Genomic DNA, 122148 nt, shown 5'->3' with positions numbered 1-122148 from the left:
GCACAGGCCACCCATAAAGAAATCGCACGGACAAAAACCTCGCCTTTCTCCACCGCCAGGCAGACACCACCCGTTACTTCCATGTTCACAAGGTCAGGGAGAACCTGTCCTCAGGCAAGACGTGCCTGCACCGTAGCTCACCTTACATCCGCCTGGTAACGGGGCCGCTGTGTTTGCTGGTTCCCCTCATCTGACGCCAGACCGAGAGCCCAAGACCCCCCTCCTGTGCAACATTCCAAGCGGTACTACATTCATGCAATGCTATCGGGGGGATGGAGTAACAGAAGCACAGTATCTAACCCTGTGCACGCCCCAAATCCTTAGCCTCAGGAGCATTGCGGTAAATGAGTGTCATGTGCTCTCTGGCCACTAGATGGCATTACGCACGCAGCAAAAGACAGTGAGTCCACCAGAACCAGGTATCTAAGCTAGGAGAGAATTAAGCAATTTAAAGTAGTTCATATGCAAGAGAAACTTGCAGAGGCCAAACCCTTTGCTCACTGCTTCTCCCAGGTAAGTGTGCTACGCTGCAGGCCTGCCTGGGAATGCGCCCGGTTCCGGACTGAAGTCTAAAAACCCTGCAGGCTCCTCTGGGGTAAAACACACGCGACCTGCAGTCCGTCCTGAGCCTTTCCTACACGCAGTGCTGCGCTTTGGAGGGAACGGCCCGGCCGATGGGCTTACACAGAGCACACGCAGCCCGGCGTGGGCTGACTCTGAGAAGAGATGCTGACTTTTCTGCCAACCGAGATTCAATGAGGAACACGTGTGCGCCTCTCCTGGGGCCTATGTTGCTTGTTCGTGACAAACACTTGAATCTAAAACCAACCCAGCCTGTAACACACAAGCCATCAAAGACAGAAAATGCCAAGGCTGCCCGGGAGATGGGTTCCTGTGGGGTCGGGGCTGGGAGACCTGCGCAGTGTTAGAGGGGAGGGCCTCCCATGAACATGAACATGAAGTCAGCATGGATCAGCTGACAGACCTCACACAGGCGGGGGTACCAGTATCTGGGAAAGGACGCACTGGACGCGGCACAGGGTGCGGGTGAAGAGGTGGGTGCGGGCCACAGGCCAAGGCTGTGGGAGCGGAATCCAGTCAGTGGAGCCCACCGACCCAGCGGGAGCCCTGAGGACCAGGTTTTCAGAGGTGCCCCCCACCCCCACCCGGCTGCAGCGGGGGGCAGGCAGCAGGCGGGAAGTTCTGGAGGAGGAGAGAGGGGAAACGTTGAAGATGACTCCAACCCCTGTGCATGTTAACTATTAACCTCTTCTTCTTTCCTCTGGCTTTAAATTGATTTTTGACGCGCCCGTGCCTCTGTCCTGGCCGTACAGTAAATGTTACATGTCATGTCAACAAGGACACGGGACCACCAGGGAGTCGCCACAGCGCAGCCCACGCGTCCCTAAGCCACGCCGAGGACAGCGCCGACGGAAGGCCCTGCTCCTGGCTGTGAAGTTATTGGTCTAAAACGTGTTATACGTTAAGCAACCAAAACAGCATTGAGCTATTTACTCTGAATCCCTTACGTTTAAAAATAATGAAGGTAAAAAAAAATAAAATAAAATAAAAAATAAATAAAAATAAAAATAATGAAGGTACTTGAAATCAGACTCTCTCAGAAAACCACTGGCCTACGTCGGTTGCCATGGAAGTCTGACTCCGCTTTGGTCTCCCTGGCGAAACGGTGAGCTTTCTGACCCGAGAACGTGAGCTGATTTCACCCTGGATGCTCCGTACATTGAACCACGTGTTGTATGTGGCCGGTGCTCGGCCGCTTTGGCTGTGGAATTGCCCTTAAATCAAGCAGTGCTGCTGAGATGAACCGAACGGCACATCTGTGTCACTGGGCATCCCCCCACATTCTATGGGGAAACCTCAGAGCAAATCTGAACAAATGGTTAGCAGACACCCATCTTCCTATCACCTACATTCCGCCACTGTCATTTTACCACTTACCACGTGTCTATCTGCCCCCCTTCTCTATCCATTCATCCATCCATCTAACTGTTTATGAGTGTGAAATTAAACTGTAGCCTGAAGCACACATACACTGGGATGAAACAGAAATAAAGACAAGATAAAAAGGAATTTCTCCTCCCCCTCCCCCTCTCCCTCTCTCTCATACTCCAGTAATATTTAGCCGTAAGTCAGAATCAGGGGGGTAGGAAAGAGAAGCAGAGTGAGCTAAGAAAAACTTTAAAAGAAGTAGAAGGAACATGAGAGAAATAAATTCTGCAGTTCTTACCCCCCAACCCTGACGTGGCCCTGGTAAGGGGTGTGGTGGGGCTCCTGCCACCAGATGCACCCCATGACAATTCTGACGGCTCCTCAAACGACACCCAGGTCCTGCGGCTCGGCTTCTAAGATCTCACCTCCAGAGATAACGTCACAATTGTGACAAGACGCCTGTTCGTTAGTGGGTGTTCATCACAGCACTGTTTATCGTGTGAAAACCGTAAACAGCAGATCGCTGTCAGCTCCATCAAAACCCAGCTCTGTGCAGCCCTACACGTGGATCAATGAGGCGCATGAAGTCACAAGACGGCGATCCCCCTAAAATGTTTTTAATAATTGCGTTGATAGCCCTGGCCGGTGTGGCTCAGTGGCTGCAGCGTTGACCCATGCACCCAAGCGTCGAGCGTTTGATTCCCGGTCAAGGGCTCGTGCCTGGGTTGCAGGTTCGATCCCCAGCCCCGGTAAGGGTGCATGCACGAGGCATGCAATTGATGTGTCTCTCATGTGATGTTCCTCTCTCTCTCTTTAAAAAAATCAATGGGAAAAAAATCCTTGGATGAGGATTAACAACAAAAACTTGGGCGGCTACAAGGGAACATGGAAGAGAGCTGTCCACCTCTCCACCTGACCCCTCTAAGGGCACCAGCTGCGGCTGGCCGAGTGGCCCGCTTTCCGGGGAGCCAGGGTGGAGCGCAGGTGGGCACGCAGGGGTGGGCGCAGGAGCACGCGCTGCCAGCGGAGCTCCAGGCCCCGCGCCTTCCTTCCTCAGGGCTCCGCACCGCTCACCTGCTGTACCTGCCGTCAGTCTGGAAGAGGGACATCAACGTGCATGTCCCTTTGGAATAATAATGCTCGGAACAACAGGGAGACATGACATATGATCACGGTGGTGATGACGATGGCATGCAATGCATCCTGGGCACCTTGTATGGGCAGGCCCTCTGCTTACTAAGCATTTCTCATCCTGTTATCTGCCTTTATCCTCACAACAATCCTAGAAATACACCCGGTTATTTTCTCCCATGGTCTGGAGGAGTAAGCTGCGGGCTACAGCAGTTATGCGACAGGGACAGCTGGGTGACCTGCTCGTGCTTTCTACATCGGCAGACATTCCGCCCTCGCTGAGGAAATGAGGACAGGAAGAGGAGAAGAACCAAGAGCGAGGGCCCTTCAGGACGGCAAAAAGCCATCCAGTGCCCCTCCCAGTCTTTGGGTTGTTGGGACAGACAGGGGCTCTTTAAAAACCATTCAAAGCCAAAGACATAGAAGAGGATTATCCCAGCCCGGCCCCCCACCTCACATGCCCTAAGCTATTTTCCATCACTACTAACAAAGCACAGGACAGAAATTTCCACTCACCTATGATCTGTGATGGGCTAATCTTCTTTAGCTGTCACCTAGCAACGGGCAACAAACAGAGGTTGGCAAAGCCTGGCTGATTAGCATTCTTCTTTTGTCAAAAAATCCGTTATTACAAGGCACAGCCAACACCGCAAGGCTTACAGGGTTTTACAGGTCAGCAAAGCTGTTGTTGGTTTGTGTGTGTTTTCCTTCAGTGCAAAACAAGTTTTCTTTGCTCTCTGGGTTCATAACACTCAGATGGTCTGTGAAAGAGACCAGATTGTGGACAGTAGTGGAGGTCCCCAGCTCGCTCAGTCTCTGAACCCGGGGAGTGGGGAGCTCAAGCCCATGACTCAGCCTCCACAGCCTCCCAGCTTTCCACGTACCCACCCTGAGAACAGCCATCAACTGGAACATGCTGCGAGGTCTCCCCTGAGGCTCACGTGCTCATCGGGGAGAAGAGCGATGATCTGCCAGAAGGAAAACACGTTCCCTCACAAAGAGAACTGAAACACCCTGAAGGTCAGCTGCGCACTCCCAGTCGGAGCAGCTTCCCCAGCAGTGAAAGCAGGCGGGGCCACTGTGGTTCTCCCCACCACCCCGTTCACAGCTCCTGTGCCAGGAAGTCCTTCCTTAGGTCTCGCTGGAATCCTTCGTGCTGCTGCTTCAAGTTAATCCCTGCTTGTACTCTTCATAATGGAGCCGTCTACCTTTCTTAAGACTTTTCTTGGTCATTTATTTGCTTGACATGCATGGTGAATTCAGGGGCCTTTCTCTCCTCCAAGGCCAACCTTCAGATCCCTGCTTAGAAAGACTTCCGCTGGGCCTGGCACCGGGCGGCGGCCTGGACAGAGGAGGTGATTCCCGCACGGTCCCTGCCTGCGCGGAGCTTACGGCTCCAGAGGGCGAATATTTAAAGAAAAAACGGCAGGAGAGTGTTGTGTGGCGCTCAGGCGCGCTCTGTTTTTGAAGTTTACATATTTGATGATTGTCCATTCAAAACTACCTTAGTTTTTTCATTTCAAAGTTTCAGCTACATTTCAACTATTTCTCAATTTTCACTGGAAGAAGGACTTGGCTGTGGAGGGGTGGGGGTGGCGATAACAGAATGGACATGCCATCTGGTAGCAAAACGAGATAGAAAGGAACACCAAAGTGTACGTCGGAGCCTTGTACCTACGTGAAGTGGAAATAAATAATGTGTTTCCTGGATTCAAGGTACCGTAGTTACAAGATGCATCACTGGTTTCAGGAGAGAAGAAAACGCCAGGAGTGGGACTGAGTCCAGGAAACATCTTCACGCTCTGGATGCTAGAAATGCAAGGCAAGGTCATAACCTCCCCCACCAGACTGCACTAGTTCCCTCCTCACAGGTGACAGCGAGGGATGAGGTGAGCACACTCACCCCGGTCCCACTGCACCGAGTGCCTGCGGTGCCTCCCTTGTCCTGAGAAACGGTGTCACCGCCCTCACTCAGCACTGGGAGAGCCAGACTCCGAGAAAAGGCCTAGCTCTGACCTGAGGCTCAGGATTTCAACTCAGGAGGTCCACGTCCCAGGTCCCCGATGGCTCCACGCCCGAGCTTCCTCTGCAGGTCCCCTCACACCAGGCCTCCCGCTGCCCTCGCCAGCCCCTCCCAGCACCGAACCGGCAGGACTTCTGATATTAGCTTCCCCTGCGCCCCACCCCGGGGGTGTCCCCGGCCGTCAGCTCCGAGACGGTCCAGCTCAGACACCTCCATCTCACCCCCCGCTCTGCCAGGGTGTGTCTGCATTCCCACTCATCTGCCCTTCACCTTCTGGAGACTTCTGGAAACCTCTCCCCCCTGGTGTGGATTTCCCAGCAACATGCAGGAGCCCCCTAAATGGTTCGGAAGGAGCACCTCGGAGGTCCCACCGCCTTGGCGTGGCTGAAGGGAGGTGAGGCCAGAGGCGTGGCCACCTCGCCCACGGAGGCAGATGGCAGGGGCCTCGGGCTTCAGCGGCAGGTGCGGCACACGGACCCAAAGGATGAGAACGGCCACCTCCCCAGGGAGAGCGGTGCAGGGCGTCGGGGCCATGGGTGTGCCCAGCAGAAACCAGCATGGCCGAGGGGACCACCCACCAGGGCGGTGGCACCTCTCCTCGGAGCCCAGGGCCATTGTCCCCAGAAAACATAAAGAGGGAGAAGGCAAAGCGGTGTAAGTTAACCCAGAAGTCACCGATTTAGACTCTGAGACAGAATTTCCTTCCTTTGGCAAGTTTCAGCCTACCCGCCCTCCTGTCACGGGCAGAAACGGGGCTCCAAGCACGGAGGGAGAAAGTACTCGAAGGCCAGCTGTCGGTGCGTCCGAGCAGCACGTGTCTCAGTGAGACTGCGCTCGGCAAAGCAGAGCCGCGGGAGCACCGTGCGGTCAGCTTCAGCGCCACAGACCTGACCCAGGTGCGGGAGGAGCTCGGCACCGGCCCGGGATGCACGGGCTGTCATCTCTCTGGTATCCAAGGGGAACCGGAAGCTCCTCCACTCACCCCGAGGCTGGAACGGGAGGGTTTGAACTCAGGTCTGCCTGACCCACAGCCACGTTCTTTCCTCTGCTTCATGCTGCCCTCACCCACCTCCGAGAGACCCCCAACTTGTCTTCCCCTGGGGACGCGGCGGCGAGTGAGGGGTGGAGGGGGGAGGGGAAGGAGGCCTGGGAACCTCCTGCCAACATGCTGTGACTGCCAGAGATGTCCTCGCCCAACGGCACGGAACAGACCTGCTAACGAGTGGGAGCATCCCCGAGGAAACACACAACACCCAACGCACAGCAGCGCCGAACCGAACGCGCCTTTTGCGTCTTGCTGTCGGTGCTGCTGAGAAGAGGAGCGCTTTCCAAGAGCCTCTCCCCCATTCCCTGCTGACCCAGGCTCTCCAGCCCCAGAGCTAAGAGGAAGCCGTGTCCCCGAGCCCCGACGGAGGGAGGCAGGGCTCCTGGGTGTACACCTCGTTCCCTTCTGCTCACGGCTCTCGCTCACCCCCGGGAACCCCTGCAGCCCCTGGAAGGCTTGAAATTGCAACCCTCCTGCATTCAAGTGCCAGCTTATCCTTCTTAAAGGGACTCGTCTATTGTTGAAGTCCTCGGATAATCCCCCAACCTGGTTGGCACCATGTTTTTAATACTGCTTTCCCAGAAAGTCCAAACTCTTAATCGAAAGAACAAGCAAGCTGAGGGTTTAAATGTCAAATCTCAGCCAAGACTCCAACCAAACGTGGTACCTGGGCCCCAAGGATGCCCCCTCCCCCACTCCCCACTAGCTCCCAACTCCCAATGCCATTGCTCTTCAGGGCCGGGAGCCTGTGCACAGCCGCCCAGACGCAGCAAGAAGCCCCCTGGGCGGGAGGGAGTGAGGGCAAAGCACCGGCCCAGCCCGTGAGCCCGGTCCCAGCACAGGCTGCCCCAGAGGTCTGATCCTCACCTCTGAGTTGGTTCTAAAAGCGGCTCAGGGCCAAGCCTCCAGCACAGTAACTGCAGGGCACAGCCAGGAGGCAGCTCCAAGAAAGAGGGAGCCCAGTGGCAGGCTCAGTGGTTGAGCGTTGACCTATGAACCAGGAGGTCACGGTTTGATTCCCAGTCAAGGGCACATGACCAGGCTACAGGCTCCATCCCCAGTAGGGGGCGTGCAGGAGGCAGCTGATCAATGATTCTCTCTCATCACTGATGTTTCTCTCTCTCCCCCCTCTCCCTTCCTCTCTGAAATCAACACATAAAATTAAATACAATTTTTTTAAAAAGAAAGAGGGAGAGTGGGAGCAAATGTGCCTGAGGGTCCTAAACACAGAGCAGCGAGCTGGGACCGCAGGCCCTGGGCGGGCCCCGCCTTAGTGGGTCGCCCAGCTCAAGTTCAGCATGCCTTTCGTGGAGGAGTTCCCTGCTCTACCTCCTCCTCACCTTCTGCTAAGCTCTTTATTACAGGCCTCTGGCTTCAAATGCACCATCCTCACACATTCTCCCAGCAAAAGGGCTTAGTTGTTTGAGGAAATCCTGCAGCTAAGACCTAGTGATGCCCTTCGCCATAAGACCCATAAGATGTGCATTCACTCACTGACGAACCGCCTCCCGCCAGCATGCTGCCCAAGACACGGGCACTGGCAGGAGCCTCATGAGCGCCCCCTGAGGACCACCAGCTGTGGCAGAGATGGCAAAGGGCCTGCCATCCTTGGCCCAGCCACTGAAAGTGATTGAAATTGGTATCTCATCAGTTACTATGGATTCATCAGTTACTCATCCAGTTACTGGTTTTCAAACACATACACACACATTTGATTTATGAAATACAAAATCATTTCAAGGCATTGCTGACTTTTTATGAACGTTTTTGTCATATATGTTTTTTCCTAAACAGGTAAGTATTAGGAGTTCTGGCCCAAGAAATAGTTTTACATTTGGAAAAAGAACTTCTACGTCATATTAGAAAAGGCTGCACCCACCGAGCCACATACCAAACGCCGCCATCTCCCGCCTCGGTCGGCAGCGGACTGCTCCCTGGAGCCCAGGGTCGAGTCTCCACGGATGAACTCAGCCTGCCATAGACTGAGTTCCTCTGACGACTATTATCTGAACCAAAAGCGAGTTTCTGAATTCACAGACGCTCAAAGCCCAGGGCAGAGTTTACATGCCACTGACGCAACTATCACCTTGACCTAGTTACGGGAGCGACAAGCATGTGCAGGCCAGAATGTGAGTGAAGCATTTACAACACTGCAGCTCACAACAGGCAGCAAGGGCCAGTTCCGGGCCTCCCCCCCCCGCCCCCAGGGCAGAGTATTCAAAGCCCCACTGTCCCGGGGCCAGGAGGAGGGGACCACCACGCTCCATCGCGTTTCCTGGCTTAAGAGAAGCAACAGGGCTCCTCTGTCTCCTAGACCTAATTCACTAGCTGCCTCTACTTCCACACACCGTCTGGCCGTTTATGTCAGTGCGTTCCACTGAAATAAATGGACGTCGCTTGAACGCCCTGATAATCACACTTCTACCTGTTTCATAATCCAAGAGGCAACTAATAAATATCCAAATTTTGATAGGACTCCCGTATTTTGTGACAATGTTAATGTTTGCATTCGGGGCAAAAATGAAGTAGGTCTTAAACTGATATGGTGATTCCTATCCTAACAGCTGGGATGTGGAAAGAGACAGCCATAGTTTGCAATTTTATTTGTAGAGTATCCACAACAAACAGCCAAAGATTAAATTGCTTAAACAAAAAATAAGGCAGGCCTGCCAACCTCCCCATCCATCTCCACTGACAGACCAACACTGATGAGTGACGAATCCAATCCAATGCTGTGCTTCTTATCCATCACTGCCCCCGATACTCCCTAACAGGCAGATGCTCTTCTCAGTGCTGGCTAGCAGGGAAGGACCATAAGCCTCCCAGGTGTATAAGAAAACCCAGGCGAAACAGCCGGTGCTCGGCGCAGTCGGACTCAAACTGCGGCTTTCTGATTCCAACTCCATGCATTTCCCCCTATGCTACCGTGTCTCTCCGAAGAGACATTATTTCTTTGCTTAAGATCCCTCACAAGTAGGTACAGAAAGATCTGGCTATGCCCCCAATATAAGCAAGTGGGAGGTGCATGGAAGGCTTAAAAAAGTGGTGGCACCAACAATTCAAACTCCTTCACACAAGTGACCCAGCCTAAGTTTTCCATCAATATTCCCTCAACTGGCCCTGCTAACAAAGAGATTTCTAAAGGCCAATATGAGCAGACATGTCCCACTGACTCATATTTGTAATGTTCTTTTAAAAATGTGTAGTGAGCCCAGACAGTGTGGCTCAGTGGTTGAGTGTCAACCTATGAACCAGGAGGTCACAGTTAGATTCTGGTCAGGGCACATGCCAGGGTTGTGGGCTCGATCCCCAGTAGGGGGCGTGCAGGAGGCAGCCGATCAACGATTCTCTTTCATCATTGATGTTAATCTCTCTCTCTCCCTCTCTCTTCCTCTCCCTTCCTCTCTGAAATCAAAAAAAACTTATTTTTAAAAAATGGGCAGAGACCCCTATGGAGATCCAAGGACAGGTGCCAAGTCGATACCCAGGAGGTCTCTAGATGAAGCGGAGTCAGTGAGGAACTCCGGGGCGAGGGCCTGACGCAGATGAAACAGCTTGCCAGCCTCGAGAGCTGGCTTCAGCCCCACGGCACCCACAAGAACGGGATGGGAAACGGCACACGCTGAGGGCCGACTGCAGCTGTGCAGTCAGGACAACTGCTCCGGAACTGAACCCACAGCGACACCGCTGGTGTTCACGGGGACTTTGGAGCCGTCTCAGAACTGAGCGGTGGGAAGAAGGCCGAGTGGGGTTACGCATGACTCATCTACTAGAGTAAAGCCAATCAATGACTCCCATCATTGATGCTTCCCTCTCTCCCTTTCTCTCTGAAATCAATAAAAGTATATTTTTAAAATGTTTTCTTTCTGATACAAACATTTCTCCCAACTGAAGAACTGTCGTGCTGGTCTGAGTGCACACGGAGAGAACAGAAGCTGAGCCGTGTTCCGAGGGAATGCCTTGTCTGTGCAGGCAGCTAAGCGCATGCTTTCCTTCCCTGGAAGAATCAGCACTCGTTGTCAGCATGACCTTGTCATGTAAACTCTTTAAATTGAGAATATAACCAGCAAGCTCCTCGGCTGAACTCATAAGTAACTAAAACACACCAGCGCGAAGCCACTGCTTGGGCAATGCTTTTGCCTGTTGAAATCTGGGCTGATCGCTGTTTGTGTATCAGTCTTGCTAAGCTGCTAATACCTGCAAAAGTTCTTTCTCTCCAGGTTCAGGAGAACCCGCAGGTCACAGGTCATTTGCTTAGCATCTGGCCACACAGAACTTTGGTGAGGAGGCTGGGAGGGTGTCATCTGCCTCACAGACATCTGGTCAAATGGACTGTTTCTGAGCAAGGTTAGCGGGACCCGCAGAGAGCCATGCGCCTGGCCACCAGCAGGCCTCGCCTTCTCCTGTGCCGAAGCAGCCCTGGAGCTCTGCCTGGCAAACTGACACCATGGAAATGTGAACGGTTGTCTTCCCAGGTGTTCCCAGAGCCATTGAATACCGTGACTCCAATGTGTGATCGACTGACTCAAAAAGTTTCTTACAGAGAAAGAGGTAAGGTCCAGGGCGGTGAAGTAAGTTGTCCAGCCAGGACATGGCAGAGCTGCTAAAGAATCCAGACCCCTGGACTCCTTGGCCAGCCTCACTCCTGAGCATGCGATGCATCTAAGACAATGGTTTTCAGACTTGACAGCACATCAGAATCCCCTGAGGCCTTGTTAAAACACGGATTATCGGCCCACCACAAGAATTACAGATTTAGTATGTCTGGGTGGGGCCCTCGCATTTCCATTTCTAATAACCTCCTAGGGAACGTTGAATCTCTTAGTCTGGGACCCACACTGATCCAGGGTGTGTGATCAGGAAGAAGAAATTGTTCCTCTGATGCTGAAGACACGAAGATTCATCTAAAAATTCCAAGTAAAACATATTTTTCACACACACACAAAAAACAAGTTTGTTCCAGTTTCCAAATCTGTCCTGGGCCACGTGCGGCAGGCGAGACTGTCCCCCGGAATGCACATTATGGAGGCGATTACATGTCCAGGGGGAGGCTTCGCTGCCCATCCTGCGGAATCCCAGGTAAAGAGTTTTGGATTTCCGTCTCAACTCAAAGAGAGAAATAAATCCTCAGGCAAATAAATCCTCATGGCCAGACCGAGGCCCATGGGAAACACCAGGGGGCAGGTGGAAGGTAAGCCCAGGCCCGTGGGCAGCAGAACAAAGGTACTGGCCGGGGTGAGCAAGGAGCACTGGCGCGCAGGCGCGGTCTGGGTTAGTCTGACACAAGCAACGGAGAGCACAGGAAGATGGTGTCAGTCTGCTGAGCTGCGATCAGAAACACTGGGAGTCGAGTGTAGAAGATGACGCAAGAGTTGATTCACTGAGAAAAAGCAAGGCTTCGCTGCAACGGGAGGTGACTCGTCAGTTATTGAATCCTTCAGTCACTGCTTGTGGGGGCACCCTCTGTGCCAGGCCCTGCACGAGGGACGGGGATGCACACAGTCAGCTGGCATTGCCTCTGCTCTCAAGGCACTACTGGTGAAGCATCCATCTTCTATAAAAACTGCTGTTTGAAATTTAACCCTGCTATTTGGCTTCTGTAAATGCTGGTTGCTTAAATAATAAGGAAAATAAGACTACTTCCACTTCAGAGAGGCCATTAACCCTTCCCCGGACAAAGTTATCAGTGCTGGCACCAGGCCAGGCCTCTGGTTGAGGTCTCAAGGCCCCAGCACATAGGGGCTCTTTAAGAACTTGCAAAGGGGGCCGGAAACACCCCATATTTGGGAGACAAAGAAGATAAAAACATATAAATAGGGAAAGTTCCTCCATGTTGGGGCCCAGAATTTGAGAGACATTTTCCTCTGGACCCGCGTGTAATAAATGTAACTCCATCTCTCTAAGCATTGCTTGGTTCTTCTCTGGTTTTCTGTAACACTGGCTCCAGGAAAGACAGGGTGAGTGCAAGCAACTCGGATGCCCAGCAGAGGTGCTGAAGGCAGGGCACAAAGCACTTTGAATGAGATGGCCACCTGCCGGGAAGTCGCCTCTTGCTTTATCATCCACTAAAGGTTACTTTGCCCAGAGTTCTATCCTCAGACTTGCTCATGTCAGCTGGTGTCCTCCAAATGCTTGGATCCGACCTGCGTGCTCGGGACCCAGAATCTCCGTCTCCCGTCCGATTTCCCCCAAGCGCCATCTCCCCACTCTCATTCCCAGCTGCCATCTGGACATGGGCGCATGGCTATTAGAGTCACTTGTGCTCGTATTTCTAACTGCACAAGTGAATGAGTTTATCATGTAGCAGCCTCCCAGCCGGAAATCCTCGGCTCAATCTCGGTTCTTCTCTCTCACTCACTCTCCATTCCTAATGTCACCATCTGCCTCCAAAACTGTCTCTCACGTGGCCTTTTCCCTCTGTGATCCCGGCCTTCCTCACCACTTGGCGAGGTGCCCGAAACGTCCTCCTCTCTGAGGTCTCACCCCTTCATTGGACATTGTCTTTCACACCCTAAAAGGCCTCTGGGAAGCTGTGTGAGGGAGGAGGGCTGAGGAAGGGGTAAGGACCAGGGGTGAGATGTCACAGGATCTGTCCAGAGGTCAGCTGATGTTTGAAGGACCATAGCAATAAGAAGATGGCATGGAACCAAGTCTTGGCCATCTCTGAATGTCAGGTAAAGGACATTCAATTTTATTGGACCGGCCATGGGGAGTGAGGGAAAGCTTCTGAAGAGGGGTGTGATGTAATCAGAGGTATGCATTAAGAAGATTAATTTGGCAGTAATTTAGGGAAAGATTATATGGAAAATGGATTAACAAAAAGGAGACCAGTTAGGACATATTCGCAAAAGGCTGCATAATTAGCAGTGAAGGTTTGAATTCAGTTGGTAGCTGTGGAAACAGAAAATAAGAAATGGGGGAAATGTTTTAGAAATAGAATTTATATTACTTGTTTTAAAGTAACAGAATTATCTTAATTGTGCCCTTAAAATTTCATTTAATTCTAGTGTAACCCTCATTATAGCTTGAATATTTTTATATCCATATTCACACCTTATTGACTCCTTGTTTCATTTCCTACTTATGCTTAGAGACTTGAGTTAAATATTTAACTTTCATTTCTTTTGTGAACTATTTATTCCTAGCCCTCCTGCTTTCACCTTCCTGTTCAGAAGATAGGACATAATTTCTTCTGGGTTACCCCTGGATTTTTTCATCTTCCAAGACCAATGTTTCTATTTGACCTTGATCTTAATTTATTTGTCTTCCCCTAAGATTATTTATTAGGTGCCCTTTGTTGTGCTTTCACTGGCTTTCTCCCCCCCTGTTTCCTTCCTCTGTGCCTGAAAATTAATTCATGTCACCCTGGTTGACACCTGCCTCCCAACTTTAACTGTGATTCCACTTCTCTGGTTCTGATCACTGCTGAAGAGTAGTTGACTTGCCACTTCTTTTTCGTATGCACAGCGGTGATGACAGTCCCTCTGGCATCCACCTGCTTGCCATTGTCTGCTGCATCCCTCTCTCACTCCTAAACCAGCAGCACCGTACCAGCTCAGGGCTACTGCTGACACTGTATGGTTGCTGAGGTCAGTGTCGCCAGGTGGAGCCAGCTGGCTCTCACCCTTGGAGGCGTTCCCTAGATGAATTCACCAATTCACATGGGCCGACCAATGTCCAAAGTCAACTGTGGAGGCTCAGACCCATTGTTCCGTCTAGAAGCTCAGAGATGGACTCTCAGGAACCAAGGGTTGTATAACACCAAAGTATAAACAATAATTTCAGTGTAGTGCCGAATTCCACCAGACACCCAGCAGTCACCTGGCTCAGAGTGGCCCATATGTTCTCCGTCTCCCCGGGAAGTCTTTGCAACACTCTTTCCTACTCCAAGGAAAGTCCTGTCCATAGGACTGTAAGTCTTCAATCCGAACAGCCAACACTACAACTGCCTTTTTAATTCCATCCACTGCTAGCCAATCTCAGGGATGGCTACTATTTTCCTTCTTTATTCCATTAGATTGCAGCCAATCCATGCTGGCCTAGGGTCTATTCTGTCACTTTGCCCAGGTTCTTAACTTCACTGTGCACAAAATTAAATACATAAGATTACAAAGAAAATCAACTACATTGAAATGACAACTATTAAAACATTTTTTAAATTGCAGTACAGTAATATGGGTGCATCCTTGTTAATTACAAAATCTAGCACTGGATCTAATAACTACCATAACTTCAAAGTAGTGGTGAGCATAAAGAATATAGTCATCAATAAGATGTATATGAAAATACCTATGATTTCTATTGGTGGCAAAGTCATAGGTACTGTTAATAACTACATTTGTGATTTAAGGAAATGCTAAATTTCAATCAGAAATTTATATAAATAAGGTTGCAATTTTTTCCAGCCAATATCACACGTTTTCTGAATTTTACTCATAGACACCAACAGTTTATGGATCCTAGGTTAATAAATACATGTGTGCACACAGACTCAAAGATCTGCAATAGCTACAGAAGGACAGACACAGGTAACCTTTACCCTACTGACTAGACAACAACACTAGCTTTCTAAGTAGTCTCTAAGCCTGGAGATTTTCCTCCTCCATTGTATACCTTTGCATTCTGTCACTCTATCACTCAGAACTCTCACTAATTCCTTTACATAGACTTGTTATTAGAACGGACTTCAAAGGCCATGAATTCCCATCTCAAACCCGCTATGAAGTCCCGCCCCCCAATACACCTCACTGATAGTCAGTGAGCTTTCACATGGACACCATAGTGGCAATGGGTTTACCCACCTCATGAAGCAGAGAACTCCATGAGTCATAGCCATAAATTACCAGAAAGGTTTATGTCCTTGTTATAGGAAAACTCACGCTTCTCAGGAGAGCATTCAAGAGCCTACACAATCTAACTCCACACTGTGTTTTGGCTCATCTTCGTGCACTTACATAATCCATGCAGTAGACACTGGTCTACTCCTGCTCTCAGGCCAGGCTCGGTACCCTTCCACCTTTGCTCACTCTGGTTTTCACACATTGTCAAAACAGATTATCCTGCCCTGAGGGCTTAGTGCCCAGAGCAGCTCTCTCATCCTTCCCTGAAGAGGTACCAAGGACCCAATAAAATCAACAGTAGCGACAATAAATATAACCAAACACTTGTAGCTAGGCCTCCGGTGAGATGGCTGGAATTCCCAGGCCATGTGGAACAAATAGATATATAAGATATGTAGGGTGGCCCCCTCTGCCCTTGCAGTTGCCAGGTAGGGCTTGGGAAAGCTGGATTCCCTGGGCTCATCATCTCCAAATTGAACAGCTTCTTCTGTTTCCCCTGATACTACTGTATATCTCATCCTTCTTATCTGTGGGGGGGGGGGGGGATTTGGGGAAAGCAAGGCATCTGGAACTCTCCAGGGCCCAGTTCCCATCAGAACTCGGGCTCTACAACGCCTCTTACCCCTACTAACCTGCTTCAGTGTCTCGATTACTCTCTCATAGTCTGTCCAACATCACCTGGTCCCTGCTTATCCTTCACAGGCATGGTCACCCAAGTGGCCTGCAACCTCGGACCTGTTGCCACTCAAGTTGCATGAGGGCTGCAGGGGACAGAGGGAAACCCAAAGAAAACCTGCCAACTGGATAAAAGAGCCTTCCATTTCCTCTTCTGCTTGCATGTCTCCCCCTCACAGGTGGGGGTGGGTGAGCTTTGTGCGACTCTAGGAGCCAAACCTCTAACTTCATCTAATGGCCAATTCTAGATAAAAATCCTTAACACATCTGTGATGACTGAGACAGATATAAATTCAGACCAACAAATAGATAGATGTCTTGACTTCGAATCATCTGAGCTACTGATACAAGGCACATTGAAGTCGCCCAGGTAGAGACAGGGTGGGCTGTTAAGCTGGGGTGGGGCTGGGGGGCTGCTCCTGACTGCGAAGTCCCCAAGTACAGCAGCAGGCAGAGTAAAAGCTGCGCAGGTTCTTACACCAGGCAGGTCCCAACTGTTGCTCCCAACTAGGTTGGCCGCTAAGATTTAACCTTGAAACTAAAATGACAATTAGTGAAAAATACAGTGCAATCTAATGAACATATTCTAGATAATGTTTGCCTTTACTTGGATGGTTGTCCAAACAGAAAATGAAAGAAGGGGAGACAAAGGAAATAGCGTTTTAGTGTTGATTCCACAATCCCTGCAGAAAAGACGAGGTAGCTAAAGCGGACCCAAGCACTCCAAGCACAAGAAAAACATACTCTGTGGTGAAGTGAAAATTCAAAAAGTTAGCCAAATCCCTTTGCTCTCATTTCTTGCTTACTCAGCAATCATAGGACTATTAATTAAATTGGTATTATAGTTTTAAAATGAGTTTTTTATGATTTGCTTACTATTAATCAAACCCCCAGGGCTTATTAACTCTGAGGGGGAGCTGACAAAATTAAATCCTTTCACCTGCAAAGGTCTAAGCCCCCAAATTCTGTCACACACACCCCCAACCCCCCTGGGACCAGTTCAAGCACTTGATCAGCCAACTCTCCACTCTGGCTAATCAGCTCACTCAAAATCACATCAGAGGGCATTTCAAGGTGAACAGATCACTGGCCAGCAGCTGACATGTACCCTCAGAAAATAAATGAAGGGGAAAAAAGTGTATCTATGATATTTTAAAATGTTAATAAATAAGCCTATCCATTATAAGGGAGAGGGCAGAAGAACCTTAAACTAGGAACAGGTCTGAATTATTCATTAAACACTTCATAGTCTGTAGGAGGAGGAGGATCCTCATCATCAAATTAGTCTATTTTACTTCAATTGTAGTGAAAATGTAGAGAAAACCGCACGTGGCTAAGAAAGGACATTCTTCATTGCGTAAATGTCTCACTGAGCCTCCTTTGTGTTCTGGCACTGGAGCCGTACTGTTGCTGATATTCACTCCAGAACACAGTCGCTACAGCAACCACTTAGGACTCCGGGAATGTGGTGACTCTTGACCTTAACTGGTGGGTCCTATGTAGCATCTACAAACTCAAACACAAGAAAGGCAGACCCTGTATCTCTGGGAGTCTTCGTTATCCACATACCCCATCCTCACAAACTCCTCTCGGTGGGAAACGCTGGGCTTTCCTTGTACTTGTGATTGCCATTTGTTCCGTCCAAACATTTCTTTGACCAAGAATGCGTGCCCACTCTCCTCTGCTTTTTCCTTCCTACTCTCTCAGCCTTTCCTTCTTGCTCCTGAAACAGCTTCTTCTCCTGGGACCCTCTTACCTTCACTTCAAACTGTACATTGGATCCTTAGGTCTCGGCCAAATTTTTCTTTTCCTTTATTTATTTATTTATTTTTAATTCTCACCTGAGGATATTTTTCCATTGATTTTTAGAGAGAGTGGAAGAAAGAGGGAAAGACAGAGAGAAACATCAATGTGAGATAAACACATCGATGGGTTGCCTCTTGCACATGCCCTGACCAGGGCCCGGGCTGGGGAACAGTCTGCAACCGAGGTACATGCCCTTGACCGGAATCAAACCCGGGATCCTTTGGTCTGAAGGCCAACACTCTATCCACTGAGCAAAACTGTCCAGGCTCCTTTTCTTTTTATGCTAAAAATAATATCTAAGTTTATCAATGATTCAACAATCAGATCTGGTATGCCACTGTACTCTGAATTGCCATTTGTACTCTGAATTCCCTCCACCTTCTTCTCTTGTTCAAATTCAAATTTTATTCATGATTTCCAGATCAATGACAGTCCAGAGGGCAAGCAAATCAAAGCAGCCAAGGGCATAGGCTTGGGAGGCATGCTACTTGAAGTCAATCACAGAACCAACTATTATCCGGTATCCATAGGGTGGCGAGGTGAGGTGGAACTAACGTGATGAGAGGCCAAAGTTCCCATATTTAGGTTCAAAGTCATAAAGGATGAATAACCACAATGAGATATCACCTCACACTTGTTAAAATGGCTACTGTGGAGAAGAAATAAGTGTTGGCGAGGATGTGGGGAAAAGGGAGTCCTCATGCACTGTTGGTGGGAATGGAAATTGATGCAACCACTGTGAAAAACAGTATGAAGATTTTTTTCAAAAAATTAAAAATAGAACTACCATGTGATTCAGCAACCCCACTTCTGGGTATTTACCCATAGGAAATTACAACAAGATACTGAAGAGATACCTGCATTCCCACGGTCATTGCAGCCTTATTCATAGTAGCCAAGATATGGGAGGGAGGGGCACCTTATGTATCCATCAACAAATGAATGGGTAACTAAGAGGTGATTTATATGATTTACTAGAGGCCCGCTGCAGCTTTGTCCAGAAGGAATGACGTCTGGTCTAATTAGCATATTATGCTTTTATTATTATAGATATGTATTTATATAACATATTATATAGATATATAGAAAGAGGAATATTACCCAGCCATGAGAAAGAAGAAATTCCTGCCATGTGTGACAACATGGACGAACCTTGAGGGCATTATGCTGAGAGAAAAACAAATATTGCATGGTATCACTTATATGTGGAATCTTTAAAAGAAAAGAAAAAGAAAAAATCATAAAAACCGAAATTTGAAAAGTGGTTGTCAGGGACTGGGGAGCGGGGGAAATAGGGAGCAGCTGATAAATAAGAACAAACCCTCAGCAATAAGATGAATGAGGTGACCGGCAGAGACTTGGCCGACAGCAGCTGCCCTCTCACTCCAACAAGAATTGTTTGAGTTGTCTTGTACCCATGGTGTGGGGAAGTGGGTTTACAATATCTAAATCCAGCCTACCACCAGGAATGCTCAGGACCTACTCAAGAAGGCAAATAATCCCTTCCACCAATATTTACAGGGTAAAATAAGATTGTTGTTAGAGTACTAAATTTGACAGTAAAATAGTAGTCAAGTTTTCAGGCAAATTTAAATTGGCTAGTTGAAACAAGCAAATATGCTAGAAAAATTAATTGTACTGGACAAAAAGGTGTTCCTAAAGTGTTAACTAAAATTTTTATTGGTGGTTCATCTCATGATAAAATTGCGCACCATGTAATGAACCTAAAACAGTAATATTATAGTGCAAAAAATTAAAATTTAAAAGCCATCAAGACTACATTATAAAATTTTCACAAGCCTCCTAATATTTAAATCAAGAAAGGGGGGGATAGTAGAAGAATATCATGTAAGGAAAAATATCCTGTAAGTAAATTACATTTAGAAAATTAATACTTTAGAAAATTAATTGTAAGGCTAAAAGCAAGATACCCATGAAAAACACACAAGGTGTCAAAACAAGCCAGAGGAAAATCATTTGGGCAAAAAATGAAATAGGATCCCAAGTCAAATTTATAGAAAATATTCCTTTATTAACTTTTGGTCGAGAATATGATTGTATATTTTCAGAAAACAACTCCAAGACCATGTGGATTCCAGCAACAGAGAGGAATCGACAGGACTACTCCAGCCATGAAGACAGAAGAGAAGCAGTCCAGAGATGGAAGATGCCAACATCGCCTTGCTTGCTTCGTAAGTAACTCAGAGGAGGGCACCTGGGAAGCTGGGCAGCAGAACTGGGAAGCGGATGACTCGGGTCCTCTAACTCCTTCAGAATCTTCCTGGCGCTTCCCAGACTCCCAGGCAGGAAGGTTCCAGTCCTGGCCATGCTCAGAACTGAGCTTGCTCCGTGCTGCCCTCCTGTGATCCACCGCTCTCCCGTCTTCTCCTGCACATTTCCATACCCCTGACACCTTCCTGTCCCCTCCACCACCCCCTTCCTTCCTGGTCTCTCGTGGAGTTTATTCCGATGTGGCTCTGTCGGCTAGAGGAATGTTCCTGAACTCCCAGTGCACCAACCCAGACCCACCCTTACCATGTGTTTGTCCAAAAATATTGTCTATTCCTCTATGTCTTCTACCTATTTGTCTCTGTAAGGTAAGAACCTCCCTTTTCAAAAATATTTGTATTGCTTTCAGAGAGGAAGGGAGAGGGAGAGAGGGATAAAAACATCAATGATGAGAGAGAATCATTGGTTGGCTGCCTCCTGCACGCCCCTCACTGGGGATGGAGCCTGCAACCCAGGCCTGTGCCCTGACCAAATCAAACCATGACCTCCTGGTTCCTAGGTCAACACTCAACCACTGAGCCACGCCGGCCGGGCCAAAACCTGTCTTAACCCATGGACAAAGCCACATGTGTGTATGCAGATCCACATACATACACACAAGAGTCAATACTTGAGGGGCGCACCATAAAGTCTTCCACTTCTTGGACTTTTCACTTGGCTGCGAGGCAGAGAGCCTGTCAGCTGAGGCTCCCACTCCTCACGGTCGCCTGTCCTTCCTGCCGGGACTTTGCACGCTGACAGGAGCCGACTGGGCAGCCGGGGTTCCGCACGTGCAGTCTCTGTACCGCGGGCTCCTCGGTGCCCGTGTGGAGTGTGGCATTATGCTTTGCGCTGGCATGAGCCTTGTCTGGGAAGAACAAGACTGTGGAGAAATTGCTGGCTAAAAAAACTTCCAAATAACTTAATTTGGCTAAAACATAGACTTTTCAAAAGGTAAGCGCTGCCAAGGACGTTTTCTTGCTGACTCGTGGACATATACCAAGTGCAGTGATGTTTTCTAATGCACAGAGCTAAGCCTGTGCGGCAGATGGCATTCCGTGTGAAAGTAATTATTACAACTTGCATCTATCATCTAAAATCAAAGATAAAATGTGCAGAAAATGGAAAACACACATAGAAATAGGTAAAGAAGGAAAAAATCCCAAGAATGTCCTTCATTCCGCCAAGGAGGGCACAGAAAGTGCATGTTGTTCTGGCTGTTTTTGGGCGCCCAGCTGGTCAGATGAGCCGTTAAGAATATTTCATAGTTAAGTTCCGACGCCCTAATCTCTCTAGACAAGGTTCATATTTGAGTGGGTTACTTATTCTCCCTTTGTTGACTAAGTCAATAATCAGAGTCAGCAGCTTTGGGGTCAGGTGGGCAGGGACCGGGGGCCTGGCCGGGGGGGAGTGGGTATAAAAGCCGCAGGCCCGCAGCGGCCGGCACAGAGGCCGTGGTTCCTGCCGGGATGGCTGCCCTCCGTCTCCTGCTCCTCTGCCTGGCGGGACTGGTGTTTGTGGCGGAGGCCGGGCCTGCGGTGAGTGTCCGAGTCCCTTGCGTGCGTTTCCCATGTGCGCTAGATGAAGAAGCCACTGCCTCCAGCTTCGCCATCGGCTTTTGTTCCTAAGACAGGGCACCGGAATCTATTTTTAAGCATTATTGATTCCAACTTCAAAAAGGATGAAGCTCTGCAGAGCTGGGGCTTGGGTTCTGGGCGCTCTCCTCTACAGCTCTGGTGCATTGGGGTTGCCATGCCTGGTGCCTCAGTTTCCCCAGGCAGACAATAGAAAGAAAGACAGGGTATTCATGAAGCTATTAATATTGAATTTTTGGAAACACATCCTCTTATAAAGTGCTTTCCCTTTAGCTAATCTAAATGTAGTATTCACTGGTTCATCTGTGAAAGGCTTGGAGACAGCGTTCTAGTCAGATACGCAGTTCTTAAGTCCTGCAGAAGAATGAGCTAATCCTATCCAACCGTGAGGTAGCCGGACGTGAATCTGCAACTGGTCAGAGGGATTTACTGCAGCAGCAACGGGCTAAAATGCTCTCAGGGAAAACGACTTGGCTCGATGGCACATGACATCTTTCCAGTAATTCCCCTCAAAATGATGAAGCTTAACAAAGCACCTGTGCTCAGGAGCCTGCGTGCGCCCCTAAAACGCATTATGCACGCCCCCAGCTAACTGCAGCGTGTCTGGCGGCAGACACCGTCCTTGCTTTGGAAACAATCCCGTCCGTGTAACACTGAGTCGGGGAAGCTCACCGACTCACACGTGCGCTGCTGGAATGGCACCAGCATGCACCGCCCGCCTCCCCCCCCCCCCCCCCCCCCGCCGCCTCCCCCCCGCCTCCCAGATCCCCAGCACCGGGAGGAACAGACCCTCTCATTCCGGCCAGTTCCGCTGATTCTCACTGTTCCCTCCATGCCCAGGGCACTGGCGAGTCCAAGTGTCCCCTGATGGTCAAGGTCCTGGATGCTGTCCGAGGCAGCCCTGCGGTCAACGTGGCTGTGAAGGTGTTCAAGAAGGCTGCCGACGGGGCCTGGGAGCCCTTCGCCGAGGGGTAAGCTGCCCGCACGCCCAGACGTGGGGCTACGGTTTATCTTCCCGTTCGCCTGCCACGTGTTGGAGAGGGGGGCTCGCCTCATTCGCTTAACAATCTACAAACAGACTGACAATTCGGGCAGAGGTCAGGGGGTCCTGGGAAGGATGTCCTCCCTGGCTATGCGGAGCTGGGAGTGAGCAGGAGCCGGAGCAGCACTTAGGGCTGAGGTGGGGAGGAGCCCACCACCTGCTCCACCCAACAGTGGTTCGCCCCCCTTAGGGTCACAGATCATTGTAAGAAGGTGATGAAAACTAGGGACTCCGTGCCAGGAAAATACACACACACACACACATACACACACGTGCGAAAGTGCACATGGAACTTCAGGGGTTTCCTTGGTGACCGGACATAACACTCCAGCTGAGTCCTTGTCCTGGAATAGCAGGGAAGACATACAATTCGTGTTTATCATGAAGAAAGGAACTGAGGGCCAGGGTGGCCAGGCCTTCCCGGACCACCCAGAACCCAGGGCCTTCGCTAGCCAAGCTTGTGGCGCGCCTGCTCCTCACGCTGGGGGCTGGCCGGCTCAGGAAGAAAGGGCCAGGAGAGAGACGCATCACGCAAAGCCCAGCCACAGGCCAGGGGCAAAATGGCCTTCACCGACCGCCGCACAATCGTTAGGGAGTTTTTCCGCCTCCACTGGCAAGCCTTTGTTTTAAGTGCATATTCGTGACCCTACATCAACTAACTGAAAGAAAGGACCCTCTGAAGGAAGTAATCCTGCTGAGTGTTTGTTTCCAGGGAGGCGAGTTTCTGTGGGTTTTAACTGAATCCGGGGACCACATTATGAGTCTTCACCCATCACTGGCAAGGCCGTTTTCTTTGGTGTGGTTCCAATTGAGTTTTTATTTCTTAATTCATTCACATTTATAAAGAATGCCAAGCATGATGTGGAAAGCAGTTAAGAGATTATTTTTAAGCAAGACATAGAATGGATATTCAGATGTCTGTGTGAATCTTTTTTCTTATGACAAGACACAAAAGAAGGATATTGAAAGATTTACTTCCTGGGGAAAAAGAACGGTGGGAGGGCAAAGGTCAGAGGCAATAAAGATACCTTCCAATTTATCTGTCTTAGTTTTTGCAGAATGATGGACAGCGATTTCAACAGCAGCTATTAAACTGGAACTTGTATGGAAATAGAAGTTGCCCAATTTTTTAAAAAGTTAAAAGGAGTTGCCTAGTATTTGTTATTGGCAAAGAGTTACCAAAGAGATTAAATATATATAAATGATGGAAGAGTCAGATACAGGTTTCTCATTGTATTTTGGGGTTCAACTATGTGTACAAATGATACCACCTCTAAAGACTCTCACATCACGAGTGAGAAACTGGTGTCATGGGGAACGGGAGTCAGAGTGACTTAAGGCCACTTCCAGGGGTTGTCACGAAGCTTTACCCAAACACCAACCCTGAATGGTGACGACTCTTTTTCAGGTGAAACATTATACTTCTATCTTGTTCTCCTAAGAGGAAAACACCTATGATGAGCTTTTAGAAACATTTCTGACAAATTTCCTGTCAGTGAATTTCAGACAGTAGAATTTTCTCTATCCTGCCTGGTTGAGAAAATAGATATTCACATACACAGACTGCTCCTGTGTGTGTGTGTGTGTGTGTGTGTGTGTGTGTATGTGTGAGTGTGTGTGTGTGTGTAAGTGTGTGTGTGTACGTGTGTGTGTGTGTGTGTGTGAGAGAGTGAGAGTGTGTGTGTGTGTGTGTGCGCGTGTGTGTGTGGTGTCACCTTGCCCTTAAAGCCTAACTTAGCCTGGACCTTTGCCCCTTTTAGGAAAACCAGTGAATTTGGAGAGCTCCATGGGCTCACAACTCCTGAGAAGTTTGTGGAAGGGATATACAAAGTGGAATTAGACACCAAAGCCTACTGGAAGGAGCTGGGCATCTCCCCGTTCCATGAATATGCAGAGGTGAGTGTACAGACACTGGCGTTGCTTTTGATTTTGATTTCGTGGTTGTTGTTGTTGCTAATCCCTGGAAATGCACGTTTTGCACTGTATGCCCCCTGGAAATGCATACCATAAACATGGCACTGACAGTTCCAGGTTCCCTTTCTCGTTTCTACAGTCAGAAATCCACAAGCCCTGAAAAGCAAACTTTCTCACTGAGTTAGGTGAAAACTCACTTAGTGACATGACCTGAACTTATGCAATGCTCTTTATAGTCTTCATTCATTCTACCAAATATGAATACTTGTTTGTTTGCTGAAGAAATATTAACCTTTTGCACTCGGATGTCGAGTGTGACTCGACACGGTTACTATTAGAATAAAGGAATCGAGAAAAAAGCAAGAGAGTGCAAAGGGTTAATATGTTGAATGATTAAGGCAGCCCTCCAGGCCACTTAGGCTGTTATGTAACAGAAGATAGATGTATTATTTTACTTCTCTAAAATCTGGAACATTCTTCATTCCAAAACACATCTGAAACTCAGAGGTTTGAATAAGTGTTTTGGGCCAATGCACATAGAGATGATGAAGTCAAAATAATAATGGCAACACAATAGAAAACATTTATCAAGCATCTATCACAGGCCAGACACTGCTGTACCTTCTGTATTTAACCTATTTAATCTTCATAAACCACCCACTGGAGTCAGTCCCATTTTTATGCCCATTGTACAGATGAAGAAAACAAGGCTCAGGGAAGTTAATTAACTTGTCAAAGGTCACAGGGCTAGTAAGGGGAGAAACAGTAATATTTACCAACAGGGCCCACGCTGAATTTAGACTCAGGTGTGCCTCGGCTTTCTTCCTGTGAGAAGAAATAATAAGAAGAAGAATACCGCATTTGTAACCCCTGGTGCACACTCTGTTCCTCTACTTATCAGGTAGTAGGAACCTCAGAGTTACACATGGGCCCATCTCTCTGCCTCCCCCTCGCCTGTAATTCCTTAAGTCATTTAAAACAGATGGCGGCCGTGGAAATAGAATCCACACATGGTGCTCAGAGTTAAAGATCAACTAATGCACCAAAATTAGCTCAGCATGAAAGGGAACCATTCTCTCTGGCTTAGTCATGGATGAGACTTTCCAAAGACATACAACGGTTCTTTCAGTAGACAGTGTTGCCAGGGAAACCAGGGGCTTGACTCCCGGGGCCCACAACAGAGGAAGATAACCCCATCTGCCAAGAAGCCTGTCCCTGGCTACTTCTCAGCCAGGCGGCAAGCCCCGGAGACTGGTCGCCGTCGGGTGCAGGTTTAGGTGGTGCCCACCACAGACGCGTGTCCCTAGTCCCAGACCCTACCCTGGAGCACCGGATCCGCCTCCCTGCGGCCCTTGTCTGCCCTAGATCCCAGCCTGATGGTTCCATGTTCTGTGCTACTCATGATGTTGCTTCTAGTCATCAGACCACGCTTCACCCTTTTAGTCTTCATTCAACAAACACGTAACAATAAAAACCTATGTGTTGAGCACTCTGCGAGGCGCTAGAGATGCAAATGAGAAAACACATCTCTGCCCTTGGAATGCGTTAGGCAGGGCCATGAGCCACTTGAAACCTGAATGGATACGGGGAACGAGAGAGAGAGCGAGTAGTCACGCATGAGCCCCGCTTCGGTGGGCCGGCCGGGAGTTCCTGTCCCGCCAGCTCCTTCTGATAAGGTCCCGGAACACCGTGGCCTTCAGCTCCGTCACCTCCCCTTGGCCAGCCCCAGGTGGCCTTCTCAGACAGGCAAAGTTGGGAATTTCCTTCGGCGCCCTCTGTCCTCTTCGTTTCATGGAATTCTGAGCACAGATTATGCCCTTTATAATTTTTAGAAAGAATTAAACAGGAATGGAGGCCAATGCCACTCTAAGAGAGAAGATGTTTTCCTACCTGGGATAGGGGTAGGGAGCCACGTGGGCTAGAAGGCATCAATGGGGGGACAAAGGGGGACATCTGTAATACTTTCAACAATAAAGGGATTTTTTAATAAAAAATAAAAGTTGATGTACAAACAGGCCCCCCCCCAACAAAAAAAAGAAGTATTTCTAATTTGATTCCAGAAACTTGGCCTTCAGGGACTGCCCTTTCTTTCAGAGAGTCTTCAGTGACTCTCACCCCCCCTTTCCCTGATGCTATTTTTGGTTTTGATGTGATTCAATCAGATCTTTTTCTCTCCCGTCCCCAAGTAATCAAGATTTCCTTTCTCCGCATTTGGAACAAAACGTACTTTTCCAGGGTGTGTCCAAAGCTCAACCCAGGGCCTGTACACAAAGTAAATTAAATCAAACACCTCCCCGCTGTCCTCTGTCTCCGGAACCCAAATCCTCCCCATGCGCCTCAGCCCAGGCCCCGAACTGCCCCGGCACCCGAGGCCCGGCCAGGTGTGCACGTCGCCCGGCCAGGTGTGCACGACGCCCGGCCAGGTGTGCACGACGCCCGGCCAGGTGTGCACGACGCCCGGCCAGGTGTGCATGACGCCCGGCCAGGTGCGCCCGAGGCACGTGACTAGCTGGGTCGGCCACCTGCCCGAGGGCTAAGCCTCCACCAGCGCCCACGGGCAGCTCAGCGTTCCGGGTGACCTCCCGCCGCCGCCGGGGCGCAGACGGAACCCCGCGCGGCTTTCCCTCCGGCCGTGGCCTGTGGCTCACAGAACACACATGGGTTCCGGCGGAGCGTGCCGAGGAGGAGTGGGAGCAAAGCCACCAGGAGCGAGCACCCCGATGCGGGGCAGGGGCGCTTACCTGTGAGCCGAGAGGGTCCCCTTCCAGCCCCACAGCCCAGGCCTCGGAGTCTGCGTCCTCCAGGCCTCCGCCAGTGAGCGCCAGTGTCTGCACGCTCTCCCCTCGTCTTCCCAAAACCCTGCGGGGACAGCCGCTAGGCATTCTGGGACAGCCGCTAGGCATTCTGGGACAGCCGCTAGGCGTTCTTTCTGGGACAGCCGCTAGGCATTCTGGGACAGCCGCTAGGCGTTCTTTCTGGGACAGCCGCTAGGCATTCTGGGACAGCCGCTAGGCGTTCTTTCTGGGACAGCCGCTAGGCACTCTGGGATTCCCTCCTGCAGGCAGGGCCACGTGACTCCCAGCGTGAATTTGCATAGGAAACAGCTGATGAGCCAGGCCGCTGAGAAGACCTCTTCCGGGGGCTGCACAGGCCGGACGTGAGCGTGTGGCCGTTTGGATGTTCGCCCTCCGTCCCGTCTGTCCTGTCCCCCAAAGGAAACAATGCGGGAAGGCCGTTTCCCGGGGCGCTGGTCCCGGCCTGGGGCCCGCCGGGCGGGGCGCTGGAACCCGGTGCTGCTCTCTCCGCAGGTGGTGTTCGCGGCCAACGACTCGGGCCCGCGGCGGTACACGATCGCGGCGCTGCTGAGCCCCTACTCCTACTCCACCACCGCCCTGGTGGGCACCCCCAAGGAGTGAGGCCCCGAGGGAGAGCAGGCGGCCGCGCCCCATTTCCGTTGCAGCAGCGCCCTCGCTTCATAAGCGATGCTAGGAGCCCAGGCAGAGGCAATAAACGTTCTTACTAAAGCACTTCTCCTTCCGGTGGCACGTGTGTTATTTCCCATTGTACCCCAAAACCATCTTCCAAATTGTGCCGAGAAGCAGAGGAGCCCAAAAACGTCTCTGGCCGAACTCTGAGGGATACCTACATTTCCATTGCCTGCCTGCCTTCCTTCCTTCCTTCCTCCTTCCTTCCTTCCTTCCTTCCTTCCTTCCTTCCTTCCTTCCTTCCTTCCTTCCTCCCTCCCTCCCTCCCTTCCTCCTTCCTTCCTTCCTTCCTCCTTCCTTCCTTCTTTCTTCCTTCCTTCCTTCCTTCCTTCCTTCCTTCCTTCCTTCCTTCCTCCTTCCTTCTTTCCTTCTTCCTTCCTTTCCCTGTTGTTTTTTAATCTTTATTGTGAAAGTATTACATAGTCCCCTCCCCCCCCCCATTGACCTCCTCTAACCTACCCCCCTCCAGGCCCTCACCACCCTTCTGTCTGTGCCCATGGGTTATGCACATATGCAGGCAAGGTCTTTGGTTGATCTCTTCCCACCCACCCATCCTCCCCATCTTCCCTCTGAGGTTCCACAGTCTGTTCCATGATTCCATGTCTCTGGGTCTATTTTGTTCATCAGTTTATTGTCTTTCAAGCTATGCACACACACGGCATGGTCAGCAGCCATCGAAATCACACATTCCGAACATGAGAGGGCCGTGCTGTCCTTCAGCCTCAGGTGAGCAGCAAAAGACACATTCCCAGGGCCTGCTTTTCACTCGGCGCTTTTCCTTCCAGTGCGTCCTGGGTTCAGGAATAGCTCAGCCCCACCCGGACAGACCAGCAGTGAGGGAGCCCTCTGGTCCATCAGACCAACCGCACCCCCTCCCGGGCACTGAGGGATGCTCAGAGAGCCCTCTCCACCCCCTCCACTCAGGCGGCTCCAGCTCCGTGTACTGACAGGTGACTGCAGAGGCCCATTTAGGCTCTGCACACAGGGAGTAAGATCGAGTGCTTGCTTTGAAAGAGCTCCCATTCTTTTGCGAAGGTAACTGTGTCAACAGGGCCTGGCAGAGTCTGGCACAAGGCACAGCAGGGGTAGGAGAGGGAGCCGCCAACGGCATGAAGAAGTCGGACGCGGAATAAATGTCACTTCGCCTGAATGCTGGCGCTTTTTCAGGTCGAAAAGCAAGGAGGTGCTCCAGGGAGAGAGAACAGATTGCAAGGGAGGCCCGGGAAACATGGTGTGAGCTGAGGCGACAGATAGGGATTCAGGATACTGAGGTGTAGGGGGGTAGGGTGGAGAGGTGATGCTGCTAGAACAGCCCATATCGCGGTGGCTCAGCAAACACCAAGTTCCCTTCTCACGCGGGCCGGTCCCAGCAGAGGTGCTTGGTCTGTGACTCTCGGCGTGGCTCTCCTCCAGGGGTGACTCAGGCCCCGCTTGGCTTACTCTGTGGCTTAAAGGGATTTGAATTTGTGCACAATCTCTAGCCAGGATGCGGCAGGAAAACTTGGGTCGGACCCCAGGCTTAGGCCTCAACGTTCATAAACAAAACCCTCTTTCCATTTTCCTCCCAATTCAAATCTAAAGCCCCCTAATCCGCAGACCGGAAGGAAGGAGACAGTGTACGGCATTCGCCCCTCTTGCTGAAGCGCCACACGTGACTCCCCGTGACATCTCACTCGCCAGAAATAGTTACATGGTCTGGTTTCAGATGCGCTGAGCCATGTGGTCCCTGGCTGGGAGTCACTTCTCGGAACAGCCCCACATCCTGGGAAAAAGCACTCATCTGTGTTGGTCCACACGCAGGGGTCCTCAAACTTTTTAAACAGGGGTCCAGTCCAGTTCACTGTCCCTCAGACAGTTGGAGGGCCAGACTATAGTTTAAAAAAAACTATGAACAAATTCCTATGCACACTGCACATAGCTTATTTTGAAGTAAAAAAAACAAAACGGCAAAAACACCCGCATGTGGCCCGCGGGCCGTAGTTTGAGGACGCCTGGTCCACAGCATCTCCACCACCGGAGGGGGCGGGGCGCAGAGGGGGGCTTTTTCTGCCCCTGTTAGAGCTGCAACATGGATCCCCGGATGGGAACCTTGTCAGTGGTCATCCCCCATCACATCTCGTGCCTCTTCTCCAGCCAGGATGCAGCAGGCCCCAGGTTTAGGCCTAAACATACATAAACAGAACAATTTTCCCTTTTCCTCCAAGTTCACATCTAAAGTCTTCTTGTGCTCAGCCAGCTGTGGAGAGAGAGTAAGACATTTCAAAAGAGTGGGATATGGGTTCAGACTCTTTAACATGAACCGAGCTTTCAAATACAGGGAGTGAAATCAGTGCCTCTGATTCTGTTGCGTGAGGCTAGCAGGCCCTTCTCCCGTGTATATTGAGTGAGTGCATATCCGGTGGCCATTTTTGTAAATTAAATGATCAGATAATGGCACTTTCATAAGATTTAACCTAATACCTGCCGTGATTATATTGGTCTCTGACCTGCCTGTTTATGAAATGCTACTTTTCCATGTGGCTGCTACTAAATAGCTAGGGACTTTTATTACCCAAGCAGTTTGAAAACATGAAGCTTTCACTTATCCGTGTGTCAGAATTGAACTTAACTTCCCAACCTCCACTTCCTGTCAGCAAACCTAATTGTTGTCCATGGAAATCAGCTCAGTTTGAGTTCCAGTTTAATGCTCGGCCTCTCCCTCCTTCCTGCCCCTCCTCCGCCCTCTGCAAGCTGTGCCGCAGCATCTTGGCATCAAATGAAATGTGCTTTCTGGTTCCTGCTGGTTCTCTGTCCAGGCTGCTGCCACTGGGACGGTCCTTTCCTCCTTTGTCCTGTGTTGTTCCGTGTTAATATCCTGGCTTATGCCCTTTCGTGGTCACTGTTATGGGTTGAGTCGTGACCCCTAAAAAGATCTTTTGAAATCCCAGCACTCATACCTGTGATTGTGACATTATTCAGAAACTGTCCTAGCGGATGTAGTTAGTGAGCATGATGAGGTCATGCGGGTGGGCTCTACTCCCATATGACTGGGTCCTCAAAGGGGGAAGGGCAGACACAGACACATCGGGAGAAGGCCACGTGATCGCAGAGGCAGAGGACGCGGCAACGAGCCAAGAACAACAAGATGGACAGAAGGACGCCCCCCTGCAAGTTTCAGAAGGCGTGTGGCTCTACTGACACCTTGATGTTGAACTTCTAATTGCCAGAACAGCAAGACAATAAATTGCTGTTATTTTAAGCCACCTAACTTGTGGTACTTGCAGTCCTGGGAAACTAATAAACCTCCTATGGGAGTCTTCAACATTTAATCCTGGGTTTGTCTTCATTGACATCTCTTGCCATTCTGAATGTCAAATTTACATTTAATGTTTATTTGTATTCCTTTTCTGTTTACTTAGCAATGCTGAAGATATTGTCTTATGTTTATTGGCCAATTGAACCTCTTTTGGGAACGACATGTCCACATCAGTTAGCCATGTTCTACAGGAGGGTTCCTTATGTAATACTAGAGGCCTGGTGCATGAAATTCGTGCAAGGGGCTCAGCCCTCGCAGCCCCTCACAGCTCCTCGCAGCCTCGGCCGGCCCTCACAGCCCTGGCAACCTTTCAGATGGTCGTCCGGATGGTCGTTCTGCTGTTTGGTCTAATTAGCATATTAGCTCTTGATTATATAGGCTTGTAATCTTACAGATACCACAAGTTGTACTTGAAAAGTACATGTGACCGATGGAGGAATAGTTAAGTTGTAGAAAACTACATCAGCCAAGATACCTTGGTGGAGGTTAGTGTGATAATTGCAAAACAGAGGCTAGGAACTAGGTTGTAAGAAGCTGAAAGTTGAAAAATCATGGGTGTGGCGGGGGGTGGGGAGGAGAATTTGGGATGGGTACTTTAGGTTCAGGTTGTAGAACCAAACCACCCCCAACAGACAGGAAATGGGCCATCGGTTGGGAATGTTGGGTTTGGGAGGCTTTGCGGGGGATAAGAAAGCTGCGATACAGACAGTGAAGTATTTGCTCAAAGCCATGCAGAAAGCGTTGGGAAGCCGGGAGAGGCAGGGGATAAACAGATTTGTCGCAGGAGCGTGTGGGCTCCCGGTTAATCTGGACAGTGAGGAACTGCTCGCTGAAGCCTCCGGTGATGGATGCTAATAAGGAGATCCTGCCAAGAACACGGGCGGCCTTGGTGGCCTCCAGTCGGCCCTGCGCTCTCCGCCCAGAAGATAAATATGTTCCTTCGGCCCGTTCAAGGCCTTTCACACTGATCAGAAACAGAGGCGTCTCTTCCTCCCCCACAGCTAGAGGGCTCTTCATCGCGTTTTATCCATTTCCCAGGGACCTCAGGAGAAGAGAGTGGCTAAGATGTCACCCTGTGATGGAGGGATAGATAGAGAAGAGCTGTGATGATTAGTGCTGCTTCAACTTGGGTAGGCCACGGTCAAACCCCAAGTCTAGGGTTGCCGTGATGGTCTTTTTAGGCATGAACACTTCCCCCCAGCTTTGTTGAGATGTCAATGACATAAAATCAAACCAGTGTTCAACCTCATGCCTTGGAAGTTGGCATTGTGTACACACAGACGGGCGGAACACAAAACTCACTAATACTAAAATTCTTCCTGGTATTTGGATACACCTGTCAAATAATGAAATCTGGAGCATTTATGCCTTAAATTGTATTCTGTCCAAGGAGGTAGCTCTTCCTAGGGATTTTTATTTCTCACCCAAACCCTCAGTTTTTGTTTTTAGTGTATTTTTATTGATTTCAGAGAGGAAGGAAGAGGGAGAGAGAGAGAGAAATATCAATGATGAGAGAGATGCCTTCTGCACCCTCCCCTCTCCCCCTCGCACCCCCTACCCCGCCCCCACCTCGCCCAACCAGGGATCAAGCCTGCAACCCGGGCATGTGCCCTGACCTGGAATCGAACCATGACCTCCTGGTTCATAGGTCAGTGTTCAACCACTGACCACACCAGCCGGGCCAAGCTCTCAGTTTTACAGCCTATTCCTTCCTGTTACCCCACAGTTCAGAGAACACCCCCTCCCACAGCACCGTTACTTCTTACTGCCTTTCAACATGGAAATAAGCTTAGACTCAATTCCGTTTCCCCGGCTCTCCGTTCTCTGTGGGTTAGAACTGCCCAGGTCATTCAAAGCCAAGGCAGAGGGTCATGCATCCCTGGCAGTCAACGCAGACGCCGGAGGTCTGTTCCGGGGCCACTGTCAGCAGCGAGGAGAGAGGGTGACAGGCAGGCTGCTCACATAACCACTTGAGATGGGGGGCTTCCCTGCTCAGCCGCCCCCACCCGCTGTCGCTCGGCGGATGTCACTCCCCAGAGGCCAGAGGCTGTGGGCTGGGTCTGAGCCTCGATGTGGCGATGAGGGGGGCTGAGGGAGAGCCCTCGAGGCTGGCACGATGAAGACTCAGCGGGCTGATGCACTCGATCCACCGCCCCCCTCGGAATGTGCCCTGGGAAAATGTTGAATAAACTTCCGAGCATCTGGAAGGAGTGTCAGCGCACAGGAGAGCTCCGTCAATGCTTTCTCAACGGGTGGAGGATGCAGGCTCTGAGCAGGCCAGGGGTTCTCATCTGAGCCCTGGCAAGCCCCTGGGTTTGCTGGGGGGTGTTCCCCCACACAGAGGTGAGCCCTGGCCCCGGGACCCCCACAGACAGGAACCGGGCCAGGGGCTGGGGAGCAGGGGAGCTGGCAGCTTCTGGGCCCTGGAGCTGATTTCAAGACCTGAGTCACCCAGGATGTTTAACAATAGAGGCTATTTAAAATGGCCTTCTGCCTAGGGCGGGGCCACAGAACAAAGGAGCCCCATCATTCAGCATGACCACCAAGCCTCCGGGGGGCTCTGAAAGGCTGAGACCCTCCGCTGTCCCAGCCCCCTCCCCCCCCCCCCCACCCCACCCCAGAGCAGCAGCAGGGGGTGGGAGCCCTACCGGGGCGGGCACTGCTGGGGTCCTGGTCCTACACAGGGAGTGGGGGCCCCCTGGGAAGTTGGGGCTTTGCCAGCAGTCAAGGCCCTTCTTGCCCGGGGTTTCTAGAGGAAAACACACAGTCCGTCCATGAAAGCTCTGTAACGGGCATTGCAGCCACGTTGCCAGCACCCTCTCCATCCCTTCCTCTCCCACCACGTGGCGAGTGGCCACGGAAATGCTCTCCCCTGAGCGCCAGGGGGGTGAGGCGCCCACTGCACACCAATAAGCCAGCGGTCTCCTCTCTGCCACGGTGTTCAGTTGAGGGGTGCTCGGGGTTCTATAGTGGCTCACCCAGAGGGAGCCCCCAGCTTCTCTCTCACGGTGGGATACCATGTGGAGCCTCCTGGAGAACTGCCGCATCTTGTGGGGTCACGCACATCACCAGGGTCTCTCCGTCCCCCGTGGGGACGCAGTGCGGGGCTCGGGGAGAGCCGCCGAGGCTCACCGGAGAGCCACATTGGCAAAGCTCCGGGCACAGGTTCGTTCCAGGCCGCGCACGGCGCTGGCTTTATTCCACACACACTGCTGAGCACCTCTCTGCACCACGTGCTGAGCCACAAGAATGAATGGAGACACGGGGTCTCTTTTTAAGGAAATGATCTGAGCATTGGAGACAGACATAGAAGAGAGAGTGGGGGGGGGGGGGAGAGAGAGAGAAGGAAAGGGAGAAGGAGAAGGAGAAGAGGGGAGAGGGGAGGGAGGAGAAGGGGGAAGGGATAAATAGCTACTAAAAATTGTTATTTCAACATTACTCAGTGACGTCCTCCACTGCATACGAGTAAGCCACTGGACAGCTTTCAGTCCCTTACAAAGGCAGAGTCTGAAAGCAACACCTTCTTCTTTGCAACTTAGAAGCAGCAAAAACCCTCCAAAGTGCAGTCTGTAGGACAACCAATGTTTGCTGTTCATTTTTTAAAACTTTAATCAATTGTTGAGTTTCTTTGAGATTAAAGTTTAAAGTCAGGAAATTATTTCCAGAAAAGTTTTTATGCGGCCTGTCAATTTCTAGGGTTTATGAAATTTCCCTTTACTGCTCCTTATTCCATAATCACCCCCGTGTCCTGTTTTATCTGGAATGGGCAGCCGTGCCTAGCATTTAGCTTTTTCTCTTTTGCCATTGAACCTCTTTCCTGTGGCTTCTCAAGTGGTCCTTCCTGTCACTCCTTCAGATGGCTGTGAGGACCAATCATGAGGTATTACATGGAAAGAGCTCAGAAAGTGCTTGATCCTGCCCCGCTGGCATGGCTCAGTGGTTGAGCCTTGAACCCTATGAACCAGGAAGTCATACCCAGGTTGTGGGCTCGATCCCCAGTGTGGGGCATGCCTCTGATCAATGACTCTCATCATTGATGTTTCTCTCTCTCTCCCTCTCCCTTCCTCTCTGAAATCAATAAATATATATATATTAGTACTAGAGGCCTGGTGCACAAATTAGTGCACCAGAGGGGTCCCTCGGCCTGGCCTGTGGGATCAGGACAAAATCAGCTCTCCGACATCCCCCAAGGGGTCCCGGATTGTGAGAGGGCGCAGGCCAGGCCAAGGGACCTCACCAGTGCACGATCAGGGCCTGGGAGGGACACGGGAGGTTGGCCAGACAGGGAGGGACCGTGGGAGGGCTCCAAGGCATGTTCGGCTCGCCTCGCTCAGTCCTGATTGGCTGGACCCCAGCAACAAGCTAACCTACTGGTTGGAGCATCTGCCCCCTAGTGGTCAGTGCACGTTATAGCGACTGGTCAACCAGTTGACTATCTGTTCCCTGGTGGTCAGTGCACGTCATAGTGAGCGGTTGAGCGGCCTTAGCATATCATTAGCATATTATGCTTTGATTGGTTGAACGGATGACCAGACACTTAGCATATTAGGCTTTTATTATATAGGATATTTTATAAATACTTGGTCCATTGTGGACATGCAATAGGTACAATATTTTATCTAGTGAAACTCTATGAACTGACCACTTATCCTACAAAATATTTTTTTTTAAACAAACTTGTGAGAATAACTGATTAAATGGTCTGTTATTAGTCTTCACCTTTTTCACTGAAACTACAGTTAACGAGCCCACACGGGGAGGGTGAGAGGCATGGACCAAGGCCAACTCCACAGGTTCCATCGGAGCCTGCTTTGGCCTCCAGCGGTGGCTGCCAGACTGTATATGCGTCCGAGTCAGCTGGAGGGCTTGTGGGCAGGCAGATCCCTGGGCCGCACGCAGAGTTTCTGATACAGGCGCCTGGCCAGGGCCTGAGAACGGGCATTTGCCACGCGCCCCGGAGACGCTGCTTCCACTGGCCCCACGCACTTGGAGAACCAGGGACTCAGATAACCAGGCCTGGACCGAGCTCTGCGCCTGTTTGAAAAGTCCCGGGAATCTGCACCAGCTGCAGGCCACCTGGAAGGCGAGGGCAGTATCCACTGCTGTGGTTTTCCATCTCAGCCACATTTTATTTTATTTTATTAATTTATTTTTTAGCTGCATTTTAGAGTCCGTTGGAAATATTTTGAGGAATACCCATACCCGGGACCCAACCCACACCAATGAGCTCAGTTCTCTGGAGGTGTAACTCAGGCGGGTTATAGTTTAACAAGCTCCCAAGTGCTTCCAATGTCAGGCAGCCCCGAAACCCAAGCGCTGAGAATGTCCTGCATCTACCGGTTCCCAAACCCCGAACGGCCCCTGAACCAGCCTCCCAGGACCTCCGCACAGGGACGAGGAGGGCCAGGTCTCTGGGAGACTGTTCCAGAATACCCACAGCTCCTCCAATCCAACTCACACTGAAACTGGACCCCCTGAGAGTCTGCACTCTACTGTCTCAGAGAAAAGCAATTTAAAAACAACAACAAAACAAAGAAATAGAAACCATACTCTAAGGGTTACAATGGAAAAAGCTTCATTTAACAAAGACTTAAACTCCAAGTAAAAATGCCCGGTAAGGGGTTAATTTCCAAAATATACAGGGAACTCATACTTCTTAACAAAAGGAAGACAAACAATCCAATTTAAAAATGAGCAAAGGGCCTAAATAAACACTTCTCCAAAGTGGACATACAAAAGGCCAAGAGACATATGAAAACATGCTCAAAGTCACTCATCATCCGAGAGATGCAAATCAAAATGACAATGAGGTACCATCTCACACCTGTCAGAATGGCTACCATCAACAAATCAACAAACGACAAGTGCTGGCGAGGATGTGGAGAAAAGGGAACCCTCGTGCACTGCTGGTGGGAATGCAGACTGGTGCAGCCACTGTGGAGAACAGGATGGAGTTTCCTCAAAAAACTGAAAATGGAACTCCCATTTGACCCAGTGATCCCACTGCTAGGAATATATCCTAAGAAATCTGAAACACCAATCAGAAAGGATATATGCACCCCTATGTTCACAGCAGCACAATTCACCATAGCTAAGATCTGGAAACAGCCTAAGTGCCCATCAGCAGACGAGTGGATTAGAAAACTGTGGTCCATCTACACAATGGAATACTACGTAGCTGTAAAAAAAGAAAGAACTCTTACCATTTGCAACAGCGTGGATGGATCTGGAGAGCATTATGCTAAGCGAAATAAACCAATCACAGAAAGATAAGTATCACATGATCTCACTCTTATGTGGAATCTAATGAACAAAATAAACTTATAAACAAAATCGATCCAGAGACATAGAAGCATGGAACAGACTTTCGAACTTCAGAGGGAAGGTGGGGGACGGTGGGTGGGAAGAGATCAACCAAAGAACTTGTCTGCATACATGCATCACCCATGTGAGGGCAGAAGCCCACGGAAGGATTTCCGGGACAGAGCATGCATGCTTTGGTCATCCTGTGACTAATTCCTCCCTTTGTATGAGCACCTGAGCTGGACAACCTCACCGAGAGTTGCAGTGAAATTCTGGGGTTTTTGCTGATCTGATGAGCCAGAATGGGTACTTCGATTTTCATCTGCATGTCTCTCACTGTGAGTGGGCTGGTCATCTTGCATACAGGACTCTTTGCTTCTTTTTAAAAAACATATTTTATTGATTTCAGAGAGGAAGGGAGACAGAAACATCAATGATGAGAATTACTGATCAGCTGCCTCCTGCACCCCCCCCCCCTTGGGGATGGAGCCTGCAACCCCGGTGTGTGCCCTGCCCAGGAATCAAACCGTGACCTCCTGGTTTATAGGTGGATGCTCAACCACTGGGCCACACTGCTGGCCAGGCTCTTGCCTCTTTTTAAATGAAATGTTTCCAGTTGAAGGAATGTAGCCTCACATGCTGTTGTAAGAAGTAATTCAGAGATCCCTGTACCCGTTCCCCAGCCCTCGTCCCCAAGGTAACATCATACAGTATGACAGTGCGACGTCACACCCACCAGAGGAAGATCAATAATCAGCATACAGCACAGTTCCTTACCTTTCTTTTCGTGGGACCTTTTTTATGTGGAAAACATAAACACAACAACAATGGAAAACCCAGATAACCCCAAAAAAGTTCCCAAGAGAAAATGAGTACACCATCACACAAAGTCTTCAGAATATTATATTTCATAAAAGACAATGATAAAAAAGTACAAACATTTCCATGAGAAGCAAAAAAAAAAAGAATACAAGAAACGACTAGCATTTAATTCAGTGCATTTTATGTAAAAGCCTTTTGGATCTTAATAAATAAACAAATCTTAGGTATACTTTCTCTTTCTGATAAACACCACTATGGCCATTTTAGTTCTCTCAACTGGCATACTTGCAAATACAAGACAATAAATCTTGAGTGCTAATATGAAAAAAAAGATACATAAAGAAAGACAAGCAAACACCAAACAAAACAACACAAACTCTGCTTTCTCTCATATGTAGCCTGCAAAAGAGGGAGAATATTGTATTGCATATTTTTCCATTTTGTTTTAAAGTGGATATTAATCTCTTGGCTGGGAAAGAAGTATAAGCTAGTTTCTAATGCATAATTTTGTATTTACATAATATTGTAAGTAAGGTTTTCTTGCTGAACACCTTTTCACAAAATACTAACAAAAATTTAGATTTTTTAAAAATATTCATTGAACCCTAATTTTTGGCAAGATTTAAATGACTATCTTCACTATGAATTTGATACAATGTTACAGCAAATGTGGACACTTTTCCTTTTTCTACAAATAGACCCATTAGCCCGGCCAGTGTGGCTCAATGGTTGAGCATCGACCTACGAACCAGGAGTTCACAGTTCAATTGATGGTCAGAGCACATGCCGGGTTGGAGGCTGGATCCCCAGCAGGGGGCGTGCAGGAGGCAGCTGATCAATGATCTCTCTCATCATTGATGTTTCTCTCCCTCTTCCTCCCTCTCTCTGAAATCAATAAAAATATATCTTAAGAAAATAGGCTCATTAATCACTGTTACTTTCTCTAGATGAAGGCACTGTTCCTTTCCCAGCAGTGCCAGAGGGACCTTGTAATAACTCGTATGTCCGCATAGGAATGCTTCTCGATGTTGAGATTAAGAAATACAATGATGAAGTTATCAGAGGACGTCTTCATTTTAGAAAGGGTTGCACTTGCCTGACTTGATTTGTTTAGAAATGAAGTAGTGCTTTTCCGTAGGCACACCGAGCATCCCACCTGACAGCGTAGGTAAGAACACATTTCGCTAATACAGCCACAAACAAAACTATCAAGAAGATTGTTTGCATTTGCAAGGTATTTGTCAGTATGTGGAATAGATTTACTAGTATTTTCCGATAATAAAGATAATTGGGCAAAACTCTGTCACTTTTGTTGAAACATATAAATGATTATAGGCAAAAATCAATTTTAAGTCTGCAGTGAAAAAGCAAAATAAAAAAGACAAAAAAAGCCAACTAATAAGATGTTTTTCACAGAATGACATGCCATATTCAAAACTGAAAAAAGCAAAATATTCATGGCCCACTCCTAAAACAAAAATTACTATTAGACTTAATCCAAAATAATAAGGCAGGTACTAGAACTGAGTTCTCTTGAAACTATAAAATGTATACCAAAATAAAAAGATTTCAAAATGTGGGCAGCTCCACATTAAAAAAATATATGATTTCCTAATAAGACTCAGAAACAGTCCTAATTTCCCCCACAACTAAAATATTTTTAATTATTTTTATGGATTAATTATGTTCCTATGCCCCAACTATCTTGTTAGTGATCAACAAATGGTAGCTTCCTAATTTACTTTCGTCCATTTCATTGAATTAAACTACATTGACTATGAGAGACAGAAAATGAACAGATAGACAAATTAAGAACAAATTTACTTTCAGCAGTTTGATTATTCACTATTTTCAGTACAAGCAAAAAAAAAAAAAAATTAGAGACCAATATTTTGGAAATACTTCTAAGAAAAAAATGTGGAAAAACTCTGTTTTGTATCAAATCAGAGAGCTATCCTTTTTCTAAAAGTGCAAGAAATTCACTTACTTTGTGATTTTGTTGGTGATCATTTGTTACCAATATTGCCATAGAAAATGCCAACTTGAAAAATTAAACTTACAACCTGAGATAAATACCATATTTCTCTTTTAGGTGAACAATCTCTGAGTGTTATCCAAACATCTCTCAAATACAGATTTCTATTGTTCCTCATTGTTGTTAAAGATTCACTGTATAGATAAACAATTTTTTGTTTTGAATTTGTGAAAGTACCTTAAGATATTTAACGAATCTTTGGTTAACAATAATTGATAATTTCCAAAGTAAAAATATTGTTTGATTTTGCCCTAAAAACTTCATCCAAATTTAAGATAAAGTAATATACTTGATGTCAGGTGATAAGACCTGTTTTCTGAGACGTGCCTTATAACGTCAACATATTAAAATAGCTGACTATGTGTCAGAATAGAATTCTATTAAATTATGCGTTTAGTGAGGAAATTTTAATAATTAACACCAGAGATGTAATTTCTTAAAAGTGGAAAAAAAAATACAGTTTGAATGAAATTGGGCAAGATGAAAAAGAATGCCTTCCATACTTGAATTCTATGAGTCTGAGAATTGAACTTACAATTTATTTTCTACCTACTAAGCATGTATCTTCATAAAAATATAACATTTCATTTCTTATCTAATAGTATAATTCATTTGTATATTATAGGTACTATAGGGTTTTTCCATAGAACACATTCTTTTAAAAAATTGTTTTGATTTTTTTTTTAAACTAAAAAAAATGTTTGGCTCTTCTGAACTGGAAATAATAAAAGTGCTATTCACTATTTACCAAAACAAACCAACAAACAAAAAAGTGTGCAAACACACACAACACTGGGCACATTTTCTGAGGCACAAAATCCCTGACACTCACACCAGAGGTACATGGGAAGCGTTTAACATGAAGAGGTCCTGGGTCTCATGTCACACCACAACTTTTAAGATTTTTCTCGGCATTAGTCATGCAATATGCATCAACATTATGGTTGTGATTTAGCAAAATCTGATGAGATTGCAAGCAATATTTTTTCCCCTAAAAACGCGGGCAATCCTGGCAGGAAGAAAGGCGGCCGAAGCCGTTTCTAGCCGTTTCTTCCGCCCTCAGGGCCCGAGGAGAGCTGACTGCTCCCCGCCCCGCACGGAGGCTGAAGGTCGAGAGCTCAAAACCAGGGTAACAGCTTACTGCAGTCGTCGGCTGTCAGTTATTGACAGTTCCTTCATGTCACCCAGGGGCTAACCTTCGTTCAGTCTCATAAATGTACACTGTTTGTTCCATGCAGATAAAAAATGTTTATAAAAGTCCAATAAAGGCGTAAGCCATTACATGCAAAACTGCAACACGTCTGACTGTTCAACAACTGAAACACATCCATGTACATCCCCTATGTACAAAGTACGTGTCGACAGAAATAAAGCATTCTCTTGAGTTAAATTATAGGTTTCAGTATAAAAATGTCTTTCTTTGCAGGGCGCTCTCAACCTCCAGCCTTAGCGATGGCACCTGGTCTCTGCAGCGCTCGCTGGGGGGCGGGAGGGGGGGGGGTCTCGGGATGGGAGGGAGGAGGCTGTCGTAGACAACCCCACACGGCGGTCCCCCAGGACTGCCGGCTCCTCTGCCTGACGGGCCCGGGACACGTCCACCCACTGACCCCCTGGAAGAGCGCACCCCGCGCTTGTGATCAGCATCGCCGTCTAGGCTGCCGTGGAGCGACCTCTTCAGTAGTCTTCGATCGGCGCCAACGCTGGGGTGAGGTTTACGGAGATGTTCGTGTACAGCCTGTCCACCAGGATGCTGGGCACGTAGATCAAATTGTTCAGCCCGTCGATGTACTGGCGCTCCTTCGAATACCTCAGCAGCTTGTATCTAGGGAGTTGGAGAGGAAAAGGGAAAGTAAGAGAAACACGTCCAAAAGAGAAAAACTGATGGGGAGAAAGCTCAAGGTCATCCTGATGAATGACCGCACTTAATGCGCTTATACAATCGTTCTCAAACCTAATGAAACACCTCTTTACGCCATCGTTCTAAGTGAGCATCATTCCGAGGCTCAAAATGCCACCTGAAAAAATGATTCTGCCCCCTTATGCCCTAGACACCCTTAAGGGGAAAAATGTGTTGTGTTTTTTTGCTAAGAAAATGCTTTTTTAGTATAACTAGTGAACTGGGCTCTTGAATAGAACAGAAATAGATGTGCGTGTGCAGATATATGTGTATCTCTTCAAAACAAGCACAAGAATGCTTTGCTTCTATAGAAAAAGTGGCATCGACAGGAAATGCCCCTCGGAAGGTTTTTTGGGTGCAGCGTGTATTTTAAAGCTTCCACACATTAAATAATTCGGGAACGTGGTCTCTGAGGAGGATGTTAAACTTACCGTCCTAAAAACTGGACTTCCCCCCGATGATGGTGAGGAATCGATTTGTATTTTCCCAAGTCTCCCTCTGGCCTCGTTACATTATACCCAGCAAAGTGAACCCTGCAACAGCACACATGCAAATGAGAACACAGAATCTGACATAAACACTGATGATATGAGTTCAATTTAAAATGCAAAAGAATGCTCTAAGGCAGTGGTCGGCAAACTCATTAGTCACCAGAGCCAAATATCAACAGTACAACGACTGAAATTTCTTTGGAGAGCCAAATTTTTTAAACTTCAACTTCTTCTAACGCCACTTCTTCAAAATAGACTCGCCCAGGCCGCGGTATTTTGTGGAAGAGCCACACTCAAGGGGCCAAAGAGCCGCATGTGGCTCGCGAGCCGCTGTTTGCCGACCACAGCTCTAATGGGTGTGTTGTCAATAATTTCGGAAGGCCCTCTTGCGGTGGTGTGGGGGGGAGGGTTTAGAAACACAAGGTAGGATTTAGGAATCTCAAAACTTTTCCATCCCAAAGCACCTTGTCTTGGGATAGCCAAGTACAAGTTCCCTACACGAAGACAAGGTATAGGAACTCCCTGCTATGAAACTGTTCGTACCGCCACATACCTGTTCCAAAGGTCATCGTCTTCTCCTCCCCACCCCCAGAAGGCGTTAGGAAAGCCGTTGATCTTCCTAAACTGCGCCACGGTCAGTCCACTGACACCACCAAAAAACTCTTTGTACGGAAGACTGAAAAGAAAGCAGAGAGAGCACCCTAAAAATAAAACCAGGACAGTGTGCCGCCTGAAATCAAGTCTTCAGTCTTCTATGAGCCTTGTGGAAAGGACCGCAGCTTCCCAAATAAATGACGATGTGGCTTACATCATATTCCGGGAAACGGAAAGTAGCCCTAGATACACGACACTTTTACGTTCAGTGAGACAAACACACCTGAATGCGTTCGTCCTGGAAGACACTTGTGGGAACTGACATTTCATGTTTAGTATCGTTACTTTATAATGCTCAAAATCCGGTGTTCAAAAGTTATTTTTACAGCAAAGTGAACTTAATTAATCCACCAAGAGCTGTCAATGGGATGTTAGATGTTGCTAAGCTAATAAAATTTTCTAAATCAATAATATGTAATTCTAAATGCATTATTTATTATATAGACCAGGACACATGTATATTAGTAAAGACAAGTCTAGTATTTAATTTTTAAAATGACAAGCTGCCTATACCTATAATATATATGTTTAGATTATAGCCCCCAAATACTCATTAATATTTACAAACACATTTATTTTTAATGCACTAATATTTAGAGAAATTACATTTTATTAAGATACTAGAGCCCCAGTGCATGAAATTCGTGCAGGGCGGGGGGGGGGGGGGGCGTTGTCCCTCAGCTCAGCCTGCACCCTCTCCAATCAGGATCCCTCTCACAATCTGGGACCACTGGCTCCTAACTGCTCACCTGCCTGCCTACCTGATTGCCCCTAACTGCCCCCCCCCCACCGCTGGCCTGGTTGCCCCCAACTGCTCCCCCCACTGGCTTGGTTGCCCCTTAGTGCCCCCCCTGCCAACCTGGTCACCCCTTACTGCACCCCCTGCTGGCGTGGTCGCCCCCAACTGCCCCCCCTGCAGGCCTGGTCGCCCCACGCAGCCTGCTACTCAGTCGTTTGGTCGCCCCTCACTAAATCCCCTGCCAGCCTGGTCACCCCATGCAGCCTGTTGCTCGGTTGTTTGGTCGCCCCTCACTAAACCCCCTGCCAGCCTGGTCGCCCCACGCAGCCCGTTGCTCAGTTGTTTGGTCGCCCCTCACTAACCCCCCTGCCGGCCTGGTCGCCCCATACAGCCTGTTCGGTAGTCCGTTTGATTGTTTCGGATGCAGTGGTTGCTTAGCCTTTTATATACATAAATAACTGACATATAACATGGCATTACTTTTAGGTGTTTAACAGATATCTACACTAATAAAAGAGAAACATGCTAACTGACCATACGTTCGCGACGCCCACCAGACAATCAGGAGTGAATATGCAAATTAACCCAACAAAGCTGGCGGGTTAATTTGCATATGCAGGTGCTGAGCAGCTGGGCATGGGGTGGGACGCTTGCATCGTCGTTGCCATGGTGACGACACAGGCATTCCACACTACCCCTGCCGCTCGGGGCCTCTGGGCAGTGTGGGAAGGCGGAAAGGCGGCTCCGGCCAGAGCGAAGGCGGTGCTGGAAGCCAGGGGAAGGAGGCCCATTCTTGCACGAATCTTCGTGCATCGGGCCTCCAGTATGTATATATTGCGAAATAAGTCTAGTTAACATCACCATACACAGTTAGAAAATTCTTTCTTGTGATGAGGATCTACTCTCTTAGCAACTTTCAAATACTCAATAAAGTATTGTTAACTCTAGTCCCATGCTGTCCGTTACATCCCAGAACTGACTCATCTCAGAACTGGAGCTTGGACCTTTGACCCCTTTCACCCACTTCACTGCCCCCCTCCCCAGCAACCTCTAGCAACCACCATTCTGTTCTCTGTATCTATGAATTCAGTTTTGTTAGATCCCACATATAAGTGAAATTACACAGTATTTGTCTTTCTCTGACAAATGGCTATATTCTTAAATTTGGATTTTATTTTCCTTGCCTTTCCCTAACTCATAGCGCAAGGATTCTGTCTAAATTATTCATTTATATGTAGACTGGATTTCTGATCCTGAGGCAGCACCCTAGACTTGAAGACCTGAATCATTCTGTGGCCCCAACTGTGCGACTGGGAGCACATGCTGGAGCCATCAGAGGGCCAGGCCTTGGTGGAGGGCTGGGCAAGAAAGCACGCCATGCCTGGCACCTGACAACCGAGCTGAAGGAATGAGAGCACAGCTGCCTCAGAGGAAGGGAGAAGGATTTCACTTCTTGCTGAAGAAACTCTTGCCCCATTCATTCCCTGTGGGGAAGCAGTGCTGTCTGCTGGCGGGGACGGCGGAGCGGGCAGCTCCCGCATGGAGCCCTCGGGCTGCAGAGAAAGCAAGCGTGGCTCTAGCCTGGGCCAAAGGCACCCCAGACAGTGACAGCAGCATGTACCCCAAAGACAGCCAGGGTGTCCCAGGTGACCTCGGGAGGCTCACTCTTGGGAGTTAGGGTTCTAGTGATAACACTGGGGGGGGATTCAAGAGGCTCAATGAGCATTCATGGCACATTGGTGTTTCCCACACCAGTTGCATCATCCGTGCCCAGGCGAGTGGTCTGGGAGAATCCTGAGATCAGTAGACAGGTTACATATGTACGTGTGTGTGTGTGTGTGTGTGTGTGTGTTTATTGACATGTCTGAATTGGCAAGCACTTTAATTCCACTTATTGTTCTGTTTAAGTGGAAACAACCAACTAGACCAGTGGTCGGCAAACCACAGCTCGCGAGCCACATGCGGCTCTTTGGCCCCTTGAGTTTTTAGCAAAGGCCAGCTGAGGAGTACCCTAATTACGTTAATAACAATGTACCTACCTATATAGTTTAAGTTTAAAAAATGTGGCTCTCCAAAGAAATTTTAATCGTTGTACTGTTGCTATTTGGCTCTGTTGACTGATGAGTTTGCCGACCACTGAACTAGACTATACCCAGAATGGGTAAAGACTGGATAAAATGAAGGCAAAATAGATGAAAGAGTAGAAAACAGAAGTTCAACAAGCAAAAGTCCAGTCGTGTTTACGTTACACCGTCCACAGGGGAAGACACTAGCTGAGGCCTTCGCTCTCTGGCCGGAGCCCTGAGTGTGGGCACTCCCGCTGGCAGAGGGCCTGCCCCCGGCTGCGTCCAGGGCTGAAGGCCGCGCTCCCTGCCATTCCCCGACCGGCCTGCACCCCCCTGAGCTGGCATTCCCACTTCTACCCCATCTTCCAAGACCCCTGCCAACCCTGGGAGTAGTCTAGGTAGATATGAATATTTTATTCGTGAGAAATTAGTATTTTCAAGTAAAAAGAGATAACTCAGAATTCTTAGTGTTTATGACCTTTATGATATTCTTCCGTGAAAACCAGTCACACTGAATCCACTCTGACTCGAGCAGGCTGACCCAAACTGTTCCAGAAGTGCTGAGCGCCAGACCCGGAACCCGAGTGACCTTCCCAGGTGGCGCCAGACTTGGAGTTCAGAAACTGTGCTGTTCGGGAAAGGCTGTCTTGTAAGTACAACCAGCAAAACAAGCAAAAGCCATTCTTTTCCCGTTTCAGTGCTGTTTCTCCTGGTCGGGTCGCTGCCTCTCTCTACTCTGCAGGTCGGGCAGCAGGCAAACCTGTGGTACGGGAACCGCCTCCCCTGCTCCGGTGGCTTCCTCTCCTCTCCACTTCCAGCCAATGAGACCCGTGGTGTCTGTCCCAGATTAGACTGCCCGTCTAATGTCCATTTAGGTTTCCGTCCCGGCATCCCACTGAATGGGAGAATGTATTCGCCAATGATACCTCTGATAAGGTTAATATCCAAAATTTATAAAGAATTCATATAACTCAACACCAAAAAACACACACAATCCAATTAAAAAATGGGCAAAGGACCTGAATAGACACTTCTCCAAAGAGGACATACAGAAGGCCAAGAGTCATATGAAAAGATGCTCAACGTCACTAATCATCAAGGAAATGCAAATTAAAACCACAATGTGCTATCGTCTCACACCGGTGAGAATGGCGGCCATCGATAAATCAACAAGTGCTGGCGAGGATGAGGAGAAAAGGGAACCCTCGTGCCCTGCTGGTGGGAATGCAGACTGGTGCGGCCACTGTGGAGAACAGCATGGAGTTTCCTCGAAACATTAAAAATGGAACTCCCATTTGACCCACTTCTGGGTTTACATTCGGAGAAACCCAAAACACGAATTCAAAAGAATATATTCACCCCTATGTTCACTGCAGCATTATTTACAAAAGCCAAGAATGGAAGCAACCCGAGTGTCCAAAATATACAAGTGAATAAAAACGTTGTGGTACATACTAGTGTACACAACAAAATATTCCTCAGCCATGAAAAAGAACAAAATCTTACCACGTGTGACAGCATGGATGGACCTAGAAGGCATTGTGCTAAGTGAAAGAAGTCAGCCAGAGCAAGACTAACCCGCGACCTAACCCGGGCCCCCTGTGCGGGCGGGCTGGGGTGGGAGACGCTCCCTGGGCGTTGAACGGTCTCAGATGCGGACATGTATGTCACACAGCATCGGGGAGGCCGCACGGCACTCACATGTACATGTACTTATCCAGCTTCGCTGCAAAATGCCGCGGCATCTCCCCGCAGCCGTAGTAGTTGCGGTCGTTTTCGGGCAGGTGGTCCACGTCGTGGAAGATCACGCAGTCCCACGCCCGGTCCCGCGTGGCCTCCCGGAAGCCCACGTTGAAGAGCATGGCGCGGTTGAAGGGCTGCGAGCCGGTCTGCACGGGAGACAAACACAAAGGCCCCACGGCCCGGGTTTCCTCGCGTGGTGAAGCATGGCCAGATAGTAACACATCTGAACCCGTGATGTGTTACGGGACACACTTCAGGGCTTTCAAACAGCCGCCGGGATTTACTTGCATTATTTCACGCGCTGGTAAATTACAAGACAATGTCATTATCTAGCCCAGTGGTCGGCAAACCGCGGCTCGCGAGCCACAGGCGGCTCTTTGGCCCCTTGAGTGTGGCTCTTCCACAAAATACCACGGCCTGGGCGAGTCTGTTTTGAAGAAGTGGCGTTAGAAGAAGTTTAAGTTTAAAAAAATTGGCTCTCCAAAGAAATGTCAGCCCTGGCTAACCTGAAGCTAAATATTTTTAATCCAACCACATCTAAGAGTGTGCTACGTTCTAGGAGACTCGGTTACCATTTTGAAAAACAGTCTCACCTGTTCGATGACATAAAAGGCAAATTCCAGCCGCTGTTTCTGGAGCATTGGAATCAGATGCAGGAAAAAAATGGGCAGGTGTTCGTGGCGATTGCGGAACGGGATGAGAACTGCCACCTTGGAAGCCAAACAGTCACAGGTCAGTAACAGAGCAGCAGCGCTGGGGGCAAAACGAAGCCCTACCCCTCACACGCCGACGATGGTGTCAGAGCCACACCCTGTGAGGCTTCTCACCGGACACCTAACCGCGAGCGAACACAGACACGGCCCTTGCCTTCGCCACCTTGACCCTGGGAACCGGGGCGGTGTGCGTGGGCTCTGAGGGCCGTTCCCAGGCGTGTGATCGTCCCCCCATGATCACCGGGAGAAGTGGTGGGAGGACTGAAAAAGCCTGATGAAATCAGAGGCGGTGATGGCAGAGACTGGGTGACAGGAAGAGTTGGTTACAGAAAGCCAAAGATGGCCTGGGAGACGGTTTGGAAATCAACGCAACAGTGGAGACGGGATGATGACAGCTTGACCGGAGGGAAGGTTGAAGAGGAAGAGAGGTGCGTGTTGTTTTGAAACATTTAAAAGGTCCATAGACAGGATTTGTTTATGGATGAGGTGAGAAGTGAGGGAGAGGGATATGTCAAGAGTCACTTCTGGCCCCGCCCGTGTGGCGCAGTGGTTGAGCATCAGCCTCTGAACCAGGAGGTCACGGTTCGATTCCCATCCAGGGCACACACCCGGGTTGCGGGCTTGATCCCCAGTAGGGGGCATGCAGGAGGCAATGATTCTCTCTCATCACTGATGTTTCTATCTGTCTCACCCTCTCCCATTCTCTCTCTGAAATCAATAAAAATATATTTTATTAAAAAGTAACTTCTAGGTTGTAAAGCAGGTCATAAATAATAACCTTAGGGTGTTTAAATTGAATTTAAGAGAGATACCACTTAAGTATCTATTATCCTACATGTGGCTTATCTGGCCTAGAGATACTTTTAAGCAATAGAAGAGATGTGTCCTGGAATATACATGAAGTTTTATCATTACATTAATATATTTTTCATTTAATCAAAACGCACAATTAAATTTTGCTACATTTTATGTTTCTTTCACCGGTAAGATAATATTCAGGTTAAAATAAAATTATGTTTAAAATCCTTAACAAAAAGATCATGTAAGCAGCACAGACAACAGAGAAATTTGTCCTTGATAAATCAATTTGTTCATAAGTCCCCCGAAAAAAGAAAAAAATATACTGTATATGGAAATTAAAATGGTTTCTCAGCAGGTCAATTTTTTGTCTAACAGTAAAAAAAAAACACCCCATTTATTAGAAATATCAAACTCAAGACTAGAAAACACCATCTGTATAAAATGTGTTAATATAACATAAGAATATGTGAATAATTATCAATCATCACAACTCAAATACTCTATTTTCTGGATCCAAACTTTGTCAACCAGCCAAGTCACCCTATAACTCAGTTTGCCCTTGAAACAGCTGAAATGTTTTCTAAACATTACTTTCTTAGCAATTTCTGAGCTAAACTGGCTTGAGCATAATTGTAAATTTCCTAATAAAACCTGAAATTAAAATAACTTTTCTATACATTATGAATTCCAAAATCATTACATTTTCAAAGAACATAACAGTCAAACTATATCTAATTAAAATTTGTGTCGCTCTACATTCTGGATTTTTAAACACAATCTAAATTGGCTATTATAAAAAATTATTTAAGAACATTAAATCTGGGACTTACTAGAATTTCACATCCAAATACATTTCACTAACAAATAAATAAGTGTAAATAACTGGGAGTGCTAGGTTCAGGACCTACTCCTACCTGTAAAATCAGGGCATGGCATTAGACACAGCCAGTAAAAACAAAGAGTAGCATTCATTTGTGTATTTTATATTACCAGGATCATAGATGAGAGAAATTTTTAAATTCTTAAAATGATTTTACTTAGAGCAAACAGGAGATGATTTAGTCAAATTAAAGATGTCTAACCCAGAACTCCACCACTAATTTTCCCTTCATGCTGACGGGATAGCAGAGAGCGGCTGTGACGAGGCTGATGTTTTCATGTTCACTCTGTCTTACTCAGTATTTGCTAAGTGGTAGGAACTAAAGCGGTCCTGGGACCCTGCCAGCCGCACCTTGGATCCCATTCCCTTTTGGTTTATCCCGAGGGTACCTCCTGGCTTATGAATTTGAGCCACAAAACTACCAGAGCAACCCCCATCCACATCCCTTTATCCCCGCTCCCCTCTCTCTTCCCCTCCCCCCCCACACACACACTAGGGCTACTGCTAGTGCTGGGCTCTCCCTGCTGGCTGGGCACTCCCCAGTGGGCTGCAGTGTCCATTCGCAGTGTATCCTAGCAACCTCCAAACCAATACAACTCCCAAAGCAGGTCAGGGACCCTAGGTTACTCTTAGGATAGGAAATGACTATCTACATTAATAAAAAAGAAATATGCAAATTGACCGTCACTTCACGACGCCCACCAGCCAATCAGGAGTGAGTATGCAAATTAACCAAACAAATATGTCGGCGGCCCCTGCCCCCCCAACTGCTCCGGGCCTCTGGGCAGCATGCATGCAGGCACGGAGCGGCCAGGTGAGATGGGATGCCTGCTATGAGGGGAGGGCGGGGGGCGGAGGGAGCTACAGGAGCAGCTCTCTGGCCAGAGCGAAGTATGAAGGCGGCGGCCAGAGCGAAGGCCTGGGTCCTGAGTGCCAGAGGAAAACTGGTGCCGGCAGCCAGGGGAAGGAAGGACTATTGCACGAATCTCCGTGCACCGGGCCTCTAGTATAAAGATAAGAGAAAAAGGAATGAGACAGTGAGTGCCGGTCCCCACCACAGACCTTCTCTGAAGTGCAGCAGGGTGGAGACTTCTACTGAAATAAGAAAGCTGATCCGGTTCTGAAGGAGCCACAAGCTGGCTGCTTCAGACATGGCGTCAATGGGCTATAAGAGCCATTAAGGTGAGTTACAGATATAAGAGAGGCTATGGAATGGCTCCAGAGTCCATATTTCTAAAAGTCCATATCACTTAAGTACAATTAGGCTGAGTGATGAGTTAAACAGAGAATAAACAACGGTAAAGCCACAGCCCTTGATGCAGTCATTTCTTCAATGAGGCATTTAAAATATCAAGGGTTGTTTTTGTCTTCAATCTTACGAGGAATCTGAGAATGTCCTGAGTGTCCCAGCAAATTCAAATAAGCAAAACTGCTGTTTTAATAGCAAAGAAGTGAGACAGTTTTGAAAAATAACTGAGTATGAATGGTGTGCCCAAAGCGAAGTTTTTGGTAAAATAAAGCTGAACAGAATCTTAACATTTCCCTCAGCCCGTCCCTTCTCGCGGCTGTGGACTGACGTTCCCGACGGTTTACAATTTATCGCCTCGAGAAAGATCTCCGTGTCCTGTGGTCAGTTCCCTCAGGCGCTCACAGCCTTGGATCGGGGCGTTCCCTTAGCTGGGCCCCGACTTGCGGGTGAGCCCGGCCTGCGGGTGCATCTCCGGCGGCCACAGAGACCATCTGCTCATTCCCTCCCGCCAACACTTCCTCACTCAGGACTCCGCACCCCTCGTTCAAGCACAATTACCCTTCAGCCCCTCCCACCAAAACCACGGACCTTACTGGTCTGAGCCTCTGTTTTTCTTCCCTGTTTTCTCCTGTGCCAGGAAGCGATGCGGGCATAGCTGTCCCCACCTGTTTGCGTCCTACTTCTAAACTCGCAGCAGTCCCAGCTGCGGTGCCCTAGAGGGCACGCCCCACACCTGCCCCTGAGAGGTGAGAGCCACCTGCCCCTCCTCCCCCTCATTCAGGTCCATCTCCTCCTCCTCCTCCTCCTCCTCCTCCTCCCCCTCCTCCTCCCCCTCCCCCTCCCCCTCCCCCTCCCCCTCCCCCTCCCCCTCCCCCTCCTCCCTCCCCCTCCCCCTCCCCCTCCCCCTCCTCCTCCTCCGTGTCCCAGTTCCTCAAACAGGAGGCACTTGATAGGAAAGCAGCTCTTGTCCCTTCCCCCCCCAGAACCGGGAGGCCTGGGGACGGAGGGCCGCGGTCTCGTTATGACCAAACCCCAGGTGGCTCTGAGGCCAGTGGCAAGGACCCACCGAGGAGCCTGGGACTGGCACGGGGACCCCGGGCCTCTGCGGAGACGACAGCTGCCTGGCCCTCGAGCCTGTAGGGTTCAGACCACGTTGCCCGGCCCTCCCTGCCCCCGAGTGGAAAGGCCATGTCCCAGCCACACCCCATCTCCGATCTCCTGCACAGACAGCATCCGCCTGCGTGGGTCTGCCGCTCGAGCCCGCACTGCTCACATGTGCCAGGAACGGCTGAAATCGCTGGTTTGAGAGCTCAGCTCCACGAACTCGCCGTTAGCTAATTGATTTTTTATGTTTTATTAAAAGGACCTCAAATGTTAAGAATCAAGTGAGTAGCCACGTTCACCATAAATCTGGTTTTTTCTGCTCTCCCCGTCCCCTCGGCTCTGTGGCCAGGCTCGAAGGGGACACTACTGGAATGCACCTGGCAGGGAGGAGGGGTCACTTAACTAGCTAACGATGGCAAGGACAGGCCCCCTCTGAGTGGCCCCGAACGTCCTCCCACGCCGTTAGCCGGATGCCTGGGGCCCAGAGGCTGTGTTCTCAGCAGGATCCGGCCACGCTGAAACGAAAGCAGCATCACCGGGCGGCTCCCCAATAGACACGCTGATGTCCGGACCCCTCAGCTCGCTTGCTCCCGGGACCCCGCTTCAGAACTGCTGCCCACCGGTCCGCGGGGACAACTCGACAGCCTGCTAAAGTCTCTAGGGCGGAACTCCCCACGTGCGTCCCCCCGTCTGCTGGGAAGTGACAAGAACACAAACCGTGGCATTGAAGCCCATTTAAATGGGCTACAGGAACGGCCAAGACCGGTTTGGCTCAGTGGATAGAGCGTCGGCCTGCGGACTGAAGGGTCCCAGGTTCGATTCCAGTCAAGGGCATGTGCCTTGGTTTCGGGCACATCCCCGGTAGGAGGTGTGCAGGAGGCGGCTAGTCAATGTTTCTCTCTCATCGATGTTTCTAACTCTCTATCCCTCTCTCTATCCCTCTCTCTTCCTCTCTGTAAAAAATCAATAAAATATATTTCAAAAATATATATAAAAAAATAAATAAATAAATGGGCCACAGGAACGGCCTGAGGTGGAGCTCTGGAGAACAGACAGGAATACTTCGCCTTTCTGACCCCAAAGGACCCCCCGCGACGCCACACAGCACACACCCGAGGGCCGCCCCGAGCCCACACGCGTGTATGTATGCGGGCCCCCTCCCTGCGAACCCACAGCCTGCGACGGATGCGCTCGCCTTCACAGCAGTCAACAAGCACGGTCGTCACCCAAGTCAGCAGAACAAGGCGTTTGCCCAGGACATGTTTAAAAGGCGGGCGCCATGGAGAGTGGGCCACATTATACATACAATGGGAGGAAAACCAATCACGAAATATGGAAAGATTCATCTATTAGCCAAATCTGGTCTGGAAAATGGCATAGGGCAAGTGGTATAATAGAATGCTTCACCAGAATTTGTGCCGGAATTCCTTTAGGCAGCCTTCCAACCGAACGAGGCATTTGCTTGTCCCATAAACGCAATGCAACAAAGCTGGGCCTAGTGCCTGCCGTACGCGGGGTGGGGAGAAGTAGGTTACGGCTGTCATACTAACAACACAAGAATTCATAATAACACCAGAATAAACCCTGTTTCGCAGACTCCCAACTGTAAACCTACTTTTGCCCACCCCGGTTAGGACACCATGCCCCAAGTTTAGGGGTGCCGCTATAAGAGAGACACATCCCCCAAACACGAAGAGCTCAAGGCCAATTAAGTAAAGGATTTTCATCAAAAGCTTAACAGCACAGAACTCTCCTTCCCAGCAGTGATACTGGTTTTGTACACCAAAACCCCCACAAGCGTTTCAGCAGAATACCAAGATTTCAGAAGAGAAGTTGAAAACCACTCCCAGAGTAAGGTGACATCACAGTCCTGTAGGACACCACAGGGGATTTAATCATACGTCGTTTCCAGTTGACTTGCGTCAATACCTCTTCCTCTCCAACCATAAAAACATCACGTGGCTGAGCATTTAACCAATTTCATAGTCTTCAGAGCAAGTCGGTGCTTGCTCTCAATGGTTTCCTATTAGTGTGTTTAAGCAGCAGAGGCCGGCTCTCCCTCTTACCGTTTTTCAAATAAAACATTAAGTAGAATTCCAACATAACAGCGAGATAAAAAGTTTGTACTCTGGCTCGACCTATGAACCAGAAGGTCACAGTTCAACCCCCAGTCAGGGCACAGGCCCGGGTTGCAGGCTCGATCCCCAGTGTGGGGCGTGCAGGAGGCAGCCGATCCATGATTCTCTCTCATCACTGATGTTTCTCTCTCTCTCCCTCTCCCTTCCTCTCTGAAATCAGTAAAAATCTATTTAAAAAGAAGTTTGTGCTCTGCCTTCTGAAACAGAGGTGAAGAGCCCAGCGCTCTCGGTTCTGTCTCTCAGGGACCTCCGGGTGGCCTCTTTAGAATTCTGGGCTCAGGGGAACAGAGCTTGACCCAAGTGGAAACCAGGACGTTACTACCCTCCCCACGCGCTGGCACCGACTCCCGGACCTGGCGGGGCCGTGCCTTGGGGTCAGTAAGCACGAGGGGCAGGTGGTGCAGGAGGCAGAGCAACCACGGCCCCTTCCAGACAGAACAGAACTGCCCCGGATCTCTAAGACTGAGAACACGTGACTTCGTGCATGCGCAGGTGCAGGGACAGTCCCGAGTCCCACTGCTAAATCGCATGGGAACCGTGAACACCGAGGCGCTAAATGGAGAGGTGCTGACTTCTGCAACCCATCCGGCCCTAAAGCTACTTCCCTGTGAACTCGGAATCGAGCGCACGGCTCCTCGGAGGCGCAGCAGCCTCGCTCACGGGACCAGGCGCCTCACCTTCCACCTGGGCGTGCAGTCCTTCGGTCTCCAGTGTCCTCCCGGCTCAATATCTAAGTCCTTGGAGAAGCGCTGATGGATTTCATCAAAACTGACTTCACTCACGTTGACGTGGAGAAATCCCCCTGGAAGGTCAAGAACATGAGGAATGGTTTTAGTATTTTTTTGCCTCAGAGATGGAGGAGGACAAGCCAGCCATCGGTAGGGTGAGTGGCGTAACTTAGTTGCCAGAACAGTATGGTTTGTTCCTGTTAACACCACTTAATTGTTAACATCACCCCCTTTCAATTGTAGTTTGCGTGATAAATTATATATGGTCACACGATCATTACCATTAGTACATCGACCTAAAAAATAAATCAACAGTTTTAACTTTTTGGTTTCGAGTAGTGAATATTTTCATAGCCTTTGGGAAGCGTTTGCATGTCATGACAACTTGGCACATTTGCAATTTAACAGCTAGGCAGGTACTGAAACGTTATGTTTAATTTCAACACAGTCGACAAAGGGGACTCAATGGCAGCACAAGAGAGGCAATTACTGAAGCAGCAGACTGACCAGAGCTGTCGATCGGAGAAATTACTTGGCTTCCCTGTGCCTCGGTTTCCCCGTGGGTAAACGGCGATGGCAATGCCTGCCTCCCAAAGGGGCTGTACCCATGAGATGAAACAGAGTGTGAAGGACCTAGTGAGTGTCAGCACACAGGTACACACTCACAACTGTCAGCTACTATTACTGTCATTTTTAAGAGAGAAAGTCTGCAAACACAATTCTGCACATTTTTTTAAAGATTTTTTATGTTTATTTTTAGAAAGAGAGGAAGAGAGAGAAATAAACATCAATGTGAGAGCAAAACACTGATCGGCTGTCTCCTACAGGGGATCGAGCCCACAACCTGGCTGGGCATGTGCGCTGACCAGGGATCAAACAGGCAGCCTTTTGGTGCATGGGACGATGCCCAACCAACTGAGCCACACTGGCCAGTGTGTAATTTTGCAGATTTATTTTTTAACATGTTTTTATTTATTTTAGAGAGAGAAGAAGGGAGAGGGAGAGAGAGAGAGAAACATCGGCCTGCTGCCTCCTGCATGCCCCCAACCGGGGACTGAGCCTGCAACCCAGGCATGTGCCCTGACCAGGTATTGAACCAGCGACCTCTTGGTGCCTGGCTCGACACTCAACCACTGAGCCACCCCGGCTGGGCTCCAAGTTTATGTTGAGCACCTACCACAGACCCCACAGATCCGATCTGCCTGAAGGGGTCTCTCCTAATAGGTTTTCTCGTGTATACCACTGAAAGAGGAATAATCTTAGACAGGAAATCATTTCCATTCCCTTACACACAAAACGAAGAACTGAGTTCTTCCCAGCCTCCCCATCTCACAAAACAGAAATCAACAAATGCTGAGGTTCCCATTTCTGCGCCTCAGCGGCCAGGATTTCACAATATAAAGCACACAGTTCTGCTCGGGGGAGCCCCTTTCCTCGCTTCTGCTCCTCAGCTGCCTCTCCCCCTAACCCCCTCTTCATCAGTGGCTTCCCCGAAGCACAGAGGCGTGCTGGGAAGAAGTATGCTAAAGTGCAAATGCCTGGTCGGACTGCGGACCAAAGAGTCCCGGGTTCGATTCCGGTCAAGGGCATGTACCTCGGTTGCAGGCTCCTCCCCGGCCCGGGCCCTGGTCGAGGCATGTGCAGGAGGCAACCAATCGATGAGTTTCTCTCACATTGATGTTCCTCTCTGTCTTTCCCTCTCTCTTCCACTCTCTATGAAAAAAATCAATGGAAAAATATCCTTGGGTGAGGATTAAAAACAAAACAAAAAATAAAAAATAAAATGCAGATGCCTGGGTTTCACAGAGTAAACTAGGAAAAAATTCGCAATCTTCCGCCTGCCTGTTCTGCTGACAATGTTTGTGGTCTTTTAGAGCCAAATACAAAATCTGGCCCTGCAATCAACTGAAATTCACACAAATAAATCTGATGCATTGAATGGTATGCTTGATTGCTAAAATGATAGTAATTAGGCTAAATGATATGCAGCTCATACAAGTCACTGAAGCTGGCGTTCTGTATGCACTGTTAAGCCAATTTGGGGGGCCTTTTTCCCAGCTTTATTGCTTCAACAGCTGTAATCATCGTGACTGTTAGGGTTTCTCGGGTATCATTTGCAGTTTAACGTTCCTCTTGCCCAGCCGTGCGCTGGCGAGGGAAGAGGCAGCCCTGTATCTTGCTCCTCCATGACCAGGGCCTCCATGTCCATCACTTGCTCCTGGCTGCCACCCCCACACCTGCCTCCGAGTCCCTCAGCCGCTTTCCTCTGTGCTTGCTGCTCTTCGCTCTGCAACCCTAGCCGCTTGCTGGCTGAAGGCCCAACATGGCCCAGTGGCATGAGGTTGGCATGCCAGAGGTAACAGCAAGGTTTTTTTCTGGATCGGGGGAACGGGAACAGTGGAGGGGCAATCACAGAGAGAGAGAACAGAAAGAATCAACACTCATTCGTGGGGGGGACGTGGGGGGGCTGGTTAAAGTGAAGATCCTGTTCACAGGGAGGGAAGGGAGGGAAGGAGCGCCTATAGGAGGTGGCCAGGAAGAGGCCCTGAGCAGAATAACTGGTGGTGTCCCCAGTAGAGAGAATCCCTCAAGGTGAGCCTGCGGTCAGGAGAGGGAGGACTTGGGGTCCCCTCCATTGCACCCACGAAGGCTTCTTTCACCTCCTGCACGTGGGGGGCTTCCCCTTCAGGTTGCACCCCGGCCAGCGCTCCGGTGGTTACAGGCGGGAGAGGACACAGCCCCCTTTACTGTAAAGAGAGCCATCAGCCGGGCCGGCCCCCTTCACTGCAGCCTGCGGAGAGGTCAAGGGCAACGGGAGAGCAAGGATCCCAGCTCCACAGAGAACTCCCGCTCTCCGCCCGTCAGTGCTAGAGCCGAGGTTTTCCAGTGAGAACATGTGCGCTCCTTTTGCAATCAGAGATGAAAAGAATAAACATGTTGGCTGGAATCCATTCACGCAGCAGGGAAGTCCATCCGCACAGAAATGTAAAGAATGTCATTGATCAAAGCCTCGCTCACCATTGGGAAGCTGGGGCGGGGACAGAGAGGGGCGAGCAGGAGAGCTGGGAGCCCGAAGAAAAAGGGGGCTGCCAGTCAGCTGGAGGGCGAAGTGGGGGAAGGAAGGTCACGGTCAGCTCCCTGTCAGTCCTGGCAACAAGGCCTGGGGGCCCACCTGCTCTGTTAGGGGCAAGAATAACGAACCGAGCTGCACACGGGCAGGGCAGGCCATGGGCTGTCAGTTCCTCATGCTGAATGTTCCCCCGGGTGTAGGTATACATTGGATAGTTAAATCAGCTCTACAGACATGGACGCTTACTTCAAGAATGTGAGCCCAATGCTGAATTTGCAAGACATGCCACAACGCCTCCCACTTTGGGATGCGGGACCTAAATGGGTCTGGGGTCTGTTAGGTATGTGCGGGCCCAAACCATAGGACAGTGTTTTCTATTAAAATGTAATTCTTTTTTAATATATATATATTTATTTATTTCAGAGAGGAAGGGAGAGCGAGAGAAACATCAATGATGAGAGAATCATTGATCGGCTGCCTCCTGCACGCCCCCTGCTGGGATGGAGCCCACAACCTGGGCACGTGCCCTGACCAGGCCACCTGTGAGCCAGGAAGGCGGCCTTCCCCAGACGCTGAACCTGCTGGATTAAGACACACCTGTACACCTGCACACACTCACACTTCCTCCCCGCTCCTGACCTGCCACACCTGATCCACAACTTTCCAAGTTTAAATTCTCCACCCCAAAAACACCACTGGCACACACAGGTTAGCCCCATCATTTGGGTGACAGGACCTACCACGTTGCTTTGAACATAGTAAGCTATGAACCAAACCAGCCGTCACAGTGTGTGTGCCTTGTGACGTCACGGGGGTGGCGGAGGGGGGGGTCTCTTGGCTAGTCGCCTTTTAGTTCATGATCAGTTGACTCCACTTCTCATCTCCCTACAACTTATTCACTCCTCCCTTCCCAGAGGCACGGTCCTTCTTGGTCGCCCCACGTATGTGCAAGGCCTCCTACTTTACCACCAACATGAGAGCAACAGGCACGAACCCCCTCTCTTCTCCACAGCCTCTCCAAATAACTGTGCCCTTGCCTCTGAGGAGGCGGTGTCCTCACTACTTCCCAAAGCTCATTCTTCATCCTGAGCTTATCTGCTTCCTGGCACTCCCTCCAGATGTGGCTCCGAGGACACTTCCCGTATGTCCCCTCTCATTCCCAGGTCTTGTCTCTCCGAAGTTTCTTTCCACAACACCTAACCCTCAAGTCCTCTCTTCCTACATTGTTCTTTCCTTAAACCCCGCCCCCTCCCCCCCTTCCACGGGTTCCTTACCCCCATTCTCCTTGTTTTTTCCAGCAAAAAAATTTTTTTAACCAATTAGTTTTTACATATTTCTGAGTCACTCCTCAGGACAGTGTATTGTGCTTCTTACCCACCACTCTACTGACACTGAGCTCGCTGAGGTGCCCACTCACTGTCTACCTGCCAAGTTCAATGGCTTTCCGGTTGCTCCCTCCACCTGCTTCCTTTGGGATACATGACACGATGGAACACTCTCTCCCAGGAGTGCTTTCCTCGCTGGCTTCCGGGACAATGTTCTCCGCTTCCTCCATCCCCCTGGCTGATGTCCCCCAGGGACCCACTCTCAGCCTCCTCCGAGTCTCACTTCCTCTCATTTCCAGCTCAAGCGCCTCCGATGAGATTCAGACCTCAAGTTAACTCTCTTGGGCTTTAAACAAAACAGGCCCAGCCCCGAACTCAGTGACTTCCCCATTCTCCGAACGAGATGCTGATCCTGCATTGTTTGTTTCAGTTCACGGTCACCAAGCCAGAAACCGGGAGATGAACCCTGATCCCTCGGTCGGTCACCCCATCTGGCCAACAACCTCCTCCTCTCTCCAACGCCACCGCCTGGCACATACATGCCCCCGTCATTCCTCTCGGCCCCCGACGGTCGGCTCCTCATGGGTCTTCCAGATTCCAGCATTTCCCCATTTCCGTCCACTTCCAACTTCCCAGAAGGAGTACCATCTTTCTGAAGTACCACCCGAATCAGTCATCCATCTACTTCGAGCTCATGCGTGTCCCACTCCCCAGAGCAGCGGGGTTTTGTTTGTTTGTTTGTTTTCTCCTTGTTTGCCCCTGGACCTGTGGAAGCTCCGCACCCTCACCTTAGAGAGATGAAGACAAGGCCGCAACTCAACCCGGTGCTTACACACTCGGGGCTCCGCTCCCTCGGAAGCCCCCCGCATGGCTGCCTAGGGAGCCACGGAACCCACAAAGCCCTCGGGCTGCGTAGTCCCTTACAAGGCCCTTCCGTTGCCTGCCCAGCCTTCTCTCCCTCACGCCCCACTGCACCCGCCTCGTCACAGGGACACTCTCCATCCCGATGCGGAGCCTCCCTCCGGTGCTGTGACGCCGCCCCTTCCCCACTTCCAGGGCCGCTCTCCCTGCAATCGCCCTTTCCCTTCGGAATGGAGTGCTGTCTAGCTCCCTTCCTCACACAGTAACCCTGTCTGCCCCAGCTGGGACACCCAAGGTCATGTTTAGCTTTTCTCCTCCTGCCCCCACGACCAACAGGGCCCAGCCCGCTGCGTGTGCAGCCTCTGCGCAACCGCTGTTGCCTCCAAAGCGACTCCCAGGCCCCTGGTCCACAACCACTCTGTGCCTGATCGTGATGTGAGTTCCTGAAGTTTATTTGCTAACCTGTTCCCTCTTGGCTGATTTTCATTTGAATTATTTAAACTCATCTGAAAACGTCCTTGTAGCTTTTGTTATGTTGAAAAGGCTAGTCTGGCTGGCGTGGCTCGGTGGTTGAGCATCGACCTAGGAACCAGGAGGTCACAGTTTGATTCCTGGTCAGGGCACATGCCCGGGTTAACCTTGAGTGTTCTAACGCCACTTCTTCAAAATAGACTCGCCCAGGCCGAAAACCGACTTCTGCGCACGGGCCACGAAGTTTCAATCACTGTACGTGCGCGCCCGCACTGGTATTTTGTGGAAGAGCCACACTCAAGGGGCCAAAGAGACGCATGTGGCTCGCGAGCCGCGGTTTGCCGACCACTGAGCTACGGGCTCGATCTCCAGTGTGGGGCGTGCAGGAGGCAGCCAATCAATGAATCCCTCTCATCATTGATGTTTCTATCTCTCTCTTCCTCTCCCTTCCTCTCTGAAATCAATAAAAGTGTATTTTTAAAAAAGAAAGAAAACTAGCAACTATAGAAACTATCCAGTTTAACCCATAAAGGAGCTATTCCACAGACAGAAGGACAGAATAGAAAAGCCACTGCAAACGTGTTCTACTGGAATACGAGTTAGAAGACAGGAAAATCACAGGTCAGCCTATGTTTATTCTAATGCAAACTGCCCAACTGACACTTCCCACCTCTACCTCACCCAGAAAAAGCAAAGCATCCATCCATGCTCAGCAGGCGCTGCCTATAAGCTCTAAGAAAGGTGAAATTCCTATTTCAGTTTGTTAGCACAGAGAGTGTCACATAAATTGCATTTTAAATGAACGTGTATTTGCCATCTGGAGAATCTGTAAGTGCTAACGTAACAAGGAGTATTCACTCATATTGCATAAATAATCACATTAAAATAGGCTGTGTGGTGTAACTGGCTGAATATAAAATATTGCTGAAATCCATGAAATCAGTTTTATCTGAATTCCTATTGGAAACTTCAAATTTTATCTTTATGATAATGCCATGGAAAGTCTCATCGCTTCACTAGAGAAAAAGCAAAAAAGAAGTTACAGCTAGATAATCAAGCTCACCAGTTTTAAGCCTTAACTTCACTTTTGGTGATTGTTAAGAAAATGAAGTACCATTCACACTTGAATGGTTTTCGTCTAAGTAGATCTTATTCTTACGCAGAACTTCCTATAACTATTATTTGGGGAGGTATCGTATTCAATTATTTTTGTGATATTATAATAAGATTTTACACTCGGGAATTTTATTATGCTGGATCTATCATCGCTGGGGAGTAACCTTGTTAATTAAACAAATTTAAGGATGCAGAGCCAACTATAAAACTCTCTAACTCTACACATATCTCCCAGGTTTCTCATTCCCGTGATCACTACCCAGCCTGACTACACCATTCAAAGACGGGAGGAGAAGGAGAGGGAACATCAAATTAACTTCGTTAGGCTTCAAGCGCTGTGCTGCTGTTCATCCTTGCAACGCTCGGAAGTCGATATGTGACCCCAGACTTCGCACACAGGCCAACGGAGGCCCCTCTGCAAAGATTCGCTAGTGAAGGGGCCTCCTGGGGGCCTGCGCAGGGCGCTCTCGGCAGGAGCCTCACGGTGCTGGCTGAGCCCCCGGCCCCTTTCCCAGGAGTGACCTGGACGGGGCCATGTTTCCTGCCCAATAACGTGGCCACAGCCAAGTGGACAAGCGATGGGTGCTGGACTCAAACTGGCTGCCCTTGAGGAGGCCTGGTGTGAGGAGGTAGCTGGCCAGACGAGTGTGGCCCTCTCCTGTAGAAGAATGCAAGACAGAGAAGCAGCCCAGCCATCCTGGCTCAGTGACTGAGTGTTGATCTGTGAACCAGGAGGTCAGGGTTTGATTCCTGGTCAGGGCACGTGCCCGGGTTGCGGGCTCCATCCCCAGGAGGGGGCGTGCAGGAGGCAGCCGATTAATGATTCTCCTATTCCTTCCTCTCTCTGAAATCAATAAAAACATATTTTTTTAAAAAAAGACTGAGGGTGGGAGAGAGCAATGGGGGGGGGGGGAAAAGGGGGACATATGTAATACTTTCAACAATAAATAATTATTAAAATAAAATAAAAAGACTGAGACAAGCAGAGGAAAGGGGCAGTGGCACCAAGACATGCAGGGATAACGAACCAAATAAACTGAGGAACAAAAATAGACCCAGAGACACAGAAGCATGGACAGACTGTCGAGCCTCAGAGGGAAGGCGGGGGAGGGTGGGTGACCCACGGACACGGACGATGGGGTGGTGAGGCCTGGGGGAGGGGGGAGTGGGCTGGAAGAGGTCAATGGGGGGAAAGGAGGACCTATGTAATACGTTCAACACGGAAGATTAGAAGACAGAACAACAGACAAGAGCCACGCCAGGAAAGGCAGTGCGGAGCAGTGGGACCGTGGCCAGGCGGGCGCTGCGGGATGGGGCGCTGGGGCTGCAGGAGGGCGCTCCCGGGAGGCGGGGCAGGAGTGCTCTAAGCCCGTGGTCGGCAAACTGCGGCTCACGAGCCACATGCGGCTCTTTGGCCCCTTGCGTGTGGCTCTTCCACAAAATACCACGGCCTGGGCGAGTCTATTTTGAAGAAGTTTAAGTTTTAAAAATGTGGCTCTCAAAAGACATTTCAATCATTGTACTGTTGGTATTTGGCTCCGTTGACTAACGAGTTTGCCGACCACGGCTCTAAGCAGCGTCATCAGCACTCACAAAGCGCTGATGAAGAAAATGGCATCTAACCCCCAACGGGAAGATTTCCTAAAAGCTGTAAGCCTTTGAATATGCGAATTATGCAAATGAAATTACTGTAATCAATATTTCCACAGAGCACTGCTCAGAGCTTTCAGCCCTGCAGACGGAAACATCCATTTTCAGAAAACCAAGGCTGCGGTAACGAAGTAAGGGCAGTGCGCTCAGAACCTCCTGAGGGTTTTTTACTAGAAATACCCGGGCCCGGGTCAGATCAATGAAGCCAGAAACGAAGGGGTCGGCCCGGGAGTCATGAACGCCCTCAGGCTGTGTGCGGCCGGAAGGGGGATCCAGACCTCCAGGTCAGCGGGTCTCTAAACGTGGCCCAAGGGTCACCAGCATCCAGGTCACCTGGGAGCCGGCAGACACGACAACCCCAGAGAACCCCAGATGGGCTGACCTGAAACTCTGAGGGTGGGGCTCAGCGGTCTGCGCTTTACAAGACCAACTGGGGATTCTGACACATGCCAAAGTTTGAGAACCATGGCCTTAGATGATATTAAAAGGGGAATCTTTCTTTTTATTACAGGTATGTAATATGTATGAACTACAAATTGAAAAGAATCCTACCAATATGGCAGACAAAGGCTAAATTCCTCAGTAAACTCAGGTAAAGACATTAAAAAAAAAACACACACACTTAGGTACGGGGGACATTAGAACACAATGATATACAAGTAATTCAAAAATATAGTAATTTAGATTTTTAGTTATATAAAAATCAAGACATAAACTCTTATGTATATGTACACATATAATAACTTAATAAAAAAAATAGAAAAAAAAATAAAATTAAAATTAAAAAAACTCTTATGTATAAAGTATATTTAAAAGGGGGGGTAGGAATACAAAGGGAAAAAAAGCCAAAATAATAGCCATGTGGCTTCTGAGTGATTGTAATGTTTTTTAGTAGTGGTAATGTATTGCCTTCATAATTTTGAAGAATATATATATTTAAAATACAATATCTTGATCTCTACACCTCATACTATACACAAAAGTTAAAAAACAAAATTACAGAAGTATTAGAAGGAAATAAAGGAGAGTATTTGCATGGGGTACAGAAAGCTTTCTTCAGACACACAAAAAGCAAAGACCTTAAAGTGACTGAGACACTTTAAAGCATCATAATGTTAAACTGTCGTAAAATAAACTTCATCCTCAAAATGAAGAAACCCAGGGACTCTGAAAGATGTTACAACACAGATAGCAGACAACAGGTCACTCCCAGAACATGTAAGAAAACCCCCAGTGATCAATACAAAAGTCTCATTAACCAACAAGGAACTGATAAAGAACATGATGACAGAAAATTCAAAACCACTCAGAACCACATGACGAGTTACCTAAACCCACTAGTGTGGAGGAAAGCAAAAGCTGAAGCAATGAGACATCATTTTAATCTAGCAGATTAGCAGGAATTAAAAAAGAGTCCATCGACATCAAAGGGGCACCCTCGTGCTGGGCGTGGGGCTATAAACTGGTACAGCTGCTCTGGCACAGAACCAGGCCAGCCTACCCAGCAACTCCGCTGTGGGTGGGGGCCCTCGAGCACATACACACATGTGCACAGACATCGGCCTGGGGCTCCTCACACACTGCTTGGTGAGAGCAAAACGTGGAAACAGCCTAGACCGTCATCAGCAGGGAGAAAGGTGCATGCGATACAAGGTACGTTTATTCAAAGACGCACTGTACAACAGTGAATGAAAGACATAGATCTACATGTACCCACCTGCACAGTTCTCAAAAACTATTAAGTAAAAAAAGCAATTTACAGAATGAAATGTACTGTAAAACCATTTATTTAAATTCTTAAAGCCTTTGAAACATTTCCGTTTTCTATCCAGCCATCTATCTGTATAGAAAGTAATTTTAGCCCTGGCCAGTGTGGCTCAGTTGGTTGGAGTGTCATCCCGTAAACTGAAAAGTTGCAGGTTCGATTCCCAGTCAGGGCACATACTGAGGTTGCAGGTTCAATCCCTGATCGGACACCCAGCAGGTCGGGGCACACATGGGAGGTAACTAGTCGATGTTACTCTCTCACATTGATGTTTATCTCTCTCTCCCCCCCTCTTCCTCTCTCTCTAAAATCAACAAACATATCCTCAGGTGAGAAATTTTTTTTTAAGTAATTTTAAAATAAACTGTAAGAAAACACATCAAACTCACAATAGAGGTTACTTCTGGGTAAGGGATAAGCTTTTTCTTTAGCTTTTCAATCCCCCTCCCTCTCCAAAAAAATCCTTAACCAAAAATAAATAAATAAATAAATTGAACAGCATGCTACACAGTATGAGCATCAGCACCAGAGTAACGATGTGCACCTGGCATGCTCACATCACGTGGCTTTTATTATTGTATCATAATACAAGCAAACAGTTAAGTCAAATTAGTGACACTTACGCATGTAAGGCAGTTTTTCTGGGCAGGGGAGGTATGGAGAGTATGTGAAGTTTTCCGGAAGATACGTTGTTGTCTGAACAAGATAATCACTTGAATTACTGCCTTCAGGATAATCTTGGAGAGAGAGAAAAAAGTTACAACCAAAAACTGCCTTTGGCTTTGCTTCTAGTTTGAAATATGTCACCGTCATTGTGAGAAGATCTGCAATACACAATCTACAGAAGCACTTAAAAGGAATCTACACTAATAAAAGAGGAATATGCAAATTGACTGTAACTCCACGACATCCACCAGCCAATCAGTAGTGAGTATGCAAATCAACCCAACAAAGCTGGTGGGTTAATTTGCATACACAGGTGCAGAGCGGCTGGGTGGGGCAGGACGCCTGCTATGAGGGGGAGGGTGGGGGGCAAAGGGAGCTACAGGAGTGGCGCTCTGGCTGGAGTGGAGAAGACTGAAGGCTCCGGCCGGACAGAGTGAAGACGGAAGGCAGCGGCCAGAGCGAAGGCCTGGGTCCCAGGTGCCAGAGGAAAACCGGTGCCGGCAGCCAGGGGAAGGAAGGCATATTGCACGAATCTTCGTGCAACGAGCCTCTAGTCTATAATAATAAAAGCGTAATATACAAATTTGACTGAGTGACCGAACAGTAGAATGACCGTCCAGATGACCTTCTGGACAACCACACTATGACATGCACTGGTGCCAGGCCAGCCAAGGTGGGTGTGTTGCGATTGGTCAGGTGGCCCCTCTATTGCCCCACGATCACCCTACAGAGGGAGGCCCAGGCCACCCAGCTGGCGGCGCTGCAACAGATGCAGTAACTGGAGCTCTGAGCAGCTGGCTCAGGTGAGCACCAGACCCAGACTGGGCAGCCGGAGCCTGAGGAGTTTTCTACATGGAGCCAAAGAGATCACCTGTTCACCTATCAGCCTCTTCCTGGAGCAAACGTCTGACCTGCCCGTGTCCTGCCCGTGAGAGGAAGCGGCCTAAGGGGATGGGCCCCACATGCAGGGAGTAAGAGGTGGGAGGTGCAAATGGCTGGTGACACTACGTTCTGTCTCCTGGGCATGCAGAGAATGAAGCTCAGGCAGAAACTTCTGGAACATGCGAAGACGCTCTTTCGATCTGGAGTAACCTGCTCTGAGAGCGTGATTCCTATGGAACTGCCTGTGTGAGAGCAGAGAACAGGACCCCTGACTTAAAAGCGAGGCCCGTCAGTGACCAGCAGCCAGAGGCTGAAGATCCAAATCCTACATCTTACTCAACAGGCCACGCCACCCCCTCGCTGTGGAGAATGGTAGAATCCTGGACACTGACTATGGAGCGTGTACGAGAGAAGAGTCCAAGAAAACCCAACACCTCTCTGGGTACCTTTGCCTAACACAAATATTCATTTATCATCAACACGGAATTACCGGGCCCCGGCCGGTTTGGCTCAGTGGATAAAGCACTGGCCTTCAGACTGAAGGGTCCCGGGTTCGATTCCGATCAAGGGCATGTACCTCAGTTGCAGGCTTGATCCCCGGCCCTGCAGGAGGCAACCAATCGATGTGTCTCTCTCACATCAACGTCTCTCTCCCTGCCCCTCTCCCTCCCTCCCACTCCCAAAAGTCAATGGGAAAACATCCTCTGATGAGGATTAACGACAACAACAAAATGGAATTAGCGGGGATGCAGCCTGGGGGCCAGGATGGCACTGGGAGCAGAGACCCGCCCACTCCAGGCCGCCTGCTGGGAGGGCCCTGCCAGACTGTGAAGCAGAGGCTGATGGGGCCCTGGGAGGAGACGGAAGCTGGAGGAGAAGGTCGGATTTTAAAGGACGCCCGGAAATGCCAGGAGGAACGTGGCAGGGCATGCGTGTCTGTGCTGCCAGAAAACCCACGTGACAAACTGGGACGGGTGAGGGGACGGTCGCCACGGCCTGTTCCACCAGGACGCGGGAGGCCGGAGGGAATCCTTTCCGTGGAGAGCGGCCACAGTGTTTGGACAGGTTCAAGCCTCGGACTGATGAGAGGGCACAGTCCTCTCGTGGCCACGTGCAGAGCCCTCCCAGCACAGTGATAGCCAACAGCTGTGGTTGTCAGCGTGAACCTGTGGTCCCAACACGTGGCCCCACGTGCCTGCGTGATGTGGGCTTGATAGACTTCAGGTGCATGTAACTGAGGAGGATCGAAACCCACGAGAATGTAGTAAACATCTTGACCACGCCCTTACTGTGCCTCGTGGAAATCTGGCTATAAAATAAAGACACGGCTTGTGGGCGCTGTCGCTGTCTCTCCATCAGAGAGGACAGTGTCCCACCGAGACCCAGCTTTCTTCTCTTGTCTGTCTTTTCTCAATCCTTCACCGCCTCCTCTCAGGCTCACCCTTGGCTGTGCTGGTGCAGCACACTTTCTCTGGGGGCCCAGGAAGCACCCGAGGAAAATCCTCCAGCCGAAGGCAGGGGGCTCAGTGGGCAGCGACTGTCCTGTGTGCCCAGGGACAGACGAAAGGCACAGAAGCCCCTCGAGTAGCCCACAACCCACGTCTCACCTCGCCCACAGATGACGGAGAAACTTAAAGGTACGAAACACAGGTACGTATAAGGAAGTCCAACAATGTTCTGATTCTTTCCTTAGGAGGCTCTGAAAAAACATATCTAGACAGATATCCAATTCAAAGTTATTCCGAAGATCATTCCCTCCTTTCTGGGGGACTTGCTCTGCTGGCCGAGCAGCTGCTGGCGGCACGCCGTGCACCTGCAGGAGCTGACGCCAGGCGGTAAGTAAGGTCGTCCCTGGGCGTCCACTGCCTTTCTGGGCCCAAAGACTCACTTGCTCATCACCCCGAGGCAGAGAAATGTCACCCCTCCCACAATCCTCAGTGTCATGAGCTAACGTTCAGTAAGACGATGCCCTGACCCCGCATAACTGAGTCATTCTCGTCATGAACACCGGGGCCCCCTGTCTCAGCCACACACTGTGAGTTTGGGAATCCACATCCAACTCCCAGAAAAGGTGAGCTCTCCAGACACCCCTGCGAACAGCTGCCCCCTCGGCTCCTGGGGGAGTCTGTGGCAGCAGGAGGCCAGGGGGTCATCTCACTGTTTATTTCCGTGTGAGGAGGACGGACTCTTTCACAAAGGGGCCCTGCATCACTTTTATCCGTTTTTAAAGAACCAGCTTTTAAAAGAACACCTTAAAGTCACGCAAGGTCAGTATCTGCACGTCCCTTAGATACCAAGTGCTGGAGCTACACGTGTTCCTCTTGGCCGCAGGCTGATCAAGGATCCCACGGACCTCAGCCCACAGCCCGACCTGCAGCAGCATCGGGGCTCCGTGAGCACTGAGTCCGGGGACACGGATGTCAGCCCGTGTTCTGTGTAGAAGCCTGATCAAGGATCCCACGGACCTCAGCCCACAGCCCGACCTGCAGCAGCATCGGGGCTCCGTGAGCACTGAGTCCGGGGACACGGGTGTCAGCCCGTGTTCTGTGTAGAAGCCTGTCTACCCCGGCCACTGGTCTGAATCTCTCTTTCGTGAAGTTAAACCTCCTCTGATTTAAAGTATTTGATGAAGTGCCAACAACCTAGTGCCGTGGTCGGCAAACTGCGGCCCGCGAGCCACATGCGGCTCTTTGGTCCCTTGAGCGTGGCTCTTCCACAAAATACCACGGCCTGGGCGAGTCTATGTTGAAGAAGTGGCGTTAGAAGAAGTTTAAGTTTAAAAAATGTGGCTCTCCAAAGAAATTTCAATCGTTGTCCTGTTGGTATTTGGCTCTGCTGACTAATGAGTTTGCCGACCACTGAGCTAGTGGAAAATGACTGCAGATGAAGACTTCACAGCTGATACCAGAGCCGACGACGACTACGGTTTGGGGGCCTACCCTGTACTAAACCCCCAAAATCATTATTCCCTCAACGAGGTGAGGTCCCTCCGGGCTGGCCACTGCTCTCCAAATCGGGGCGTTTTAAAGGGTTTGCGTGGCAGATGGGTCCGAGACGGGTCCCCAGAGCTGCTCTGCAGGGAGCCGCTGTTTCATCTGATGAACGGGTCCCCTTCCCCGCCCCCCCCCCCAGCCACACGCGGGGAGGGGGACGCAGAGCAGCTGCTGCCGGCCCCCCGGCCCTGGCCTGCCGGGAGGAACAGGCCCAAGGGGGCTTGCCAGGACCATGTTTTCCCGCAAACGGGCAGAGTGAGCCGGTAACGGAAACCCAGCGAGCTCAGATCTGTTCACCGCCAGCGTGTCACGTCGCTCGGGCCCTGTCTGGGGGCCTCGGAACGTGCATTCGTGCTGGGTTATTGCTAACAAACCTGCCGGCCCTAACGGTGCGTGACCCTTACAACCTGCTTCCGCATCGCTCACTGAGAACATCCTGTTTTTTTAATTCGACTGACCCCGCAGCCTCAAGGCCAGGCACCGTTGGTTATGAGAGAGTGTGATTTCTTTACGGAAATATTTTACATGGAACCTGTTTACACCTGACGCTTCCGAAAGTCAGGCACAGCGTTAAAACCCCTTTTGAAATCAAATGTACTTCTAACTGACACAGCCTGTTTGCCATTAAATGTTACATTTTATTTTTATACGATATTTTTACTAACATATAGCACTGTATTCCTTGAAGGTGTACAGCATAATGCTTTGATATAGGTATATGTTGCAAAATGATTACAAGTTTAGTTACTATCCATCACCAGACAGAGTTACAAATTTTTGTCTTGTGATGAGAACTTTAAGAACTAATGTTAAATGAGGCAGTGCGTGTTAGTCAACTCTCCCCCTAGAATTCAGTTAGTTCTCTGTCCATCTTGCTGGCTATGATCTCTGTTTTGGCAAATCATATTCGTATAAGTTCATACAGACATAAACAACTGCATTATAATTATGTCCCCCCCCCCCCCAAAGCCTCACGTAAAGGGAGGATGTTTTTGTTAATGTCGTACCCCAGTATCTAGGTAGGCATATGAACTATACCAGTTGTCCGATATAAATGAAAATGGCAGAGCTCATGTTTGCCTACGCCAACTCCCGTTCTTGCTCTCTCTCTCCCTCTCCCTTTCTCCCTCTCCTCCCTCCCTCCCTCCCTCTCTCTCTCTCTCTCTCTCTCTCTCTCTCTCTCTCTCTCTCTCTCCCTCTCCCCCCCTCTCTGTAACAGAACCCAACTTCCAAACCTCTTCTGCCGAGAGCAGAGCCCTCATGTGTTTAAAGCATCGCAGTTGGGTGTCTCTTACAACCAAGTCCAAGTCCTAAGTGATGTGACGACTGTCTCCCAGGAACAGCTCACCGCCAATAAAGGACGTGTGGCCGAAACCGGTTTGGCTCAGTGGATAGAGTGTCGGCCTGCAGACTCAAGGGTCCCAGGTTCGATTCCGGTCAAGGGCATGTACCTTGGTTGTGGGCACATCCCTAGTAGGGGGTGTGCAAGAGGCAGCTGATCGATGTTTCTCTCTCATCGATGTTTCTAACTCTCTATCCCTCTCTCTTCCTCTCTGTAAAAAATCAATAAAATATATTAAAAAAAAAAAAAAAGGACGTGTGAAGAGTTCTCAGAGGCTCAGAAACACCTGCCCGAGACGGGTCCCCAGAGCTGGCTCGGCTGGTTGGAACGTCATCTGTACACCGACAGGCCGCAGGTCCAGGCCATGCATAGGAGGCAATCGATCGCTGTTTCTCACATCAGTGTTTCTCTCTCTCTCTCTCTCTCTCTCTCTCTCTCTCTCTCTCTCTCCCTACCTCTTTCTAAAAATCAATAAACATGTCCTCGAGTGAGGATTTTAAAAAAAAAAGTAAGCAAAATGTACTCCAAGTATGCATGGGCTCTTCAGTCTTTACTGAAGGGTGACTTGGTGAGAGAGGAGAGGGTTTCCTTCTCCCACTTTCAGGGGCTGAGGGAAGTTCATCGTGCCCAAGCAGTCAGTTCTCCTATTTATGCTTAACATTTCCTACCCCAGGAAGAGAACTGGATTACACACAGATGTTTAGTAATGGAAAGATGCTTACCATCTCTGCTAATGAACACCTTTACAAGCAACTTACTCAACCTGGACAAGTCCTAAAGCAGTTTTAAGATGTATACACTTCTCCTAAAATTGGCCTCCTATTCAGAAGACCAGTTAATGAGAATTTCACTGTACTAATAAAGCATCAACTACAACAAGACAGTCTTTCTAAAATAAAATTAAGAGAAGACAGGAATGTTTTGATCTGTGGTGACATAACACATATTTGGCAAATACCTAGGAAGGATTTTATAGAAGCATGTGTAAAGTTAAGAAACTATATGTTAGATATGAAAAAAATGCTCAAGGTCACTAATCACCCGAGAGATGCAAATCAAAACGACAATGAGGTACCATCTCACACCTGTCAGAATGGCTACCATCCACAAATCAACAAATGACAAGTGCTGGCGAGGATGCGGAGAAAAGGGAACCCTAGTGCACTGCTGGTGGGAATGCAGTTCATTATAGAACACAGTATGGAGTTTCCTCAAAAAACTAAAAATGGAACTCCCATTTGACCCAGTGATCCCACTCCTAGGAATATATCCTAAAAAAAAACTGGAATCACCAATCAGAAAGGATATATGCACCCCTATGTTCAGAGCAGCACAATTTACAATAACTAAAATCTGGAAACAGCCCAAGTGCCCATCAGTAGATGACTGGATAAAAAGCTGTGGTACATTTACACCATGGAATACTATGCAGCAGTAAAAAAGAAGAATCTCTTACCCTTTGAGACAGCATGGAGAGACCTGGAGAGTATCATGCTCAGTGAAATAAGTCAGTAAGAGAAAGACAAGTATGACATGATCGCACTCACATGTGGGATCTAAGTAACAAAATAAACTGATGGACGGAGTGGACCCAGAGACATGGAAGCATGGAACAGAGTGTGAATCTCAGAGGGCAGGTGGGGGAGGGTGGGTGGGAGGCAATCAATCGAAGACCTTGTGTGCAGATATGCATGGCCCATGGACACAGGCAATGGGGTGCTGAAGGCCTGGCGGGGGGGCGAGGAGGAGAGAAGGAGGCTGTACAGGGTCAATGGGGGGGAAAGGGGGACATATTTAATACTTTCAGTAATAAAGAACTGTTTAAAAAAAAGAACCTGTATGTTAGAGCCTTGAATGTTTAGAACGGTCTAAAGTATTGCCTACCTTAGCACGCATTTTAAGAAAAAGCATCTGTGGCTGGGAGGTAAGACCGTCCTATCACGTGGTATGTGTGTATGCTGTTTACAGGGACACGATGAAGAACTGCTGACACAAACTAAATCTTTAACTGTTTAAAGGGAGAATCAGAGGCTACAACCGCTGACAACCAGCCACTGAACCCGTCAGAGAGGCGCCCCACCGTTCTCAGGAGACCGTGGGGAGCAGGTGTAAAAGGAGCACAACACTTGCACCCCTTCACCCCCCCTTACTGCACTCATCCGGCCTGTTGTTACACGTTAGCCTTAGGTCGTGCTAGTGAGCATTCGTCCAGAAAATATTTTTAAAAGACCAATGAAGCAGCCCTGACCGGTGTGGCTCAGTGGACAGAGCGTCGGCCTGCGGACTGAAAGGTCCCGGGTTCGATTCCGGTCAGGGGCATGTACCTTGGTTGCGGGCACATCCCCAGTAGGGAGGTGTGCAGGAGGCAGCTGATCGATGTTTCTCTCTCATCGATGTTTCTGACTCTCTATCCCTCTCCCTTCCTCTCTGTAAAAATCAATAAAATATATTTTTTAAAAAGATAAAAGCAGCTACTAATTTCTAATTTTGTAAATTCTCCTTTAGCCCCTAAAAAGTCCATAAAATGATAAACAACCTTCGATAATGAAAAACAGTATTTCCTAGACACGGTTGGAAAAACATTTTAGGAATGAGAGTAAACATTAGAAAAAGGAGGGCAGAACAGCTACTATGAATGAAATATTCTTTTTGTGGTTAATTTATCTTAAATACAAGAGATTGGAGAAGTACAAGCTGCTTTTCTGTTTTGTTGAATGCGGGTAAGCAAGAACTCACTTGAGTCTCTTTGCACAAAACCCTCCTCACTTTTACGTAGGTCTCGGACTATTCTAGATCCTAGAACAGAACGCGTCACAGTCTCGGCCCGAGCAGTGAGAGGCCTTTAGGAGGAGACACCCTCCTCTTTAACAGGGAGTTACCTGGAGGCAAAGGCAGAGCTTGGAGACGTGGTCACTGCGGTGTGACCACAAGGCTCAGGGGCCGGAGCAGAGCCAGCTGACGCGGGAAGCAATCTTACCTGTACCGTTGAGTGTCGTGTTCTTGTTTGTGTAAAGCCTGATCATGTGTCCTATTGTCTTCACGTTTTCTCTCAGCATTATTCCTCGAGCTTGTACCATAAAGAGATATGTGTTGGCTAGAAAAGAAAAAGAGAGAGAGAGAGAGAGAATATCATGACTCAGTAAGCTTTCTTTTTAAATTTAATACAATATTCAGAATTGGGAAACTGCCCAATAAACCCAAACTGACTTAATTAACATGTCCAAAGGGAAAACAGAAATATAAAGCGACTATTTCTAAATTTCCAAAAACTTACCAAAACACTGCTTTTTAAAAATAAAAGTGAAAAATATTAAAGTAGTGATATCCATCAAATAGAATAAGGCTGAATGATCAAACAGAAATATAATGAATTCCTTTATCTATAAATTATTTTCTACTATGAAACATACTTAGAAGTTTCAAAGAGGCATTCTACTACAAGTATGCAATCATCTATACCAATAAAAGGGTAATATGCAAATTGGTCATGACACCCTCACAGTCACAACCAAACAGCAGGCTGTGTGGGGCGACCAGGCCGGCAGGGGGGCAGTGAGGGGTGACCAGGCTGGCAGAGGGGGCAGTGAGGGGTGATCAGGCAGGCAGGCAGGTGAGCAGTTAGGAGCCAGCGGTCCCATATTGTGAGAGGGATGTCCCGGATTGGAGAGGGTGCAGGCTGGGCTGAGGGGACCCCCTCCCCCCATGCACGAATTTCGTGCACCGGGCCTCTAGTCTATATATATATATAAAAGCCTAAGTGACTGGCCCGTAGCTATGATGCACACGGACCACCAGGGGGCAGACACTCAACGCAGGAGCTGCCGAGTGACAGCAACTTTGCAGAGAGCCCTTTTGCATTCCGGGACCCCTTGGGGGATGTCAGACTGCCGGTTTTGGACCAATCCCCGCAGGCCAGGCTGAGGGAACCCACCTGCCAGAGGGACCCCACTCCCTCCTCAGACACCCTTCGAGCCCCGGCACCACCCCAGGTGCGGCCGGCTGGGGAGGGACCGTGGGAGGTTGGCTCCAGGGCGTGTCCAGCACATCTCGCCCAGTCCTGCCCCACAGGCCACCTTCTAATTAATTCACTTTCAATGTGCACGAATCCGTGCACCGGGCCTCTAGTATAGTTATAAAATGTACTTTCACTCATTCTATGTGAATTCCCTCAAACCAAAAAATGCCACAGAGACGAGGATCCCCTACCTAATCATAATATATCCTAAATCAGTGGTTGGCAAACCGCGGCTCTCGAGCCACATGCGGCTCTTTGGCCCCTTGGGTGTGGCTCTTCCACAAAATACCACGGCCTGGGCGAGTCTATGTTGAAGAAGTGGCGTTAGAAGAAGTTTAAGTTTAAAAAATGTGGCTCTCAAAAGGAATTTCAATCGTTGTACTGTGGATATTTGGCTCTGTTGACTCATGAGTTTGCCGACCACTGAGCTAAATCACCGTAATACCCAGTATGCATATGGAGCTTGCAAATTCTCAAAGTGTTGGGGCTGCGCGGGGCAGGATTATCTAGAATCAATATCTATTTTGATCCTTTCTCTCTACAGTTAATTACTTGGACTTTCACACTCCCTTTGACTCACAAATCTACCAACCAGGATTGTAAAAGCAGACAAAAATCATGGTGTGCATTTTCAAAATTGGTCAGTGTAATTCTTGGTGGTAAGTGCTTTAAAAATAGGCCCCTAGTTTCTTTTTTGGGAGAAACTGGTAAATGGACAAAGATTACAAAAAAGCCCTGCCTCCTGAGATGCCCCCTCTTCTCTCCCGGTGCGGACTTTGCTGGCGCATCACCTGGGCAGCTCACTGGGTTTCAGTTTCCTCATCTAAAATAGTCAGTACAGCCCAGCCAGCCTGGCTCAGTGGTTGAGCATCCACCTCTGAACCAGGAGGTCACGGTTCAATTCCCGGTCAGGGCACTTGCCCAGGTTACGGGCTTGGTCCCCTATAGGGGGCATCCAGGAGGCAGCCGATCAGTAATTCTCTCTCATCACTGATATTTCTCTCTCTCTCTCTCCCTCTCCCTTCCTCTCTGAAATCAATAAAAAAAATATTTTTTAAAAATAAAATGGTCAATACTGCCCTAGATGCTCTCCGAAGCCCCTTCTACTCTAAATGCTATACTCACAAAGCCCCCAAATCATAAGCTCCACTCAGACAAGGGGAGGGGATCCTTACCGTGGACAAACCAAGGAAGTGCAAGGCTCAGTTCATTAGAGACCCTTTCAATTTTAAGATAAGCTGCCTCTCAACGGTCACGACATCCTCAAAAAAAAAAAATGAACGCCGATGAAAAAACTGGAAACGCCAACTACGTATCTGGGCCCCGTTCTACTTCCTCAAGAGGGGGCAGGCGGACGAGCTGCCTGCACTGCCTACACCTCCTCTCCCGCGTTTCACATACGTGTGATGGTGCTCAAAGCGCACATGGGCAGACAGTAAATAAAGCGAGCACAGAAAGAGTCAATAACACTTTCCCTTTCACCTTCAGCTCAGGAGAGAGGAACGAATGCAGGTTCACAGACGCTCTACTTCAATCATCTGTGAGAGCCCGCCCACTTCCTCTCGGAAAGCAGTCCTGTCATTACCTCCGACTTGCTTAGGCTTGAAAGTTACCCTGGATGACAAACACTACGTGTTTTTATTACAGTTTTGCTCCTGAGTGGACTTTACGAGCAAAAAAAATAAGAGGCAGAGAAAAACAACAACAGGAAGACGGGCCCACCAAAAATGTGGGGAAAGGGTCAATAAAGGCCAAACCAACCTCAGCAATTCCACCGAAACCAAGATCTCAAGTTCAGAGGAAGCGATGAAGGAAAAAAACATCCAACAGATAGATGACCAGCGCCAACCGGTTTTCAGCACGTTGGATCATTTCATCCCCAAGGCGCACCTGAAGCTGGTGGCCAGGGATGTCAGAACCTTACAGTGTTTTTCTGCCTCCGACTGTGAAAAGGAGGCAGCCATGGGGTAGCAGGACCGAGCCGAGGGCTAAGCCCCGGCCAATTCCGCTCCCCAGGCCTCAGGAACGAGCACGGGCCTACGCAAGGACAGACCGGGTAAGAACACTTGTGCATGATGTGTGACCGGGAAACAGAGTTTTAAGAAACTATATAGCTTTTACTTCTAAGGAACATACCTTTCATGTAAGGAAAATTGTTTGACATCTTGAAACCAAGTCAAATTTAAGTAGCAGGGAAAAGATCTGGGATAGAAAAAGATAGTCAAATGTTCCTAACATCTTTCAAAATGCCAGGTAACAAAACTGTTCATTGAAAAAATGATGACTGATGGCACCTGGGACCAAGGTGAAACACTGACCAAAAGAACGCATTCACTCCTCATCAGATCAACGTGAGAAAAAGCAGAGCAAAACAACAACCTCTCCAAATGGGAAGCCTATGAGTCTATGTAAATCATCCCATATAATGAAGAGATGATATGCAAATTGACCATCACTCCAACACACAAGATGGCCACCCCCATGTGGACACAAGATGGCCAGCAGGGGAGGGCAGTTGGGGGCAACCAGGCCTGCAGGGCAGGAGAGTTAGGGGCAACCAGGTCAGCAGGGAAGGGCAGTTAGGGGCAATCGGGCTGGCAGGGGTGCAGTTAGGCATCGATCAGGCTGGCAGGGGAGTGGTTAGGGGGTGATCAGGCTGGCAGGCAGAAGCAGTTAGGGTAAGGTGACCAGATCGTCCCGCTTTTGGCGGGACAGTCCCGATTTTTAACAATTTGTCCTGCGTCCCACGGCGTTTTTAAAAAGTCCCTATTTTTGGAAAGATTCTTTCTTCTTTCCAAAAATAGGGACTTTTTTAAAACGCCGTGTGACCTTAGGTTAGGGGCAATCAGGCAGGCAGGCAGGCGAGTGGTTGGGAGCCAGCGGTTGGAGAGGGTGCAGGCTGGGCTGAGACACACACACACACACACACACACACACACACACTCTCACCCGTGCACAAATTTCGTGCACCAGGCCTCTAGTGTACAGCTAACTGAGTCCCATTCCTCAGGTTCATTGTCCTCAGGGGCTTAGTCCCTAAAGATCCAAACCCCCTGGGAAAGGAAGCTGCGGTTAAGCAGAAAGTCCTGCTAACAGGAAAAAAGCAGTGTGTCCAACCCTGCGAGCCACGCCAAACCAGCAGGAAAACGGCTTAACTTGTCTGGTTTCCAAACATCATAAAACTAAGTGAGCCCACACTCAAGTAGCCATATTAGTAGAATTTGACTATCATCTTGGCTACTATTACTCAAGTAGTCAAGATGATAGTCAAATGTTCCTAACATATTTCAAAATGCCAGGTAACAAAACTGTTCATTAAAAAAATGACGACTGATGGCACCTGGGACCAAGGTGAAACACTGACCAAAAGAACGCATTCACTCCTTATCAGATCAACGTGAGAAAAAGCAGAGCAAGACAGCGACCTCTCCAAATGGGAAGCCTACTTGTCTGGTTTCCAAAATGGCTTAACTTGTCTGGTTTCCAAACATCATAAAACGAAGTGAGCCCACACTCAAGTAGCCATGTGCCTCCTTCTCCTTAATACAAAACGTAAGGTCCGATTGGCAAGCCAATGAGCGAGAGGAAACCCTTGTCTGACATTTCTCTTCCTCCTCGCAAGAAACTACATCTCAGAAGCTAACAGGCAACCCTTCCCCGGCTGTGCCTTTAGTCTCAGCACAACCAGAAATACACTCAGACGACTCCTGCTTAATCAGGGCCATGCTGTGTTCTCTAAGGCAGCTCATCTGCTACCTGTCTTTGCATTGTGAGACAGAAATTTAACTTATTCACCAATTCTGCTTTCCAGGGGAAGAAAAACTAGGACAACTTAAAAAACACACACAAAAAAAAAACCTTAAAAAATCAACAGTTTACAACAGCTTCTAGGCCTCCTACCCTGGGTTTGTGTGGAAAGAGATTTATGAACCTGCTTCACTCTCAACTTAAGAAAACTGCTGAAACCGGTTTGGCTCAGTGGATAGAGCGTCGGTCTGTGGACTAAAGGTTCCCAGGTTCGATTCCGGTCAAGGGCATGTACCTTGGTTGCGGGCACATCCCTGGTGGGGGGTGTGCAGGAGGCAGCTGGTCGATGTTTCTCTCTCATCGATGTTTCTAGCTCTCTATCCCTCTCCCTTCCTCTCTGTAAAAAGTCAATAAAATATATTTTTTTTTTAAAAAAGAAAACTGAGGCCCGGCCAGTGTGGCTCAGTGATTGAGCATCGATCGACCTAGGAACCAGGAGGTCACACTTTGGACTCCCAGTCAGGGAACATGCCCAGGTTGCGGGCTCGATCCCCAGTAGGGGGCGTGTTCTCTCTCATCACTGATGTTTCTATCTCCCTCTCTCCCCCTCCTCTCCCTTTCTCTCTGATACCAATAAAAATAAAAATAAAATTTTAAAAAAGAAAATAAGCACATTTGCTATTACTGTCTCCCCACCCCCTTCCACATGGAGCTCTGTCCAGTGAGAAGGTGCCAGTCTACAGCGATCTGAGCTCTAAAGGATTCACACACAGCCCCCTCGGATCCCAATACCCATGTCCATAACCACTGGGACACACAGCCGCAGGTCCCTTAACAAAAGTAAGTCACAGGGAGGGCTGACTTTGAGGGAGGCCATGCTGGTTCGGCATTCTGGCATGCGGTTATCAATTTTATAAACGCAGGGCTGGAGCTAAGAAAGAGGGGCTGGAGATACAATTTGGGGAGACACTCATATAAAAGTATAAGTGGGAACTATGGTGGCGAATTACCACAGGGAAGTTATCTAGAAAGGAGATAAGCAGGTGAAGCTCAGACTCAGACGGAGGCACAGAGAGGAAAGGCCCCGAGACCAGTCAGTCTGCCGATGAAGGCAGTGAGGGAGGAAGGGCACACGCCTAGGTCGCGGGTTCCATCCCTGGTTAGGGCTCGCGAGGGAGGGAAGCAACTGATGGGTCTCTCTCTCTCTCTCTCTCTCTCTCTCTCTCTCTCTCTCTCTCTTTCTCTCTCTGTCTCTCTTTCTCTTCCTCTCTAGAATCAATGGAAACATGTTCTTGGGTGAGGATTAAATTTATTTATTTTTTTTACTTTCCCAATAATCTTACTAAAGAAGTTCAGGGTAAAGACGTGTTTATTCAGCAAATATTTATCGAATGCCTCCCATGTGCCAAGCAGTTTTCCTCTATAAAAATCAAAACCCTGAAGAAGCATAAAGCACCCTGAACATCGGAAGTTCTTTTGCGCCAACCAGATCATCAGTTCAAGAGAGAGTCCACGTAGCTGGCAGCTCAAACAGGAGATTCTGAATCTGGGTATGAAAAGCACCACCACAGGCAGCCATCGGCACTGTCACCTGGTAATTCACCGGCATTTACCAAAAATAAACGCATAGCTTCTTCCAAGGACGCGCGGAGCCCAAAGGGTTAAGAGTTATAACCCAATACACGGGAGAAAAGCGGGGCCAGAAGGAAATGAGGGAATCAGGGGAGGAAGAACGCAGACAATTCAATCGAGTTTCAGAATCGAATCAGTAGGGAAATTTACTTAATGAAATTGCAGAGGAAAAGACCAAACTATAAATAAACCCCCAGAAACATTACATAATTATGGAAATTAACGGTTCCAGAGTACCTGAGGTGAGTGTGAAATGAGTCTCCATCCACTTACGAATCCTATCTCGAGAAAACATACACGCGAGACCGATCTGAACTATATGCTCCACCATCGTCCCCAACTTCCTGTGTTTTCACAATTAAAATGCCTCTCCCAATTTCAACTCACTTGTCCACGAAAAGAAAATGACAGCAACACAAGCAGGAGAGAGAAGAGCAATGCGTGGGAAAGGAATTGCCAAGATTTCCGAAGCCAAAGAGTATTTTCAAGTCAATAACCAAGGCACCTTATGATTCTCTACCATAGGTCTCTTGATTTGAATGAAAATACTAGTCCAGTCCAGTTTTCCCTTCTCTGAGCCAAACTGGAACCTGCACCATAATTAGAAGTCATAATTTCTGAGTGAGTCCCTTCATTATCAGGAAGGCAATATGTATAACAGGGTTTCAGTAAAGTCATATTAACACTAACAAACCTCAAATATTACAATCAAGATATCAAGTTAAACAAACTCCATACAACTACTCAACTGTAAAGACATTATTGAAAGCCTTTTATAGCCAAACACTGATGAAAGTTTGGCGGGTTTTTTTGTTTTGTTTTTGAAGTATAGTTGACATATAACACCATATTAGTTTCAGGTGTACCACGTGATTCGACATTTGTATACATTACAAAATGATCACCATACATCAGTTACTATGCAGTTATCATTTTATTTCTTATAATTAAAAATTTAAGATTTTTTTTTAGCAAATTTCAGTTTTACAACACGGTATTACTGACTATAGTCCCCATGCTGTCCATTACATCCCCATGACATTTTATAACTGGAAGTTTGTACCTTGATCCAATTCACCCACTTCACTTACCCCCCCAAACCTCCTCCTGCCTCTGGCAACCACCCATCTGTTCTCTGAGTCTGTTTGGTTTTCGCTTTTTTTTTTTTTAGATTTCACATATAAATGAAATCATACAGCAGTTGTCTTTCTCTGCCTGACCTATTTCACTTAGCATAATAGCCTCAAGAGCCATCCATGTTGCCGCAAATGGTAACATGTCATTCTTTTTTATGGCTGAGTAGTATCCCATTGCATATATGTACCACATCTTCTTTAACCATTCATCTATCAAGGGGCATTTAGGCTGTTTTCATATCTTGGCTATCATACACAATGCTGCAATGAACATCGCGTTCATATATTTTATGAATTAGGTTTTCCATTTTCTTTGAATGAATACCCAGAAATAGAATTGCTGAATCATATGAAAGTTCTATTTTTAATTTTTTAAGGAAACTAGTGTCTTCCATAGTGGCTGCACCAGTCTGCATTCCAACCAACCGTGCACAAGGGTTCCTCTCTCTTCACTCCCTCACCAGCACCTGTTCGCTCTTCTTTTTGGCAAGTGCCCTTCTGTCGGGTGTGAGGTGACACCTCGTCGTGGTTTTGATTTACCGACCCCTGATGATCAGTGACACGGAGCGCCTTCTCACGTACCTGTTGGCCCTATGCGCCTTCTTTGCAAAAATGTCTGTTTAGATGCTCTGCCCATTTTTTCAATCGAATTTTGTTGTTATCAAGTTGTAGATGTTATTTATATATTTTAGGTGTTAACCCCTATCAGATACATGATTTGCAAACTCCTCCTCCCATTGAGTAGCCTGCCTTTTTGTTTTGTTGATGGATTGCCTTGGCTATGCAGAAGCTTTTTAGTTTGATGCAGTTCCACTTATTTTTGCTTTTGTTGCTCCTGCCTTTGAAATCAGTTCCATAAAAACATAGCTAAGGCCAATATCAAGGAGCTTCCTGCCTAAAACTTGCAAGGTTTCAGGTCTTACATTCAAGCAATCCACTTGGAGTTCGTTTTCGTGTGTGGTGTAAGATAGAGATCCAGTTTCCTTCTTTGCACGTGACTGTCCAGTTTTCCCAACACCATGTATTAGAGACTACCCTTCCCCTGTTGAATATTCTTGCCTCCTTTGTCAGAAGTTAACTGATCACATATGCTTGGCTTTATTTCTGGGCTCTCTAGTCCATCGATCCATGTGCCTGTTTCTGTGCCAATACCGTGTTGCTTCCATCACTTTAGCTTTGTAGTCGAGTTTGAAATCCAGGAGCGTGATGCCTACAGCTTTGCTCTTCTTTCTCAAGATTGCTTTGACTGTTTGGGGTCCAAACAAATTCTAGGACTGTTTTATTTCTATGAAAAATGCTGTTAGAATTTTGATAGGGATTTCACTGGATTTGTAGATTGCTTCGGGTAATAACATCTTATTAATTCTTCCTGCATGCACACAAAATATCTTTTTATTTATTTGTGTCCTAATGGTGGTCTTGACCCAGCATCTAGAAGGGTTCAGCAATCTGGAGAAGGGCTGTGCGTAAATTAATCAAAAATCCAGAGACGAAACACAATTTTGGAAGGCATTAGAGGGAGTCAGAGAAGACTTAGCTAAAGGAACTAAGTTCTCCTTGTCTCAGGACCCCTTGCTTTTTATTAACACAATTTGTCCTAAGGCAAGGTAGAGATATACACATCAAAGGGTAGGGTTTGTATACACTGAAGCGACTCAGATTGGGGGATTACCTCTGGCTGTTCAGGTGTTTGGCCAGGAGGAGGCAATAACCAGTAGATTGAGATGCCCTAAGCCAGTGGTCAGCAAACTGAGGCTCGCAAGCCACATGCGGCTCTTTGGCCCCATGAGTGTGGCTTTTCCACAAAATACCTCGTGCAGGCGCACACGTACAGTGTGATTGAAACTTCGTGGCCCATGTGCAGAAGTTGGTTTTCGGCTCTCAAAAGAAATTTCAATCATTGTACTGTTGATATTTGGCTCTGTTGACTAATGAGTTTGCCGACCACTGCCCTAAGCTGTCTGGCAGCAAGCAATCATCCTTTTCAGGTTTGGGGAAATGCCTTTAGCCATTCCCAACAGGTGATAACATATGTGACTCAGCCCTTGTTGAGTCCCCAAGTTCCATCAACCTTTTGATGAAACTCTTGCAATTATGACATGCTGGAATTGGCTTCCGGCAGTGTCCTCTTCAATTTCTTTCATCAATGTCTTATAGTTTTCAGTGTACAGAACTTTCATCTCCTTGGGTTAAATTTAGTCCTAGGTATTTTATTCTTTTTGGTGCAATTGTGAATGAGTTTTCTTAATTTCTCCTTCTGATGGTTATCCTATATAATAAAAACTTAATATGCAAATTGTCCCCTCAACCAAGGGTTCGACCAGGGGGCAGAGCCAGCTGGCCAACCGCCCATGACCCCTCCCCCCGGCTGGCCCCAGCTGGCGGTGGCGGCAGGCGGCCAGGGGAAGGGAGGCCCCGGCTGGCAGCCAGCAGACACTAGGGACCCTACCCGTGCACTAATTTTGTGCACTGGGCCTCTAGTGTATAAAAATGCAACAGTTCTTGCATATTGATTTTGCACCCTGCAACTTGACTGGATTTGTTTATGAATTCTAGCAGTTTTTTGACAGAGTCTTTATGGTTTTCTGCATATATAACCGCACCATCCACAAGTGGTGACAATTTAAAAAAAAGAAAAGAAAGCAGCCTGTCAGCTATCGAGGACTCAGGTGAGTCAAAGGAGCAGTGGCTCCACGTCCAGGGAGGTGACCTCTTCCCCAGGCCTCTGCCCCGATCACAGGCCCACGACGCCTTTCTGGTCACAGGCAGCTCTGAGAACGCAGGGTGAGCCAGCACCCGCTTCCTCCGCCCGGAATGTTAGGGGCCTCACCAGCCAGAACGCCAGGCTGCACAGGAGAGCCCGAGCCTCTTCCCCGCCTGGCCCTCCGCACCCCACGCCGTAAGGAGTAGCCAGATGGAAAGGCTCCGATTTTCTGGAACCCCAAGCTGTTCCCTCTGACTAGAATCCCTTATTCGGTCCAGACAAACCCTATCTATCCGCAAGGACCCACTCCCCACACCACCTCCTCCGGAAATCTTTAAGCAGCCCTCACTGCCCCCCATCATCCTGCCCGGTCCCCTCCCTCCCCCCCGCATGCTTTAAGGTCTGGCTACAGCTCAGCCCATCGTCCGGGAGGGCAGGAACTCCGTCCCCTCTCTGTCTCCCAGCCCCACAGGCCTGGCCCACCGGAGGCTCCCTGATCCTGTTTGCGGGATGACCTGCACCTCGGCTCACCTGCTCCCAGAACGCTATCGCGGGGAAATGAGCGCTTTGTGCTGGAGGTTATACTGGGAACCACTTTCATACTAAATGGAATCCCATTCTCAACCCAGCCAGCTCCCTGGGAGGAAGCTTCACGCACCTTTTGCGATCAGGCACAAAGGGAGAAACGACAGGGAAGCAGCTGGCGGCTCCTGCCTGGCTGGGTGGGCCCGGGCTCCTGTCCAGGACTTCCGGGCACGGCGGGGCAGGGGAGGGCTGTGTGCAGACCAGTGCTCCTGAGCACTAGCGTTCATCACATAAACACCACGTTCCCTGCGCTTCCTGCGTGGATCAGACGATCAAGAAAAATGTTCCCAATTATTCTTAAAAGCAGGAGCCTCGAGTCCGGGGAACTCATTGCAGACGAAGGCCCAAACAGCCAAAGAATTGTTGAGCAACATGGGAAACGTTAGAAACTAAAACTAAACAGACCTGCTGCCTGTCTGCCACTGTGCGGTACTATCGGCGCGTAGAGGGAGGGAGGGCGGGAAGAACCCAGGTGAAGGAGTCTGAGAAAGAGGAACTAAAATGAGAGGAAGCCTGGGGAAGGCACATGAGGAAGCAGGTCTCGGGTGGAAAAGGCAGGAAAACATAATTGACTGGAGGCTCAGTGCACGAATTCGTGCACAGATGGGGTCCCTCAGGGTGGCCTTTGGAGATGGGCCCCTCAGCTCGGGCCCCCAGCCTCGAGCCCCGCAGCCCTGCCTGGCATTCTGCCTTGGCCTGGAGCCACCCCCTCACCTGCTCCACCATCCTGTCTGCGGGGTGACCGATCAGGGCTGGGCCCCCTGCTGCTGCCGCTGGTCGCCTTCTGCGGGGCAAATGGGCCCCCACCTGCCTTGGCCTGGAGCTGCCCTCTCATCTGCTCCACCATCCCATCGCGGTCCCACTCTCATCAGGGCTGGCAGTACCACATCACCGACGCCCACCATGTTCTGCACTGCCCCCTGGTGGTCAGCACACGTCATAGCAAGCAGTCCAACTACCGGTCGAACCTCCGGTCGAACAACCACCCGTGGGGACAATTTGCATATTAGGCTTTTATCATATAGGATGTCTACTAAGCAGGTTGATGGACACAAGATTAATACAAACTTTTTAACAAGACAGTCAACATTTATTTAAATTAATAAAAGGGGCTCTCTCATACAACACATATTTCAGTCATCATAACATTTTGCCTCAAGATGTAATCCAGGCTAAAATATGAATTATTTCAAAAAGATTCTAGGTGCCTATAATAAACTAGCTATAAGGACCTAATTAGTTTTGAGTCTGTCTCATCAATAAGAAATCTACGATGAAATGGAAAGTGTGCAGAAAGCATTTCGGCGGCACACCAAAGCACCAGAGACATTTTGAAAATCAAATTATGGCCCTAGCCGGTTTGGCTCAGTGGGTAGAGCATCAACCTGCAGACTGAAAAGTCCTAGGTTCGATTCCGGCCAAGGGCACATGCCCAGGTTGTGGGCTCAGTCCCCAGTAGGGGGCGTGCAGGAGGCAGCCAATCAATGATTCTCTCTCATCATTGATGTTTCTCTCTCTCTATCCCTCTCCCTTCCTCTCTGAAATCAATAAAGAAATATATTTTTAAAAAAGAAAGAAAGAAAATCAAATTCTGCAACTGACTGAGGGGTTGGGAGCTGAACTAGCTCCCTCTTTCACGGAACATTATTTTTACTGGAAAGAACAACTGACAAGCAATGGTTATTTAAACTTCTGTACCTGCCCTGCATTTTCCCAAAAATGAACCAAGGGAACCCGACACTTCCAGAAAAACTGCCAGTGTTTGCAGCCAATGGTAAAACTCCAGCTTTCCAGCAAAAACGCGACCACCGCAAAGCTGTTCCCAACACTTAAAAGACAAATAACGAGGCTTTTTTCTTCTACTAAGTAACACTGGGTTTGGGAAGTAGCTTCCGTTCCACAAACAGAGAGAACTTTGTAAGTTTTGTGTTTCACTCTTGCTAGGTTTAATCAAGTTTTTAAAGTTATAAATTATAAGACCCATCAAAACAGTACAGTGTTTGAACCTAAGAAAACTGCCAAAATTTTTATGAGCTATAAGTAATTGTCCTATGGCAAACATTAAGCATAAAATTTTTTAAAATGTATTCATATTTCGCATCAATTGAATTTTAAGAATCGATAGATAATATACTAATGCACTAACAAAAAAATGGATGACTATCAGATAAGAGCTGAAACTCTGATTTCCTTTGGTTAGCTTTTTGAGTAACATACCTTTCACATGTTATGTCGCTCAAAAAAGAAAATAAGAAACTGGTTATCTAAGTATAAAAAAAAAACTTGTTCTCCAACATATCGCAGTTAAATGTCTAATAAATAACATCCCCTAAAGACGTCCGATCCTTAAAGAGCTACCTGAGAAAATAAAAACGCTGTAGAAGGAGGAGTTCATTGAGAAGTCTCCCAAAATGGCAGCGGGTTTAAAGAAAAGCCTGCGGACTGTTTTGGTTAACTACTCTCAGTCCACTGAGCTATCACCGCCGTTTCTACTACAGCTTCAAGGAGTATTTTAATTAGCCTAGAGCAAAAAGCTGCATTAAAGGGAAATAACATGTTAAAATATTCATACTTCTTCAAACTTTGACCTCAAACTTTTTTTTTTTTAATTGATTTTTCACAGAGAGGAAGGGAGAAGGACAGAGAGTCAGAAACATCGATGAGAGAGAAACATGGATCAGCTGCCTCCCGCACACCCCCCACCACTGGGGATGTGCCCGCAACCAAGGCACACACCCCCGACCGGAATCGAACCCGGGACCCTTCAGTCCGCAGGCCGACGCTCTATCCACCGAGCCAAACCGGTCACGGCTCAAACTTCTATTTCAGGATACATCAAGGTTTCCAAGATTTACATCTTCTCAAGCATCATCTGGGCTTATATATCTTCACTGAACCCGAAATTTAACCAAGAAAAGTCAAGGCGTACACTGAAAAGTCAAGGCGTACACTTGAGCTAATATAAATATCGTACTTTATACTTTAGTAAAAAATAACCTATAATAATAAAAGTGTAATATGCTAATTAGACCGGACGTCCTTCCAGACAAAGTCCGGTCCCAGAGGGAAGCTGGTGCCGGCAGCCGGGGGAAGGAAGGCCTACTCTTGCACGAATTTCGTGCACCGGGCCTCTAGTAAGATATAAAAAAGTAATTCAGTGCATACTGTTTTACTCTGAGAAGTGTTGAAATAAATTAGAATGTCAACCCCCTTGTTCAGGAGTCAATGACGTGTTTCATTGTGAAAAGGGAAAAACCTCAATGAGGCTGGCTTCTTCCATCCCCACCCCCCGCCCCCGCCTCACAAAGCACTACCACACCGTAGCCTACAACCACACAAGACAAAGCCCTGGTGACCATTCCACCTCGGAGGTCTGCAGGCGTCCTCACTGTGCCAGGCCGCACACGGTTAGCCACGTCAGAGGGAGGAGGGACACTGGCTGAGAAGACTCGTGTCTAACAAGAAATGACAGGCGAGGCCACGCGGGTCCTAAGGAGCGTGACATTAAACACACAACCACCGCAGAAAACTCAGGAACGTCTGGAAATACAGTGCGTGTGGATGTCCACCTGACGTTGCTATTCCTCACCCATCAGGATGCCACACCGGCACCTTCTCAACCAGAGGGGGCTGAGGACCTGGCTATTGGTTCCATCCAGAAGCCAATCCGGGCAGATGATACAAAAGTGCATGTTAGCCCCAAGGCCGGAACGTGGTAAACAGGTGAACACATTAAACCACAAACGACCTCACCTAATGGTTGTTTTGAGTTTTATTTTACCTCGGAAGTCACCCTAGCAGGTGGGAGAGGCTGTCCCCATCCGTGGCACAGCCTCTCCTGCAGCCTTAGGTTCAAACACTGTGAACAGCAGACCCACAGTGTTTGAACCTAAGAAAATCGCCAAATAATAATAATGCGCACACGGTGTCAAAACAAGCCAGAGGAAAAGCATTTGGGCAAAAAAAAAAAAAAAAAAAAATGATAAAGGACCCCAAGTCAAATTTATAGAAAATATTCCTTTACTAACTTTTGGTCGAGAATATGTTTGTATATTTTCAGAAAATAACTCCAAGACCATGTGGATTCCTGCAACAGAGAGGAATTGACAGGACTGCTCCAGCCATGAAGACGGAAGAGAAACAGTCCAGAGATGGAAGACGCTGACAACGCCTTGCCATACTAGCAGTCAGCAGCTGTGCGCCGCTGAAGGATGCCCAGGACCAAACCAGAGAGGGTCGGACCTGCATCACTACCATTTGTCCACCACCCAGAACTGAAATGTCATTGCTGACATGTGCACATAAGGAAATGTTCAACATTGAAATTGGGTCTCAAAAGAACTGTTGCCCCAGAAAGAAACTCACTACAGACTGATTCATTTTCCTCCCAGCAAATAACCATTATGGCTTGTCTCATTTTCGGTTCTCATAAGTGTATTTCTTGTATCACATGATCTCACGCATCTAAGGGAAATAATGAACAACATGAACTGAAGAACAAGAACAGACCCTGCGACAGGGAAGCATCGATCAGACCCTCAAACCTCAGAGGGAAGGCAGGGGAGGGTCGGGGGAGGGGGGAGAGACCAACCAAAGGACTTGTGTGCATGCATATGGGCCTGACCAGCGGTCACGGACACCAGGGGGGTGGGGGCATCCGTGGGGAGGGGTTCGGGATGGGAATGGGGGGATGAGGACAATTATGTGACACCATAACCAATAAAGAAATTAAAAATAATAATAATAATGATGATGATGATGATGCCGCACCGCATTTACAAGGCAACTCACGCATCGCCTACACACGGCTGAGCCCCACCAGCCGGCCCTGACCCCGTTCCCGCCGGTGACCCAGAACGCGAGGGGGCGCGCACGGCGGGACCCAGCCCCTCGGTTCCCCCACCCCGTGTTTGCAGCCCGGGGTTCCCCGGGGGGGGGGGGGGGGGCTCAAACCGCGAGGAGGCCCCGGGTTCACCGTAAAGCCTTGGGGTTCAAGGGGGGACGCTGTCGGGGACGCTCAAGAAGGGTGCGGGGCGCCCCGGTTTGCCGGTCCCTGGACCGCGGTCCTTCCGTCCTTCACACGCGCACCCACCCAGCTCACATCCCAGAGCCCGGCCCGCGGCGGGGGAGAGGGGGAGGGACGCCCCGAAACCACAGGTCGGGGGACGCTTTCTGCGGGGGCTGCTCGCCCCGCGGCCACGCGCCCCCCGCGCCGCTTACCGATGCCCGGGGCCACGTAGACGAAGTAGAGGCCGGACGAGGACAGCGAGAAGAGGAAGAGGAAGGCGAGCAGGGAGCGGTTGGAGACCCGCAGCAGCCGCCGCAGCGCGGACATCTTCCCGGCGGCCGGCGGCCCGGCTGCGCTCCGCGGCCCTACACGTCCATGGGCGCGGGGCTCCGAGCCCGCGGCGGGGTCCGCGCGGGGAGGCGGGAGGGGGCCCCGCGGGAGGGAGGGGGCGGACGGATGAATGGGAGGCCGGGAGCCGGGGAGGGAGCGCGAGGTGGGGGAAAAGACCGGGAAGGGGTGGCGGGGAGAGGGGACGCGAGGACCCGGAGCCAAGGACGCACGGTGGACCCGCCCGGCAGAGGCGGCGGGAGGGGAGGGGACCCTGCGCCGCGGCGACCCCGCCAACTGCGGCCGGCGGTCCCCGGCGGCTCCGGTGCGCGCTCAGGGTCCGGGCGCCGCGCTCCGCAGGCCTGGCCGCCGCCTCCCGCCTGTCCTCCGCCTCCGGCCGCGGCGGCCGCCCTGCGCGGGGCTAGCGGGGGCGCGGGGGTCGGGGCGCGCGGCGCGCGGGGGGCTGCGGGGGCCCCGGGGGCCGAGGGGCGGCGAGCTCGCGGGCGCGCAGCCTCCTGCTCATGCCGCTCCGGGCGCCGGTGCCCCGCGGCGGCCGCGGACTCGGATCGCGGGCGGAGGCGGCGTCCCGGCCGGCGACCAGCGCGCTCCGGCTCCGGCTCCGGCTCCGGCTCCGGCTCCGGCCACCGCCCGCTGCCCGCCCGGCCGCAGAGGCGGCGACCGCAGCAGCATCCCCGCCGCCGGCGCGCGAGGCTCCCGGCACCGCCCCCGCGCGGCCCGGGACCCCGGCGGAGAGCGGCCGGGAGCGCGGAGGGCGGAGCCGCGGCCGGAGGGGAGGGGAGGGCAGGGGAGGGGGCGGGCGCCGGGGAGCGGGTCCTGCCGCGGAGGGCGGCTCTGCGGGGCGGGGAAGCCGCGGAGGAAACGCGGGCCGGAGGGCGGGCGCCTCCGCGGGAAACTGCAGGCGGCGCTGCGCCCGAGGAAACCTGGGGGTCCCCCCCCCCCCGCCCTCCCCGCTCCCGAAACACCGCGCCTCCAGATTGGCCGGCTCCGCGGGAGAACGGCCCCTCCCGGCGCCGGGACAGGGCGCCCCCACCCCGCCTCCCGCGTCCCCGCCGACCCCGCTCGCCGGGGACCCCCGCGCTCGCCGCGCCGCCTGGGGCCGAGGGGCGCCGCGAGCCTCGGGCACTGTCCACCCGGGTCGGTCCTGGGTGCTGCACCGGAGCGAGAGGGGGCTCTCCGGGAGGTGACTTCCGTGGGGCGCTTTCCCCCCGAAATACACGCCGGGGAGACGCGGGGTCTCCCACCCGGGCTGATGGACCCCTCCCGCGCGGAAGGAGACGCGGTCGGACGCGCGGTGGTCCCTGTGCGGCCCTGATCGGAGGACTCGCCTCCCCTCCGAGGGTGGGCCTGGTGGGGGTCCCACGGCCGCCACTGCGGGTCCCTCCAGGCGGCGGAAAGGCCCCCCTGCCCCCCGCAGGGCACCGGCCGCCTGCACCGGGCCGGCTGCTTGCGCTCACCTGCGGCCCGGACCGCCCTCCCCCCCCCGGTGCGGGCGCGGGGTCTGTTTTCAGCGGATAACGGAGCTGCCCCGCTGCCCCTGCAGTGGCCTTGCAGCGAGCTGGGTTTGCCCCAAACCGAGTGAAGAAAGCCTGGCTTTTCTAAAGGAGAGTTTAAGATAACACTAAAAGGAAATAGGAACAGCTTGGAAATGGATGGATAATCCTATTTTTAAACACCGGAAGTCTGGGTATTGATGTGCCCCGGCCTCGGTGCATGCCTCGGTTGGGTGTCCCTGCAGCGCGGTGGGTGCCGGGCCAGCGCTGTCTGTCCCCAGCCACAGCGGCGGCCGCCTGGGGCCGGGCGGTGGCACCTTCTCCCTCTGGGCCAGCGAACCCGACAGTTACTTCCGCTCCCCGCGCTGCTCTTTCCTGGTCAGTGACAGGAGACGACAGTGGTGCCCAGCAGGGTTGGGGTGGGGGTTAGATTCAAGGAGTTAGTGCCTCTAAAGAGCTCAGAAGGGCCTGGTCCCCGGCAAACGCTATTGCAGTACTTGTTCACAGTTTTTTGTTTTTAATTAAATATATTTTATTGATTTTTTCACAGAAAGGAAGAGGAATAGAGAGCCAGAAACATCAATAAGAGAAACATCGACCAGCTGCCTCCTGCACACCCCCAACTGGGGATGTGCCTGCAACCAAGGTACATGCCCTCAAACCTGGGACCCTTCAGTGGGCAGGCGGACGCTCTATCCACTGGGCCAAACCAGCCAGTGCCTTAGTCATAGTTTTAATCTCTTCTGTAGATCGCTCTCTGCCAACAGAAGCAAGCGGTGCTGGCCTCTTCCCGTTTAAAAACCCAAGTTTCTGCCGCACCACCCATGACGGCTCGGTCTCCAGCAGCCTGAAGGGTGCGTGGGGGCTCTGCTCGCTTGGAAACAAAGGGAGGTGAAGGGCTCCGAGCCCAAGAAAGGCCACCCAAACCCTTTCAAGGGTATCATCCCGCACTCTCTCAGGAGCCAGGCACGGCCCCCAGCCTTGGCCTTGCGGAAATCCGCTAAGTGTAATTTTATGACCTTACGCTTATACTAGTCAGACAGTTTTCCTTACTTAATAGAATGACGTACCGAATAGCAAGTCACAAGCAAATTTCACTTAACTGCTTTGTTCTCCATGTATTACCACCACGTATTCCTTTTATTATTCCTTGCTCACTGGAGACCCCAATGCTCTTAAATATTTGGATATTAAACTGAATGAGTTAAGTTATAACTAATGGTGTTCTAGTTGTAATAATCAGAAATATATTACTGAGATTTCAATTTCAACACAAGAAAAAATGTACTTTTTTTTAATGTTTAATGAGATGGGTGACATTTTACTTGGTCCATGCTAACTGAATGAGGATAAACAATATCCTTTAAGTGGTTTAGATTTGCTCCCAGCCTTGTTAAAATAAAAAATCCATACTTTTTTTTCCCCTGTGAATTTGAAAAGAAAAATAGCACCTAGAATCTCACTTTTACAGTAGGCTGTGGGTTCAGACCTCCGTATTACAATCACTGATTAAATATAGTAATTTCTATATTTAAATACATGTCTCAGCATCTGAGATTCAATTAAAGAAAATGGTTAGGTTGATGGATTATGCGTGGACAGTTACAGAATTGGAATGCAGTTTGTGTAAAAGTTAGACGTCGGTATGACTCAGTATTGTTGTGGTACAGAACCTTCTCCTAAATGAAGCCCAGAATGAGAAGAGGGATAGATTGTGTTTGCTTTACCCATCCTTGTCCCCGGCCGAATGCTGGGTCTCCTCAGCAGACGGCCGGTTTTGCCTTCACGGGAATCCGAGCTGCCAGCGCGGGCCCCTGCCAGGCCCTTCGGCTCCCTGGACAACAACACCTGCCAGTGGCAGATGGACTGGGAATCTGTTCAGAAAACTGTGAGGCTGGCCCTAACCGGTTTGGCTCAATGGATAGAGCGTCAGCCTGCGGACTGAAGGGTCCCAGGTTCGATTCCGGTCAAGGGCATGTACCTTGGTTGCGGGCACATCCCCAGTGGGAGGTGTGCAGGAGGCAGCTGATCGATGTTTCTCTCTCATCGATGTTTCTAACTCTCTGTCCCTCTCCCTTCCTCTCTGTAAAAAGTCAATAAAATATATTTTTTAAAAAAGAAAACTGTGAGGCTGGAGTGCAGGGGAACGGAGGATGGGAGCAGACAGGAGCCTGAAGGAGTGGTCATATCACAAACAGCAGCAGTGCCTGGTGCCCTGTTTGAAACCTCCCCCTCCCCCCCACCCCACCTCGTCTCCCCGGAGTAAACCGAGGAGGCTGCCAGGCCCCGCTGCCCGTCAGAAGGCTGCGGGCGGTCAGTGCCCAGCACGCGTGTAACCCAGATGTGCAGGGCCCCTGGGGCGTGCTGCACGCCAGCTGGACAACTCAACCCTGGAGAGAAGGTCAGACCTAGTGCCACCCGGACAGAGCAGTGTCCCCGTCCCCGGAGCTGCTCGCATTCCACGGGGGCTTCGTCCTGGTGCGTGGGAGAGGTGGCCTCGCACTCATGCACGTGGCGGCGTTCAAGAAGCAAACACGCTCTGACTACTGCCTGACACAGTCCCGAGTCCTGGAGGGCGTCTGTAGCCAGCGGCCATGATTCCTGAGTTCTCGTTGAGACTTAGGTTCTGGGCCTTACACAAGGTTTCCTAGGATATCTTATTTTAACAAAAACTTCCCTGTTTTTGCTTTATGGTAAACACTGCTTAACCCAAAATCCTACTCTACCAAAATAATATGCATAAAGGCACAAACGAGCAGAAATAAATTTACCCCTTCACATCTTACAGGCCAGTCATCCCCAGACCCCATGTCTTTGAACTGTCACTAAGAGAATCACCTTGTCAATAGGGACTTCATAGGTTAATCAACAGACATTGAATTTCAAACTTTTTTCACTGAGTCCCTGACCCCGGCTTGTAAAATACTAGTATCTCCCGGAGCCTTTTGTCCCAGGTGGCAATTCTTAAGAACCATGCTATATAGTGGAGAGGGACTATTAAGAACATCTAGCCCTGACCGGTTTGGCTCAGTGGATAGAGCGTGGGCCTGCGGACTGAAGGGTCCCAGGTTCGATTCCGGTCAAGGGCATGTACCTTGGTTGCGGGCACATCCCCAGTAGGAGGTATGCAGGAGACAGCTGATCGATGTTTCTCTCTCATCGATGTTTCTAACTCTCTATCCCTCCTTCCTCTCTGTAAAAAAATCAATAAAATATATTTTTTTAAAAAAGAACATCTATCTATATAAAGAGGTAATATGCAAATTAGGCCAGGATGCCATAACCGGTCACGACAGGACAGGAGGAGGGTGCGTGCGCAGGTGAGGCCCGGAGCGGAGACGGAGACGGAGACAGGCTGGGCAGCCCCGGAGGGACACAGGCAGGGGGGCCGGGGGATGCTGTGAGTCAGGCGCGGGTCCCGGCCCCCCGCAGGGTGCCTCCTCGCGTGATTTCACTCGCGTGCTGGGCCTCTAGTGCCATATACGTCTCATTGAAATCTGATGGGGTGACTTTTTCCCTGTCTTTAAGAACAAACTTTCTGGTCAGCCTTTCTTCACTGCCACAGAGAAAAGGGGCTGAAATGATAGAAGCATTAGACCTGTAGCAGGAAGACAGTCAAGGCTGGCGGGAGGTGGTTTGCACTTTAAACCAATGAAATAAAAACAGGTCTGGCCCGGCCCGTGTGCCCAGTGGCTGAGCGCCAACCTGTGAGCCAGGAGGTCACAGCTCGATTCCCGGTCAGGGCACATTCCTCGGGTTGTGGGCTCGATCCCCAGTGTGGGGTGTGCAGGAGGCAGCTGATCAATGGGTCTCTCTCATCGTTGGTGTTTCTCTCCCTCCCTCTCCCTTCCTCTCTGAAATGAATAAAATATATATATATTTTTTTTACACACACACACACACACACACACACACTGAATAAAATATATTTTAAAAAATAAAACATAAAAGTAAATAAAAACAGCTCTGCCCCCAATCCTCCCTGAAATCAGCTGACAATAACCAGGAGCCCAAGAGAAAGAAACCCCTGGTGGAGCCAGGAAACACCGAAGGCCCCACCAGTGTTACGTGAAGAAAGCCCGGGCGCGGGAGAGCACCCTGCTCAGCCCCTTTGGGACAGCAGACAGAGAGCGGCTCTGAGGGGGTGGGACCCACGCGGAGAAAAGCCACCGCCTCCTGGAAGGGAGCTGCCTGGGAGCCTCTCTCCTCTCCTCGGTTCCCCAGCAGCGGCTAGGGACGTGTCGCGTGAGGGCAGGGCCTTGGGTGGCAGGCTGCGCTGAGCCGCCAATGTTTTGATAAGCTGAAAAGCTGTGCAGCTAAGTCAAAGGCAAACACACTGGAGCTCCTATCATATGGGGATTCGTGAAAAACCAGTACCACTTCCCCTAACCTGGGTTATAATTCTGCCCGAGAGCAAGTGGGGGAAAGCATTCATGGGCAATGGCTTGTAATGCAGCCGTTCTGGGGGTTCACTCCCTGGCCTGTCCCCCGACTGGGCTGGGAATAACTCCTTTCAAAACGGAGATCATCCAAACACAGACTCAGAGAAGCAGAGAACAACCTGGCCGCCAGGTGGGCGGGGGGCTGGTAAGAGAGGTGAAGGGAGTAAGAAGTACAGACTGGCAGTGACAAAACAGCCACAGGGATGTCAGGTACGGCGCAGGGAACATGTCAATAGTATTGTAATAACTGCGTACGGGGCAGGGCAAGAGAATGCTTTCTGGAATCCCGCTGATCACATATGTAACGAACCCTCAATCTACACATGTAATATGTGTGTGCATGCTTTACCACAAGGAGGTTTTAAGTCAGTTATTTTAATTCAAAGAAGTTCTGTTTTAAAAAATATCCAGTCAAAACTAAAGAAATAAAAAAGAAAAATAGAGAATTAGTAGAAGAAAAATATTTTAATTTGCTCTTCTAATCTTAAGATAGACCTGTAGACATGAGTAAAGATATAGAGAAACAAGCCCTGGTCGGTTTGGCTCAGTGGATAGAGCATCGGCCTGCGGACTGAAGGGTCCCAGGTTCAATTCTGGTCAAGGGCACATGCCCGGGTTGTGGGCTCGATCCCCAGTGTGGGGCATCCCCAGCGTGAGGCGTGCAGGAGGCAGCCGATCAATGATTCTCTCTCATTGATGTTCCTCTCTCTCTCCCTCTCCCTTCTCTCTGAAATCAATAAAAATGTTTTTTTAAATAAATAAATAAAAAGATACAGAGAAACAAAAAGATATAATTAATAATGTAGGTTTAACTAAAATATGTATGGTGTCATAAGATGGTGGCACCTCTCTCAGCCTTTATCTTTGAGTGACCCTATGGAGCAAGGACTTTTATAATTAATTACTAACCTGAAGAACCTAGAGGGCTTGAAGACATATGGGAATGACAGAATTGGTTAAGCAAAACCAAGAATCTTTTAGAAAAATTATCTTTTTGCATAAAAAAAGGCCTGCGCCCTGTGAATGCCCATGCGTGCTTCCTCGCGGTTGATGCTGCCACATGGACTTGTGCCAGCTGTGCATGCAGAGGTTGTCCAGCCAGGGAGGTGAGTGCTCACCTCTGCCCTCGAAGCTGTTCACCTGGTGCGGGGGAACTAAGAGGAGAACCCCAACTGCCTTGGAGATGCAATGCCTCTTTTATTTTTTTAATATATTTTTATTGACTTCAGAAAGGAAGGGGGATGGAGAGAGAGATAGAAACACCAATGATGAGAGAGATCATTGATCAGCTGCACACCCCACACTGGGATCGAGCCCTTAACCCAGGTATGTGCCCTGACCGGGAATCAAACCGTGACCTCCTGGTTCATAGATCGACACGCGACCACTGAGCCACACCAGCGGGCTGCAATGCCTCTTTTTCACACAAAGCATCCACCCAGTCCCAAAGTGGTATCTTAACAATTCTTACCAAAATGTGCTCTTTTTTTTTTTTTTTAATTTCTTTATTGATTAAGGTGTCACATATTTGTCCTCATCCCCCCATTCCCATCCCACCCCTCTCCCCACGCATGCCCCAATCCCCTGTTGAACTTAACCGTTGGATAGGCTTATATGCATGCATACAGGTCCTTTGGTTGAACTCTCCCCCTCCCCCCACCCTCCCCCTACCCTCTTCTATCCTCCCTCTGAGGCCCGATAGTCCGATCGATGCCTCCTTGCTTCTGGTTCTGTTCTTGTTCCTCAGTCTATGTTGTTCATCATTTCCTCTAGATGAACGAGATCATATGTCACTAGATATATACTAATAAGAACTGAATGTGAGACGAGCAATAATATTTATGCTGACAGGCAAATGAATCAATCTGTAGCGAGCTTCCCCCTGGACCAACAGTTCTTTTGAGACCCAATTTCGATGTCCAGTAGTTCCTTATGTGTACATGTCAGCACTGAACCCTCAGCTCTGGATGGTGGACAAATGGTGGTAACGGAGGTCCGACTCCCTCTGGTTTGGTCTCGGCCGAACCCAGGGGCACGGCGTCACCCGCACTAAGGGGCACGTGGCCTCACCCATACCCAAGGGGCACGTGGTCTCACCCGGGCCTGGGACCCAGCCTCACCCGGATGGATCCAGGGGCGCACGGCCTCACCCGGACCCAGGATCTGGCTTCACCCGTACCCAGGGACGCTTGGCCTCTCCCAGACCCAGGGGCACGTGGCCTCACCCGGGCTTAGTTGCACAAGGCCTCACCTGGATCCAGGGACACATGGTCTCTCCCGGACCCAGGGACGCTTGGCCTCTCCCAGACCCAGGGCCACTTGGGCTCACCCGGGCCTAGGTGCACGAGGCCTCATCCGGATCCAGGGACGCATGGTCTCACCCGGACCCAGGGACGCTTGGCCTCTCCCAGACCCAGGGGCACGTGGCCTCACCCGGGCCTAGATTCACGAGGCCTCACCCGGATCCAGGGACACATGGTCTCACCCAGACCCAGGAACGTTTGGCCACTCCCAGACCCAGGGCCACTTGGGCTCACCCGGGCCTAGGTGCACGAGGCCTCACCCACATCCAGGGACACATGGTCTCTCCCGGACCCAGGGACGCTTAGCCTCTCCCAGACCCAGGGGCACGTGGCCTCACCCGGGCCTAGGTGCACGAGGCCTCATCCGGATCCAGGGACACATGGTCTCACCCGGACCCAGGGACGCTTGGCCTCTCCCAGACCCAGGGCCACTTGGGCTCACCCGGGCCTAGGTGCACGAGGCCTCATCCGGATCCAGGGACGCATGGTCTCACCCGGACCCAGGGACGCTTGGCCTCTCCCAGACCCAGGGCCACTTGGGCTCACCCGGGCCTAGGTGCACGAGGCCTCACCCGGATCCAGGGACACACGGTCTCACCCGGACCCAGGGATGCTTGGCCTCTCCCAGACCCAGGGCCACTTGGGCTCACCCGGGCCTAGGTGCACGAGGCCTCACCCGGATCCAGGGACGCATGGTCTCACCCGGACCCAGGGACGCTTGGCCTCTCCCCGACCCAGGGCCACTTGGGCTCACCCGGGCCTAGGTGCACGAGGCCTCACCCGGATCCAGGGACACACGGTCTCACCCAGACCCAGGAACGTTTGGCCACTCCCAGACCCAGGGCCACTTGGGCTCACCCGGGCCTAGGTGCACGAGGCCTCACCCAGATCCAGGGACACATGGTCTCACCCGGACCCAGGGACGCTTAGCCTCTCCCAGACCCAGGGGCACGTGGCCTCACCCGGGCCTAGGTGCACGAGGCCTCACCCGGATCCAGGGACGCATGGTCTCACCCGGACCCAGGGCAAAATGTGCTCTTTTTGGTTCCTTGTGTCTGTTCTCTTGCCCTTGGCCCCATTGTCTCAGCTCTTCCCTAAGACAGGAATCCACAAAAAATTCCCCAACATTCAGCCTCTCTTAAGTCTAATAAGATTACTTAAGGTTGGGGGCCGCACTGAGGAAAGCTAACATTCCATACCACACAATGTCACCATCACGTTCAGTTTTTCCCTCGTGTCCCCTCTCTTTCCCCAAATTCCAAAACCATTACACATGACTCTGCTACTGATGGAAGCCATCCCACAAGCCCTGCCTGCGTACCATGCTCTGGAGAATAAAGTTTCTCCATCTTCACTCTTTTAGGTCTCTGAGCCTTTGAACGTGTTGGCCCCCGGGAGTAGAATCTCTCTCTCCCCTTGTCCACCTGGTAAACTCTTACTCATTTTTCAAGCCCTATTATTTCAAAATGAAAGAAATAGGACTGACATAAGTCAGAGACATTTCTGAGTGTGTTTTTTTCATCAAAAGTGTGGCTAGCTAGCCAGTGACCACTCTGTTGGCTCACAGCTCTCTGAACCAGCAGTCCACTGGTCAACGATGAAGCTGGACCCTGGAACTGAGTGATACAGTCAGAAGAGTCTAGAAATGGGCCTGGGGACCGGTAATGAGAGCGATGACAGAGAGCGCCTGAAAGAAAGTTTTATGCTCGAAACTGTTGTTAAACTGAGTAATGAGACACTATACCTGTAATTTACTTCAACTGCCCGGTTCATAGCCTGGAATTTCCTGGCAGTGACTTAATGAGCAGCTCTGTCCTGATCTGACCCCATTGCAGTGAGCAGGCTCAGAGAAGGGTTACCCTGGGGAAGGAGAGGGACTAGGGAGAAACCATAAACCTAGGCCCTGAGGCTCCAGCCGAGAGAGGCCCACCCGGCCCCAACGACATGCCAGGTGGTGCGGCAGAAGCTGAGCGGCCTCCGGAACGCGCCTCTTTGAGTCCTTTGCTGTTGGGAGTGATTTCGTGACGGTGCCCCAAGTCTTCACACATCCGCAGGTACCTAGAATATTAGTGTGCTGCCAGAAGAGACTCCTCCAGTCCTCCGAAAGACAACTAGCAACACCCATTTCCAGAAGACTTAGAGAAGCCATAGCACCATCTATCTATTCTAGTTCATCTCGTGTTTAATCTTTCCTATGACCTGTAAGATACTGACTCTTATAATACCCCTGAACACTGACACTTGATTGAAAGGTACCCACTACGGACACGTTAAGTCTTGATATCATTCTCCATCAACATGTGATGCATGGGTGAGAGTGTATGTTCAGCCCTATGTTGTACCTCCATCAATAGTTAAACAACCCATCCTTCTCAGCCTGCATCAGAGTGAATTACTTATTTCCATAGACACTTACCCTCATTAGAAGAGCTCAGGTATAGAAGCATTTTGGAAGTGACTTTCTCTGTCAACCTCCAAAACCCTGGAGCAGTGCCCCCGGGTAACGGGTAGCTATGGCATCGCACGGCAAACTGCACCAAATACTTAGAGCTGATGTCGGCTTTCCCACTTACTTCCATGGTCAGCAGATTGAGAACTTTTAAGTAGACCAGTAGTTGAGGCATAAGAAGCCTAGAGCATTATTTTCAATATTTGACCCGGGAAAAGATCCTCTAAGAATTTATTTTCGCAAGGTATTTTTTGGACTGACGCTGAAAACATCAGGCTCTAGCCTTTAAGAAGACATCCGAGCCCTGACCGGTTTGGTTCAGTGGACAGAGCATCAGCCTGCGGACTCAAGGGTCCCAGGTTCGATTCTGGTCAGGGGCATGTACCTTGGTTGCGGGCACATCCCCAGTAGGGGGTGTGCAGGAGGCAGCTGATCCATGTTTCTCTCTCATAGATGTTTCTAACTCTCTCTCCCTCTCCCTTCCTCTCTGTAAAAAAATCAATAAAAAATATATATTTTTTAGAAGAAGGAGAAGGAGAAGGAGACAATAAATTTGTAGAATGATTATTCATTTATATCTATGAGCATAGCCAATGACATATAAATGAATTACATAATAACCGTGATGTTGGATTTTAAATCCTAGCACACCCAAAATGTACAGAAAGGACTTTGTAACCAGGACTTGCAACTTAATCATAAAATATGGGAAATAAGCAATTTTTAAAATGTTTTGAAATTTAAATATCCTACCTAATAAAAGAGTAATATGCAAATTGACCCTAACTCCGCTACACCCACAAACCACGCCCACAAGCCAATCAGGAGCAAATATGCAAATAAACCCAACCAAGATGGCTACAGCCACAGAGAGCAGGAGGGAGGCTTGGGTTTCTCCGGTAACAAAGGAAGCCAAGCTTTCCACCTGCCGTTGCAGGCCTAAGCCTCTACTCAAGGCTACAAAGTTTCAATTATAGAAGGTAAACAAATCCAAACGGAAATGGCGGCAGCCACTGAGCTGGAAAGAGCAGGAGGCTTGGGTTTCCCCCGGCAATGAAGGAAGCAAAGCTTCTGCAGCCCTGGCTGGCCCAGGCCTCTGCTCCAGGCTACAAAGTTTCAATTATAGAAGATATACACAAACCCCAAAAGAAATGGCTGTCGGCCACGGAGCGAGCAGGAGGCTTGGCTCTGCTCCAGGCTACAAAGTTTCAATTGTAGAAGATACATAAATCCCAGATACCAGGGCCTCTGCTTGGGTCGCCAGGGGCGTGGCCGGCCTGCAAACCACCACAGGCCCTTCACCCAGGCCTCCCCACACCCCAAGGGAAACCCCACCCTGATCCGGGATACCCTTCAGGGCAAACCAGCTGGCCCCCACCCATGCACCAGGCCTCTATCCTATCTAATAAAAGAGTAATATGAAAATTGACCATCACTCCAACACACAAGATGGCTGCCCCCATGTGGTCAAAGATCCTGCCCCCATGTGGACACAAGATGGCCGGCACAAGATGGCCAGCAGGGGAGGGCAGTTGGGAGGGACCAGGCCTGCAAGGGAGGGCAGTTGAGGGCAATCAAGCCTGCAGGGGAGGGCAGTTAGGGGTGACCAGGCCAGCAGAGGAGGGAAGTTGGGGGTGACTGGGCCTGCAGGGAAGGGCAGTTGGGAGGGACCAGGCCTAAAGGGGAGGGCGGTTAGGGGCAAACACGCTGGCAGGGGAGCAGTTAGGCATCAGTCAGGCTGGCAGGGGAATGGTTAGGGGGTGATCAGGCTGGCAGGCAGAAGCGGTTAGAGGCAATCAGGAAGGCAGGCAAGCGAGCAGTTGGGAGCCAGCAGTCCTGGATTGTGAGAGGGATGTCCGACTGCCCGTTTAGGCCCGATCCCACCAGGAGTACTAAACGGGCAGTCGGACATCCCTTGAGGGGTCCCAGATTGGAGAGGGTGCAGGCTAGCCTGAGGGACACCCCCTCCCCCACCCCCACTCCGTGCACGAATTTCGTGCACCGGGCCTCTAGTCTATTTAATAAAAGCCTAAGCGACTGTTTGACCATTCGACCAGTAGCTATGACTCGCACTGACCACCAGGGGGCAGATGCTCTGATCAGTAGGTTAGCTTGCTGCTGGGGTCCAGCCAATCGGGACGGGGCGAGATGGGCTGGACACTCCCTGGAGCCCTCCCGCGGTCCCTCCCCAGCCCTGAACCGGAGGGGTCCTTTGACCTGGCCTGCACCCTCTTGCAATCCGGGACCCCTTGGGGGATGTCGGAGAGCCTGTTTCGGCCCGATCCCTGCAGGCCAGGCCAAGGGACCCCATCAGTGCATGAATTTGTGCACCGGGCCTCTAGTATAATTTAACAATATAACAAACACATATTTCTGCCATCACAGTCTTTGTTACTATTTTCATATTTATTTCCAACTAATTCCTTTTAAAAAAACAAACAACTAAGATGTATTTTTTTCTGATTAGAAAATGATGACATACTCCTTATTGACAATTTCAAAAAATATGAAAAATTGAGCAATATTTATAGCATTAAAACAATATGAAGTTGGCAAAACAATATGAAGTTTTGCAAAAAAACGTTTTAAGTCAATACAAATATCCATGACCTTTTAAAATCTTCTCTAAAAGGTTACCAAGTCTGCTTACCTAATCCTGTTTTAATTAATGTTACATGTTTTGCAAATTATTGCATAAGGGCATATTTCGGTAAGGCTTTAAAGGAGGAAGAAGGCACCTGTGATTCATTCCCACCTCAAAGACCTCGCTGCCGGCCAGACCAGGAGAGAAGTGCTCAGGCTGCACGCTGAAAGCCTTGAGAACCTGGAGAGCTGCTGCCGGTGCGGGGCGCTGAGAGCCGCGGGCAGAAGCACGCTGCAGCCCATGGCGGGTGGTTCGAGCCTGGGAGAGGTCTCTGTCCCCAAACCCGGGCCACACACAGAAGGGCTGCAGAGACGGGGAGCAGGTCTTGCTAGTGGGAGGCACGGGCAGGTTTGAAACGGGAATGAATTTGGCCCTAAAAGGAGGGTCTTAGACTCTCGTCATGATTGACATCAGATAGTCTTGTCCATACGTCATTATTAAATACAGCCCTTTTGGTACCTTTTTTTTCTATTTTGCGGGTAAGTAGGCTCAGGTTTTTCAGAAGGTGAGATCTGAAGGTAGCACAGGCTGGGCCTGGTCTTACTGCCACGGGCTGTCCCAGAGGGATGCTCACTGGGCTTCTTTACCGATGGGGACCGCTGGGGACCATCAGAAGGAGATGGGCCAGGCATGCAGGGCCCGAGCTGCCAGCACATGCCAACCCTCCAATCCTTTAAAAAGAGGAACTGAGCCCGGTTGGCGTGGCTCAGTGGTTGAGTGTCAACCTATGAACCAAAGGTCGCAGTTCGATTCCTGGTCAGGACACATGCCCAGGGTTGTGGGCTCGATCCCCAGTCGGGGGTGTACAGGAAGCAGCCAATCAATGATTCTCATCATTGATGTTCTATCTCTCTCTCCTTCTCCCTACCTCTCTGAAATCAACAAAACCATATTTTTTTAAAATAAACAACAACAACAAAAAAAAATAGGAACTAAACATGCGGCCACAGGTTTACTTACCAATGCGGCATTGGCCGTCAGATTCACGCTGCGACGTTATACTCAAGTTGCTTCCTCCACCCAATTTTGAGAGCTGACTGCTGACCAAGGAAAACCTCATTATCCAGTGGAATTTATTAATAGAGCTCCAGGCCCCAGAGTGAGATCTCTGAGGTACCCGGGGCAACCTAATAATTCTGCCTCTTCCTCACAAAGCCATCCAATCCAGGGTTTTTTCAAACTCGTTTACTTAAGAAGTTAGATCTGGTGGGCAAAGACAGCCACAGCTAATCTGGTGGCAAAGACAGCCACAGCTAATCTGGTGGCAAAGACAGCCACAGTTAATCTGGTGGCAAAGACAGCCCCAGCTAAGCTGGTGGCAAAGACAGCCACAGCTAATCTGGTGGCAAAGACAGCCACAGCTAATCTGGTGGCAAAGACAGCCACAGCTAATCTGGTGGCAAAGACAGCCACAGCTAATCTGGTGGCAAAGACAGCCACAGCTAATCTGGTGGCAAAGACAGCCAGCTGCTCGAGTGGGATACCCAATTTTCTAACAAATTGAATAAACACGTGTTCGTTCGTTTGTTGCTGTGATTATAGAATCAGCAAAACTGCCTGTTCCTCAGCATGAAAAATTAAGATCCTAATTGTTTCATTATGACTTCTCTCTCTGTTACAAGTTAGATGAAATGGAGAATCTCTGAATCACAAACGAAACAAAGTCATGGTTAAGAATAAAAACCACTGGAACAGTCTGAAACCTCTAACAGCAGGTTGCAGCCGGCCCTTTCTCTAATACGGAGCCCACATCCTCCTGAGCTGGCGCTGATCCCCCCACAGACCTGTCTTTCCAAATTGCTTCTGCTTTCCTGAAATCTGGTGTTTCACAGGGTAATGGTTCATCAAGACCTTCTACTGTATGCATTTCACTATGTGCAACAGCTTTGCAAGAGTCCAGGAACATGCTAAGGAGAGTTTAGGTGTGTTGCCTTCTTATCCTTTACACTTAAAGGAGGTTAATTTGCAGAAATGGCACTCTTTACTCAGAAGAATATCTGTGTGCAGTTGGGGCAGTGGGAACGCTTATTTTTTTTCTTTATGTTTCAGTGACAGTTTACGTTCGGTATTATTTTGTATGTTTCAGGTGTGCAGCACAGTGGCTAGATAATCACATACTTTACACATTGTTCCCCCGGTATTTCCAGTACCCACCTGGCACCATACCTAGTTATTAGTCTTATTGACTATACTATAGGCCCGGTGCATGAAATTCATGCACAAGGGGGGGTGGGGGCTCAGCCCGGCCTGCACCCTCTCAAAATCTGGGACCCCTCAGCAGATGTCCAACTGCCGATCCATGTGGGATTGGGCCTAAACCGGCAGTCGGACATCCCTCTCGCAATCCAGGACCGCTGGCTCCTAACTGCTCACCTGCCTGCCTGCCTGATCGCCCCCAACCGCTCGCCTGCCTGCCTGATCACCCCTAACCACTTGCCTTCCTACCTGATCGCCCCTGACTGCTCTCCTTGCCTGCCTGATCACCCCTGACTGCTCTGCCTGCCTGCCTGATCGCCCCTAACCACTCCTGCCTGCCTGATTGCCCCTGACTGCTCTGCCTGCCTGCCTAATAGCCCCTAACCGCCTCTGCCTCGGCCCCTGCCGCCACAGCTTCATCTGGAAGGACGTCCAGAAGGCCGTTCAGCTGACCAGTCTAATTAGCATATTGAGCTTTTATTATTATAGATTTGCTATGCTTTACACCCCCAGGACTATTTTGTAACTACCCATCAGTACTTCTCAATGCCTTCACCTTTTCAACCAGCTCCCCAACCCCACCCCTCTGGCAACCATGAGTGTGCTCTGTGTCTGTTTGTGTTTAGTTTGGGAAATGCTCATATTCGTGCTGCTCTTATTTCCCTAAAGAGGAGGAAAAGCACTAAAGAACATTTCAGGCCTCTCCTCTCTGCTTCCTGGCAGTGAGGACAGACTTAGCTGTTTGGAGACCATGGGGGCATGGAAATGGGAACAGAGTGAAATTTTATTAGACTAGAGCTAACGGTAGAAGAGAGTAAAATTCCTTAAGCAGAGAACAACCGTGTACTACCTTTTGGAAAAGGCCAATATACACTAATATCCACACTGGAAATTGAGCCCACAACCCGGGCATGTGCCCTGACCAGGAATCGAACCGGCAATCCTGTGGTGCACGGGACAATGCCCAACTGAGCCACACCAGCCAGGGCTCACCTAATTTTTTATTGCTCATGACATTTGCAATGCTTCAGGGGACCATTTTCTTGGACATAGTAAGGTTTTGGGGTTGTTTTATGGTAAAATACTGTATTTGTCAATGCAAGAAACTAAGAAATAAGAAAGCAGCATCAAACTGAGTCTGTTAGTGAAGGCACGAGGAGAAAACTACCTCACACACTCCTTAGTTTATAACAAGGCTTTCAAACTGTAATGAAAACAAAGTGATTTTCCTCTTAAGGAAAACATATGAGTGCCTTCAAATATCAAGAGAAGGCTGGGTATTCACAGCACAAGCACAGTACGACAGCGGTACCCATCACGTTAACAAAGTTTGCAATGCGACAACTGTTACAAATGAATTTCTAGGCGTGCAAGTGAGTGAATTCAGTTTTAAAAGCTTGTGTGTGTTTTTTTATTAAACTAAATGCCAGGATTAGGAATATTTGTCACTTACAAAGCATTCCACATGTTATATTAAAGCCATTGGAAGAGCTATTGTGTTAATCACAAAATCCATTCAGCTTTTAATGGACAAGGGTAATTTAATCAATTCAATGCTTCAACTCAGCAAGAATTTCCAGTGTGTATCCTGCATGATTCTTAAGTATTAAGAGATGATATGAAGGAAGCAAATCTCATGGTTGATGTACATGCGGCCCAAGCCTGCAATCAAAATAAAGCCGATAATCTTGAACAAAATTGGAAACTTAAAATAGCACAATGGTTGCTACCCACAGAATTGATTATGGGTTTATGGCTCAGTGAGCCATTTGAAATGCATCTAATAGAGCTCACGAAGAGCATTCTCAAATGGAATTTAAGTAAGGCATGTTTACAAATAGTCGTATATTGCATACTTACCGCCTGTCAGTCACTGAACTAAGACATGAATGGAACTAAGTCAACTGCTCCTCACCACGTCCCACAAGAGGGGAGCCACTGCAGGCACACCATGAGGGGAAACGAAGGTGGTGGGACTCGGTCAGGAGGAAAGCCGGGTGGGAGCTGTCCACACCAGATCTCCCGACGCAGCCTTGTTTGCAGAGACTATGGCCCGTTATCCACAGTAAACTCATCCACTCCCATCGTACACCCTTACTTCACTGCTTAGGAAATACGACAACCCGCCTTTGAACACCCCAGGTATTTAAGGGTGTAACCCTCAGTCCTGGTGTTGACTTTCAAACCAATGTTTTAGTTTATAACTAACTTCTGTTTTAAGATTTGAAAGGTTATGTATGCCAACTTCTAACCAGCGCCCGACTTTGACTTTTGGGTAACTGGGAGACACTTCAGAGAGCTGCCCCAGTGACAGACTCAAACCGGTAAGTTCTCTGTTCTCACAGTCGGGGCCTTCTGGTTGCATCCTCTCACTCAATATCATCATCTCCCACGGGCAGGAGTCCTCCAGGTACATTGAGACGCGTGGCTCACCCACACAGCATTTAGCCAGGTAGCCATGATTTACTATGCATTCAACCCCATGTTCCAAGCACTTTAAAACCCACAACCTCACCTAAATACCATTAGAAATCCTGTGTTATAAGGAAACAAAGAGATTTGACCACAGCTGACAAGCGGGACAGAGGAACTCTTACCCACATTTTATCAGAGGTTTTATTGATTTAACAATTTTCTATTTGAGCCTCCATTTTAGACTGCTTTGTGACAAATTAAATGACACTGTGAACAATGAAAATTTGTCTTAAAATATAAAAATTTCAAGAAAAGCCATCCGTCTTGATTTTCTGGATGGATGAGATAAAAACTACTAAAATGCCAGCAACTGTTTTAATGGAGTATTTTCTGGGTCATTATCTTTGGTATCTTAGGTGGGTAAATTATTATCATATAACTTGCCTGGTTCTAATTCTCTGTAGCCACAAAAAAATGTGTAATGCCAACTCCAACTCCACTAAGTACTACCTCATAATAAAATGCTAATTTCAACATTTTAAAGGCAAATTGTAAAGATAGCATTGATGCAATATTGTACTCCAGTGCCCTCTAGTGGACATAGGTGGTTTCAGAAAGCACTTGCTAGGTTTTACTAGGTGTACCAGTTAATAATGTGGATTTTTTTCAATAGATGGAGTTACACATATGTTGATATATATGCGATTTGATATGTATGCTATTTTGTTGTATTGACAGCAAGCTTCAAAACTTCATATGTCAAATTTGCTGAAGGTGTTAACACCATAGATATATTTGTGCTTAAAAATGTCAAATTTTGTGCCAAAAAAAAAAGAGCATTTGCGAGAAGTTTTAATGCACTACTTTATTTTGAAGAAAAGTGCTGCTGAATATGTCGGGAAGCTTATGGTGAACATGCTCCATTTCAAGATACCTGTGAACGCTGGTTTAAACACTTTAAAAGTGATGATTTCGATGTAAAAGACAAAGAACGTCCAGGTCAACCGAAAAAGTTTGAAGACCAACAATGACAAGCATTATTGGATGAAGATGCGTGTCAACCTCAAAAACAACTTGCAGAAAGATTAAACGTTGCTCAGCAAATAATTTCCGATCGTTTACAAGCAATGGGAACGATTTGAAAGGAAGGAAAATGGGTGTCACATCAACTGAACAAAAGACAAATGGAAAACCGAAGTCATCAGTAAAATGTTGCTTCAACGGCACGAAAGAAAGTCTTTTTTGCATTAAATTGTGACTGGCGATGAAAGTGGATTTATTTTGAGAATCCCAAATGCACAAAACCATGGGTTGATCCAGGTCAACCATCAACATCAACTGCAAGGCCAAATCGCTTCGGAAAGAAGAAAATGCTCTGCGTTTGGTGGGATCAGGAAGGTGTGGTGTATTATGAGCTTCTAAAACCAGGTGAAACCATTAATACTGATCGCTACCGACAACAAATAATCAATTTGAACCATGCTTTGATCATGAAACAATCAGAATGGGCCAGAAGACACGGCAAAGTAATTTTGCTTCATGATATCACACCATCACACACTTCAAAACCAGTTAAAGACCCGTTAAAAGATCTTGCCTGGGAAGTATTAACCCACCCGCCATATTCACCAGACCTTGCTCCTTCAGATGACCACTAGTTCCGATTGATGGCACACGCACTTTCTGAGCAGCACTTCAAAACGTACGAAGAAGTGGAAAATTGGGTCTCTGAATGGTTTGCCTCAAAACAAGAAAAGTTCTATTGGGACAGTATCCACAAATTACCTGAAAGATGGGGAAATGTGTAGCTAGCGATGGACATTACTTTGAATAAAGCACTTTTGATGTTTCTCTTGAAATTATCGTGTTTTCTTTTATTACAAAATCCGCCATTATTAACCGGTACACCTAGTAAGTAAAGCCCGCCTTTGGAAGGAATGAGGCATCCCCTCGCCCTATGCAGGCCACTCTTGTTTCTCCTCCTTCACTCTTGTCCAGATTCCCAAGATACAAAGACAATGCCACTTAGTGTTAAAGCGAGTAAAACTTGACCGGGCTGGGAGGGGGCATGGCATCCAGTTTTCCTGCGATGGAGCATTACCAAACAGGTTAGACCCTGAGGAAGATGATGAAATGGGCCACGTTTTTCTTCAGCATCAGCCACTTCCCCTTTAGACCCTGCCCCGACTCCTGCAGCCCCATCAGCCTCTCCTCCCTGGAGGCACTGCTTCTACAAACTGCTGGCAAGCCTGACATTTGGAAGACAGGTTGGGGTATGCTATTAGGGTATCTACATGCATGTGCAACTTCATGGAGTCTTCTGGAAATTAGGCCTAAGGGTGTGAATGTTGAATGGAAGACTTTCAGTTGAGATTGAAAGTTATTTGGGCTGCACAAGCCTCAAAATACTCAATAGTCTAAGTAGCTGACTGATGAGGTAATTTCTGTCAGGAGGCATGTCCTTAGCTGTGTGATGCATGGCCCCTCTTCCTGCTGCTGCAGAGACTCAAACACCTGCCTATCACCAGAGCTCTGCTCCACCAGCTCTCATTATACTTTCACAGTTAGTGTCAACTTCTCTGTTTAGAGTGACTTCAACTCACCCTTAAGTCCTCTGTTCTCTCATGTTCTACCCAGTCTTTCTGGATCCGTCTTCCCCTCCTCCACTCACCACAAAAGCTCCCAGGAGAGGCCGAAAGCCAGGTGGGAATCAGTGCCAAACTTGCCCGGACAAGTGTCAGGTTAGCAAAAATCTGTCTAGTTATGCTAAAAGCACGAGTTAGGTGTGGCTTCACCTGCTCTTCTAGTTGATTTGCACACTTATTTGGAGAATGAATGGGAACATTTTGATTTGGGCAGACACCACTGTCCTGCGGCCACCTGGAAGTCAACTCTCTGGGTTTGTCTGTCTGAACATATCTTAGTTTCACTTCCATTTTGAAAGGAATTCTTGCTGAGTGGAGAATTCTGGCTTAGCAGCTGGTTCCAATCCTCTGAGGGCATCCCGCTATCTTCTGGCTTCTAATATTTTTGGTGAGAAGTCAGGTATTTGTTGAATTACTACCATTCAAGTAAGTTTTGTCTTCTGTATTTAAGACTGTTTCCTCCTTTAATTTCCACCGTGTCACCATGATGCATCTGGATACATAGGTTTCTTTTTATTCGTATTGTTTGGAACTTATTGAACTACTTGAATCTCTAACTTGATGTGCATCTTGGAAAATTCTCAAAGAATCTCTTCATATACTGCTTTTGCCCATCCTCTCTCCTTTCTAGGACTCCAAAGAAACAGACAGGATCTCTCACTGAACTCCTTTTTTTCACCCACTTTCCCCCCTTTTCCTCTCCTTGCTTCAGTCTGGAGGATTTCTCCTGACCTGTACTTCTTCACGTCTGTCCAATGCAAGGCTCTGCCTCTCAGCTGCTGCTTCATAAGTGGTCACACACTCCAAGGAAAGCAGTCCCAAATGACGGTCTCCTCTCTCCGGACTGCCTTCTGGATGTGGGTCCTCTTATAATTGGCTATACTGGTCACACTTTGTTTTCTTCTACTTTATTCAGAGTTTTACTTGGCTTCAGCAGGAAGGCTAAATGACCTAGTCGGCCATAACCAGCACCGGTCTTCAAGGTGGTCATTCATAACAGGTTCCTAAGCACGGATCTTCCTTTCTCCCGGAAAGAAGAGGATTACACATTTGTAACTGGGCATCAGACACAACACTCTGGCAGACGAGATTCATGTGCCCACGTTTAACAAGGTCACAAGGACTGCAGGAACAAAGACTGTGCTTCACTTTAGAACCAAAGATGAGAAAATGCTTTCTCAGGAAATTGGTCTGGTACCTGCCATCATAATATAGTTGGCATTCATTTTAAATAAAGATTAGGTCCTCAGAATAGAAAAAAAGACCATCTAATAAATTTATACAGTGAATAGCGTGTCTTTATTCTATTTACAGTACATTTGTTATAAATATAATACATTTTTGAAAAGCTTATTTTTATTAACTGAGATTTATATTTTAAACAGATCAACTCAAATGTTAAAGTTACATAATAAAGAATATAATTTAAATGACAAAAATCTCATATTGTGAAATAGTGCACACTATGCTGAGATGAATGAGGAAAAAAAAGGTCAAACTCCTTTCAAAACTATATTCAAAGCATCAGAAAAAAATTTCTTTTTACAAAGTTATGTATAAGCCAGAGGGAACCACCAGGTACTGAACCATGACTTTGTAACCAAAGTTCAGAACTGATTTAGAGAGCCGTGTGAAGCAAGACAGGAAAGTTTGTATTTCATTCTCCACTGAACTTCCCAGTAAAGCTGGAGTTTGACTAAAGGCTGAGCAGGAGAGTACTGCCAAGGAGGCCTTTTCTTCCTCAGAATCGTCTAATGTTCGCACACCATCAGCACGCTGTAACAGCAGACTTAGACACTGGTTTTTAAGATGGTGCTTAATAAGGTGCATGGATATGTTGAAATTCTGCAATATGAGCATGTAAATTATTACCAGGTTTAAAGAAATACAAAAGAAGAATATCAGTTTCTCAGTCCAACGTGCTTTAACATCATCAGCAAATTGACAAGTATTTTGCAGTGATCCCACACCAACCTCGAGAGCAAGTTAGGTATTTCAAATACTGCTGTAAAAGTCAGTCAGTAAAATAAACTGATTCTTGTGGATTTCAGTACAACTTTATAAGCTGTCACACATTATTAATGATGATCAGGGCAGGCATGGAGTTCTGCTGACTTGTTTCAAACACTGTGACTTGGTCCGATAACTTGGCAAATACCCTAGGAGTTCCAAGGTTATAGACACCTGTGTGGACAAAGCATGCTTTCAGCTGCAAACTGTGAATCTCCTCGCTTTTAAGCTGCAGTTTATACTGTGTTTGTCCAAGCCATGTAAATGATCCATGGATTTCCAATGATTCTGGACTAAGGAAGGAGGGAAAGGGTAAGTTGAAGGGTTTTTTCTTTATAAAGTTAACCCCAAAGTCCCAATTAACACATCCCTTCTATCTAGCAATTTTATTTCTAGAAATAATTTTATGAAGCCAACTATTTATTAAACACTCAAAACAGCAGCTAGCAAATGATGGAACCCGAGCTTTTAACCACCACCTGGCTAACCATACATAAAAACCCATGTGTATGTAAGAATGCTTATAATATTGAAACTGTTTATAATACTGAAAAATGGAAAGCAACTCAGTATCTACCAATAAGTCATTAGTTCCTTAATTACAATACAAATAATCATAAACAGAATGTGTTTGAATTTCCGAGAGTTGCTTCTGATCAACAATAATGAGTGTATGTTTCACATTACTTTTCTAACAATCCACAAATTTCTGAATTCCAAAAAGCACCAGCTGTTGGAATATCAGATGCGGGAGTATGAACCAGCATTTTTTTTTAAGTATTATTTATAATCAGGAAAATAAAACTTAAAAAAACACACTTTTTATCACAATCTTGCTGGTTTTCAATTTTAGAGTTCCTTTTCAACAAACTTCCATAAAACTTATAGCTCTGGTCAAATTAATGTCCTGCTTGCTGGAGGCTTTCCATTTTGTCCCTATCCTAGGCTAAGATAACCCTCCATAACCCTTTGCTAGCACTTCTGCAACACCAAACAGAAGAAATCAGGACACGCCTGAGTAAACTTTATCCATGTTAGTAACTATTTGCAGAATTTCAAAATATTAAATTGCTCTCAAATCAACCTTAAACTATAAAATAACCTTTCACTACATAAACCTTTACCTTGTTGTTTTATGCCGAAGATCAACTATGACATCGACATCAGCCTTAGAACAATTGGAAAGTAAAAGGGTGACTGGTACTAAACAAAGGCTATGGGAGAAAAATAAACACAATAATTAGCTGTGTTTTTAAAAACCAACTTTCGAGTAAATAACACTTAAGAGTAGCTTATAGAGAAGCAGCTCCTTAAAAACAACTAGATTCAAGAAGGAATAAAACTGGGACCCAAAACCACTTAAGACAAATGGTGTATGTGAATAAAGTAAAACATAGTAATACAATGCCTGAATATCAGAATATACACATCCACAAAACCATTTTTTATTTCAATGTATTATAGTTATTCTTAAAAAAAAAAAACAAAACAAAACAAAACAAAACACACTAAAATATTTCTAGGTGGTTATTTCCCAAAATGAAAACAAAAGTAAATAATCTCAACTACAAAAGACCAACGGCTAACACATAACCCTGTTCTCTCCCCCATTCAGTCTCTCAGGAAACAGTACACATTCGGCACAATACCAAGTGCGCTTTCATTGGGAATGGGGCCACTGGCTCGCCAGCCCCAGCCCATTCCTGCTTTCCTATTACTCTTCATTCATCCCTGTCAATTCTTTCACCCACACATCTCAGGAACCTGGCACTTCATCCCCTCTTCATTTTCCTCTGGAAGTTTACCACTTGGTAAATCTTAAGTAATTAATGCTGTCGAAACTTGAACTGTTTTGATGTGTCTATATTGCATTCATGTCTTGGGTTTAATTTCTGTCTCTAAAACAAACACAAAATGATATAATATTTTTTCCCTTGTTTCTGACTTAATGATAAACCTGTTCATTAAAAGGAATACTTTTGGCAACTGAGGTGGCTGAGGCAATATCCATCTTTAACCATAGCAGCAACACAGAGAACTATAGTCAAGGGTAAATTGCTAAAACCAATACTTATAGATTAACTATTATTCTAAATTTCTCCTTCAGCATTTGGGTTAATGCCATTGTCAAATTAAACAAGTATGTATGTGTTGTATAAAAATTTTAACAAAAAAACCCTCAAACCTTTTTTGATGAAATGGGTGGTTAAGTGACTCTGGGTAGTGAAGACTTGTTTTAATGAGACTAGAAAGCTGCTCTACAGATGGTCTCGAAGAAACTGCAGTGTTTTCTGGCCTGAAAAATTTTAATGGTTCCATTTCCGGTGGCTCCTGAAAAAATACATGACAATAAAAGCACTGCCTTATTGTAATGTATAATGAATACAAAGTTAAAACCAATAAAGTAAAGCAGACACTATTTCTGCTGTTAGTTGGAATCATTTGCAATATAATTTAGGATAAAGAAACTAGGATATGGAATCATTTATTCATTTCCCATTTATTATATGCTGTACTTAAATGTTGTTGTTTTTAATATATTTTTATTGGTTTCAGAGAGGGAAGGGAGAGGGAGAAAGAGATAGAAACATCAAGGAGAGAGAATCATTGACTGGCTGTCGCCATGAATTCCAGCAACTTCACATATTAGCTCTATGATCTTAGATAAGCTAGTTGATAGGTTAAGACTTAATTTCCTCATATGTAAGAAGGGGTTCATAATAACAAAAATTTCAAAAGTTGTGGTTCTTATCTGGTGAAAGGGCTTAGTAGTAAGGCTATCTTCATTCCGTTGTATAGCATCTGTTTACCTTTTTAATGTAAAGCTTGAAAATTAAGATCTATTTATAAAAACAATATAAGGTAACTATTTGAATTACTGGACTAAATGTGCTTAAATTTTGTTCACAGGTACTATGAGAACTTTTTGGTAAGATCAAACAGTATTTCAGGAGAAATAAGAAAACACATTAAACACTATTACCAGCTGCTACCCCACTCCAGAGGGCGGCTGGTACCTTTTAAGAGATGCCCCTGGAATTCCACAACAGGGTGGGCCTGTTACAAGTGAGGAAATATAGAGAACACTGTTCTCTCGAACAAAGCAATTCTTAATATAGTATGAATTCTAGATTCAATACAGAGTATACCGTAGGAACCACAAATGCATCTTAATACTCTTAGAAGGGGTTAATTAACTTTATAAGAAATTTACGTTCATTTCTAATTTTAATCAGTCTTCTCAACCAACCACCAACTCAAATCCCAACATAAAGGCTTGCACAAGCCAGACCTCATCCAAAATACAACCTCCTCCCGCCCCCCGCCCCCGCTTTGTTTACAGGAAAGCCCCAAAGCAAACCGTCAGTACCTGTTTCTGAGGATACGAATAGGCTTCTTTTCCGACAGTGTGAAGAACAACGTGATGCTGACCTTCCAAAATAAGCTGCTTACTGTCTTCCACCACGTAAGCCTAAAACACAAAGCATAAGAATGCCACCCTGCTGAGCAGGAACCTGAAAAGCAACTCAGGGACTCTTTCCCTGCTGCTGCGGAGTTAGGCTGAGGTGGGGGTTGGGTGTGTTCAAATCTTGGCTCCATCCCTAAGCCACCTCCATGGCTGAGGGCGCATTGCTGCTGGAGGGGTAATGGGGCTAATGCTGCTCTGCGCTGAAGACCGCCCTCAGCGCCATGGCCTAGCGTGCGGAACTAGGGGAACACATCAGCCACTGTGAAGCCGACAGAGGAAAGCCCCAGAGAAGCACTGGCTGCAGTTGTGTGGTGGTTACGGACTAGGGCAAAGAGTCTCAGGCCAAGGATGTCACCGAGGAGTATTTCAAAAGCAAGAAATGAACAAATAAACTCGGCTTTGTTTCTTAAAAAAAAAAAAAAAAAAAGTAACCAACGCAGTATTTAATGGAAGGCAGAAATATTACGGCTACTACCTACCAATTACTAACACTCACGGCTGTGTCAGCATTTCTACTTTTATTTATTCACTGAATCTATGAAGTATTTGTCGATATCTGTCTGCCTCAATATAACACAGCTGGCTTGGACATTTCAGAGACACATCTGAAATCTGTTCCAATTTGCTCTAGAGCACCTAAGGCACTAGAACAAAACAAGAGTGTCATGAGACAAGCTCCTTTTCCTTACTGGAATACCAATATAGAGGCAAAGGCTTATTATATTCCTCTCTATCTGCTGGAAGTATATGCAGCAGCGTTCTCAGATAAAATATTCTGTCATTATTAAAAAAAAATGCTACATGCCCTGGCCAGCTGGGTAGCTCAGTTGGTTAGAGCGTCATCCCAATATGTCAAAGCTGCAGGTTCAATCCCCGGTCAGAGCACATACGAGAATCTCCCAATGAATGCATCAATAAACAGAACAACAAACTGATGTTTCTCTCTCTCCAAAATAAATAAATAAAAATAAATTTTAAAATGTGCTACAGCAAAAAATAAAGGTAAAAATAAAGAAAACAAAGGAGAGAGGCAACTGGAATATATGAAAGATGAATAGCAACAAATAAGTAATGGGTACCAAGAGGTTCATGCTGCTATTTCCCCTTTTTCAGTGTTTGGAGAGTTTACTAATTAGTAAAGAGTTTAATACCTGCTGCCATGAAGCTCATCATGTGTACAGTATTCTCAGCATCACTTAGAAATAGCAATAATACAGAGGAAAGTGATTGAATTTGAATTCTTCCTTTTGGCAAAAAAAGTCATTATGGAACTACTAAAAAGTTATAAAACAACCTTAATACTGAAACTGGAATATTGAAGCAGGAAAAACATAGGTAGCAGTTTACATTTGTTCTTCAGCTCAAGAGTCAAATATGTACAAGCAAGGCTGGCTGAAATAATGCCACGTCACATACCTTCCACAATATGACAACACTCAAATCCACCTCACTGCACTTCTGAATTAATCTCACAGCGTCCTCTATCGACTGCTTTTCCGCATGCGCTGACGGCTGGACTTTTTTTAATTCAGAGGATAAACTTCGATAAAAGAAATCTGCACACGGGCTTGCAGAACTTATTATCTGTTAAAAGAATATCACTTGTCTAATCAATGTTTTCTACTGAATACACCCTGCCAAATATATATTTCTGTAACTTGTACATACCCAAAAGGCTTATTTAATAATTTCATGTCAATGTGTTGACTATAGAGAGGCCACACTAATACTTAAACACCTAAAATATCTGGTACAAATTACCTGGAATCTTAAAAGATGTTACTTCAAAATAATTAATCTACACTGCTGTGACATTAGGTTTGATCTTTCAAGTATCCATGATGAATGAGTAGCTCTAAGAAAATGATTAAAAAATAAATTGTTGAAAAGAAAGTAAATTTTTTTACTATTAAAATATTAAAAGTATTTCTCATTCAAATACTTAGAACATCCCACCAACCAGAATGCAAGTGACTCTGGTATTAATTTGGCTCTTATACTTGAAGGGAGAGAATATGAGAAAAGAATTTTAAATGGACTCAGCACTGCAGGATTTCCCTTAATGGAATATTGTGTTTCATCGTAAAATCTCTTAGATTTCCTGCATTACAGGCTGTATTATATAGATGCCAACCTTAGATTTAATAACTATTAATAAATATATACATTGTCCCCATTAGGAGTGAACTTTTCTGGTAAACTACTGGTCCCATAGTTTTCTCATTGATCTGCAATGCTTGGTAAGTTCTACTCAACCAGATTCATCATAAGGGGAAATGCCTTTGTTTCTGTCTTCAATGTTCCCATACAAAACTATGCAGTAACAATACAATAACAATTACAACCTGAATATAATTTAAGAGTCCTGGTGATGTTTCTAGGTGTTTTAAATTTAAAAATGAACCAAAGTAAGCAACTGAAGTCCTGAAAGCTAAATTCAACCATTTCGGAAGCACAGTAGCTCCAAAAGTCATACTTGTTTTAGAATTATTGGGGTTTTGGTGCTCTGAGCTATTTCTAAATACCTGTTTCCTCAAAATGTCAAAAGACAGTTACAAAGAGTAAGTCAGATGAAGGCAAATGATAAGAGAAATACAAAAAGTAAAAGGATGTTTGGAATTATCAAAGGAAAAAACACAAGGAAGAAATAATGCCAATAACAGCACACAACATAGAATTTTACATCCTTGGTCCAGAATTTTTTAGAAGCAGATTCCCAGATCACCTCTTCAGATTATCTGCAGGGCTGGTTGAAAATGCATATTCCCAATCTCCACCCAAGACATAAGGAAAAGGAGCTTTAGATGTAGAAAGGCAAAGCTCTCATTTTTACAAAATTCTCTAAGTCAAAAATAGGGTCTGCAGACTGATAACCTCAAGATCACCTGGCAGCTTCCTATAAAATAAAAGGCTAATATGCAAATCGACTGAACGGTGGAACATCCTGTCACTATGATGCACACTGATCACCAGGGGGCAGATACTCAACACAGGAGCTGCCCCCTGGTGGTCAGTGCACTCCCACAGGAGGAGCGCTGCTCAGCCAGAAGCCGGGCTCACGGCTGGTGAGCTCAGTGGCAGTGGCGGGAACCTTTCCCGCCTCCATGGCAGCACTAAGGATGTCCGACTGCTGGTTTAGGCCCGCTCCCCCCAAGGGCTCCCAGACTGCGAGAGGGCGCAGGCCGGGCTGAGGGGACCCTCCCCGCCCCCATCCCCCCCTCTGCAAGTGGATGAATTTCGTGCACCAGGCTTCCAGTATAATAATATATTCTCAGGCTCACTCCAGTCCTGCTACATCAGAATCTGCATTTTACATCCCCAGGTGACTCATATGCACATTTTGAAAGTTTGAAAACTACTACTCTAGGGAATTCTTACAAATAATGAAGTTGGGAGTATCACTGCTTTAGACAGTAATACATTTAAAATTATAAGAGTTCATTACTTGGGCCTCAGAACCATATGGTAACCAAAATCCGGAGGAGTATCATCTTTATGTTCCACTGTGACCACTTTCTCTAGTAGACAGGTTCCTTCATATAATCCTATTTCTTTTTTTTTTTTTTAGCCCCAAGAACTATACTTATTTCATGATACTCTTAAAAGAAAGTTAATTTTAAGTAATTGATTAAAATGGTATAACCCTTATAGCAGTTTTGGTCTGTTTTGGGACATGAAGTCAAGTTGTAAAACCCAACAAAGTTGACAAGTTCATCCACCAAAGAATGTGGGGATTACTAAAGCAATAGTTATGCCAAAAGAGGCAGATGTTCCAAAACTGTGACTTTTATTGTCATTATTCTTATTCTTATTTTTTTTGGAGAACTGTGACTTTTAAAATCAAATACTATTATGTAAAACTTTAGATAATAAAAAAAGAAAATTATAAAAAAAAAATCAAATGCCTCTGTGTTTATTTGCATACCTGTTCATTTCCAAAGATGATATCTGCAAAGGTGTATTTTTCTGAGGACTGTGTGGCAACTGAAAAATAGAGGGGAAAAACCTAATCATATCACTGGCATGAAATATAAAATGACTACAAAGAAAGGTTAAAGTAAAACGATTTACCTTCTTTTTCCTTACATCGTATTGCCTTGAAGCAAAACTTTCCTTTTTCCCTACTGCCAAGTTTGGCATCTAGGAAGAATAGAAAATTTCAAAGATCGTTCTCAGTTTATGACATGCGAAAAGCAATTCATTATTCAGATTTCCTCAAATTAGAAAATAATTCATAATTATAAATAACTAGAGGCCCAGTACATGAATTTGTGCATGGGTGGGGTCCCTCGGCCTGGTCGGCGATTGGGGCCAATGGGGGCCGCAGAAGGTTGGCAGGGGGAGGGGCCACGGGAGGTTCCAATCGGGGCCATTGGGGCCAGCCAGCTGGGGGGAGGGGCTGCAGGAGGTTGGCTGACCGTGGGGGGGGGGGGGGGGGACCACGGAAGGTTGGCCGATGGCCCCATCAGGGTCATCGGGCCGGCCGACCATGGGGAGGGACCACGGGAGGTGGGTCGGCCATGGGGACAGACCACAGGAGGTTGGCCAGCCATGGGAAATTGGCTGTGGGAGCACAATGACCACTAGGGAAGAGCTCCTGCGCCGAGTGTCTGCCCCCTGGTGGTCCGTACGCATCATAGCAACCAGTCAACCGGTCGTTCGGTCGCTTAGGCTTTTTATATATATATATATAGACTAGAGGCCCAGTGCACAAAATTCGTGCATGGGGGGTGTCCCTCAGCCCAGCCTGTACCCTCTCACAATCCAGGACTTTTCGGGGGATGTCCGACTGCCGGTTTAGGCCCACCACGGCAGTCGCAATCTGGGACCACTGGCTCCTAACTGCTTGTCTGCCTGCCTGATCGCCGCCCCTAACCACCTCTGGCTGCCTGCCTGATCGCCCCTAACCACTCTGCCTGACTGCCTGATTGCCCCTAACCGCCTCTGCCTGCCTGCCTGATAGCCTCTAACTACTCACCTTCCTGCACGATCGCTCCTAACCACCTCTGCCTGCCTGCCTGATCACCCCTAACCACTCCCTGGGGGGCAGGACCAGCTGGAGCGAGGGGCCATGGTCGTTCTGGTCTCTAGTCGTTCTACCGTTTTGGTCACTGGGCTTTTTATTACATAGGATGTTTAAGGAAAAATGTCTTTGCTTTCATCTCAATAAACTAAATCTCACTCAGCTCTTTAAAAGGATAAAATTAAATTTTCTTAAAATACATGTTCTTATGTCTGTCTGTCTATATATACACTGAGTGGCCAGATTATTATGTGTTCAGAGATCATAATAATCTGGCCACTCAGTGTATATAGACAGAAAGTTTGAAAGATTAG

At 48.4% G+C, this 122148-nt stretch overlaps 3 protein-coding genes across 8 annotated transcripts in view; 1 reads left to right on the top strand and 2 right to left on the bottom strand.

Moving 5' to 3' along the window:
* The first annotated feature begins 21207 nt into the window (after window positions 1–21207).
* TTR (transthyretin) lies at window positions 21208–27795 on the top strand. The gene is made up of 4 exons (XM_008148325.3): window positions 21208–21276; window positions 22174–22304; window positions 24136–24271; window positions 27598–27795. The coding sequence occupies exons 1-4, from the start codon at window positions 21208–21210 to the stop codon at window positions 27703–27705; spliced, it is 444 nt and encodes a 147-aa protein (XP_008146547.1). The 3' UTR covers window positions 27706–27795.
* Window positions 27796–41759: 13964 nt separating this feature from the next.
* Window positions 41760–90727, bottom strand: B4GALT6 (beta-1,4-galactosyltransferase 6). 2 transcript variants are annotated; one of them, XM_008148324.3, is made up of 9 exons: window positions 90613–90727; window positions 74551–74667; window positions 66314–66427; window positions 55382–55506; window positions 48413–48529; window positions 47778–47965; window positions 43171–43293; window positions 42558–42659; window positions 41760–42051 (listed from the first exon to the last, which is right to left on the bottom strand). In XM_008148324.3, the coding sequence occupies exons 1-9, from the start codon at window positions 90725–90727 to the stop codon at window positions 41904–41906; spliced, it is 1149 nt and encodes a 382-aa protein (XP_008146546.1). In that variant the 3' UTR covers window positions 41760–41903. The 2 variants fall into 2 exon arrangements, with proteins under 2 accessions (XP_008146546.1, XP_054580529.1); XM_054724554.1 differs by lacking the exon at window positions 74551–74667.
* A 21891-nt stretch (window positions 90728–112618) lies between these two features.
* Window positions 112619–122148, bottom strand: part of TRAPPC8 (trafficking protein particle complex subunit 8) — a 77107-nt gene continuing 67577 nt past the window's right edge. For all 5 annotated transcript variants that reach the window (XM_028155724.2, XM_054724552.1, XM_028155727.2 and 2 more), the window contains 7 exons: window positions 120883–120951; window positions 120737–120795; window positions 118228–118395; window positions 116713–116814; window positions 115528–115673; window positions 114467–114556; window positions 112619–113635 (listed from right to left, as the gene is read on the bottom strand). In XM_028155724.2, coding sequence (XP_028011525.2) covers window positions 113401–113635; window positions 114467–114556; window positions 115528–115673; window positions 116713–116814; window positions 118228–118395; window positions 120737–120795; window positions 120883–120951 — 869 coding nt within the window. In that variant the 3' untranslated portion in view covers window positions 112619–113400. The remainder of the gene's footprint in view (window positions 113636–114466; window positions 114557–115527; window positions 115674–116712; window positions 116815–118227; window positions 118396–120736; window positions 120796–120882; window positions 120952–122148) is intronic.

Source organism: Eptesicus fuscus, chromosome 12 (genome assembly GCF_027574615.1).
Source record: "Eptesicus fuscus isolate TK198812 chromosome 12, DD_ASM_mEF_20220401, whole genome shotgun sequence".
Taxonomy (NCBI): Eukaryota; Metazoa; Chordata; class Mammalia; order Chiroptera; family Vespertilionidae; genus Eptesicus; species Eptesicus fuscus.
This window is presented reverse-complemented; position numbering and strand designations above follow the sequence as displayed.

Bases quoted from the DNA above. Each gene is read 5' to 3' on its own strand.
- B4GALT6 (XM_008148324.3), bottom strand. From the start codon at position 90,727: ATGTCCGCGCTGCGGCGGCTGCTGCGGGTCTCCAACCGCTCCCTGCTC. The intron at 48,530-55,381 runs GTGAGGCGCCTG...TTGGCTTCCAAG, and splicing joins ACTGCACGCCCAGGTGGAAG to GTGGCAGTTCTCATCCCGTT. The intron at 43,294-47,777 runs GTGAGTGCCGTG...CTTTCTTTTCAG, and splicing joins CTGGATAAGTACATGTACAT to TCTTCCGTACAAAGAGTTTT.
- TTR (XM_008148325.3), top strand. From the start codon at position 21,208: ATGGCTGCCCTCCGTCTCCTGCTCCTCTGCCTGGCGGGACTGGTGTTT. The intron at 21,277-22,173 runs GTGAGTGTCCGA...CTCCATGCCCAG, and splicing joins TGGCGGAGGCCGGGCCTGCG to GGCACTGGCGAGTCCAAGTG. The intron at 22,305-24,135 runs GTAAGCTGCCCG...TGCCCCTTTTAG, and splicing joins TGGGAGCCCTTCGCCGAGGG to GAAAACCAGTGAATTTGGAG.